Below are 121,896 nucleotides of genomic sequence, written 5' to 3'. Positions count from 1 at the left end.
ACAGGTGCAGGGTACAGCGAGCGGTGCGCACATGGTGCTCAGATAGAAGCAGGTTTTGGAAGTAGAGCAATGCTCTCCTACCCCGCTCTGCTCCCAGTCAGCAGGGATTCCTTCTCAAGCCTGGCTATCCTTTAAAATACCCACAAACGTGCATTTTAAAGAATCCCGTGTCTTACCACCCTTTAGGAGTTTGTCTTCCATGTGCACCCTCTTTGACAAATTTTATGGGGAAAAAACACTGCATTTTAGATTAGTTTGGGGCTTCAGGATGAACACGCCAGCACCTGCACGGGGAATCAGATGTGGAAAAAGGAGAGGAACTCCACAGACCGTGTGTCCTGCGCACACACCTGGCCAGCACAGCCCTCTGCCCCAGCACGGACCGCTCACTCCCGCGTCCGGCCAAGAGAAAAACGAGGGGCTGCCCTGTCCGGGGAACCGCAGCTGCCCCCGCCTCCCGGGGGAGGGCCGGGGCCGGGGCCGGAGCATCCCAGCGCGCCTGCGGGGGCCCGGGGGGCGCATCCCGGCGTCGGCGGCAGCCCCCGCCCCGCCAGCCCGCCCAGCCTGCGGGACGGCAGCGCCGCCGGAGCGTTGCCCTTTTAAGCCGTGGCCCCGCTCTCCTCCTCCCCGGCTCCCGGAGGGGCTCCGGCAGCCGGCGCCGAGCGAGCGACACCGAGCGACCTCCGCGCCCGCCTCGCTCCCCGCGGCCGCGGATCGGGCAGCGCGGAGCCCCGGGGCCGCGGCCACAGGGCTGCCCCTGGCCTGCCCCCGCCGCTCGGGGACCATGGGATGCTGCACCGGCCGCTGCACCCTCATCTTCCTCTGCACTTTGCAGCTGGTGAGTGGAGGAGCTCGGGATCGGGGGGAGCCGGCGGGGACCTGCGGGTTCGGCTCCCCGGGACGGGGCCGGGAACAAAAGCGCCTCGGTGCCCGCTGCCCCGGGCAGCGCTGCGCTCCTCCGCAACTTGGGCTCGGAGCGGCGAGGTGAGGGATGTCGGGCTGCGCTCCGGGAACGCTGTGCTGCGCCGGGAGGGGGGATTTCGCGGTGCTTAAAACTCAAAAAAAAAAGAACAAGGCGAAAATTTTAAAAAGAAAGTAGTTTTCAATTAATAAGTAGGTGCTTATAAAATACAACTGAAAAAAGAAGAAAATTACTCTGTGAGAGGAGTCCCGGCGGCTCGGTGGCGATGTTGCAAACCAAACTTCTTATGTGCCAAAACCCAGCGGTACCTTCAGCCTCTTTCGTGGAGAGGTCCTCTCGCATCCCACCCTGGCTGCCCACCTCCCACCCTGCTGGGGTTTGTGCTGGCTTGGACGGAATTATTTCAAACCTCCTCGGGGTGAAGTGCTTGGATACAATGTGCCTGTCAATACGCATATGTTTATGTAGGAATAAACTTCTCAGTGTGCGGAGAGTGCGGTCCCTGGTGGGCGCGGGTCGGTCGCTGCTGGGTGCGGGTTCCTGGTCCTTGTGACATCTGCATAGACCATAAACAAAGGTCTGGTTGTTCCCTGAGTGTCTGCGCATCCCGCCTGGATCCGGAGGGTCCCCTGCTTGTCAATAGCTAATGGGCTCCAGGGCTCCTCCAGCCTTAAAAAGGAAATGACAGCACCTTGGGTTTTAATTTCATTGAGTTCTCCCAAATTTGCTTTATTTTGGAGCGCTAGCAGCGCGCAGGAAAGGGCAGGCTTCCTGCAAAGTTCTTTTGAATAGTTTGCTGGTGCCAAGGGGTGAGTTTAGTTAAAACTCTTTTGTTTTGGAGTTGGGTGCTGTTGACAACGTTTCTTCTGCAAAGAGTCAGGGAGCAGACGCAGGACTGAAGGTGGGAGAGGAAAACTGGGAACCTGCTAGTTTTGAAATGGTACCCATCCGCTAAAATTGAAAGGGAAGAGGGTGGGAATGCACCCCTGTGAACCCAGACTAGCACGATCGGAAGATGAGTGCAGAGGATTTGACTCATGGTTAAACAAAATACAGAATAGAAGTGACGAGGTTTTCTTGCACAAAGCGTCTTGCTCAGCATATTTATGAGTGAGTTGAATGGCTGGGGAGTGTATTTAGTCTCCTGGATTATTTCTTTTGATTTTTCACCCGTGATCACACAAGAAAGAAGCTGCACCCCGTATTACATTAGAAATTGGCGTCTCAGTACTCACTGTCTCTTAAACCCATCACTATGTCATCCTGCTCTAAGCACACACTCACACACTGGGGAAAAAAAAAGGGGGGGAAATGAGAAAAAGAAAAAGCCATGAACTGCTGGTGCTGTTCTGATTTCTGACAAGCGTGGGAGTTTTCTTGTATCCAAGATACAGGGACAAAGAACCCCCAGCATTTTATTTTCCTTAAGACCCTCCTCCTTGAAGAAAAGAATCAGTTTGGCTCATTCTTAAGCAAGTTTGGATGCCTCAGCCGTAGCAATTTCCCATGGCACTTGCTGGGTGAATTGGTAGAGCTGGAAAAATGTGAACTATGGTGGGGGAATTTCTGGAGCTGTGCTCTGGTGGGGGTGAGGTCAGGAGATCCTGGCCAATTCCCAGCAAGAGCTTGGGTGAGGGTGAGATCCAGCATGGTGATTTTTTATTTACTTTATTATTTCATTAAGCAAACTTTTTAGATCGTCACATCACTTCCACATCCGCACGGCCAAGTGACGTGCAGGGCTCGCTGCTGCCCAGGGTGGGCTCTGCTAAGACAAAACACTGAAGCAATCAGGCCAAGATCATCAATAAATTATAGTGACGTGAACTTCCTTTGTTCCTCTCGTGTCTCTGCTCAGCTTCATTTGATACTTTGAACCCTGCCCAGCCTTCCCTGTTTGTTGCCAAGCTCTGTGTCTCCCATTGCCAAAGTCCCAGGGGTGAAATTCTGGCTCTTGCGTGGACGTTCTGCCTCTGACTGAAGTGGGGAGAGGATTTCGGTGCTGGGATCTCCCACTTCAGTTCCGCAGCACACCCCTGAGATCTGTTACATGTTCTAATGTCTGCTCCTCAAAGCTTCACGGGATTTTTTATATAAATGATGAATGGAAACATTAACAACCCCCCCCCCAAAAACTCGAATCAGGGATCTGACGTGCAATGCTTCATATAGATTGTTTTATTATTAGGAGCAAGAAGTTGAGTGAGCGTGCGGGGAAGTGTTTGCACACTGCAGTTTAAATGTTTCCACGGGAAGGATAAAAAAAAAAAAGGCAGAAAAACAAACAGATTCATCATTTGCAGTGTGTGCTCCCAAAGAAAAAGTTTGTGCTCCAGCTGGAGAGCAGAACAACGTGTGAATTGAAGGAGCTGCTACACAATGCGAATACCAACGAGCTCCTCAGCCCCCCACGGGCTGAGCCTTGTGGCACAGGGAGAGGAGGAGAGCGTTTGCATCTGCCTGAAGGAAATCAGGGCTGACTCCCCAGCGGTTTGCTAATCAAGGGGGGAGGGAAGGCTGTAGTTTGAATTAATAATTTGCCGCTTTCCAATTTTAGGTTATTGTTTCTTTGAAGCGTCCACGTTAGGCTCGGTGCTTTGCTGAGCGGTGCTGCGGGGAAGCTGCAAGAAGGTTCTGGCTCTCTCTCCCTCCGTCCTGGTGTGCATCCCTGTCCCTAATCCTTCCCTTTTTCCCGGTCCAGCCCTACCTCCAGCAGCAGTTTGGGTGAAAGTTGGCCCAGGTCAGAGCTACCCTGCAAAAGGGTTTATCTATTCCTCCATGGATGGAATAGAGGAGGACCATCAGCAAAGTGTTGGGGTGGTTTTCCAGGGTTTGGGAATCCTGAAGGGGTAGTCACGTCCCCATTCTCACTTTGCCCAAACACCTCTGCCATCCAGGAGCTGTTGTCACCTACAGCAGACCAGTCCTTCCTCATCCCTCCCAGCTTTTGGGCTGAAGCATTTTAAGAAACAAGAGCAAAGTTTAAATGAGCCATAGGCCTCCCCAGAAAAAAATAATGAGGTTCTCTGTCAGAGAACCTCTGTAGTGGGTTAAGAAATGCCCCTTGTAGGAATTGGGATTGAAAAAGTTTTGCCAAGGTCAGGATTTCCGAACCCGAGTGGAATGAAGCTGTCACACCCACCAGTGGGCTGGGTGGGTCCTGGTGAGGAGCCACAGACCAGGGCTGGGTCTCAGGCAGGGAGATATTAAATAATCATTGATTTGCTGCTTTCCTCTTGGCCACTGTGAGATTGCACCCAACTGGTGAATTTTCTGGAGCAGTAAGTGCCTGTGCACCGGAGGCACTATGTGAATTTATTTCCACTGAGCAGGGAAAAATTCCCTCGCTCCCTGTGCCCTGTCCCTATAAATCAAACAACTGTAGTTTCTTTACATTCTGTCCATGGATTGAGAGCTCAGATGCCAAGCAAAGCCTGGAGACAATTTTACAGATACATTATAAATCCCCCTAGAATAACAGCTTTTAATGGAAAAAGTGACTAATACTTCAAATGAGCCCAGAACAAGGCGCCCTGGGACAGGACTGCACATCAAGACTAACCAAAAGTAACTGTATACACTTATTTATTTGTTTGTTTGTTTATTTATTTCCTCATGTGCTCTTTCTGCCGCTCTCCTCTCTTAGTGATTCCTTTTTAATCTCTTACAGAAGAGGGTGACCAGTTCTGGAAGCTATTTGAAACCAGCATAGATCCTTATCTAACTACTCTCTTGAAGTGGTTGTATTGGTTTGATTGAGGTATAAAATGATGCAGAGCATGTGAGGAGTGAGGGCAGAAGGGAAGTGTGGCAGACTGGCAGTGGGATGCCACGGAAGGGCCAGATCTGGGCAAAAATGGACTGTGAGTTGAAATAGTTGGAATAGAGAGATTTTTTTACAAGGGCATGCAGTGATAGGACAAGGAGGAATGGCTTTAAATTGAAAGAGAGTAGGTTTAGATCAGATATTGGGAAGAAATTCTCCCCAGTGGGGGTGGTGAGGCCCAGGGAAGCTGTGGCTGCCCCATCCCTGGAAGTGTTCATGGCCAGGCTGGATGGAGCTTGGAGCAGCCTGGGCTAGTGGAAGGTGTCCCTGCCCGCGGCAGGGGGTTGGAATGACGTGATCTTTAAGGTCCCTTCCAGCCCAAACCGTTCTGTGGTCCCAGTTGTCTGACTGACCCATCAGCACAGGCTGCAAGGGGGAGGGGGCAGAGCATGTCCCCCTCCAGGGACAGGAGGATACAGCACTGCAGTGTCTGGGGACGTAGAAATGATTTGCTTGGCTTTCTCCTCTCCACCCCAGGGATCATTTGGGCCCGAGGCTGGGAGAGGAGAGCAGGGCTTGTCTCTCCCTCCTCTGCAGCTGCCTCTGGAGCCAGGGCAGAGCCAGGCTGCCCTGAGGGAGCTGTGAGCCTGCACAGCTGCCGTGTGGCTGAGCACAAAGCCTTGGGGGGAAGAGCAGGTGCAAGGGGAAGCACAGCATCCCTTTGCTCATCACGCTGCTCAGGACCCCTCCAAAATTACCTTGTGCTCTCCCAGCTGTTTATCTTCTCCATGGCTTCTGCTTAAATTCTAACCCCTCCAGGGAAAGGGCCATCTTTGGTGGATGTGCACAGCACCCAGCTCTGTGATGGCTCGAAACTATCCTGAAGTCCTTGAACAATATTCCAGGCTAAATAATAGCGTAAGACTAGAGACCACGTTTGACAGATGCTGTCTTCTCCATGTCTGTTCCAGACAAAGGAAAATTAAAGCTGTGCCAATAATAGAGCTCGTCAGCATTTTCCACTGAAGCTGACTTTCAGTAGAAACCTGGGGATTTGACTAAATGAATATTTTCGTGAGAAGTATCTGCTTTCCATAGACAATCCTGACTTTTTCTCCCGAGTTTTGGCCAGAATATTTTGGCAAAAAGTCAAAAATGTACTGGCAAATGTTTGCTGTGCTGGCAAACATTTTTGATTTTGGAGTGGTGGAGCTTTCCTTACAAAAAGTTGAATTTTCGCATGAGATTTTTCTTTTCTTCCCCCGTTTTTCCTGAGCAGCTGGAGCCAGTGCACTGCAGCACGCGGGAAGAAGAAGGGAGGAGCAGTTTGGGGTCTGTGTTTCAGACGTGCCCAGGTCTCCTGGCTCCCCACATCCGCCTTTCCTATGCTGGTGCTGGAGATTGCAGATGACTCACAGGAACTGTGTCCTCTAACCAAACCCACTCAGACCAGGAATGAAATTTGGCCAAAGCCAAGCCAAAAAAGCAGCTGAGGGCAGGGCGGTGTTGAAGTCAACTCTCCTTGGAGAACTGGGGTTTTATTTCGGCTGACACCGTGTCTTTGTTGACCACTCTGATTGTTCCCAGTCACTCTCTCCTCTTTTGGCTTCCCCTTTTCCTCTCAGCAGAAGAGGAGGAGCTGGTTTTCCCCGATGGGGACCCTCTCCCTCTGGCTGGTGTGGGGTTAAGGGAGCTGACGTTGCTCCATTGTGTGCTAATAATATATGGAAACTCGGATCATTTTGGCTGGGGTGCAAAGTGGAGCTCTTCCAAGAATCCGCTCCAGGGGCCCTCAAGTATGAACTCTTGGAGAACAAACTGGATAACAAAGGCCAGATTGTGATCTCTTTTCCTCCAGGAAAACCCTGGACTAGCCCATTGCTTTCTGAGCACTTAAGAAAATGCATATTATCCAGTGAGCAGCAAGTGCCCCAGCTGTAGCATTGCCTTTCCCATTAACAAAACGCTGGGTCTGAGGTCAGTAGAACTGAACCTTCCTTTCTGGTTAAAACCCCTCCCAAAACCAGTGATAATTTGTGATTTCATGTTCCCTTTGCCCCCACTCCTCCTGCAGTAGATGTGATGAGCACACACAAATGCACAGGTTGTGTCTCAATGTTTCAGTTTGGTAGAAAGAGGGTTTTCAACCAAGTGGAAACTTTTGTCTCAGAAGCAGCACATTCTTCACCCCTTTCCTGTCTAAAGAACACGAGGAGGGGAAAAATTACATTTCTGGACAAAAAAGGAAGAAAATACCTTGGCATTTAGCAATGGATGTTGAAAATTATGGGGGTGTTTATTGTGCCAAACCCCAAATATTTCAAACCTTTACAGAAGCTTGAAAACACTTCTAAAAAAAATTGAAAAGTCTCTCTAAAGAAGTTGGATTGTTGTTGTTTTTTTCATTGGGGTTGTGCCCCCTGGATGTTCTCACCTTTCAAGTATCTCTGACATCATCATGTCTCCTCCAAACCCAGATCATGGTGGGGTTTAAGGAGAAAAATCCTGAAAGGGAAAGCACAGGTTTGGGTGTTGCTCAGGGTGGTGCTTTGCTGCAGTGACTCATCTGCTCACAGTGGTTTGGGATATTTTTGTTGCAGAAGGAAACTCAATGAATAAACACCCTGTGGAAATTGGAATCTGAGAAATTTTGTAATCATTCCAGAGTCATAATATTACCTTAAAGTTCATGAGATTTCAGACTATGAATAAACAACTTCTGCTTCATTTGCTTATTGATCTTTGGTAAGAGTAAGAATCTTATTTTGCCTTCTCCTTGCCAGGGATAATAGGGATTACATAAGTATGGATTAACAGGAGTAAAAAATCGAGACTCAGTAGTAGTAAAGTAATAATGAGAGAGTAAGTGGTAATAATAGGGAGGAGAAAAACTGAAATGATTGAAATGCCTGGCAGAAATCTCTGAGATGATGTTTCAGCAGAGTTGCTGCTTCTCACCAGCACGTCAGAATTGTGTCTCACCTTGAGCACAGAAAAGTCAATGGTGGTGTTGCTCTGGCTCCTCCTGCCTTAGCCAAGCCCTGGCCCCACCTCTGAGAGTCCTTGTGAAGAGCAGAAGTTTTATTTTGCTCTGTGTTCTGAGGCTTCACAGACTATGGAGGAGCGAGCAGCAGATCTCTGCTGGGGCAAGATCAATATCCCCTCCCTTGACTTTGCTGTAGCTCATTAACATCAAATGTCTTTTCCAAGGGGTGCTTTTTGCTTTATTTTCGACAAGGACTTAATTGCCATTTTCCTGGTGTCTGTGGCTCGTTCTTACACAGCTGCTTTTGTGTCAGAACGTTGGACACAAATACGCTGTTTATCAGGGAAGCGCACATCCCAGATTTTCTCTCAAAGGTGAGAATTCATGGAAATCAGGAGCGCAGCTTTTCTGATCCCCTTTCCCCCATCGTCCATCAGGTGCTGCTTGGGTGATTCCAGGTTTAGTAATTGAGATGTCAGATTCCCTGACACCTTTGGGCTGAAAGGATGATGGTGACCTCAGCTGCCATCTGCCTGGGCCTAATGGAAATATACTGTGGGAATTGAGGCATCAGCTTGTCTTCATCACCTGCTCGAGGCGGGCAGACGTCAGGACTGGCTGTGCCAGCTTCCTTTGCCACCTCTCAGCGGCTGGCCAGCCCTGCAGGCCGCTTCCCACCTGCTCCCCAGGCTCTCTCTGGCCAGCAAAAGATCTGCTTTCTTCCCTCTTCCCCTTTTTTTTTTTTTTTTTTCACCCTCCATTTTTTCCCTCCAATGCTCAAAACTCAAGAAAACCAGGATCCTCGTCGTGTTCCTTTGTACCAGTGGAGCAAGCACACAGGTGTGTGCCCAGCCCTGATGGTCAGGAGGGTGGGAGCACAGGCTGCCCCCTGTTTCAGCAGCAGAGCCATCCCAGTGCCCAGCAGTGGGGCGGGAGGGCTGGATGTGCTGTGCTCTGTCATTGAGCCATCCCTGTGACCTGGGACATCACTGACCTGAGGTGAGAATGCTACAGGACACACTCTGTCCTTCCTTGGTGAGCACTTGGCCAGCTGGTCTCAGAGGAAAGAACAAGAATTGAGCAGTACTGAGGATGGCTCAGTTTCATTTCTCCAGAGGTCCTAAGACCTTATAAAAAATGGATGCAGGTGCTCAGACGAATACACAGATAGAGCAAATATACAAAACCTGGGAAGATGCCTCCTGTGACACCTCTCAGGGGAACAGGGACCTGTCTTGTATCTGTGGTGACCCTGACAACGGCCTTGGACCCTTTATAGCATTTAGTGCTGATTTACATTTTCCAAATGCCGTTCCCTGGGGATAGTTCATCTGTGAGCACCATTTCATCTGAACAGGAAGGTGAGATAGAGGACACTAAAGAAGGGGATGGATCATTTTATTACCCACACACAACTTATAAAATATTGAGTGTAGCCTTGCATGGTGTGCTCTGAGTGCTGTGGTCATCCATCACAGATAAACCCACAATTAACAGTTTGTCACTGTTTATCTTCAGCTCCACCTGAACATTACCTCTGTAGTAACCAGAGTTCAATCTCAGTACCAGCATAGTTGACCTACCTGGAGATCAGGAGGAATCTTAAATCCTGGCCTTATTTAGGTTTGTTCATATTTAGGAAATTTGGGTGTTATTCTACAGCACTACAACAAGAGCATTGCCCTGCATGTTAGAAATGGCTTCTCTGAGTTGAGAGTACACTGGGTTCTACTCTAAAGGTCTCCAAGCTAAATTCTTCCCTACCTGAAGCTCAGCAGATGGATGGTGTTTTTGTGGAGGGAACGTGGCAGGGTTTTGCTTAATGTGTCTGCTATGGTCCAGATACTTGGGAGAGGGTAACTCCATGCTGTGGGGCTTGGGAGCAACCTTTCCTTCTTTGGGAGGTGCTGGATCATTGATACTCCTTTATGAACTCCCACTTTGGTGGAGGCACCATATCCAAATGCTCCTTGAACCAGGATGGACTCATAGGCACTTAAAAACAACCCCAACATTTTCCTGCTTCCCTGAGAAAGAATTACTGAGTGAAGCTGGTTAGAGGAAAAACTCCTCTTGAATCAAAGACCCACCTCAGCAGGACAATAAAGAGCTGGCCTGGCCTGGCTGTCTTGGACCTTCATTTAAGGTCATTCATTTCAAGAGACCTTGGAAGTGGCACAGACCAGAGATAAGCGATTGCCAGCTCACAGATTCACAGAGATAAGGACCAACCCCATGGGCTGATGAACCTCATAGAGAATGACCAAGATCTAAATCCTGAGTCTTGGGCAGAGTCCCAGAACCTGCCCAGAACCCAAAACACCTCTGAGGTTCTGGGCCAAACACCTGCTGTTCAACTGCCGCACAAAACATCTCCCGCGGCTGATCCCTGGAGGGCTCTGAAGGGAACATCCAGATCTCTGCCCACATTGGAGGACTGTGCATTTAGATAACTTGCATGAATATCTGAACTACTGGTTGCTTAGCCAACACAAAGCCAGCTCCCAACTCCCCATGGCTGCTGGTAATCCGCTAGCAGATTTCCATGTGGGAGATGGGAACGGGCTCTGACAGGCTGCCGGCACCCCTGGCTGCAGCAGACAACACTCTTCTTGTGATATCATTGTGGGAAAGGCAACACACCTGCTTGTATTGTGGATGTACGAAATTAGGGGAGAAATCTGATTATCCTAATTAGTCAGAAATGCTAAATATGTGCAGAATACCGTTTGGCTAATTAGCCTGGGAGAGTGCTGGCTGTTCAGCAGGGAGCAGAGTGGGTGCTGGGAGGAGTGTGATGGGAGTTCACAGGCTGTTTTGTGCCCTTTGCTGTCTGAGCATGTGGAGAAAAGTGAGCTTGGATGCTTGGAGATGTGATTGCCAACCTTAAAACAAATTAAAAAGCTGGGAAAGTGCATTTTTTTTTTTTCAGATGTCTGACACTTTTTACCACTGTGGGTCTCCAAGTTTCCCATCTCATTATTTTGAGCAGAGACATCCAAGGGAAGGATGAATTTGCCTTACTGCAAACAGCTGGTGAGAGCCCCTGCACAGCACCTTCTCAGAGGGATCTCTTCTACTCCTTGTCCTGCCTTGTGCTGACACAGGCACAGCCTCAAATGCTCCTGAGGAGGTCATGATGTAGCTGGTTCTCTGAATGGTGCTGCTTCGTTTGCATTTAATCAGCTCATCTGCACCACTGAGGGGGTCTTGTGGCCCCTAATCTGGTCTGAGGGGTTCTTGTGGCCCCAAGTGCACCCTGCTTTTCCCAGAGGCACAGAGCAAGTCAGGCAGATGCCAAGAAGGATGGGCAGTGGTTCATGCTTAGATCCCAAGGTATTGATCCCCACATATCCAGATCCAGAGAGCCAGACTGGTTCCTCTGACTGTGTGCTGGACATAGATCCACCAAGGAAACCCTGAGGCTGTTTGGGAGGGCTGCAGGGAGGCTGGGACAGGTGATGTGCACAGCTGGGTGTGTCCTACAGCCAACGCAGCTCTGCCATCAGCCAGGGCCAAACCCCAAATATTCTGGGTGTGATCAGTGCCCAAAACTCTCGTCCACCCACCTCTCCTTGTAGCTGTGCTTCCCCATGCCTTTAAATAACCCTGCCTGGCTTTTACTCCTGACCTAGCAGAGATGAATGTTCACCTCAAGCTTTTCTGGACAGGTTCCCCTTCCTGCTCCTGCGAGCTCGGGGTCAGTCCTGCAGTCAGTCCGGCACAGCATTAGCTGGGCACTTCACTGGGAGAAGCTACAAAACATTTGGGCCTCCAAGGCTGAAACTGAGACAGTTTAAAGCTGAGTTGTGTGACAGGGAAAAAGAATAGATAGGGTGATAGAAAAACTCTGCCATGGCTTCAGACAATAAAGACTGTGTCTCCCTTGTGATGAATAATGGCTCTTTGTTTTATTCCTTAGATGACAGGGCTGTTAAAACTGCTGAGAACTATCCCGGTGCTAAATATATGGGTGTGCAATAAAGGCTCTGCAATCCATGAACTGAGGCTGAATGGGTACTTGAGTGAATCATTTCAAGTACGATGGATTTCTGGAGCAGCTCACAGTGACAGGAGGTGGCGGGGCAGTCTCCTGGAGGATGCTTTCCTTGCATGAGGCATATCCCACCAACTTTTTCATGGCACCAACTTTTTTTTCTTCATCAAGCCTTTCTTGGCCATGTTAAATTCCCCACTCCCAGTTTTGGCCACTAACCTCTAAACAAAGGGCATTTCAGATGGAGCTTTAGGGTTTAGTGCTGAGACACTGTCCAGATTTGGTATCAGAAATCCCAGAATCCCAATCCTGGCACACTCAGTGAAGCAGTAAACCCCAGGTTCAGCTGTAGGCCAGGGCTGGGAGCTCAGTAGAACCCATCAGAAGGAAAATGCTGCATCTTCCTGCTGCAGTGTCACCAGGCTGGGGGAAGAGGCGATGCACAGACGTTGTTGTCCCTGCCTGGAGTTGCCTACGAGTCCTGCCAGATTAAATTTCCTTGAAGTTACTTAATGCAACAGCAAGGATTTGAATTTCCATAATGTGGATTAGCACTTTTCTATTTTAGCTAATCCTTGCAGTCAGACCCACAAGCAAGAAGATCAGAGGACTTGGGGGGGGGAATAAACGGCCAGGAAGTTTGGAGTAGGAGCAAACCAAAGATGCCGTTGTTCCAGGGATGAGGAATCATCTCCCACTTCCAAGGAGAGGTGTGGATGAAGCTTTGGTGCCACAAGCTGATAGAGGAGAAGCCATTGTCCCTTTCCATGGCTGAGGGAGACACAAGAGTCTGTGGGGGCCCCATGGGTGAGCTGCTGCTTGGGGCTCAGCCCCCACAGGGTCACCAAACACTTGCCCTGTGGAGACACGATCACAAAGATTTGCTGCAAGTGAACTTTGCTCTCCAGAGCTGCCAGAGTGGCACCTATTGACCAGCCTCTATTTTCAAAAGGAGAGGAAAGTGGAAAAAGAGAAGGAAAAGAGAAATTCAGCTTTGCTGTTGAATAAACCATGAGCCATTGAGGAGCTGCGAGTCTGCAGCAGGGGAGGGGCAGGGGCAGTGCAGAAATAAGGGGACAAAAATGTCATGCAAAAAATGAAGGGCAGGAGGGGCCTGGCTATTGTGTGACACTCCTGGAAACCTGGAGTGTTGGTTGGTGGGAGGCCAAAAGATGAATACAATGAAAGAGAGACACTCGAGTGGACTGAAAATGCAAACAAATTGGGTAGCACAAGAGAGGAGGTAAACTATGCTCATAAAATAAACAATGGCTGAGTGACACCGGGTAAACAGTTACATATAATAACACCACTGTTTGTCCCAGCCACCCTAATTGGGAGGCTGGGCAGCATCCGATGAAAACTCTGCGTTGCACATTTTCCCCTTCTAATGAGGAGGATTTTTCCCTCCCCCCTGGAAGCCTCCTCCCCTCAGCCCCATTTAGCAGCGAACTGAAAGGCCTGGTTTCATTCCACTTTCCCACAGCAAACTCATCCTGGCAGGAACTGCATTAAGGAGAACAAGTAGAAAATGATAATAAATTGAGGAGTTGCTCTTATTTCACCTTGTGACAAATCTATCCAGTGGGTGACTCAGGGAGGGCGATAAGAGCATGGACTGGGCTGCTGCTTTCCTTTTGGTGCTTGGTCATGTGGAAAATAACCCCATTCTAGCCCTCACTCAAAAGGGCTTTCCTTTAAAAATAACGCTTTTTAAAAGGCACTGAATCCCTCTTTACCCTGCTGGAAAGCCAGCAGCTCAAAGTGAACGTCAGGGCTCTCATTTCATCATCCACTTGGGCCGAGGAGCAAGAACAAAGGGCATGCAGCACCAAAAGTGAGGTGGTCAATGCTGTCAGTGCCAGTGGGAGGATTTGGTAGACCTTAGCGGGTTTCCAGCCTGGTTCTGTATTGCTGATGGCTCCCTGATGAGACTCTTTGGTTTTGCTGAGCTCCTCTCAAGTACAGCAGGAAACCCAGCGGTGCAGGGGACAGCGGGCATGAGGAAACCACAGTGCCTTCCCCCACAGCCACTCTCACGTTGTGAATCCCAGAAAATCTACCCTGGAGCCCTGATTCCCAGCACTCAGGCTGTGTTTTGCAGCAGAGCTGTGCTCTCACCCTTCCATGACCGCCCAGAGCAGATTGCAGCTCCTGGACTACTCCCTCACCCACGGAAGAGGGGGGCACATCTTCAGCCTCAAATCGTGCCTAAACCTTTGGCCACCTCCCTCTTTAGATATGTACTCGATGGATCTGTTTGAGCACTTTGTGTGTTTCTGTGTCCTTGCTTCTGTTTGAGGAAAATAGAGCTGGGGTTCTGCTCTGCAGCCTGCGCTGCTCGTGGGGAGGTAGAGCTGAGGAAGAAACCCAGGGGGTGGCTCAGCCTTCCTCACCTCTGAGGGACCATGCTGAGGGTGCTGGTGACTCCTGAGGTGTGGGTGACAGCTCAGAACTCATCTTGGATCACATAAAATTGTCTCTGCCTCCTGAAATGGCTGGAAAACTGGGATATCTCTAGTTTACATGCCTTGAGGGAGGCAGGGAAAGCCAGGGTTTTTACCTGTAATTGCTAAGGTAACTAATCAATTGCTTAAGTAGGACTGATTTTCTTCCAGAGAAGCAATCAGATGATGAAGATCAATAGTGATTGATTCATTTTCTATCCACTTATTAGAAGGAAGTTCTTTTTGGGGATTGTGGTTATTGGAAAATTCCTGCAATACCCCGAAAGCCTCTGACAGCCCCTGTTTTGGACAAAATCGTTGTTTTCCTGTTTGTTCCAATTTAAAACTCTTCCTGTCAGAAGCATTTTACTGGAACCAGAAGCTGAACTGCTAAATGTTTTTCTTGTCCAAAACACTATTTTCTTCCCAGTTCTTTTTCATTTCATGCTCTGATGACAGGCCTGGAAATTCGCTGGTACATTCATTAGGGGAGGGTTGGTCAGTAGTTTTTCACTGATATCTATATTTCATCTGAAAAAAATGGCTACACGTGTTTTCAACTATAATTTTTCATTTTGTCTTTTTCTGTTTTAACTGGTATAAACACATTTTTGCATTTTGGTTGTTGGGGTTTTTTTTGGGTTTTTTGGTTTTTTTTTTTTGGGCAAAGCACAGACATCAGTGTTACTGGTGATGATTAAACCCCAGCTGTCACAGTGTGGGTCGCTTTATATGATGATAGCGTGGATGAAATGCAAACAAACCACTTGGCCTGTCTGCAGCCCAGCTCCTAAAATACCTCCAGCCTCTCATCTGGGGGATGATGATGGGAGCAGAGAGAGTTCACCTCTCTGTGCTGAGAATGTGACAGTGAGGGGAAGGGTGAGGGCTTAGGCTTGGTGCTGCTGTCATTATGGGAAGTTCCCAAGCCTCCTCTTTTTGCCCCCACGGGCAGGTGGGTATCTAAAAACCCACGGCGGCACTGAGATGCTGTTAGTGCTGAGGCAGGATTATTGGTGTGGGATGTTACAGGAGCTTTTTACAAACAGGACCCGAGTTTGCAGCAATCCTCTGTGTAAAACGAGGTGGTTGTTCCTAATTTCACTGGCTAGATGGGAAGACAGACAGTCCCCAGCTGCGCTTGAGGGCTTGGTGTGAGGAGCAGGAGCTGCTGCCCGTGGCATTACAGGGGGCAAAAGGCATCATAAGGAGCTGCTGGCAGGTGGAAAGGGAAAGCTGCAAAATAATGGGAACTGCACCCTTTTGGCTTCAGTTCTCTGTTCCTAACACTCCCGAATTGACAGCCAGGTGCTAAGAGCACTTCTCTGTGTCCTGGTGGGGTGAGAAAGCCTTGCTGTATGAAAAGAAGGGTCCATTTGTACAGTAATTGCCACGGAAGTCTCCGGGTGACGGTGCTGTGTCCCCTCCTGCTTCAGGCTGATTAGGATGAGCTTTCCTTCCAGGAGCAAAGCTGCAGCAAGGCCGTGGCAGATCCCAATTTCCTGGATTATTAATAATAACAATACCACCTCCTCCGTCTCCCCTATTTCTCACCCACCCTGCGCTTCCCTTTTAATGAATTCTCCTCCCTGGCTGTAGACTCTGCAGTGACACCAGCCTGATTTGTAATGTAAATAGGCAGCCCAGTGTAAAGGCGACCTGCAAGAGCACCGCAGGGCTCTAATTATAATTTTCATTAAATTCCTTCTGTTTACGAATATCCGAGCAATCTGGCATTGCAGCAGGAGCAAGAGGAAATTAAAGCAACGCTACCACTTAGCTCCAGTGTCAGGGGCCCAGCTGTCGAGCAGAGACTGAAGCAAGGCTCCTACAGACGAAGTTTTGAAGAGTTATTTCAGCTTTGGCATCCCTCCTCTCCCGAGCTTTTACCCCGGTTGCAGGGCTTGCGTGTTTTTCCTTCCGAGGATCTGGCTGGTGCAAGTGTTTCACACGTGATGAATTTGTGACCTAATTAAGGGGATCAGCTGCTGGAGCTCCCAGTGCCATGTGCGGGAAGGAGCTGGGGGGAGCGGGCACCGAGCAGGGTGGGAGCTGTGGGTGCAGGAGGGGGACAGAGCAGGGAGCTGCGGCTCACAAGGCCCTGGAGGGCTCCTACAGAAGTCCAGCAGCACAGGGACCATCTGCCCCATGTGCTGGAGCATCCTGTGGAGCGAGGGCTGCTGTGACACAGACCAGCGCAGAGAGTGGGGCTTTGCTGGCTGTGCTCCATGGCCATCAAAAATCTCTCACCCTCATCTTCTGCTGGATGAGAAAAAGGGCTTCAGGTGGCTTTCTGCAGGTGCTTTGCCTTCAGAGAGGCATTTTTGTCACTCAGGCCACAGCTGACCCTTCCTGAAGATGAGGTGCTGCAGGTGCCAGCCATGAATTAGACTGGCAGGGGACACCAGTGAGTATTTTTGTTCATAAAGCCAAAAGCAGGGGGTGGTCTCTGCGTCACTTGGTCACAGCGAGTCTTTCCTGGGCTGTGTGTGGACAGGACAGAGGGAAAACTGAGCTTGGCTTTTTGAGCCTGAAGCAAGAATTACTGCTCCCCTGGGGAAACTGCCAGTGGTATATTTACAGCCACAATTCAGCTTTGGGGTAAACAGCAGTGAAATAAAATTGCAGTTTGCAGTAAGTGCCTATAAAATAGCAAAGAGAGAAAGAATTTTTTTTTCCAAACTGGGTGAGTCCAGCTGGTGTCTCATGGGCTTTATACACAATGAGAGTTTTGGCCAGACCCCTGAATAATTTAAAGTCTTTCTAGTACACTTGAGAGTTCATGGGATCTCTGAGCTCCTCTCACTCTGCTGCTCCCACAGCCAGGAGACTCCAGAGGGCTGCATCAGGAGAAGACAGGCTGGGCAGTGCTGGCCCAAGCAGTGCTTCAGGGCAGCCTTGTGCCTTCTGTGCCAGCCCTGTCGATGGTTTCCCTGCTCTGTTAGCTAAGCAGATGATGCCCAGGATAGCAGGTCAAAAGGATATAGGTTATATTCCCTGAACACAACAACCCCTTGGCTAATTTTCAAGTATTTCCACTTTTTTCCCTGCATCCCTTTCATGGGAACAAGCCCAAACTTCAGACAGCCCTCATGGCTGAGCACAGGCAGGGATCACACAGTACAAAGCCCTGTTGGTAGGGAATAAATCTCTCTATTAGAAAATTAAATTCCTGCTGATCTGCAGCACTGCTCTGCCTCACAGCCTTTGCAGTGTTTAGATGGGTTCATAACTGGTGCAGATCTCCAGAGGGAAATGGCTGCTGAGTTAATGGCACACGTTTATTATGTATTATTTCATGCGACGGGGAAATTCGTGCTCCTGGTGGGAGAAGCTTCCCCCAGAGCTGAAGCTGTTCAGGATGCTGTTTGGGGGAGCAGCTGGGATGTTTGCCCAGGATCAGCAGCATGAGGTGTGATAAGATACCTCAGCAAGTTCTTCAACAGGTGAGGGAAAGCCAGGAGTGTGGAGCCCGAGCCTGGGCATTGGGGTGATGAAAATGTCAGGCACTTGTTGGAGGAGCTCCCTGGGTTTTATGTCTGTCGCAAATGCAGTCACATCCCCTTCACCCCAGTGCCTCCTCCCTCTGTCCCAAAGCTGGAGACTCAAAACTGAACCACGAAACTGAGGGAAGAGAAAAACATTGGGAGGGTGCTTAGGGGAGAACACTGTGGGCACCACAGAATAATTTAATTATGTTTGGGAAACTTAGGTTGGAGTTGCAAATAAAACAAGTTTGTCATTCCTGTCAGAGTGCTTTTCTGCCTGGATCACAAAGGCACCTGCTTATTAATTTAGCCTGATTGCTGCTCTCAGCAATCAGCAATCACAGCAGTGTGCAGAGCTGAGGTGCCATCAGGAGACACAGGCAGGAGCACAGGGAGCACAGCAGCTCCATATCCAATGCTGCCTGCATCCCTGGGCTCTGAGCCACAAGGGGAGATGGGATCCATCAAAAAACCAAACAGACCAGAGGCTGTGAGGGGTACACAGCACAATCCTCATCAGAAATGTGACTGGTCCTGATTTGGGAGAAGTTTATGCAATGCAGAGCAATAATTTTCCTGAAGCATTCCTCCTAGGCAGCAGTCTTTTTCCCAGGCACCATTCAGAACCTCGGTTAATTCACTGTCCTGCTGACCACCCTGCTGAAAGGCTGTGGATCAGGAGAGAGCACCTGTAGCTCTGCCATGTGGCAGGGACCACGGCTGTGGTGTCTTGCTAGAAAAAGTACTGCCAGCTCCTGATGTTTTGCCAGTTCCGTGGCACAGTCCAACACTTGGAGTAAAAAGGCTTAAGAGGTTTGCTTGGATGTGTGCCTCAAATAGTTCCAGGGCAGGTTTAGAGTGGCTATGAGGAACAATTTCTTCCCCAGAAGGGTTGTCAAGCATTGGAACAAGCTGCCCAGGGCAGCATTGGAGTCACTGTTCGTGAGGGGATTTAAAAGGTGTTCCACTGTGGCACATGGTGTATTGATGGGCTTGGAGGTGCTGAGGGAACACTTGGACACAGTGATCTTAGAAGGCTTCTCCAGCCTAAAGGATTCCATGATTCTGTGAATTGTTGTGCATGGCCCATGTCTTGAGCTGAGCAGAGTTAAGATGTACTCAGGAAAGCTCAGTCCCAGAGCCTCAGCTCCAGACACAAACAGCTTTCTGCACTCTCAGTGCCAGTCTCTTCCTTATGTTCAGCAGGACTGTGCCTTCCCTGGAATGCTAAGCAGCACTTGGACATGTGGGACTGAATAATGGCATCTCTTTGCAGCTCAGATGTTTCTGGGAGGCTTTGGCAGCAGAAAGCTCAGGGCTCAAGGTCACAGCAGTGGCACTCCGGAGAGCATCACTGCCCACGCACAGAATGAGGCTGGGAGGGGAGAACTCAGAGCTCGGAGGTGCCAGGCCAGGGGGAGTGAGGAGGTGAGGGCTCAGCACTGGGATGTTTAACCCCAGGATGCTCCAGGTTTCAGCAGGGCAGTTCTGATGAACACAGGGAGCGGGTTACACCTGCCCAGGCTCTGCACAGGGTGGTTCTGGGCTGGGAGAAGTCCTGATCCTTGGATGTGGCACGAGGCAGCCTGAGAGTTGTGTTTGCTGGAGTGTGGTGCCCAGGAGCAGCCAGGCCCTGCTGCAGGGAGCGACCTGCTGTGGGAGCACGATGGGGACATCCTCTGCTGCCGGCACAGTGACCAGTTTTCTTGTGAGATATAAATGACTCCAAGGTACCAGCCCTGGTGCTGGAGGCCTCTCTAACGTCTGTGTGAACAAAAGAGATTTCAGCAGCTTCTGGGGAGAAAACAGACCAGAGGAGCAGAGAATGGGGCACATTGTACACGGTGGCCAGAGCGACCAGAGATGCCTGAGAGGCCGAGTGACAAACAGAGACCTCCTGTGCAATTAGTCTCTTGACCTCTGTGGTGGGGAGAGGGATGCTGGGAAAGGAGCTGTGCATCACAAGGCCCCAAGGAAGGTTTCCTTGACAACACTTACTGGAGAAAAATGAGATTTCACCAATGCAGCGGGTGTGAGAGGCTGACTTGGGGAGAGACAAGGACGTGGCACCTGGCAGAATGAGCCCCTCCGTTTGGGGATGGGCAGTAATGGCTCACTGAGCTGCTTTCTCAGATAAACTTAATTAAAGAGCTATTGTGGCCATTCATATTTATTTAGATAAGCAGACTTATTGTTTAATTGTTTTCTACTCACAGAATCTTCTCCACCTTGAGCACTGGCACAGAAGGGAATTTTTTTGCTCACTTCTGATCGTTTCAGCACACAGGTGCTTGGGTTTCGGATTCTTTAGCTCTAGCATTGTCCCAGCATTCACAAAGACAAAGGAATTACATAGAAAGCTGTGTAGAATCAAACATTTTATCATAATAATACCAGTATATTAATAATAATGAACAGCAGACAGGTGTTTAGTATTGCCAAACTTAAACCATGTGGAAGAACCAAAAAAAAAAAAAAAAAAAAAAAAAAGATAATTGTGTTCAAAACCTAAATAGATATATTTTTCAAATCAGAAAATCTGAGACTTTTTAATTTCTTCCTGCTGTTTCAGGTAGCAGGACATAAATTTCCATCCTTGTATGATGCCTCATAGGGGTGGTAGCACTGAGACTGCCCTGAGCTCGAGCCATCACATCTCATGGCCAAAATACCTCAGGAAGCCAGTGCAGGTTTTTCCTCAAGAAAAGGCCTGTGACCTTTTCCAGTGAAAGCTCCGAGGGTGTTTGCACAGCAGACAAAGGAAGAGCATCTTAAAAAGAGAAGCCACTTGGCAGGAAATCAAACGCTGGATCAGGGCGTTGGGATCAGCCAGGAGCCCAGAACATCATCCCAGCAGTGCAGTGGGGACCCGGGGCTGCAGCTGAGGCTCTTGCTGGGTTCAGGAGAGGAGGAACAGATGGGGTTAAGTGGAAAATTTTGTCCCAGTTGGAGCTGGAGCAGCCTGTGAGGCTGTATCCTCACAGCTCTGAGAGACGAGGAGTGGCAAAGGAGTTTTCAGGTTGTTTTCTTATAGGTCAAGTGGAAAATTACCTGGGTTTCTGGGTAAAACTTTTTTTTTTTCTCTTTTTTTGTTGATTTTTTTGTTTGTTTGTTTGTTTGGGGATTTTTTTGCAGCAGTAAGGTCAGCCTTTCCCATTTGTTCCCTTTATTGCACGCTTGGATATTTATTTCTAACATTTCATTTTGAAAAAAAAAAATCTCCTACTAAGGCTGAGCTTGGAAAGGTTAAGAGCAGGTTTGCTTACAGAAACAGACACAAATGGATGTGTGACTGTACCTCTTGTGGGGCTTTCTGAGCACCTTTCCTGTGTCTGTATGAGTCACATCAACCTGTCTTGAGACTGGCATTTTTTTCTTTTGTTTCCCAGTTGATTTCAGAAATGCAGTGAAAGACGCAGATACAAACCAAATAAGATTAAAGGCTTTAAAAGCTTAATAAATTAAGAAGGGCAAATCTAGCTGATAACATGGCTTTGATAGTTGGCTATAAAGGACAGGGAGTTAAGGAATTACAGGTGCCTGACTGTTCAGCAGCATCCCTTCCTCCTCAGCACTGTGGGGGCACAGGGGCCCAGGTTGGACTCCCCAGCTTATCAGCAGGAGAGGAGCAACAGCAGACAAAGTTGAGGGTATAGAAAAGATTTGAGGGAATAGAAAAGAATAGAATAGAATAGAATAGAATAGAATAGAATAGAATAGAATAGAATAGAATTTATATATGTATATAATAAACAGAATTCTATTTAAATAGAATCTACACAAGCACCCCCAGCCCATGCTGAACCAACTCAGAGTGTCCTGCTGGCAGTGACACCTGCCAGTGACACTGTCCTGCCAGAGCCATTGGAAAAGCTACTGGAATGGTTTGAACCCCCAGTGAGAAGCTGTCCCATGTTTTGAGATGTTTTCTAGGACTTTTTTCCTGTTTTGCTGTGGGCACGCCTCCAGCTCAGGTACAGCTTCCCTCTCTGGAGAAGTTTCACAGTGTGATGCCCCTGAGCACGTCCAGAGCCCTTGGTGCTCCCTGTGTGTGGGCTATGGGATGGGCTCCATAAGCTGCAGAACATCCCTCTGCCTCTCATCTCTTCCCCAGCTGTATAAATGAACGATGGCCCAAGAGAGAGCTTTGGCTTGTGCTGTTTTCCTGGCTAACAATCGCTTCACGTGGTTATTTGCTGCTCCAGTTTCACTCAGATCAGCAGAAATGTGGTTTATTTCAGGAGAGAAAATTCCTCCACAGCTCTTCTGATTTTAGTGCTGCAATAAATCATTTAATTTAAAGAATGAAAGGTAAAAGTATACTATGGGTTAGAGAAGCAGAAGGAGCAGAAGGAATCCTGGTTTTGATAAGGACAGTCATGGAGGAGAAAAACTTATCCTCCCTGATGGAAAGGTTGTGTCAGCTTTGAGTGGGTTGAAACCTGTGCCACAACCTGTGACATTTCTGTTTACAACCAGTATCTCTGGAATATAATAGGTTTTCTCAATGGGACAGTGTGAATCATTGTAAGGAACACCACAGCCAGGATATTGCCCTGCAGAACGCTGGCAGCACCAGAGAAAGAGAGATGGCATTTCCCTGCTCAGCAAGAGGCACCCAGAGAGGTTCAGTGCGAGGGGACAGATAGATCAGGACAAACCCTGACCCGGCCACCTCTGAGCAGGGCTGGAGGGACCGGCACTAAAGGGCACTGTGACATCCTTCACACCCCAACCCCAAATCAAGGCCAACTCAGCCCCAACATCAGCCCCGTGTACCTGCAGACCTCAGCAGCATCCTGTGGGTAAGCTGTGCACACAGACCTGCAGTGTAATGAGCAAAATGGTTGTTTATCAGTTTGTTCTCAGCAAATATTTCCTTAATTATGGTAAGTTCCTGAAGGAACAGGGGGAAGCCCAGGATGACTTCAGGCTGCATTTCCAGGGGCGGGGTTGCAGCACAGACTCACTCCCTGCCCGTCACTAAGGCAGCGTTGGAGTTTCAGCAGCAGCATTTGCTTCTCACCAACATGTTTTACAGAAAACCATAATTTTATTTCTATAAATGAGGAAACAGCTTGTGTGAGCTCACACATCCCACACCCCCTCTCCTTCCCTGAGCCAGCCCATCTCTGGGCCAGCTGAGTCACGCCTGCAGCTCCCAGGTACACAAAAACAGTTTAATAATGCTGGGAAAATGGCAAAAGAAAGTAAATCAGGGTGGAAAGAACCCAGAGACAAGAGAGGTGAGAGAGAAGGCAGTATGATGTGAAGAGAATTTTTGGAATTATGGGGAAGAATCCAGAGACTTCTTGAGGAGCTGTGCTGAAATCTGAAGTTGTGTAGATTGGCAGATCCGTCTCCAGGGCGGTCTTTTATCTGTCACTTCACAGCCCAATCTCCTCCTTGGTGCAAACAAACCAGGAGACATCACGAGGCTGTGGAAGGACAAGCTTTCCCACCTTCATACACCCCTAAAAGGCAAACTGAGAAGAAAACACTCCTGCAGGCACGGATTGCCCCGGTTCTGGAGTGGGAGAACTCATGGCAGAAGGCGTGGGCAGGAGGGGTCTGGGTTTATCCTGGTTTTCAGGGGCTGAAGGCAAGAGGGGAGGCCGGGCAGGGCTTTGCTCCGAGAACAGCCCGTGGTGTCCCGGGCTGGGTGAGGCTCTCGGGGCACACAAAGACAATTAAATGCCGGATTGGATGAAGCGGTCACAGTCAAGTGGCCCATTGCCAGCCAGTCAGGATCCCAAATCTCCCCATATCCTTAAGGCATATGCCTTAATCCCCTCCTGAGGGATTAAGCGTTTAACCTGTGGCTGGTGTGACAATCCTGCTGTGCTGGGGGGAGCAGCACTCGCCCCACAGCCCCACAGCATCTTCCAGGTGCTTCTAAGGGATTATTTGGAAAAAGAGAGAGATTTGGTGACTACCTCCATTCCTTCCTCACTCTCCGTCCTTCTTTACTTGGAAAGCTGCCTCCCCCTTCCCTGAGCGAGTGGCCTCAACCACAGATTTCTTTGAAATACAGATTTTTATTGGACTTTCAGAGTAGCTTTGGGAATTGCAATACCTTGCGAGCCCTAGAGAGGTGTGAAGGCAATTTCCCCCCTGAGCCAGGAAGAAGGAGGAATAATGGGCATTTAATAGATGTGGTTTCTCTCATCGTGGGGCTTGAGAGGAGCCTGCAGCCGCTCACATCCTTAAATGCTTTAAGCCATCACAGAAGCCTTGGTGCTTAGATCCCAGCCAGGAGAAGGTGTCACATAGCTGGTTACACACAGCAGACCAGGATTACTCATGGTTAATGCCCGATTAGGAGTTAAATGAATATTGACTGCCGATGGTAAGCTGTAATGATTTATTTAGGCAAAAAATAAATACGAAATGTCATAATGCAATCCCAGTGGCCCACTGTGATAATTAAACATATTTTCGAGTCTTGCACTGACAGGGACGACACAGGTCCATGGAGAGGCTTGCACTGAGTAAATAAAGACAAAAAAAAGAGAAGCTCTCTCCACGCAAGGCTGGGCACGGGAGAAAAGGTTGCATTAACAGTTTTACCCCCTACACTCACTATATTTCTCCTCTAGATATATCATTTAAAGGCTGTGGGCAGGCAAAGGCAATTGCGTGTCCATTGTGCTCTTTCAGCTGCACAGAGGCTCAGGGCCAGGGGCCAGATGTTGTCTGATACACAGGTGATGGCTACAGGTGAAAAGCACATCTTTATGCAGATATGGTTTGAAAATCAGCCCCAGCTCTCCAACAATAATGGAGTTTTATGTCTAGAGCACAGTACTAGCCTTGAACCACGTTATTAGTGCTGGAGAGGAGCACAGCCTGTCCTGGAAAACTGATGTGCTGGCAGAATTTCCTTACTGGTGGCAGCATTTTCTGAGGGGTGAAGGTGGAGGAGAGAGTTTCCTCCTCTCCCTCACTTTGATGGATGTGTGCTGGAGAGCAGAAACACAGGAGGTGTCAGGAGTGATGGAGTGATGCTGAAGGCTCTGACAAATGAGCTCTAGAAAGTTACACTGACATCTTTATGAATGTATTTCACGTTCAACCTTTAAGATGTTACCGTCCTGCTGCTCCCCTCTGTCGTCTGCCAGAGCCCCAAAGTGCACACCAGGGAGGAATGCCCCACACAGCGCTGGAGCTCAGCCATCAGAGCAGCTGGGATGAGCCCAGGGGGGAAGGGGGATGTGTAAACAAGCCTTGTGTCCCACTGACCTGGTTCAGAGGCAGCAAATTGCTGTGGGAACTGAGTCCCACCTTCAGCTGCCGAAGTGATTTGCTCAGGGAGCGTGTCAAAACCCTGAGGACAAACACTGTGGGTGCAGGAGCTGTAACTCTCCTTTTCCTTCTCCCTTCCAGCTTGCTGCACTAGAGAGGCAAGTGTTCGACTTCCTGGGATACCAGTGGGCCCCTATCCTGGCCAACTTCCTGCACATCATCATCGTTATCCTGGGGCTGTTCGGCACCATCCAGTACAGACCCCGCTACATCGTGGTGGTGAGTGAGCCCATGGGTTCCCAGCTCCCAGAGCCTGTCCCAGCCTGTGGCACCTGCTGAGGGACACAGCAAAGCCCCTGGAGATGAGGCACAGGTCCTGCACTGCTGTTTTAGCAGGAGGTGCCTGGCTGTGCTCAGCAATCCGCTGTTCAGCGAGCTGTGCTTGTGCCAAACCGGGAAGGTTTCGGAAAATTCTTGCTGGTGCTGAGGCAGCCCTGCCCTAACGCTGCCCAGCAGAGAGGGAGGGCAAAGGGATGGGCAAACGCAGCACAGGAGCTCTGTCCATCCCTCCAGACTCCTGCCCCTGTGTGTCTGATCAGGCAAGGGAGCAGCTGAATATGGAAAACAGAGGGAGAGAAAAAGGATTTCAGTGCTGACTCAGGGCAATCCACTGCCCACAGCTAGAGCACACATACCTCTATATATATATATATATTTATATATATACACACTACTTCCAGTGACTTCCTAATGTTTATTGCTTCTCTCTCCTCAACCCCATTCCTTCCCAGTATGCCATCTGGACTGCAGTCTGGGTCACCTGGAACATCTTCATCATCTGCTTTTACTTAGAAGTGGGAGGGCTCTCAAAGGTGAGTGCCCCGGCTTTGCAGCTGAGTGGGGAGGGGTGGGTGGGTGAGGTGAGGTGAGGGGTGGGGGCTGCCTGGGAGCAGGTCCTGCCCTCCTGCCTGTGCAGAGAGCTGCTTCATCAGGGATGGGGAGTTCTGCTGCTTGTATGAGAAACTGAAGGGCCACTATTGATTTCTGGAGCTCCGGGCTGGTTGGTGCAGGTGGTGGCTGGAACAAACCCTGCTCTCACAGCAGGCAGAGTGCATTTGCTTTGCAGAGGTAAGAGCAGAGAGCCATCCTGAGAGGAGAGGGGTCTGAGGGCCAGTTCCCAGCACTGGTGCAGAGGAGGGCTAGGGAATAACCAGATTGCAGCTGATCCTCTTGGGGTCTGAGAGCACCTTGGCAAGAAGGTGTGTGCTGGAGGGGAGGGCCCTGAGCACTGAGTGTGGCCTTTCTGCCAGCCTGTCCCAGGGAAGGGCTGCAGCAGGGTCTGCCTGGGTTGAGTTTTGCTGGAACTCTACACCTGACCAACTCTTGACATTTTTGTGCCTCCCAGTCCTGCTGAAGGCTTGCTGCTCTTCAGCAGCAGGGATAAATACCTGGCAAAATATTTTCTTTTGTACCTTTGGGGAGAGGCTCCCCTGTCTGCTGAACAGAGAACAGAGGGTTCTGCCTCATCTCCTCGGGACCTGGCTTCCCTGCCTGAATTCTTCCCTCTTAAGTACGGTGGTAGTTACTCATGGCTACTGGCCAGGGTGCTGTGAGTTAATATGCAAAGCTCTTTGAAGACTAGATTAGCTTGAGTATTGCTGTCTGCCTAATGAGGGATGAGTCAGGAATATTAAAAATGGGAGGCAGTCCCTAAATTAAGCCTGGGCTGTAAGCAATGAATGAGGAGTGTTGCTGTAGCAGACTCAGAGTGATTGTGGGGATGCAGGTTCATTTCAGAGCGCTCCACATCTGGCCTAAATTCCCAGGTCATGCATTGGAGTTGCAGCTCATAATTGGAATTGCCCTGTGCTTTTATCAGGCCTACAGCAAGCCAGGAGTGGCAGCCTAAATCCTTTGAAGATAAGAAAATGTAACTTCCTAATGTCTCAATTCATCTTCATTTCCCCTCCCAATTATCTCCATAAACTTTGAGGGAGTTCTTGCCCAGAACAGTGATTATTCATAGTCTGAAATCTCAGCCTGAGACGATCTCAATGATGGCTGTGACCAACTAAAAAAAAAATAAAAGAATTTTATGTAACTATTTAAATGTTCCCTTCTGCAGAGAAAATGTTGGCTTGATAAACTGCTCTGGGAGCTTCTCAGAGCCAGTGTTTGCTTCCAGCCAGCTGGAAACTCATGTTTGCTAATCCCAACCTGCGCTGCAACATGTCGAGTTGCTGTTCTGCAATTCAAGCAGCACCACAAACTCCTTTTTTTGTGCCACAGAGGAGCTTCACCTGGTAACCTTGCTCTGTGCTGGGGCTCATTTTAGCCAAGCCAGCACACAGAGAGGCTTTATTTAGCTTACAGGGTGACACTTGTGACTGGGGACATTTTTTATAGATTTGGGCTGCAGTGTAAGTTGTTTCTGACTCAGTGGACTTTCCTCTCGGGCTGCAATGAGAAATTAGTTCATTTAATGGCAACCAGCAAAACCAAAAGATAATTTGTGCTTGTTTGGCTGTAAAGTGTTTGACAGCCTTGCCTCTGTTCTTAATGAGTTATTCTCACTTTAGAAAGCTGTTTTGTAAGGAAAACTGATGATGCTGCTTTCCATCCTCCTCCACTTTCACTGAAGTAATTTGGGCCTTTGTAGTGGCAAAACAAATCTTCGCCTCCACAAGAGACCAAAAGATCCACCTGAAGCAGGAGCTGAGGTTTCTGTAGGACACTTCACAGGCTGGGCTCTGCTGCTGCATCTCTGGAAAGCTGATCCAAAGCCAGCTGGCGTTTTATCGATCTCCGTGGTGGGATCAGAGCCCAGAAGGACATCTGGGCTTGGCTGTACAAGGGGTGGGCAAGGGCAGGGCAGTGTCAGCGGGCTGCAGGTACCCCTGTGTGCCCCAGGGCCCTCGGGAGGAGGCTGCCCTCTAACCCTGGCAAGAAGTCAAAGACAAAGCTCATCATGAGCCTGGCAGGGAAATCGCAAATATTGGAAGAAGAGCTGTGGTGGAGGGAGGCTGATGGAGCTGGTCTGATAAACACTAACTCAATAACTGCTAGATTAAGCATGCACACACTGCGGGGTGCTTGGACAGGGCTCTGCAAGTCCCTTTAGGGCCTGAGAGCTTTGAAGGTCTTCAGGGAGCTGCTTCCTGTGTGATTGCTGGTGATCCTGGGGGAGTGGGGGAGCGGCATTCCTGCCAGCCCTGCAGCGACCCCGCTGTGCTCTGACAGGGGCAGCCTGCCAGGGCAGGCTCTGTCAGCAGCTTATTTACACTGAGAGAATGCAGAAAGGGCAAGGAGCTCGGGAGAAAGGAGTTTATTAACTTGGAGCCTGGAAATGACAGCCCAGTGAGACAGGTGATAGCTCAGGTGGGGTGAGAAAGGAGAGAAAGGATTCAAGTGTTTCTCGTGTAACAGATTTAAGCCCAGGGAATTGAAAAGACGAGGAAATGGTTATGTGCACTCATTGCAAGCAATTCCTTGTGCTCTGCTGCCTAGGTCTGATTTCACAGTGGTGAAGGGATAGAGGAGGGGAGCAGGGAAGTGCTGTTCTCAAGAACAGGGACGTTGTTCTTGTGCCCCCCTTGCTTTGGGTGCCTGGCTGATGTAATGAACAGAAACCAGGTACCCCACAGTCCCTTGTCAGCCCATGAGGGATTTGGCAAAGGGATTGAGACAATCCCTCAGTTATAAACTTCAGGTCATCAGTAGAATAAGGGCTGGTAGGTGCAGTTTGGCTGTTTGCTTTCCCTTACCAGGGAATTGTTCTCTGTCTTTCCTCCGTTCTGTTGTCTCCCACCACTTCTCACCCTCTCTTCCCTCCTGTCTTTCACATTTCTTGGAGTGCTCCTTTATCCTCCAGCTTATTCCAGCACGTACATTCTGTGTCTCCTGGCCATGGAGTCACTGAGGATGCTGTTCTGGTCAGCCCTCCTCAGGAGAGTTATAACTAATTACTAATCAGCTACCAATCACTAGTCACACTGAATTTTTTTATTGGAAATGAAAACATATTTCACTGATCACTGAATCTATTCCCGGCTTCTTGGAAGAGCTAAACTGACTTGATTTCTGCATTTCTATCCTGCCAGGGTATTTTATCTTGGAATCTTTTCTTTGCAGCAGTAAGAGTGTGAAATATGGCCCAGCAGAACTTCCTTGGAAGGCCAGACACAGGTGGATCAGCACCAGTGTCTAAGGAAGCACTTCCCTTGCTGCTGGAAGGGCCTCCCCAAGCACATGGCCCATGCCAGCTTTCCTGGGAGCGCTCTGCCAGTGAGCAGGCGAGTGCTGGAGCATCCTGGGTTTGCAGGGCTGCGTCTCAGCCCTGGCAGGGGGGTGGTGATGTCTCTGAGCAGCTTTTGGCAGCGTTGCCCCGCTGACTTGCTCTGCTCCTACTCCTGAGCACACTTGCAGCTCCAAGTGCTGCGCCACTGCTCTGTGATGGGGCTCACAGCCGAATTTCCATGGTGCTGTTCCTCCTCCTGTCCCATCTCCCTCTTTTCCCCGTGTCCATCTGCCCATTTGGGCAGGTGAATTGCTGGGAGCTAGCTCTGAAGTTTCCAGGCTGTGTTTGCAATAATATGTTAAGCCTCTCCCTGTCTACTCGAGCGTGAAACGCATCCCTCCTGCAACCCCTCAGCTTGAGTTAATGATTAAAATCCTGCTGCTAAGACATATGAGCATATGTCTGTCCAGCTGCCATGCTGACTGACTCTCCCTCATGTACTTGAGAAATGTTCAGAGAGGTTTGAGGAGCTGGCATCCTGCATTTTAATGTATTTTTTTGTCTTTTCCCTCTGGAATTATTCTTCTTGAATGGTGATTTCTAATTTTTATTATTTTTTTTTTTTTTAATCCTTCCTTTATCTTCTCTCTTGTCTGTGCACAGCTTTGATCTGAATCCAGAGCCATGGTGGTCTGAATCTCCTCTTGAAGTGGAAGCAGCCCTTGTGGGTCAGAGGGGGGTTATTTGTATTTCAGAGAATCTGGATGGCATCTTGGGATGTCTTCGTACCTGGTTGAAATACCAGGAGGACGGATAAATTCATGTGTACGCAAAACTGTCCCTCAACTCCTAAATTTAGAACTTGGAAGCCTGGGGTTTGGCTTTTAAATGCTATGGCACTGTCAAAAAGCCCACGGAGAGGCACTGGGAGTTTCTCTGTGTCTCAGAGATTCAGCTGCTCCAAACACAGGAATGAAAGATAAACATTGTATTTCCTATTTTCATAAGAAATGTTTCCATCTAAAAAGATTTAAAAATGATTCTGCTGTCAAGTTCTGGTGGCTCCCAAATGAGGCTCAGTTTGTTCCAGAGCTGTCCTAGTGTGGTTTTGCCTGATAATTAAGGAAATTTGTGGGAGGCAGTTTAGCAGGCTGTTAACAGCAAGAAATAAAACCATCTCTGATAGTGTCCCTTAGAAAATAATTTCAGAGCATCTTTCAGGAAGCTATTTTAGCGAAGGGACGCAGCTGGCTCCGTGGGTGTTGGGGGTAGGTGTGAGTTTCCCGTGGGGCACTCTGGGGAGAACAGGCTCTGTGAGATGTATCTTCCCTCTCACCCTGGTGCCAAACGGGGGCAGCCAGGTGCTGAAGCAGTTCAGACTGAGATGTGATTTTTTTTTTTTTTTCCTGGCTGGCCTTCAAGGTGCTCTGGAGAAGGAGCTTGGGTTGCTCCTGGCTCTCGCTTCCCTCCAGGCTGGAGGTTAAAGAGGCAGGGAAAGCCTGGCCAGGGCTGGAGGGGCTGGGCGCACACACAGCCCTCTCCCCGCAGCTGGGCTGGCTCACTGCTGGGGCTGGGTAACATCCCCCAGCCCACGTTCCGCTTCTGGGAGCATTTCGGTGTGTTGAGATTTCAAATGCATCTCAGAAAGCTTTTGGGAAACAGCTGTTCCCTCAGCCTTCCTAAACCTGGCTCTTTTCTCCTGATTTTTGTGTGCTGCTCTAATCCCCGCTCTCGCTTCTCTCCAGCTGTACTCTCACGAACGAAGCTGGCAAACCACGGGAGACATCCTGGGCTTGTTTCTGTAGTCTTCCAGAAAGCTCTGAGCAACGGGAGGTCAATTACGGGATTTTCTTGAGTGCTCTTTTTATTGTGCCCCATCACACAGGTATCCCCCGAGGGCAGCCAGCCAGGGATGGAGCAGCTCCGCTTTGCATGTTGAGACGCTCTCGCTGGTGCTGCCAGACAGGGGCTGGGTCAGAGAGGTGGCTCTGAGCGCAGAGACATTCCCTGATCCCGGTGTGCCATCAGTATTCACTTTACATCTCTGAGAGCTCATGAGTTCGAGGCATTGTGGCTCTTTTGGAATCCAAATGTGCTCAGTTTTGCCAATCTGCTCTTCACTGATGTATAACTCTTTAATTTTATCTATATATGTATTTTTTTTATTTGTATTTTTTGCTCAGAGCTGGAGTGTGACTGTGGGCAAAAAGCAGTGAGTGCTGGTTAGGGCCTCCTGTTCCTCCACCTGCCCACCTCCAGCCACACCGGTTCTGCTTTTTCAGGCTGAATTTACAGGCAAGTTCAGCTTCTGCAGCGAGGTTAAGCCAGAGCCAAATCTCTGCAAGCTGACAATAGGGAGATTCTAGAAGGAAAGAAGCCTGTTCCTCACTCTGCCAAAACACACACTGATGCCTCTGTAAGGAGCAGAGAGGACACTGAGGGGTCTGTGTGCATCAGCCAGGCAGAAGGTTTGGGAGGGCACCATCTGTGAGCTGGGAGAGGGCAGCGCTGGGGGCTGAGATCCTGTGGTGCCCTGGGGAACGGCTTCGGCTCAGTGCTGATGGGGGAGCCCCGGGCAAAGAAACAGGAATTCACTTGGGGGGCTTCTTGGCTGTTTTGAAGGTCTCTTTCTGCTTGTTTGTGGGGGTTTGTTTTGTATTTTGAGAAAGATGATGGCTTCTTTCCCCAACCACAGCAGTGAGTGGGAGAAGAGCCCAGCCTTGGAGGCCTAGGGAAAATCCACGAGCCTCATAACACGCAAACTTGGGGGGGAAAAGAGCAAGCTTTTCAGAAAAGCTGTGATTTGGTGACTTTCTGAGCTGTGTGTGAGTGACTGAAGGGTGGAGAGGGCTAAACTCCCAGCTGCTAAAGGAGTTTCCCCCGTTGTCTTGGCTATGGCGGCTGCTTTTGCCCCGGTGCCGCGCTCCATCCCCGTGCCCTCCTGCACCTCCTGTACAGCACGTGCCATCTGCTGCGGTGATTATGTCAGGAGCTTGGCAGCTGTCTTCTCACTTAATTGTCCGCGTTTCTCAGCACGTGCTTCCCGCAGCAGACTGGAATCACGGCTCTGCAGGCCGCCTCGGGGTGTCTGTGGTGGACGGAGGGTCCCCACTCGAGGTGCAGAGCGGGGGCTGCTCACCGGTTCTCTGGCTGGCAGTCAGGCTCCTGCCCCCGTGGCTCGAGTTTGGCCCTGGATGTGCTTTTTGTTTTATGTCCGCAGGAGTGCCTGGCTTGGCTCCTGTGCTGGCTGTGGAGACAGCCCTCACTCCAGAGGGTAATTTGGAGCAGGGGCTTGGATAAGCTGCTCTGAATCTGTTTTTCCTTTTGACTCCCCATGGGGAGCTGCCACAAAGGAGCTGCCATGTGAGGTTTTCCATGTTGGGAAGTGTGAATACCCCAAGCTCTGACTGCTGCTTTTCTGGGAGTCACGGCTTTCCTCTGGGACTGTGTAGGACCCTGGCACGAGCAGTGTGAAATAGTTTATGGCTAGGTGCTAAAACCTTTAGCAATGGGTGGATGATGTGTGTATATCCAACATTCATCCCTCTCCGTAGACATACAGATTCTCTGCCTTCACATTTTTTTTATCTATTCTTCAGAATAAAACTTCCAACCCCTTGCCTTGTTTTGTGCTCGAAAGGGATTGTTGATTCTGCATCAAAGTGACCTGGAAGGGCTTCAGGGGCAGCCAGTGCTTGGCACTCATCCATGAAGGGCTGCAGCTGTTCAGCCAGTCCTGAGTTTGTCTTTTACCCACAGGAGGGCTTTGCCATGTCCTGCAAGTTCAAAATCCTAAAGCTCTTCTGAGTATTCGTGTAAACATTGTGAATTTCTCAAGTGTGAGGCAAGTGTGGTCATCTTTAAATGAGCACTTGGCTGCACACCAAAGCCCTGCACGCCTTGTGTGGCATTTCACTCTGTAACCCCCTCAACTGGTTTAAAGTATTTACCTAGCAAAGACAAGGGAGCAAAACAAAAAACCTCTCGAGGTAAAGTTGATAAGAAATCGCAGGGGAAGTGTTTACAAGAAGCTGCAGTCAGCCCTGTGAGGTCAGCTCAGCTGGGTAGGCTGACCTGGGGCTGACAGGAGGTGCAGAAGCCTCAGGTGTGGGGAGCATGGAAGGAAATCAGGCAGAAATGGTGCAGGATCTTGTCAGACATGTTAATAGCTAGGAACAGAGGAAGTTCTGTTGGGTTTTGAAACTCACTTTTGGGTTATGAAGTTCATACTGTTTAGCTGCTTATGTTGATTCCCATGCTGGGAAGAGCCTGGCAGGACCGTTAGTGCTGCCTTGTTTACCTTGCTCCTCTAGATTTGCAGGGTTCATCTCCAAAACCCAAAACTTGAAGGTTTTTTTTGAAGAAACCACTAGCAAAATGTTCTTGGGTCTGCAGCCTGCATCCGAACTGTGCTACAGGATGGTGAAATAGATTTGTTGCAGGGCTGCAACAAATGGAGTGGTAATGGAATGATTCTCACCACAGCAGCCTGCCCAGGAAATAAGTTTACATTAGATAATAGGAGGAAATTCTTCCCTGTGAGGCTGGGCAGGCCCTGGCACAGGGTGCCCAGGGAAGCTGTGGCTGCCCCACCCCTGGAATTGCTCAAGGCCAGGCTGGATGAGGCTTGGAGCAACCTGGGATAAAGGAAGGTTCTTTAAGGTCCCTTCCAAACCAAACCATTCCATGGTTCTATGAGGGAATATCAAGCCAATGTGCTTTGATCTGTGCTAGCATTTTGAGGGAGTTGGGGTCTCAGAAACTAAGTTTTCCATTGATTTAATACGGCCTCCATCTGTCAGCATGTCTGACACTCTCAGAGCAATCAGAGATCTCTTTGCAACTTTTCCCTCTAGGACAGCGAACTCCTGACATTCAACATCTCCCGGCACCAGTCCTGGTGGAGTGAAAATGGCCCTGGCTGTGTAAGGAAGGAGGCTTCAATGTCTGGCATCAAGGGGCTGGATAACCATTCCTACATCTCTGTCATCGGCTGCGCCCTGGAGTACCGCTACATCGAGGTCATGCACAGCTCCTTCCAGATCCTCATCGCGGTGAGTTCCGGTTGGTTTTGGGTTTTTTTTCCAGGCACAGAAGTTGGCCTGTATTTTCCACTGCTTTTTGGTATTGCCTGATTGTGAAAGCCTCCGTAAATGTGTTTTGTTTGATTGTTCTGTTCTCTCTCTTACAAAAAATACTGCTTGAAGCAGTTGGAAATGGGTGCCAGCCGCCTGATGCCTGAAGTAATGCATCTGTGCAACCATGCAGTAAAAAAGGGTTCTGAATCCCTGTTGGGGTGTGGGAATTCATGTTTTGACAAGGACAGAGACCCTTCTGGAAGAGGGTCAAAAGAAAAAGTCTTGACAGGATAAGAGGAAATGGCATCGACTTGCAGCAGGGAGGTTTAGTTTGGATACCAGGGACGATTTCTGCACAGAAAGGGTTGTAAAGCACTGGAACAGACTGCTCAGGGAAACAGTGGAACCACCATACCTAGGAGGGTTGAAAAGATGTGCGGATGTAGCACTTAGAGGACATGGTTTAGTGATGAATGTGGTGGCGATGCTGGGTTGATGACTGACTCAATCTTAAAAGGGTTATTCCAACTTTAATTCCATGTTTCCATGAAGGATTGCTCTTACTCCATACAACTCTGTGATGGGTGGTGGAGCACATTTGTTGTGAAGAATCTCCAGAAAATGAAATCAACTTTTAGGAGGCAGTAAGCAGCATATTTTCCTTCTGCAGATACCCAAGATAGATTCAGTAGATGTTTTCATCCACTTTTTCCTCATCACAATCTTCCTCAGGCTTTTGAAAGTACTCTGCAAAAATGCAGTGTCCTTGGAGTTCGCTGTTAATCGTTTCTCACTTTCCTGTGAAATTAGCTGAAACAAAAAGTCCATTGTGCCACTCACTTCTGTGGTGCTCTTGCATTTTCTCTAATCTGCTTTGGCTTGTTACTTTGGGGTTAATGGCTTTAGTTACAAATGTGAACTGGGGAACCTTTCACATTTTGGCTTTCAGTTTTGGCTTAAAAAAAAAAAAGGCGACTTGCACTGTTTAAATGCTGAAGGATAACAAATAGAGATTTTTTTCTGAGTTTCTGGAGTGCCACGTACTTCTCTGCACAGCTTTCTACTGTCCTGATCCTGCATTTCCTATCAGCTGGGATGGTCTGTGTGACCCAGTGAGCTGCAGGGAGGGGGGAAGGCTCTGGCCCCTTTCTTGCCATGTCACAGAGAAGAGGCCAAGGCAGAAGCTCCTGTTTCCTGAGTTGGATGGGCTCCCTGGCACGTGTGCTGGCTGTTAATATTCCCGCAGTTCTCCTCCGGGGCAGATGATCTGCATGGATCTGTCTGCAAGCTGCTTCTGTGCCTGTGTGGGGGGAAGGCAAACCCGTGTGTCCAGGAGGAAACCTGGTGTCTTTTAGAGAGGGCTTTTCATGGAGCAGGACTGGTGCTGTACCTGAGTTCGGTGGAACAAGGGCAGGCTGTGCAGTCATATTATCCCTTTGTAAAGCACAGAGGTTTCTCACTCTTAGCATCCTTCCTGAGCTCCTGAGCTGGCACAGCCCCGGGGCCCTGGGCTAGAGCTTGAGCCAACAAATAGCCCTGAGGTTGTTTGGAGTAGATCTTTGTTTTTTGGCAGCTTACTGACTTAGGCACGTGGCCCTGGGCTAAGTGAGCACCCTGATATAGAGGATTGTGGCCTTTCCTTTGCTTCTTCCCAAAGGCACATGACAATAGTCTCTGTGCATCTGCAGAACACCACTTAGGGCCAGATGGAGAAACAGGAGGGAAATATAAGACAAAATAAAATCGAGGGAAATATTTTCTCTTTCTCCCTGAGATTTAAGGTGCAGTAATTTTTTGAGTCCTAAACCCTGGAAATGGAGTTGGAAATACTTGCAGGCAAGAAACCCATATGGGCTGAGCTATACAGTGAAATAAATTTCTACTTGTCCTGTAATAAAAGCAGAGTGTTGAATCCCCAGGTCTGCAGCTGCTGCTGGCTCTGAAATGCTCATATAATTTTGTCGTGTAGTGGAAGAAATGGAGCTTTTCCCCTCTTCTTTGAGGTCAGGCAAAAAGCAAGTCTTCTTTCTCCCTCAGACCTTGCCTGAAAGCAGTCAGCCAGTCCTCTCCCTTTTTACTTTCTGAGGGTCAAACTCTTTGATCCCTGCCAGTTTCTTTTTCTGTTCTCTTTATCTCACTTTGAGGCAGGTTTTATTACGGGCAGCTGTCCCCGGAGTGCTGGCAGGTACAGTGCTGCAGACACGCAGGGACACAGATCAATAGCACAAAAACACAACCAGCAACTTGAAGGCTCAGAGGATGCAGCAAGAGACATGACCTAGTTCCCTCCTTGTCTGAGACCAGAATAGTCAGTTCCCTGTTAGGAAAGGCAAGGGACAGGCAAAATTGTGCTTTCAGTAGTTTGGTTTTGCTTTATCTGATGGTCTTTAGAAGTTGTGGGGCGAGGGGGTGTGTTCTGCAGATACAGCACTGAAATCCACGCTGTTTGAATGTGCAGTGCCCAACTGTGAGCCCTTTATTTTTATTTTTCTGGAAGTTCCAATTCCTTGGGACTACTGGGAGACTGTACTGCAGCGCTGTGTACTTGGGGCAAGGCTGCCTGAATTCAGTCTTGCATGCCAAAGGAGAGGGAAAGCAAACCTGGACCCATATGGTGAGCACAGTGTTGGCTGTCAGCTTGACTCCCGCTGATTATATCATCTTGCTCCTGGGCATACATTTGAGGATACATAAGGTCTCAGTCTGCTTTTGCTCAGAGCTTGTCTGTACTCCTTGAAGGCAAAAGCAATTCCTTTAATCTGGAACGCAATCAAACTTGAGCATATTAGTCACCACACAGGATAGAAGTTGCTGTAGGGCCCAGTATGAAAATCTTTCTCAGTGCTTTAGCACAAAACACATGGGAGGTAAAAGCTCATTGTGGCAACATCTGAAAGTCTGTCCTGGTATAGAAATGAACCGTAAAGATAACCCTACCAGCCCAGGTAGGAAATGCAGCAGCAAATGCTTTGTCAAGATAAGAATCTGCTTTGCTTTTGCCTTAGCAAGGATTCATCTCGCTCTTCCCCAGCTCGCCAGCCAGCAGGGAGGAGAGGAGCGATTCCCAGCTCTGAAATACCTGGCATAGCTCTGGGCTCTCCATATGGTACTTCTGGGAGTGGGGAGGGTTGGGCTTTTCCTGAGGCTCCAGCTGAATGGGGTAGAAATTGGAAATGTCTTCCCAGCCGCCAGAACTCGCTGCCTGCCTGTCTGTTGTTTTCACTCAGACTGACAGCTTGGAAGGTTCCCAGGGAGGCAGCAAGGCAAGCCTTGACAGCAGATGTTATGTGAGAACCGGCGTACAAGAGATGCCTTGCTCTCTTGGCAGAAGGTAGATTTTCAGTGGTTGTAATTGCATCCAAAGAGGAAAGAAGGTCAAGGAATTAAAGGATTTTGATTGCCTCTCTTTGGCTATCTGGTCACAATAGCTCTTTCACAAGCTGGATTTTTGCTTTCTCATAGCAGACTTCCCTTCATTTCCCCCTCTTGCACTGATACCAGTGTTCACCTTTCATTAGCTCTCATTAGAAGTGAAGCCTAGAATGCATCTGCCCTGACAGAAGAGACTTTGCACCTCTTCCCTGTGGTGGAAAAAGCAGTGTCAAGTTTGTCTATTGAGAAGAGTCGGAGAATCTTCACTAGGACAGAGGTAGACTAAAGTAACTAAGACTAAAGTAAGACTAAAGACTAAGACTAAAGTCCTCCTAAAATTTGCCTTCCCATCCTTTTTGTGTTTTGCACACTTGCAGCCAGCTGCTCCTTTTCTCCAGGTTTTTCTCTAATTTACTCCTTCTGGCTCCAGCACCTTCACTCAACGCTGCTGTTTTATGAACAGTTTTCAACTCCCTATTAAAAAGTTAACTTCAGAGGACTGAGGGGCAGGGGGCTGCTCAGACATATGTTTCCCTCATTCCCTTGGGGCACGCTTGTCTCTTCCAGTCTTTCCCACTCCGTTTGCCTGCGGAGTGCTTGGGGCACCCCAGCTCCATGCTCTCCTGTGGGGCAGCGTGTGCGTTCCCAGGCTGACAGAACACACCTGCCCTCAACATGTGTTCCTAATAAAAAGCTTAATCGGATCCTTCTGCAGCTTGGAGAAAGCTGGTACTGCACAAGCAGAACAAGCAGAGAAACAGCAGCAGAGGCTAAAGCCCTAGAACATTCTTTGGGGAATTAGAGCCGTGGCTTAGTGTCATTTTACATCGCTGACGTTTTCCCTCCTCTTCCACCTGCCCGATGTAATTTGCAAAGATCCAAGAATTACTGGTATTTCCCTGAGATACAGAGCTTAAACTCCTCCTTTGTACTGAAATCAGCAGGGGCAAGGGTGAAATTATTCCAAATTGCTAACTTCTGTGAAGCTTCCTGTGTTAATTTCTGATAAACTGGGTGATGTTTGGGGGCTGGACGCACCGTTACCAAAGATGCAGTCAGAAGGGAGTTTTGGGTGTTTCTTGGAGTCTGCTCATTCCACACTCCATCAAATTTTTCCAGGGGAAAGCGTGGACAATAGGAGCAGCATTTCTTCTCCTTAGCTGTATTTCATTCATAATTTATTCCAAAGGTGAGACATGGGGATTCCTGTGAGTTCAGTTAACCCTTGATATTATTTAATTTGAGCTTATTTCATTACAAATTAATCCTTTGTAGTATTTAATTACGGTTTAGGTCAGCACACAAAAAACTGGAATTCATATTTATGTTGTACATCTCTTCTCCCCTTGCCGCTGAAACTCTCCTGTTCTGGCCAGATCACAAGACAAAGCTTCTTTGACTAAAAAGTCCCATTAATTAAACAAGTTTGGGTTTTTTTTAACTGCTGAAATGCATCTAAAAAAAAGGAATGGATTATAAAGTCAATAAAAAGTAAATTTTAAACACTAAGCAGATGATTTTGAAACAAAGCCAGAAGACGGAAGGAATTTAAAAAAGAAATCCCTCCACTCCAGTGGAGCTGGAATTAGAGACTTAAGGAAGTTCACTTAATTCACTAGTGTTTGATTGGTTGGTTTGCTTTTCTGCATGCAAAAAGTCACCTTAGTCATAAAGTGAAAAATGCATGGGGTGAGCAGAATGATGGTGGAGGGTTATGGGGCATTAATTTCTGTGCAAAACAAACTTCCCAAGTCAATCACACTGCTTGGTGCTTCTGAACCATGAAAATGTCCAGAGCTTTATCAGGTTTGCTGTGACAGTACAGCTGATAATTGCTCTGACTCTGCTCATAAACTGGGCAGGTAAATCATTTTCATTGTTAATTCCATCAGGAGTTTCCTGACACAGGCACCACGTAAGATTTGTGTCTACGTGTTATAGAGCATAATAACCGTGAGTGGATTTAGGGCTGCCACTTTGCACGGCTCTTAACCCAAAGTTCCCACCCTGAGAGGTGATGGGAAATCTGGGGAGGGAGAAAACCATCCTAGAGTTGCCTTGGAATCGGGGTGTGTGTTCAGGATGCGTCTTTCCTGCCTGGATATTTTTGTGTGTGTAAATTGTGTGATTAGACCCGATGTAAGGGGCTGGATCTTGCGCCTATAAAAATGCTCGGGCAGGTACAGAGGATGTGTGTCAGCACACTCTGAGCTTGTTACCTGGGTTCAAATGCCTTTATGCTGCAGATCAGGGTGTGCAGAAGCGTGGCTGGACATCTCTTGGAGTGCTGGGACGTGCAGGGAGCGCTCTTGTTTTCCCAGAAGCATCTGGGTCAGATCCTGCAGCCCGGGGGTGAGCGGGTGTGTCCCGGCTCCGGGGAGCGGCCCCGGGGCTTCAGCACCACGGCCAGAGCCCGGGCCGGGAGTCCTGCAGCCCTTGGGTTGGGAAAGGTGTCCCAGACCACGGAGCTCCCCCAGCACTGCCAAGCCCACCGCTAAACCTGTCCCCAAGTGCTGCATCTACTTGTCTGTTAAATCCCTCCAGGGATGGTGACTCCACCATTGCCCTGGGCAGCCTGTGCCAGGGCTGGATAACCCTTTTAGTGATGAAATGTTCCCCAATATCCAATCTAAACCTCCCTTGGCACAACTTGAGGCCGTTTCCTGTTGTCTGCTTGTTTCTTGGGAGAAGAGAGCCACCTTTACCTGGCTACAACCTCCTTCCAGGGAGTCACAGGGAGCATTAAGGTCCTTCTTCAGCCTCCTTTTCTCCTGAGCCCCCTCAACCATTCCTCGTCAAATTTGTGCTCCAGACCCCTCCCCAGCTTTGTTGCTCTGACCTGCCCAAAACCTGCCACAAACTTCAGGGAAAAAACAAAACAAAACAAAACAAAAACAACTATTTCCAGGTTTTATTGTATTACAGTACAAGCAATAGGAGAGAGGAAAAATCTCTGATACTCTGGTTGGTTTTGATTTGTCTGCCTTAAACAGTAAAAATTCTATTCTGAGACAATTCTAAAAGGCAGCAGGTACAAATAGATTGGCCATTGTGTGTGGCCAGAGGATTCATGTTTCCCTCTAGCTCACAGGAGCTTAGCCTGAAGCAGCCTTGGTTTCAGAAATGCCCAGCAGAGGAATGAGGGAGTTCCCAGAGCTCCCCTTCCTCCACTGAGGTTCTGGGATGTGCTCCCACAAGGCTCACCCAAGAGGAAAGGAGCGAGCTGCCTTCTCTTTCCAATGATTATGGAAAAAATCTTCAAGGAAAAGCAGGGTTTAGTGGTGCCACAAAAACATTCCATTTCCTCCCAACAAGGCGTGATTTGTCAGGGAGAGCTGGAGAAACCACAAACGTTGTATAACTCCCCAGCAGAAATCTCATTATCTTGCCTTTTGTTTTTCGGGCGTGATGTATTTTTCTGTCATATTAAAAATGAATGGACTCTACTTTTCAAGCCCTCCCATGCATCATTCTGTCTCCACTTGGAGTGAGTCACTGTGTGTTACAGGCTGACTCTTGTTCCCAGGAATTGAGTTCACAGTGGAAAACAATTATGCCTCACAATAACTTTACTAACGCAGTTACTGTCAACCAAGATCTCGCTAAGAGGGGTGCTATGTAAAGATGTAAAACGAAGGATGGAGAGGATATTTGATTAACAGGAAGAAGGCAAAGCAAAATAAGACCCTGCTGCATCTGGAATGCTTAACTCCCATAGTACCAGGAGTTTGTTTCTCCGTTTACGCTGAGGAACACCTTGGTAGTGAGTCTGAAGGAGGCAGCGCTGATGCCGCAGAGCTTCTGGAAACTACCGAGTTACTAAAGATTTTGGTGTCTCTGAGCATTTCTGCCAGGACAGCACCATTCCTATGGTTAACTAATTTGCTATCTCACCTGTATAAAAATGAGTCACCTTTAATTGGTAATTTACCCCATGTGACAGGAGTGCTGAGCTGGTGAGTTCTTGTTGTTGAAACTCTGTGTCTCCTGTACATTGGTGTCTGTCCCATGAGGGCCTCTCCTGTACCTCCATCACTTCTTACGGAGAGTTAACTTAGCACAGAAGTTTCAGTTTCAACAAAGCCAACCCATGTCCTTGCCAATCATTCAAGCAACTGAAGGTGCTGCTCTGAAGGTGAGGATGGGTCTTGCAAGTTTTTCTTCTCGAGCTTTGGGTGACACCCACACCTGCGCCGCCGCCTGCAGCAAATGTGACTTGGCTCCACAGTCACAGAAATGCTGCCAAGCTGGGTGTAAATAGTGTCTGTTGAAGTTGTGCCCAGTGGGTTCTGACCAGGCTCACACTGGCTGGTGCTAAAATGATTTATTCTCTCTCTTTTCCAGCTGGTGGGCTTTGTGTATGCCTGTTACGTGGTTAGTGTTTTTACAGAAGAAGAAGACAGCTGTAAGTATTTATCAACAGATCCCTGGGCAAAGGTTTTAGTAAATTTTATTTCTCTCTCAGATGTTTGTCTGTCAGGACCGAGCTGCCATCAGACTTCTTTCCATCTCTGCCTCTCTGTGTTATGGCACTAACTGCCCTTCAAGGATCAGTATTTTTACTGTGAGGGTTTTTTCCCCCGTGTCACTCTGTGTTAGATGCTGAAATTCTGCTACACTTAGGGCACAAAAAGAGCTCAGTTTTGGCTTCTCAGCTGGACTAAGCTATAGAGAAACTGGGCAGCTGCTTCTGTTCTCAAGCTTGCACAGCCTGAGAATAATGGTTCTGAAATATTACTGCTGTGATTAAAAGCACCTACAACAAAGCTTTCAGCCCAGGGCTCAAGCGGGAGACCCGCTGAGTCTCATGTGCCACAAGCTGAGGATGAAGCAGATCATGAGAGCTCTTGCCCAGAACCAATCTGACCACTTAATTTAAGAGCAGAGGAAGTGCTGTGTTTGAATGACGAGGAGGAAGGAGCCAGCTCCCTCGTGTTGGGTACACAGATCTCTTCAGTGACAGTCACTGTGACACGTGTCAGGGTAAAGACTCGCAGGTCTGTGGGATCTGTGCAGGCACCCACCTGGTCCTGGATTGCTTTGTCCCTCTACAACTCCCTTTGAGACCAGTAATTTTACAGACAGAAATGCACAGGGTTGAAGTAAATGCAAAGTTAGATTTGTTTGGCGATGCGTTGGGTCTAGGCCAGTTTACTCCAGCGGAGAATCTCACCCAAAGGTTTTACATCTAAGTGTCAATTCTTTTAAGGCATTGATTAGGTTTGTGCAAGTAGCTTTGTTGTTTTAAAGAGCAGCTGGCGTGGAGGAGAGCTGGAAAACAACAGCTTTGAACTGAACATTTGAAAGTATGTGAGGAATGTGTTTTCATAGGAGCGAGAGGAGATGCATTACTTATCTGCCTTGTCCTTATGTTTTTTTTCTTCCTTCCTTCCTGGCTGAACTCATTCTCCTGGCTTTATTGATCATTTCTTTAGAGCTTGGCAGTGCACTTAGAGAGGGTGCTACATTATAGTAATATTTTTTAAATTAGGCTATAGCTCTTCTATTAGCTAAATAGCTCCAGTTCTGAGCCCCTGCTGAATATTGTAAAGCAATAACTTGACAGAACTCATTTTTATAGGAGGGATCTGTTAGGAGAGGCAACAACACAGAAGGAAGCTTTATCTAGGGAACACAGAGCTGGTAATTTCAGGATATGTATTTTTTTTTTTTTTCCCCCACTAACAAATTCGCTTTCCCTCCCAGTTTCCCAGCTTGGAGTTAAAATGCCAGCTTGAATAATTAACAGTGACAAACCATCAATATTTCACACTCACAGGAGTAGATCCTTCCAGTGACCTGAATAAATTTGAGCTGCGTTTTAATTTTCTCTTCCATTTGTGGTTTCCTTTAAATGTTGCTTTGATATGCAGCATGAAGTAATTATAAGTGCTGAGGCACATTAATCAGGAAGCTCATGCTAACGTGATTTTCATGAGAAAACACAGCAGTAAGGACCTCCTAATGCTGATTTGTGGGCAAGAATATTTTAGATGTGCTAATGCAATGTATTGAATCGTAAGGAATCACACTTAAGATTTATTTATTATTTTTTAAGCGTCTTGGATTTTGAGTGCCCTCATACTTGCGTGTTCAGAGGATAAGACTTGTGTCTGTTCAAGGTACTCAATAGTTACTGAAAACTGCAGTTTTTTAAAGTTTCCCAGTTTAGGCGTTCCACAACTGAGGTAATAAAGTTAATATCTTGGGGTTTTTTAAATGGCAGCCTGTTTTGGTTTTAGAATACTCAAATGCTTTCAAAAGTGGCTGAGAAAAGGTAAAGTTTCACTGAGACTATTTGGAAAATATCCCCACAATTAACTTAGAACCTCTGCAGATTTCACCCATTACCTGTCAGTTGTCCCAAAATCACAGGATCAGCATAAAGCCCTCCATCAAGATGGAACTTGTCAGAATCTCTTGTTCTTAGGTTTTAGATATGTTTTAAGAAGCTTGGTTTTTTCACATCCAATATTTTAGTAAAATATTTTTGTAAAATATTTTTTTTCTATTGTTTGAGCAGCAAAACCCTCAAACTTCTTCAGCTTAAATTTAAAATAATAGTGCCACCTTCAGGAAAGAAAAATAAGCAAGCACCTAAATAGTTAATAAAACTTTCCAGTTATTTTTAAATGGCAGTTGGACAGGATGGTTTTCACACTCCCATGCAAAATGTATTAACTTGGCACCAAAAAAATGATCCAAACTGGGTCTGTTTTGAAGGGTTTTGCAAGGTCTGCGAGGTCAGGCACAAATCAGAGCACCTCACACCCCTCCTGCCCTGACTGTGCTGGCCAGCTCTGTGCTGCAGGCTTGGCCTGAAGTCCAGGGAGCTGAGACAGCCTTGGAAAATTCTTCCCTGGTTACTGAGGGAATTGTCACTTAGAACTCTCCCCGCTGAGTTTTGCTGCCCTTCCGTGAACGCTGCAGAAGGGAAGCATTGTCCCCATTCGTGCACAATTAAAAGAAATTGAGTTGGCAGAGGGGACGCGAAAAATACCAGAGCTGGAGATAATGAGGTGGTTGGAGCTTTCCAAAGCTGCTGTTGTCTTGCAGGAAAGATAAGTGGGGCAAGAAAATTCCCACTTCGCTGTATAACCTTCACGGGGAGTGCTGTGCTGCCAATTCTCCCTGGCATTCGCTCAGGAGCCGTTCCCCAGCTTCCTCCCTCAGCTCTGGCTTTGTCTGCTCCTCTCTCTCGTGTGCAGTCACAGCGCGGTGGCAATACCCTGGGAGGCTTTTCTAGAGCCTTTTGTTAGCTCTGCCTTAAGTTTTGTGTTAGCTGGAATCTCCTCTTTGGCACGCCTGCCCATCCCAGGAGATCCCAGAAATCCATACCTGAAAAAAATCACTCTTCCGTTCTGTCATTAATTTTTTTTGTGTTTGTGCCATGACATGCACCAAGCCTTTCTTTCATTTCCTTTCAACTTCCTGGCCATGTTTGTTTGTTTATTTGAGTTTTGATTTTTTTTCAGTTGATTTCATTGGTGGATTTGATCCATTTCCTCTCTACCATGTCAATGAAAAACCCACCAACCTTTTGTTCAAGCAGACATACCTGTAAGTATCACCTGTGCTAAGAGACTCCACGTGCTTCTTGGTTTCATGGCTCATGGCTTGGTTTCATGAAAATAAAGAAACACCACAGGGTTTTTTTCCTCCTTGCAGCTTGCTTTTCAGGCGTGGAAGGAATTAACAAATTGATACCAGAGGGGGTGAAACTGTCCCTTTCTCAGCTCCAGAATTATTTTAAATTCTGTTGCCTCCAAGAATTAAGCCTCCCACATGTGGGACGGCCCAAGAGCTCAGCTGAGAGCAGAAAGGGGAGTTGTCCACAGCAGCTTCTCTCATACCAATGATGAAGGACCACTGTTGAATTCCCATTTCTGCCCTCTGAGGCACAAGATCTCAATTTCACTCTGTCCACTCAAAAGCTGGTTCTTAATGAGATTCTCAAACACAAAGGCCAGTTGTGTCTGTTTGAAGCAGCAGTGAGATCTGATTTTATATTCTTTAAATCCATCTGCAAGAGGCAGTTCAACACATGGAAGCTTTTTACAGCAGCTGCTGAGGGAGGCTTTTTTTAGGAGCAATGTTACCAGAGTCCTGCCAAAAAGAAGGATGTGAGGATGGTGGGATAGGGTGGGGCTGAGGGAAGAAAAACTTCCCTGAGGTAGATTGGTGAAGTGCCCCTCTAATTTCATAAGGACTTGCTGCCCACTTTGTCACTGCAGCACAAGATCAGGAATACAAGGAATTTCTGCAAAGCCATTGAATTCCCTGTAACTTTGGGGGTTCTATAGTATTGTTACAAGAGATGCTACAGGAGATTAAATATTGATTTCTCCCTCGTTTTGTCACAGTGGGGTGGAATTTTTCATAGTCTGCAGAAACTGTGCAGCTTTAAGCAGCTCCCTGATTTACTGGCTGGGTGCAGCAGTGTGCTGAAGAAGCATCACATTTTTACAGTACAGGATTTGGGCTGCTTTTTTCATAAAATCACCAGTTCTGCTTGTGAAAGAAGCTGTGACTTCTACATGAAGACTCCTATGTGGGGAGAGTGTAAGATGAAGAGAAATTAGCAATGTAAAACTTTCTTCCAGGGCCTCAGTAAGAGGGGAAGCTGCTGCTCAAGTCCACTGATAATTTTGTTGTTCCTCCCTCCTTTTCTTTAGCCCATCAATTCTCTGTTGATATTTTCTGCCAGCACAAAATAATCTTTCTTTCAGGCTAACAGGAGGTGAAAACAGCTGCTGAGCTGTAGGTAATGTGACCCTCTATAAATTTCAGCAGCCACCAAATAGCAATTTTTGTTTATTTATTTCTGCCCATTGCCTTTTCTCCCTGTGTGTGAATGGGAGTGAGGGGAGGAAGGGATAATTGATTCCCAGGTTATGGTGCCATGGAATGGTGCAGGCTGGGGCACTGACTGCCAGATGCCCTTGTCCTGCTGTGAAAATCATTTAGTGATGATTTGAAGGCTTTTTTTTTTTTTTTTTTAATGTCTTGTTCAAGAAGATGCAAAATGACAAATACATCCAACTTATCTGAAATTTAGGTTTACAAAAGAGCTAAGGATCAGGAACATGGGCTTTCTGCTTTGAACTCCTTTTTCTTAATGGAAATGCCGAATGAAACCAAATTTATTCTACAACTGAGCATTTGGAGCTGACTGCAAGCAGGAACTTTAATTTTAGGATGGCATCACCCCCTTGGCTGCAGTCAGATGCATTTTCTGGGTTGCCACACTTCACTTCCTTCATTCCTTAATGGAATTACTCTGTTCACTCCAGTTTTACCTATCCTTTTCTGATGAGATCACACTTTCATCCCACTGTGCCCTTTCCTGCATTTTTCTCTAGCCTCTCTTCTTCGTATCACTGAATTCATGAGTTTTTAGAGATCTGAGACCCCACAGAACAATGCCATGAGCTGCTAAATTCAGTATTCAAACTGTGCACCCCAGATCTGGCCTTCAGCTTCCAGGCACAGCACTGAAAGAAGTTCCTAAACCCCTTTGCCTCCTGCTAGGAGGAAAAACACCTCCCCAAAACTGTTACTGATAATAGGTACTTCCACACCATAATCCAGTTCTGTCCCAGCTTTCTCATAATGATCTCCCTGACCTCACTGCAAGCCTCCAGTCCGTGGAAAACCTCACAATTTTTTCAAGTCAGGTGGGTTTTTTGGTTTGTTTTTTTTTTCCCCTCTTTAAAAAAAAGCCAGCAACAACAATCAACCATCATTTTGTAACTGTTGTTCACAAAGGCAAGATTTAAGAGTGCTCATCTCAATTCACACCTTGAACACTCACACAGCAACAGTGGTACTCTAGAAATAAAGTTATTTCTGTTTCAGGTTCCACAACTGTTTTTGCTCCACATTTCATCGACTCCAGAGGAGTTTGGTTGTGATAGTTATTGTTTGAGGTCATAACCTTAAGTAAAAGAGGCTCAAATAACCATGGAAAAAAATTGTTCTGGAAGTTTTACTGCACAAATTAATTGCCCTTAATCTTACTGCTGATTACCAATCAAGGCATCACACTAATTATTTAATAATAATATATTAGCACTCTTGATAGAAGACATGTTAAAGTCTTCAGTACCCAAGTTTCTGTGTCAAAGTACTTATCCAAAGGATAGTAAATCCCTTCTGGAAAGACAAAGCTGCTCACCTGAGGCTAAAAGAGAATATTTCCAGGGAGTTTTTAGGAAGAAAGGGTTGAACTCTTTCTCCTCCCTCAACTGAAGCACAAGTTCAGGTTGTGCCTGCACAGCACAGGACCTCAGCTCGGGGTTGCTTTTCTTCCTGTTTGTTCATTTGCAGTAACAGAATTGTCATCACTTGAGCCAAAAAAGCATTTTTGCACCAGTAACTGCGGAAGCGCTGGCCAAGCCAGCTTTGACATTTCTCACTCAAGCTGTTCTCCCCAAGCCCCTGCACCACCTGCCAAGTACCCAGAGCGTCCTGAGCATTTGTCAGCACCTCCTGCCTGCTGAATCCTTTCAGTTTCCTGACATCACTCTCCGAATTTGTTTTGGAAAGCAGCAGTGTGCAGTCTCAGTTGTAAAGCAGAATGGCCTCAAAGCGTGATTTTGTACACGGGGTGGTGCCGGATCAAGAACCTGCTGGATGACAGGAGATGCTCTCTGATTATTTAAGACGTACAGGGACAAGCACCAGATCTTCCTGCCTTGCAAGGCCGTGTTTGTGAGGCCAAGCAGGGAACTGCGCCTTTGTGAGGCTCCAGCCCCCAGCGCTCATCTGGCACCTCAGGCACTGCATCACATGAGGGGCCTCAGAGCTTTAATTTGAGCTGTGTGGAGCCAGATTTTATGGACTTTCCTTTCCTCAGATCTGCCAGTGGAAAGGGCCCCGTGTTAACACAGGGTGTGACTTTTATCAGATGGAGACCTCAGTATTGACAGGGCAGCAACAGGAGGTATTGGTTAATTGAGGGATCTGAGGCTCCAGTTGGCAATTGCTCACTTTAATGGTCCCTGATCAATCTTTTGTGGGGCACTGTCTGCTGGCCACAGGCACGAAGCAGCTGTGAGCATTAAAGGACTTGTCCCTGTACAGCCATCATCCCTTCCTGGCTTAAAGTGGGCTCTTCAATACACCAATATGCACAAGTACACAAAAAACATGAAGTCAAAAGGTCAGAATCCAAGATTGAAGCACTGGAATAAGAAGGAGGGGGAGGAAAACTCCTTATGAATTGTTTTCCCACCTAACTTCTCCAAACTTTGACAAGCAGAATAATTTACAAGGGAAACTTAAACAGGGGGAAAAAAAAAAAATTCCCACTTTGTTCTGAGGAGAGAGAAAACACAAAACAAAACACTTCTGCTTCTCTTTCTAGGTAGACTTTTTCCCAAACAAACAACATGATTTTGCAAACTCTTTTGATCATCCTGAAGCTGCATGTGCAAGAGGTGATGTTTCAGCCAAAAGCATTCCCTCACCTTTACTGCTGGCTCCAAAAGTAGATCTGCTTACCCCGCTGCACCTACACCAAAAGCACGTCACCGCAATTTCAAGCGGCTCCTTTATCCTAGAGATGACCCTCAGCTTTTTAAATTCCTAACCAAAGTTTATGCAGCTCCAAAGGCTGAGGATCCATAGATCTAACACTTGAGCTAACTGCAGCATACTCAGGTCTGACATTCGCATAGCATTCTTCCCAGGCTTGAAGACTACTTAACCACATTACTTCTGAGCTCTCAATCCCATTCCTCATCTGTAGTCAATCACATTTAAAACTCCAGAAGAGGAAAGAAAAAATTGTCCTCATTATTTCCACACCATTTCTGCTACATTATGAAAGCAGTTGAGTGCTTGCTCCACACTCACACCCTGCCCTCACCTTTTTTCCCCCTTTTATAGGCCTGCGTAAGTGAAGAGGAGCCAGAGGATGGATAAACCTTGCACTCCACCAAAGGTGCTGCAGGAAACAGTCCCCTGGGGCCTGGATCTTTGGCAGAGGAAATGCAGGATGGTGAACTCCGTTCCGTTTTTTTGTTCCTCGTCTTCTTTTCAAACGCAATGAATGTACATCCAAGAACGGCCAACACGGTTGGTTTTTAATTCTCCAAGTGCCCTGATGAACCTTTCCTACCACAGTCTGCTGTACTGGCCCAGAAAGGGCACAGGCCTGAAGACCTCTGGCAGAACAAGTTCACCAAAACCTCTCTCGAGAGCTACGGTTGAAGCGGGAGCTGCTTCCTTGCGCCACGGATCCAGCCAGAAGGACGCACGGTGTAACTCCCTGGGACATTGCATATGTGCTGTAGTTAGTTTCCTCCCCTTTTCCTGAGCAGAGCCTAAACCCCCTAACACAACTTCATCTCCTCCCTGCCTGTATAAGACGAGGTGGGGGCTCTTTACACCCGAGTTACTTAGGCATCGTTGGGTTCTGAGTTATAGACCAGAGCTTTTCCCTTCTTGGTCCCCACGCGCCCAGGACCCCCTTGCTCGTCCTCTAGACATGGCAGTAGGCATTTGTGCTGGAGTTCAGGGTTCTGGGGCCTAACTCCTGTAATGCTCAACAGCTGAGAACTAGCACAGCCATCAGCTCCTCACTCAGCTTCGCCCCGTTTCCACCCGCCAAGCCACTCTTGGAGCAGCTGTAGCTTCCTCTGGGTCTGCCCAGCTACATTAAATTAACCCTGGGGGGGCTGAATCCTGCTGCAGGCCACTGGAAAAGGCCCAGTTCCTCAAGGATCACAGGTGGGTTTGCACCCACCTTTCCTTTGTGACAGGCTTTTTGAGGGGAGGGAAAAGGCTGATGGGGGGAATGCCAGTGTAATTAAGTTGCATTAATGAGCTGCAGCAATTAATTAAAAAGAAGAACAAAACCAAGTCAGCTTTGTTGGCTGTGTCTCCCAGCATGTCAAGTGTCAAAAGCAGAGGGGGAGCAGTTGTCAGCCAGCCCTGGTATTTTTTGGGCTGGTACTTCAAGTGCTGTTGTAATTCCTTATTGTCTTGCCTAATTTGTTTGGGATAACTTGGCATTTTTTGAGAAATGCTTTTCAGAAGGGTCAAGCTAGGACCCATGCTAGGGAGAAGTGTGAGGGAAGATTAAAAAAAAAATAATAAAAACATTAAGTGCTAAATCAAAGGCAGAATGATGCAGCCTTTTTTTTTTTTTTTGTCTCATTCTAAAGGGCCCAGGAAACAAAATCATCTTTTATAAACCCAAATGTACAAGCACTGAGTGAATATTTTTTGCTTCTATGCAACTTCTGTTCTAGATAGAAGATACTCAAACATCCTGAGTTCTGCTTGGGTGCAGCTGCAAGTAAAAATGCTGTTTTCTGCAGGGTGTTTTTTTCCCTTCTTTCAGCCACAGTTTTGAGCAAAGGAGACAACTAGTTTCATCTTAGTTTAATACCTCAAAGAAAAAACTCAACCCTGACAGCTCTGCGTGACAAGACACAACTGCCTCCCTTATCAGCAATATTGTGTCACTACCAAGTTAAAAAGCACCAGTGAAACACAAGCTGCTCTCCATTTTGAGATTACACACAGCAGTGTGCACGCACTGTTAACACTTTCTCCACCTCTCCTTTATTCACTTTCTTTCTGGATCACACTCATTCCTGTCTGCCCACCTGACGTTCCCTGGAGAGGCAGGAAAACAAAAAGGAGAAGAATACACATCCTCTATTCAATGAGATTTTCCCCATGAAAGATTTCATTTGTTTGGGGCTTTTTAAATTAATCTTTCCTTTTCTCAGTTAGTACTGACTTGACATTTTTTGGGCTTAAAATGATTTCATTTCCTCAGAGACAGATTATTATTAATCAGATACCAGCAGCCTTTGTCAGCCTTGTTTGGGAGCAACCAAAATCCAGCACAGATGGTGGAAAAAGCAGAGTTTCAGCTCTGAATACCTGAAACATTTTACTGGTAGTTTCAGGAGGCAATTCCTCTAGACGGTAAGAGAAGGAAACTCCTGGAATTGAGGTCTGCCTGTTTTTAACACTGCACCTCTCCACCTGACCAAGCTCTGATGCCACTTTCACCAATAAAACTGATCAAAACCACATGCCAAGTACCCTAAAGAGATAAAGCATCGAACTAAGTACTTAACAGCATTGCCCCTTGGCTTTAATACACACTGGCAAAGATCAGTGAAATAAAAGTGTGCTGGCACTTCAGAGCTGCCACTCGATTTCCTGTGTTCATTGTAGCACAAAGCCCCAATTAATAGCATTAAATAAACACCAAGCCCAAATTCAGGTAAGCCTATAATATGCAGTATCAATGACTGCCATTAATCATTAAAAAAAATCCCAAAAACGGTCTGAGAAGAAACAAAGCTACCAAGGGTCATATTCCACACTTAAATATCTCCTCCAGGTTTCATTAGCAGAGCCATTCCTCCTCACGCCCTGAGAACTCCTCTGGCGGTCTGCTGGTGCTAGACCCACTCCGAGTACCACCAGGTGACACAGAGACCCTGCTCTATGGGGGCAGGGGCTGCCGCTCCGTTCCACCCCATCCCACCCCACCCCATCCCCAGCAGGATCCAGGAGCAGCAGAAGGCGCTGGGCTCCCTCATCTCCAGTTTCCGAGTGCCCTCTGTTGGGGACACACAACGCTGGAGATGCTCCTGGCCAAAGAACAACGCGGTACCTGTTTCTGAAGGGACGTTTCACCACCGGAGAACAAACCAGCTCCTCCCCTTTCCTGATGAGGAAAATCCTCCTTTTTCACACTGTTTAATAGGAGAAGCAGCAGAAATAGTTGGTGCATTTCCAGCCTCACTTATGTTCCAGTCACACTGAGGTGAGTTTGGGAGGAAATAACGCTGTCCCAGCACTGAGCTGGTATTTTCCCTTCTCAGATTAGCACAGCTATTTAAACTATAAATTTTTGCTGTATTTATAGAGGCAAAACAAAGCCAATGCTATCTTGATCCCAGACAACATCGAATTTGGCACGGTGGTGACATTCTGTTCCCTAGGAAAGCTGCTGTCTGGCAGAGACCCAACCAATTCCTCCAAGAGCTGCAGAGTTTAAACCACTCAAGTTGTAATTTCTTTCCTCTTTGCCAAGAACAGCACGAATATTCCCTTCTTCTGAAGGCAGGGATGAAGAGAGCTGCCCTTCCATGCGATCCACAGATAACTGACACCTTAAAGTTACTCACAGGCAAGAGCCTAAACTGTTTAGTGACCAGAGCTGGAAGCAAAGAGAAGCAGTTCCAGAGTCACAAATGCACTAAAGAACCACCAACCAAAACTCTACAAAGAGTTCAGACCAGAATTACTCTGCATTTGCACAGTTTCACATATCAGATCCTTACTCTTCTTCGTCCTCATCACTTCTTTTGCAGTCTAAGAGAACCTCAAGGAGCCAGATTCTTCCCTGTGAGGGTGGGCAGGCCCTGGCTGTGGCTGCCCCATCCCTGGAAGTGTCCAAGGCCAGGTTGGATGGGGCTTGGAGCAGCCTGGGATAGTGGAAGGTGTCCCTGCCCATGGAATGAGCTGAGCTTTAAGGTCCCTTCCAACACAAACCATTCTAAGCCTCTATAACCCAGGTGCTGTCTGGTAAATCCCAAAGAAAACTAATGGATGCTAAGAAAGCTGCTTTTCTTACTCATGCCCATGTAGCACTGAAGGACAGATGTGATTTACAACCTGATGTCACTCTAACATCTTAGGGCACCACCACACACCTCCCCCAGTGGAGAATTGTACTCAAATCAGATACTCAGACCTCCAAGTTAAACAAAAGAAAGAATTTATTCCATGAAAAAGAACAGTTTGTTTTTAAAAACATATTTCCTTTCCCTTCACTTAACAAGGGATAGCGTGGATGAAACTTACTGCTTTTGGCTACATGATGGAATATTCCACTTTCAATAAGAATCACCAGTTTAGCCAGCAAACACACGTTCTAAGAAGGTACATTTCCAGAGCTGTTTTCTAGTAGGATAATCCCCAACAGCAAGGGAAGAGCTCCATAAGAAGCTTGCAGAAGACCATCCAGTGACTCTGAGCAAAGAGTCTTCCACCTGGGGAAGTCAACTGGGAGCAGAGGGATTGGAGAGTCAGGCCAGGTTTTCCACTTAGTTATGCAAATTTGAGTATCACTGAAATGTTTTGTCAGCTGTTGAAAATTCAACAAAAAAGGAGGGGGGGGGGGGCGGGGGGAAAACCAAACAGCAAAAAGGGAGAAAAAGGTAGATTCTCCCTCCCCCACGACACACTGCTGCTGAGTATTCTAGTCTCAATGGAATGAATTTCGTACAAAAAATACTCCCATTTTCAATCAGACTTCCGGAAGGAATCCCTAGCAGAATAATCTCTAGACAACTGCTAAGTGAGTGAGAAAGAACCAGAGAGTCTGCTGAGAACAGTCTTTGATTTCAACACAGAGAGCAAAGATTCACTTGAGAACACAAAAACGTACAGAAAGAGAATCTCTGTCAATGAAAGCCTCATTTTGGAGGCCAGAAGAGCCCAGCAGAGTTTTCCTGGAGCGGTCCTAAAGCAAGAACAGATCAAACCAGCAGTTCCTCCTAGAAACACTGTGCATGGCAAACACATTCAGTGAGGATTTACACTTAACAACAAGCTACCCTGCAAATAAGATTGCTCCAGCAAACCATCTACTTATTTCCCCCCTCTGCTGAGTTGTGAATGAGTTATCTATGAGGAAAGATAAGTCTGTAAGTGTATAGACTTTTCTTTCCCCTTGGGTGCACCGCGGCTCAGGACATGAAAGCTCTCACACTGCCCCGGATGACAGCCCTGCAGATGGGACACAGCCTCAAATTGAGGGCACATCCTTCACAAGCTACCAGGTGGCCGCAGGGAACAAACACAACAGACACATCCTTGTCCATGCACACTTTGCACGTCCTCTCCTCTTGCAGGCGGCGGAGCTGTTCTTCTGTGCTCAGCTGAGACTCATCTTTACCAAAAACAGAAAAAAAAAAGCACAAAAGCCCAAACTGTTAGTGTTGCCACAGGTCCAGAGTGCCAGCTGTGACAGTTTAGGAAGTCACATTTGCAACTTGCCCATTGTTTTGTTCAGAGACTGTGAAGATGGCAAAAGTATCTCTCAGGCAAGTTTCCTTTAAGCTGAAAAACTACAGCTATTATAGACTGGCTTATCTACACAAGATTCAGCTCATCTACACGTGCTGGACTGAGCAGGGACACAGATCAACAGCATTTACTGTGGTACATAAGTTATCCCCATAACTGGATTGTTTTTGTAGCAGTTGCTTCACAGGGGCACCCCAATCCCTGAATAAGGGCTCCTGTGCTCAGGTACCATTCAAACTAGCACACAGCCCCCTTCAAAATTAAATAAATTAGTCAGCATAATGACAACTGCTTTTCTAGAACTCCTCCCAGTTATGCTTAAGCTCAATTCCCCACCACTGCCAGCCCAGAGCACCTGATTCCTTTTGCTGCACAGATCGCATTTCTTGTCTTGATGTTCCAGCCCCTCTCTGAGCAGCACCTGTATAACCAGAAGAGAAGATGGTATTCAGTGCTGTCCCCTCTATCCCTCTCCTGACAGTGCTGTGTGAAAAGATGAACTACCCTGGACTTCAGAAGCATTTGGTTAAAAATTCCTTAACTCAGCCTGGTGTGGCTGATGCTCTCTGTGGGGCTTCAGTAGCTGTGTAAGTTCAGCTCCTTGCCAAGGCTGTCTGTCCACATCACACTCTCTCCTCAAAGCTGGTTTAGCTATCACATCAGCTGGTCATTTTAGCTCCTGTGCTACTATTTAATCAATATTTCAGTTGTGTGGATTTGTTTTTCCCATGTTAGCTACAGAAATGGCAGACCATGCTGTGGAGGCAGGAGCTTTAGAACTGCATCTTCAAGTAAACTTCATGTGGCAAAGGGACTTCACAAAACAGATAACACAAGACAGAAGCTAAGGAAAATATTATCTAGACAAGAACTGTGGCTATTCTAAACAAGTTATTGACTCCAATTTTAAATAGGCTTGGAGCTACCATCCATCCTAGGAGCTTTGCTTCAGACAGCTGCCTGTGTCTGGACCAGCTGTGAATTTGTGCACGGGCCTGCACATCATGCTGGTTACTGCAGGTCTGAGGGCAGCAGGCAACACCAAGGATATCCCCACCACAGCCCAGTGCAGGCAGAGACAGCCAGTGACATCCCAGTGCCCACAGCTTCCCCAGGTTCCTTTGGCTCAGAACCTCACTGCTCAGCCTCCCAAGGGAAGGCAGGCTTGGGGACATGACCCCTCTCAGTTCCAGCCTGGGCAGAGTGAAGACAGACCCTCAGGACACTCCCAGCAGTGCTCCAGGTGCAGTGGGGGAGAGGTCAAACACCCCCAGGCCAGCTGTGAGTCAGGCATACCTCTGCTTCCTCCTGCACTGCTGCTGGGCCCCCAGCCTGGCTGCAGCAGGTCTGAAACCAGCTCAGACTCACACGGGTAGAAAGTCCCAGTCACTGCAAATCTATTCTCTACCAGGTTTGCCACCCAGGTGGGGTCAAAGCCCATCCGCAGGACATTCTGCACTATGAGACTCTGATCCTCAGAAGGATGAGCCAGCAATTTCCAATTCCTCAGAGGATCTGTAAAGCAGTGAACAGGCACTTTACCAAAAAGGCAAAGCTTTGGGCAAAAGGTGTGCCGTTCCTTGAAGGTGTTCTACAAAAAGTAGCATTTAATATATCCTAGAATAATCCTCAAGATATCCATACAGCTAGATTAACTTCCACATTTATTTTTTACTTCAAATCATATTTCACACAGAAGTTAATCAAAGCCAATTTTATAAAAGCCCAGACACTTATTTTGGATGGTTTATTTCACTTTATCAGTGAACAGTCTCCCATGTTTGGCATCAGTCCAGAATCCTTATCTCTGCTCTCACATCCCAGAACAGAAGCCTGAGAACTGCTTTCATGAACATCAAGTGGAACATCCCAATTGAAGCCTCTCCTACCCCAACCATTCATCAAGAACAACAGAAGTAGGAAATTCAGCTGGCAATATCTTCAAAGGCTCAAGTCTTGCTTAAGCTTATGGGAGCCAAATTTCACCTACTTACATTTCTGGGAGCAACTGATAAATGGGAATAAACCCCAGGATCAACATTTCCATGAACATCTAGACCCTCTACTGTTCTCTAGTTTCTTATTAAGCATGTGTAAAATGTTGTAGTGAAGAACTTTACAGGCAGACATCAACAGCATGCAAAAGTCAAAGCTAAGTTAGGCAAGCACTCAAAACTCACATGATTGTCCAGACTAAGTGTCTCTGGCTTTAGACTAAGAGGTCTTACAAGAACAAGTAATTTGTTTCTTTAGCTAGAGACCATTTCCTAAAGCCATAGTGAAGCAGCTTCTAGAATATCAAAACATCTCACAAGCACCACATCTACAGAGGGCGGAGCAGCTGAGGTGGGCTGGCAGAACTCAGACTACACCACATTCACCAGAAGATAAACCACCATGGAATTACAGCACTGACCTTGGGATGGAGAGGAGCCTTGCTCAGTCCAATCCCAGGAACGTCTCTGAAAATGATACAAAAAAAGAGCACATGTTCAAAACTCTCCCATCTAGCAAACCTAATCCACAGCACACAAAACATTCGTGACTCACTGGAGCCAGCAGGGTGGTAGAAAAGGTCGCCTGAACACTGCTAACAAATTCTCTCCCCCTCGAGTGCAGTAAAAATTCACACCTATGAGCAGAAAAGTTTAAATACATTAGTACAGGATGTCCCAAGTGAAAGCAGCAGTTTGAAATGCAGAAGCAAAGGGTGTTCTGGGCAATGAGCAAACTGATATATATCCATCGAAAACAGGGAATCAGGTGTTTCACCTGCCCTCCTCTTGCACAAAGGCTGACAGTAAGAGGATCATGATCCCTCCCCCTTAATCAGTCTTCATTTTGGCCCAAGATGAGCTCAGTTGTAACATGCTTTAGAACAGACCACAGGAACTGTGATGAGAGAGCTGTTCACAGGAAAGCAGCAAGAGCTGCTGCAGAAACCCAAGGCTTACAGTACATTTCTTCTTGTACCTCAGAGTAGGAGTAATACAAGCTCTTCAGAAAGTAATTTTAATTGAACTCTTAGATGGTGAATTCTAGGTCAAATTAGAGAAGCTCAGGTCTGAACTGTGCCATTCCACCCAAGCTTGAACATTTTATTTTGCTTTTAAGGTGAGAGGATATAAATATTTCTATCCTATGAAAGAAAAGTATCAGTGTGAAATGCATGACCTATCTTTTGGCCTTGCTAGGAGGGGTATTTGTCAACCACGACTGACTTACTCTGGGTACCACTTGGCGTGTTCCCTCCAAGGATCATCTCCAACAGACCAGCTCCTCACGCCTCCATCACAGTAAAAACACCTCACTACATCTCCTTGTCCTGAAAGGGAGATCAAGAGATTACTTGATACCTGAGACACTACATGCCCTATGCTAAACCCTGGGTGAGAACCTGGGGTGAGACTCAGCACAGACCACAGGCTTTGGACAGGAGAGTTGAACACGTGACAATTCACCAACACAGGGCACATTGTACAGGGGCAGGAACTCAGTCTGAGCTCCCAGAGCTGCAGCTGGTGGAGATGATTCCAGAAGAGGGTCACAAGCTAACAGGCAGCTGAGCCCCCATGCACAACCCCCCAGCCGATCCCCCTGCCCGCCCTTGGAGCAGAGCTGTAATTAGTTTTACCTGTGCACACACTTTGCTCACTAACCACAATCTGCCACAGTGCAAATATTTCCTCTGACTGGTCAATCCAGAGAGGAGTATTCCTTCAAAACTGTTACCTAACCAGCAAAGCACTCCCAAAGGGAAAGAAGAACATTATATTTATATTCACATGCATGTGATAACAAGAAATATTGTAAATTTTCCTCAAAAAAAAAGAAGTATCTGATTTCTGTATTTCAAATGGAGAGTCCTTAGAGAAACAAGCCACAGCAACAGCCAGATGGGCTGACCCCATACAGCTGTCACTCAGATTTGGGATTTTGAGGAGAAAAACCTCAGTGCAAGACAGCCTATCCAAACCGTGACACACCACACAAGCCCCTCAAGTCCTTTTAGAAGGACGAGGACTAAATACATTCCATAGGTCTTTAAGCACACACTTTTCTGTCAGTAAAGGATCTGTTTCAAACACATCACCTTTTCCTCTCCTGCTGGTAAGGAGGTATTTACTAGTGGACCCCTCAGTACCCAAAAGGAGTTAAACGTTGAAACAAATTCTGCACAAGCAGCAAGAGAAACAGCACAGGCAGAAGGAAGGATGTGGTTTTTAACTACAATACACGTGCACATAAGTATTTCTAAGAACAATAAAACAGTGAAACTTTCAAAAGTTAACTTGAATCAGAGTTAAGGACATTTCCCCAGAGTACCTACCTGTGTAAAAGAATCCTGCTCTAGCCAGCTGCTCTGGATACACGTTGGAATTTGGTGGCCAGTTCTCAAACGTGGACAGCCTCATCTCCTCTCTCACCATCTCGGGGTACTCCGGCTCATTGGGCAGGGCTGCGTCCTCACTGACTATCCCCTGCAGGACGCTCAGGAACTGCCCATCCACAGCGTCAAAGATCCCCTGCAGGGAGGACACCATCTCCTGCTTCCTGACATCCTTCCCACGGAGGTATTTACAGGAAGGGAAGTAATTCAGGTGCTCCGCTACGGGGCGATCACCGGGTCTCCAGTCCTTCAGGACCCCGCCGCAGCAGAAACACTGCACTTCATCCCTGGGGCCCACATAGTAAAACCCAGCCTCGGCCAGGTCCCGGGCAGACACGGGGGCGGTGCGGGGCCACTGCTGGAAAGTCCTCATCCTCCTGGCCACGCTCCTCATGCTGGAGTCGAAGAGGCGGCAGCGAGAAGCCCTGGGCTCGGGGCGCTCTGCTGGTGCTGCATCCCCCATGGCCGTGCTCTGCAAGAGAGGACGGGAGAGCCCCGAGCAGTCAGCGGCATCCCCAGCGCCGGGCAGCGCTCGCCCCGCGTCAGTATCGCTCGTCCCCGCGCACGTTCCGGAAAGCTCCTGCTCTCAACAAAGCCCAGCTTGTTTGGGAATTGCAGCCCGGTCACGGATCTGGTGTTTCTGTACTTTGCTGTTGAACTTTTGCTGAGTCCTCAGTCAGGAAGAGGCCAGCACTTTCCAAGGCCCTCTGCCAATTTACAGGAAAGGTGGAACAGAGAGGGGAGGGCAAAACCTGCGCTGCCCCAAGCCGGCCTTTGGCATCTGATCTGCAAGATAAATCCTCAGCCATTCTGCCAAGCCTTTAAACTAGCATTAAAACATTCAAAAGGCTCTGCTTTTTATTCCCCAAACCAGGCGTGTCATAACAAAACAGAACAGCCACACCCAAACTAATGATGTCTCAATCTCCCATTTACAGTCAAACACCACATTTCTCATGTCTTTATTGTCATGATTATTAAGCAGTGATTATCTAGAAACAGCTCTGTAAAAGAGAATTTTTCCAAGCCATAACCTAAAATAATTAGGTGCAGTTTCTATGAGGTTGTGTCCTTAAATCAAGGATTTTCGAGTTTTTGTCATATTCTCCCTGTGCTACCTCTGTGCAAGAAGAAGAGTGAAATTAAAGAAGTCACCAAGTGCCTGATTCTCCAAGTTCACATCCTGCTTAAGGTAACAGCCCTTCCTTGGGTGGTTAAACTGACCTGCAACTCAGCCACTGTTTCCAACACTTTCCCTACGGATGGCAAGGACACTTTCAAAAGGGCCTACAATGACACAACTCAGAACAAGGAACAATTGAATCCCTTGGGAGTGAAGTCCCTACACAATGCGACTGAGCGAAAGGCGCAATCAACTACATTTTTTAATTAAGGGCACTCAAAATCCCTTCTCCACTCAGCTCAATAGGTGAGTTCAACCCAAGGAAGTGCAATTTCCTATCTACTGGTTATCAGGGCTAAGCTTTATTAGCTCATAGACCCTAAAACATCCCAAAGGAAAATGATAAATCAAGCCAAAAAAACAAAACAAAAAAAACAACCCCACACACAAAAAAACCCACCCACAGACAAACAACAACAAAAAACCCCAGACCTTTAAAAGCTACGATTTTCCGAGGCTAGTACAGCACATTAAAATAACAGATAACTACAGCAATACATAGTAAAATACAAACAAGTCAAGAGCAGAGGTGCAACAGCTACTCTGCAGCAAACACCATCACAGAGGCTCTGAGGAGGCTGAACAAACATTCAGGCCAGTAGCATCTCTGAAGAACTATTTCTCTTAATTAAGAGCTGCAGCAGATTTAAGGCAGAAAAAAAGCTTACAGGTCATTTCAGTCACAAAACCCACAGTTGTCCTCCATAGGTATTATGCAGCTAGTGGTATTTTAAAAGCAAAATCAAGCTTGCTCAAACCACACGTCTCATAATAAAACGTAGCAAGGAAGAGAAAGTTCATTAGCAAAGCAGAATTACCTTCTATAATGACAGGGACAGAAACCAGGGCTGGATAAAAAGGCTCCAAAAGTCCCTTTCAGAAACTTTTATTTACCAGAATAAAGAAGTTACTCAAGACCTGTGTCACTGGTATAAGGAAAAGTCCATAAAGAAAGTTCTGAAGCCATTAGCCACTGACGGGCAGCAGAATCTGCAAGCTAAGCAAACTGAGGAGAAACAGATTGTTTGCCTTCACAGCAGATTTTGCTCCCAGAACACAGACACTTGTTCATCGCACACAGCTCCACAATCAGTGCTGCTCTCCTCTTGAGCCTTAACAAAGAAAAAGCTGCAGCTCTTTGAGCTACAACAAATTTCAGGTTTCACAGAGATGGTGGCCTGGTTATTTTAACCTTCCTCCACCTAGAAAGCACTTGAGAGCAAGCTTCACTGCTTTTTGCTTTGTGTCTTCACAAAGAAAATTACTTCTTCCACAAAGGACTTTTAATTAGAGGTGCAACATAGGAGAACAAATATATTTATCTTTTGCTTATTAAGAAGCCCATTAAGATTTACTTTCATATTCATAAACTCTGCAAAAAAAAATCATTAATTTTGCTAACAAGACTCCCCAAACCAAATTAAAATTTTAAATAGCTATAACACCACTAAAAACCAATATTCCACCACAACCCGCTACTTACAGAGCAATACAAAGCCAAGGCAACATTACAGCTCATACCAATTAGCACAATAAAAATGAAGCTATTTAAAAAACCCAACTTTACCTGAAACATGCTAACAAAATCCCAGAAGGCTTCCATGATATAAAACTCTCTCAACACCACAAGCTTCACACAAAAAAACCCTTCTCTCCTCAGACATCAATCCCAAAGCAGAACCACTGCCAAGGAATAAGTGACCCCACCTGACCCAGAGGGTATTTATAATGCTCAGCTTCCCCCAATTGGTTGGGATGGGCTGAAGTTCCCTATTGGCTGACCAGTCCAAATTTCATCTTTATAAAAAGGAGTCACAAGGCAAAAGTTTAAAGTTAAGCTCAGATTTTCTCCAGAAAATAACAGCTCTTGTTAAAACCTAGCCTAGTGCCAGGTGATCCTGAATGCTATGATATAATGGCTGTCACCTCCCTATTTTGCTGTGACTCTATTAACACTATTTCTGCACTTTTCAGCTTGTTTTCACGTGTGTTTTGCACCTTACATTTCTTAAGAAAATGTACTGTAAAATTAGCAGATAAATGGCAACAAGAATTTTCCCCAGACAGCTTGAACAGACTGTATTGCCTTTACTTTGGGAATCAAGTCTCTTTCTACAATTCCATCTTCCAACTTGAAATCCTCCTATTCCTTTGCCTTCCTGTGGTCATAATTCCACAAAATGGAAAAGGCGCAATTACTTGAAAAATGTGTTTTCCTTTACCACTGCCTGAGAAGATGCATAAATCTTCTTCTAAACTCTTGACAAAATATCAGTTCTCCATGTCAACATAAGACCATGGGTGATTCATGTTTCTTAGAAATGATAAATTAGCATTTTTCTTTTGATAAAGAGATCCAGTGTCTTTTTTTTTTTTTTTTTTTTTTAAACAGCCAAGCCCATACAATCATTCTCATTAAAAAGAACAGTGTTGGGTTTTTGCTAATTAAATCCTCGTTAATGAAAGCCCCTGAGCAGTAGAGGGCAGTGCTTTTATATGACATTTACAGAATCCTGTGACAAGAAAATGTGCCAGGGAGGTTTGTCCTTACTGAATTTCCCTGTAATAAAATACATATGAAGATAATTGCACATGATCTTCCGCTCCATGGATCCTGTCCTTTCTAAGTTTATGCTGATTTTCAAAGAATGCATCCTGAAAATCCTGACAGAGTTAACAAAATCCCTCCTGAAGAGGATGTTTGGGGTCTGCTAATGGGTTGTAGCAAATCACCTGTTAATCAGTAGGAGTGATTGATAATTCTGATTTTCTGAAGCACTTTACAAGCAATGACCTCATCTTCTACTGCTTATAACCACCTGGCTTCTCAAAGGAGTGCACAATTCCCCCTGTTTTAGGGGAAGCCCCAGCCTGATTGCTAAAGAGGGAAAAGCTGTATAAATCTCAAAGCAGCTCAAAAGCAGCTTCGAAGTTGACAAGATTGGTCTATTTCTGGCAATGTTTATTTGTTCTGGGTTTTTTCTTGTATACATAGCATTCTTCCATCATAAAAACTTCAGGACAAGTTTAAAGTTGATTATTTGTGGGATACACTCATGTGGTTTTGGGGGGAACATCTCACCAAAAGAGGGAAGCTGAGGAAGACCAGTGAGATGACTGCAGCAGAGGAAGATGAAATGACACCAAGTGTGGTGCTGAGAGCAAGTAAAAACAAGTCACCATGTATAAATGATAGGGGTTTATTTTAGCACACCAAAATTTGGAAAGCAAGTAACATATCCAGTAATCTGTTGTATGCAGCTTACACTGTTTTTTTTTAGCAAGTCAGACATTTTCAGTTTCTTTTCAGAGCGTTAAGGTGTCTTACTGAACTTCTGAATGCTTCTTAAAATGAGGAGTGTCATGAGCTAGCGATAAACAGAGGTGGGAATCAGCAAACATCAATCAGGAGCCCAGGCCAGATCAGTGAAAATGATCAACAGTGCCATCACTAGACACTGATTGGAAACACTCGATGAAGAAAGTAATATAAACATAATCAATCACAAATCTGCTTGCTGTTATCAACCTGATTCGGAAGGAAAACAATCAATAAATACAAGGGCCAGAGTAGATCTGGAGAGGGCATAATGAAGAGCTTGAAAGCGCTGAAGTGACTGGAGCCCCTGGAAAAACTCCAGCAGAATTCAGCATCTCTACCCTCGGGGTGCTGCACAGCTGTAAGGGGCTGAAGCTGTTCTGTGTGGTTTAGCTCGAGGAGGACTAGTGTGCTTTCATCAATAAATTAAGAGTTTACTGAGGAAAGAGGCTTTTGTAACAGGAGGAAAAAAAGGTATCAGTTGACCTTGGTGAAGAAACGCAGAGGCTGGAACACAAAAGGAGACAGCACAGCTTGCCACTGCAACTGATGTGTAAAGAGACTGGGTCCTGAGCAAATTTATGGCATAGTTCCCATTCTCACTTGCTCAGGTGTTAGCCACTAGTAGGATGTGGATCCATTTTTCAGAATAAAGGATTCAGACCTTGTGATATAACTGCTCTGCAGTCCCAAGCAGAGTAGACAAAATCATTACACCTAAAGCCCTAGACATAGGTGAACTGCTGCTGTTTCTCCATTCAGGGCCTCTCTTTTCCTCTTCTGGCTGCCTCTTCCTTGCGTGTTGTCCTCCCCTTTCCTCGCCACTGCTGGTCTGGTCCTGCAGCACAGCCCCTGCACTGCTGCTCTCTGGGGAGCTCCTGCTGCAGGAACAGCCGTGAGGGAGCCCACCTGCTCAGCTGCCTCCGAGGGACCAAAGCACACACAGAGCTCCACAGCATCCATAAAACAAATCCACTGTGGGCAGGAAACAGGATCCAGCTCAGCGAACAGTGACGAGGCACACTGAAAAGTGACCAGTCACCCCTGGGACAAACAAAGCCATTTCCTCAGGGCAGGGCAAAGCTCCGAAGTCTCACTTTGCTGGTTCATGCAGCTCAAGTTTTTCTTTACTCATAACAAGTTCTGCTCACCATCTACAGGGATCTTCTCTGCCTATCAACAGCTTCCTTGCTGCACTTCCCTCAGTGGACTTTTCAATAATAATGAAAAAAAAAAAGAACACATTAATAGTAATAGATTCTTTATTTCTCCCTACATTAACAATCATTCCTTCAGGAAGCCTAGAAAACGTTATTATGAACTAAATCATAGAATCTCAGAATGGTTTGGGTTGGAAGGGGCCCTAAAGTTCATCTCATTCTACCCCTGCCATGGGCTGGGACACCTCCACCGATCCCAGGTTGCTCCAAGTCCTGTCCAACCTGGCCTTGGACACTTCCAGGGATCCAGGGGCAGCCACAGCTTCTCTGGGCACCCTGTGCCAGGGCCTCAGCACTATCTGAGTATAGAATTTCTTCCTAATGTCAAACCTAAATCTCTCCTCTTTTAGTTTAAAGCCATTCTCCCTTATCCTATCGCTGCATGCTCTTGTAAAAAGTACACATACACATAGAGACTGCTGGAACTAATGCACAGGTGAGTAACAAATACCTGTTTTGTGAAGTGATTTCCTAGGGATTAAAATCTTTTCATGTTCCGCCCTAATTCTTTCCCCTGGCCCCCACTACCATGGTATTTGATTGCCCCAAAACTTTAGGTATTGTAATAGTTAGGAATAGCTAAATGTAGCTTGCAATGTGATTCATTAAAGTGCTTCAAATCAAATCCTATTAATATCCCAGCCCACAGAACAGAACACAGTACATATGAAAAGGAAAATCTGCAAAGCACAGCAGATATCCAAAAAATCAGTAGAGGAACTGGCTTTAAAATCTAAAAAACTTCATGGTTTCAGTGTCCAGCCTATTATAAAAAGTAGTTCTGCTTTTGAAGAGTGGGTTGACCACTGTTCACTTCTTTTTCAAAGGAAAGTGTTCACAGAAAGTAGCTTCTCTTCTATTTTTCTAAATGTCTATTGGAGCGAAACAAGGTGAGTTTCTTTTTCAAGGGTCTTTTTTTCTCTTATTTTATTTTTCTATCCCTTCTTGCCCTTGAAGGTGAACCCAATAATCATGAGGGAAAAAAAAAAAAAAAAAGAAAGAAAGAGCAAGCTGAAACACCATCCAATACTTGTTGTCTTTTTTTGTTTGTTTGCTTCCCATAACATTCTGAATACTTGAAAAAAATCTGTAAAAATTAACTGCTGCTACAAAGTCAATGAACTATTTTCAGTTTTCAGCAGATCAACAATCCAATGATCCAAATGAGTGTTTAGAGGCCTGAGCAGCAGCACAGGGATTGGGAATACAAATTAAAATTTGAGGAGAGACCTGTCGGGCTAAGTACATTTTCCCACAGTGAGCATGGAAAATATAAATTCTATTCCCTTGCTTTTTTCCTTCCCAAGCAGGTTTCCCCAAAGATGAATTGTGCTTCTTCCTCTCCCTCTTACTGACTTTGATCCTTTCCCAACTCCTTCTGATTCTGACATGGAGGAGTCTCACATTTGGGCTCTATTTCCTTTACCTACTCCCAGCCAGGAGGTACAGGAACAAAAGACATGGAGTCTCATGTAAACTGAGTGGCATTGCAACTCCAAATTATTCACATATAAATCTTACAGCTCCTCAGAGGAGATTCTTACCCACTTGTGGCCACAGTTCCACCATTCAGCCATTAAATTATGTGTAAAGAAGGATTTGTCTGGCATTGTTGTGATTCTAATGGAGCTCATCCTACTTTATAATTGGCAGCAAATCAGCCAGCAAGAATCACAGAATATCTGATTTTCCAATTAAATCCTGCTATAGTTTGGACTGTTTTTACAGCAGAGAATGTGCCTGGCTGCCTGAATATTGCTTGGGCAACAGGCAGAAAGATCTATTCTTGAGCTATTCACACTACAATCATCTGCTTTTCTCCATGCAAATTGGCTTGGAATGAGTTTGTTTTGTCCCTGTATCAATAATCAATAGCGAGATTGAAAGAGGAGGAAGAAAAGACAACAGAGCAACCCGAAGTCACTGCAAAGAGCCGAAGGGAAAAAATGCACGACAAAGTAACCAAAGACAGACTGACCTTACAATTTAATGCAAACCCCATGACAGCGGCAAGAAGGAGCTGCCAAGGATGAAGAGCAAGAGGGAGGCAGGGGAGAGTCCCTGTGCTCAGCCGTTGCTCCGTTGAGCTCCCTGCCACAGCTTTCCAAGGAAGTTGTCTTGCAGGGAACAGCATGTGAGATGCTGATGTCAGATGGGATCCGTTCACAGGCCACACTCTTTGCATATGATTTCCCTCCTCATGTTTTCACAAACAATGTGTCAGTGACATGAGAAACAGGAGAGGAGAACAGATACAACTTCTCTGTGCGTCTGTTTTTATTTGTCACCCTAAAATGATGGAAGTGAATGCTGGATCCTTGGTTTGGGAATATTCCGCAGGGGCGTAGGGTGCAGGAGGGAGATGATTCCATTATGGCAATATTTGATTTTCTTCCATGCTCATAACAGAGAGGGCTGCATAAAATTCCTGTAAAGCCTAAATTAAAAACAAATAATAAAACCAATGACAAAAGTGTGTTGTAGCTTACACATGAACTCTTCTGAGATTTCAGAGAGTGTTACCCAAGGAAGAAAAAGGTAAGTACAACGTTTTCTTAAACTAGGACACATTTCATTCGACTAAGACAAAACCAAACCCCATGTTTCCCCCTGAGTTACAGTGTTACACTACAAGAGTATCCTAAGTTATATAATAAATATAAAAATATGGATATTACCTTATCCATATCCTTCAACTGAGACTTTTCATCTTACTGGTTTTATTTCTAAAAGACTATGCACTTCTCAACAGATAGACATGATCATTCTTAGCATTACCAGATAGAAAAAAAAAAAAAAAAGGGATTTTCCAAATACAACAGAAAATAAATTCCCACAAAGACTTAGATGTGTACATGTATGTATATACGTGACATGCTGCCTTTGGGTCTAATCTAACTGGTACAGCCTAAGAGCAGCCCCCTGTACGCTGGGATGCTGAAGCAGAGAGAGCTCTAACGTTCTGCCCACATGCTCTCCTGGCGAGGATGATTCACAGTCACATCGTTTCTATATCGAGATGTGAACATACACAATCACATGGACTTCGGAGCAGTGCCCATCACCCAGGCATCCAGCCTTTCCCTTCTCCTTCTACACACATGTTCCTCTCTCCAGCCACGCTGATCACTTTTTTTGTCCTGTGTTTTGAAGCGGATTTCTTTGGACAGACTTCCCAGCTTGCTCAGGGACTGCCCACAGCAGGGATTTACTGACTGGCTCCATAATTACACCGAAGGCAAACAGAACTGGAACAGGCCAAGCTGGACACGGCTTGGAACAACCTGGTCCAGTGGGAGGTGTCCCTGCCCACGGCAGGGATTGGAACAAGATGATCTCTGAGGCGTCTTCCAACCCAAACCATTCCGGGATTCTAGGAAAATACCAATTATTACTTCCTACCTAATTCAAACAGAGAACGCAAAGCATGTCCAGGTGCTGAGGATTAAAGCACCACTCTTTCCTCCGTATCTCTGCATGTCTGATCAGAAAAAGTACCAAAGTAGACTCTTCATTTCAGATATTTTATTAGAATGCTAAGTACAAACTCAAATTAACAGCTTTCAAACACGTGAACAGAGAGAAGTCTCTGGTTTTAACTGCATATAAAGGAAAGCATGATTATGCTGTTTAGTGTATTTCACAAGGACCAGAATTTACCACAGTTACCCACAAAGTTTAGCATAGAGATGTTGCAAGACTTTGTAAATTGCAGGACTTAGACTGTGGCCCTAACGAAATAAACAAAAACTGACCTAAGGGGCCCAAATTCCACTCAGGTTCTGCAAAATAGCTGGAAGGGGGAAAAAAAAAAAAAAAAATCTGATAAAAACTCATATTTGAGGGTGGGTGCTGCCAGTGGTCAGACTGGCTGTCATCCTCTGCCAGGTCGTACTGGCCATGGATACCATGGGCTGGTGTGAGGGGGAATGGGGCTCCCAAAGCTCTTGGGTGAACTAGAACAGTTCAGTTTCCTGACTCCCCAGGAAAGCGATCACGGCACTGAGCCTGACAGAGCTCCAGGAGATCTGGACAAAGCTCTCAGACACATGGTGGGATGGTTGGGGGTGTCCTGTGCCGGGACAGGAGCTGGGCTTTGATGATCCTTGTTGTCGATAGATGACAGTCTTAAGCTGTACCTGGGGAAGTTTAGGCTGGATATTAAGAGGAATTCCTTCACAGAAAGAGTGATTAGACATTGGAATGGGGAGGTGGTGGAGTGGCCGCGGCACTCAGTGCCCTGATGTAGCTGACCAGGGGTGCTGGATCAGAGGTTGGACTTGATGATCTCAGAGATCTTTTCCACCCTAAGCCATTTGGTGATCCCGGGTCCCTTCCAACTCAGGAAGCTCGGTGGTTCTGTCTCAGTAATTCAGTGATCCTGCGAACCTGCACAGCCGAGCCTGCGGGCAAAGAGTCCTCGCAAAGGCTGAGAGAGGAATGGCGTAAGGACAGAATCTGAGAACATTCTGAGTTGGAAGAGACGCACAAGGATCGAGTCCCAACTCCTGGCGCTCCACAGGAACCCAAGAATCCCTCCACGTGCCGTTGCCCACACATATCCTGAGCAATCAGGCTCGGCGCTGTGACCGCATCCCTGACAAGCCCGTCCCGGTGGCCGACCGCCCCCTGGGCGAAGAGCCCCTTTCCTCCCGAGCCCTGCCGCCATCCCCGCGCTGCGCAGGCCGCGCGGCGCCGGGGCCGTGTGGCGGGGCGGGGCGGGGCCGCGCCCGCCACGCGCTCCCCTCAGCCCCACTCGGCCCCCGCAGCGCGCACGCGCTGGGCGCCGCCGCCCCGCGCGCCTTTCCCCGCGCCCCGCCCCGTGCGCTCCCGGCGCGCCCCGCGAGCGCTCGGCGCTGACGTCACCGCAGCCCGGCGCCCGCCGCCATTGGAGTCGGCGGCCGCCGCTGCCCCGCTCGCTGCGGCCACAGGCCCGGCCCGCGGGCATGTGAGAGACCGGGCCCGCACCGGCACCGGCAGCGCCACGGCCCGAGCCGCGCCACCGCCGCCTGCACCGCCGTTCCTCCAGGAGGCGCCCCGAGGAGGCGCCAGGCGGCCCCTTTCCCTCCCCCTCGGCCCCGGCCCCTTCCCCGCCCGGCCGCCGCCTGAGGGGAGAGGAGGCGCCGCCGCCGCCCCTTCGCCAGGCCCCGGAGCTCCGCGCCGCGCCGAGCGGCCCTGCCTCGTTCCCCCGGCGCTCTCTGCTGAACCACGGCGGCCCTGTGCATGAATTATGTCTGCCACAAGCGTTGACCCTCAGGTAAGTGAGCGGCGAGGCGGCCCGTGGGCGGGGGGATTCCCGGGCCTGCCGCTGGTAGGCCCCGCGAGGCTTTTCTTCTCCCCCTCGGCTGCTTTAGACCTCCATCGTTCTCCTTAACTTCCCCCGTGGGCACAGCACGTTCCCGCCTCCTCCGCCGAGCCGGGGCCATTTCTCAGGAAGGCCGGTGCTGGGTGATACGTGGAACACGCCTCTTCAACCCCGATCCAAACAAACCTTGAGATGTTGCTGGCTATTTTTATAAGTCTCTTCCCCGCCCTTGGACGCTGTGGGTTTTGCAGTGTCTATGATAATATAAGCGTTTTTCTAAAATTAACTTTTTTATTTCCCTTTTTTTTTTTTTTTCTCTATAATCACGTGCTGTGGCTGCTCAGAGACCGAAAGGACAGGATAATAAAGGTGAGAAATCGTGCTGTGATCTGGTCGCTTAAATTGTTACTGTAACAGATCAGTTACCCAGGTACCTGTAGGTGAGCAGAAATGTATCGCTGTTAATCTGCATGGAAAATAATCTGGGAATGAGGGAATGTGTGCTTTGTTTCAAAAATAACATCGACTGCCATTCATCCGAGCTTGCCTGCATCCCACTTAATGCTGCTGGATTTGCAGTGGGAAGGACTGTGTGTTGGTACTAAATAATTCTCCTCGTTTAATATGAAGAAGGTTGCTGCATAAAGTCACAAGGATATCCCTGTACAATATATGTATTTTTTACCTACTTTTGCACGCTCTGTGAATGCAGTTTTGTTGCTCTGCTGTTGGCTGAGATATTTATTTAAGCCCATAAACTTAATAATTTAGGGAACTTAAAAGATGGTTAACTTCTGATGAGATAATAGGCATTTTTACAACTCTTCTACTTCATTTAAATTGAAACTTAAAAACAAGTCATCTAAGAAATACCTTCATTCTTACTGTGATTGCTAGCAAGTATGTAACTGTTAAGACTTAGTAAGTAATAATATCCAACTCATAAATGCTTTTTAATAGGTTTTAACCTGCCTTGAAAATCCAGCTCCTTCTAGTTGAAGAAACACATTCCCTGTGTTTGTAAACACTCTTTTACATCCCCTTGACAAACTTTGCAGAAGTATTCTGCTAAATTCCCAAACTTGTTTGCTAAACACTTTATTTAGTGTAGTATTATATTTAGTTCAGCTGTTTTGTGAAATAGATAAATACAGCAACTATCACACTGTGGATTTCACCTTTTCAAATCTAAAGTAAACAGGGAATTATTTGAAAGAACCTCATAGCCATTTTGGGTTTGCGTATCACCCAGTAATGGGTTTTGGATGCTTATCAGACATTCTTTTATGCTGAAGTAGGACTTTATGGCAGATATTTTTATTTTACAGATGAGAATGTTGAAATTTAAGTTTTCCTGAAAATATCAGGATACCAAAGCACTTAGGAGTCTTCTTTTCATAATTAAATGTAACCTTACCTCATCTTATTTTAGCCAGCTTAAGCAGTGAATAACACACGCTGGGAGAACTGTGAGTTTGTGTGTTCTAATTATGGGCCAGAACAATAGATGTTGTTTCCCAATCTTTTTTCACAAAATTGTTCTGAATAATGATTTTTTTGTTTGGAGTTAATTCACATGAGTTGTTTACTCAGTCTCAGCTGTAGAATTTTTAATTACTGTTTTTCTTTTAATTTACTCAAACTTTGTTTTATAAGCAGTAATATAAAGAAAAACTATCTGGGGGTGGGAAATATCATCCCTTGGTCTTTTTATGAGTCTTCCTGGTTTGCAGAAGAAATACGGCTTTTCCTAAAGTAGTTTGGGGTGGAACATCATTCCTGCAATGCTGCTGCTGCTGTTATAATGTGCTGTAACCCTTTTTTTGTAGTACAAAATGGTTCATTACATCAGAAGGACACAGTTCATGACAACGATTTTGAGCCTTACCTTTCTGGGCAGTCAAATCAGGTTAGTGTATTTTTAACTTAGGGGTTTTTTTGTTTTTTTTTTTTTTCCCCTTAGGCATGCTGTTGGCAATCCATTCATAGGATTGTGTGGAGGGAGCAAATGCCTTAAATAGAAATGGAAAAAGAAATGACAGCATATTGTGTTACTTGGTGATACAACCAGCATTTGTGTTCCCAAAGCTAATATTACTCTGCATCTCCAGATGGCCACAAGTGAAAATGAAGTTAATGCTCCAAGGAGCTGGAGCTGATTCCTCCTCCCCTTGCAGGTTGTTGATGTGGCTGCACTGTGGCAGACTGATCTTACAGTCCTTTGATAGGAGAGTTACTTGTGGGAGTCTGAAAATTCTACTTTTGGGTTCTCCTGATTTGTATTATTTATAGAATCATAGAAATTAATGTAATTTAGATTTGGGTTGGATGCTCTCTGGGTACTTTGTAGAGTTGTCCCAATTTTTACACTTCAGCAAATGTTGTTGTTCTTTCACGTCCTCTGATATATTTTAAGAATTAAAGATGTGTTACTTAAGTTTACATTACATTTACTGTAATGTAAACTCTCATTGTAATGTACATTAAATCAGCATCCATGACTAAAACACAGTATAATTGAAAGTGTACTCTGAGTTAATTTTTTACTTCACATTGCTATCTTCAAAAGGAACAAAATGTATAGAAACTGGAGAAGCAAAAAGTTTTCATTCACAGGTATGAAACACCATTTCAGAGAGAAACACTTACCAGAGGTACATGATGGGAAGGCTAAGTGTTACATTTTAAAAAGGAAATGTATAATTCAGCCTGAAGCTGTCAGATGCCAGTGTTAATATTGATGGCATCACTGAGCTTGCTTGCAGCATAGACATGTTCTCCAAACTTAAAATAATTTATTGGGAGGCATTCCTTCTTTTGGAGTTAATGTGCTGTGGAAGGTAGAAAAGCCTTTGTGAGGAAAAAAGGAAATAAAATCTTAATTTTTAATGCAAAATTAATTATAAAAGAAATTGAGGTTTTCAAGTCCCTCTGATGTTTTTTAAATTGTGCTTTGTCACATCTGTATGTAATTTTTAATTACTTAAAACTAAACTGTGAAATACACTGAATGCTCACATAGAAAAAATAGATCCATCTATCATAGTTTTATTCTAGGAAATTTGTCTTTGCTGTCAACAAGCCCAATTATTAGGATTAAATAGAAAAATTTGCTACGGCTATTATAATTTTCATAATTATAATAAAAGTTTTCTTTATGAAAGTGTAGCTCCATTGACCAATTTATTTATCCTGCAGTGAAAAATTGGCATGGCACAAGAAACAATTGTGTAGGTCCTCTTAAAATTTTAAGTGGAAAGTGACAGTAGCATTAATTAGGACTGTGAGATTTTGTACTGAAGACAACCATGTTGCTGAACAAAGCCTTATTATCCGGTTATCCAGTCAGATTTATTCAGCCGTTGAAAGCTACTGTAAAGATGACTTTAAAAAAAAAAAAGATTTGAAACCAGTTGGATATTTAAAAAAACCTTGAGAAATTTAAGTCCCAGAAGACACAATAATATATTTGACATCAAAAATCAAATGCAGATTAGTAATATTATGTTAAAAGTACTTTTAAAAGCAGAGGGAACCGAGTCATGTAGACTCTTGGTGTACAGATTTACACTCAGCAAGAAATCATCCTCCTGGAAAGTCATTCAGAAGCGAGAGATTATTCCTGTGGAACAGGGAATCACCAGCAAGCAGCATATTTTGGGGGAAAGGAGATTCTTTCCAAATTTACAGAATGGTTGAGTTGGTTTTGTTTGGAGGTTTTTAATAAAAAAAAAAAAAAGATACAGAAGGGTGCAGAAAGGTCAAGGATAAGTTTATTGAAATAAATGTTCTGCAGTTGCAGGGAAGAACTTCTGTCAGGGTTTCTTTTACATACTCTGGCATAAAGCCAGTCAAAATAGATGGAATGTTTGGTAAGGATGCCTGCTGAAACTTTCCTTTAATCTTGTTAGAATCCTTGTGGAGACTTTACAGGCTGTGTGAAGAGATGACAGCTGCAGGAATTGTCTAAAATCCTTTAGCCTAAATATTTCTGAGACAAACCGCTTGCTTTTCCCTAAGCTTAGTCCCTTTGGTCTTAAATTCTAAATTTGTAGAATATATGAGCATAAGTATCTCAGAGAACTACTTATATCTCCTCCCCTTCATCTGCATTTGGTTTTCATTTTTTCTTAAATTAATACTTCAAAATGTAACACTCAGCAGTGTCTAAGTCTTTCAGAAAAAAAAAAATTATGCTAAATATTGATTACTTTAGCTTGGGAGGCTCAGAAAACTGTTAGAGGGTTATCTCATAGGAAGGTGATTTCTGTACCTCCTGTTAGTGATAGAATTTGTGTGTAAATAAAGGAAGTTTGAACAGTGGCAGAGATAATTTCTTTTGAATCAATAACATTGGATTTAGGCTGTTTCAGTCTCTGAAGTGTTTGCAGTACTGTATGGAAGTCTTGCAGGCATATTGTGGTGTAATTCTGTATATGAAACATAAGGATATTGAATTACTCTGGCTTTGGGGTGTCATGGAAAAAAGGTCATTGAAAAATGAGCAGTGAAAATGATTGTGTCAGTTGGATGTTAGGCTTATCTTCAGCAAGGAGGTTTTTTTGAAAAAGCTGAGAAATAATCAGATTTTTGGAAAGACGGCTAAAGTTCTGGTGCAGATTTCCTAATTTTGCAGATACATTTTTCTTTTCAAGTTTGAAATCTAGCAGTTTGAAAGGAGAGTTCCTCTTCTTAAAATAGCCTTTATGAGTAAGGAAAGGCGAGCTACTGTTTGACTCATTAACAGGAGATGTTGACCTTCCCACCCCCTCTCTAGTAATTACGGTTGGAGTGTCACCTTGGAAGGTCTCCAATGTATGTGCTTCAAGTTGATTTGAAGAGGAGTAAAACCCACTTTAGAACATCCTGGCTTTGTTCTTTTGCATTGCTGAATATAAGAATCATATGGAATGTTTCAAAATCAGGTGCCAGCAAGGTGTTAGAGGAAAAGCTTCTCAGCTTGGTCTAATAAAACAGTTGAAGGGGAGGAAATTTCAGAGGGGATCTGCTGGTTTGTAAGTGTTTGGTCTCTTATTTCACGAGTGGGAGAGATGTCCTGTTTGGAAGGACAGTCAGGGACACTCCTGCACAGCTGTAACTTTATTACTGAGGGAGGAAAAGACTTGGGCAAAAGGCTGGAAAGGAGCTTTGTCTCCAAGAGTTTGGATGGCCTGTGTCATCTGGGCCTGGATTTATCTCTGGTGCACCAGGCCCTGTAATGTCAGTTTGTATCTCTTACCTGTGGCACGCTTGGCATGTGTGTCAGAAGCAGCCTGTGTTCTCCTGCTGGAGGTGTGGGTTTTCTGGTGGAGACTGTGGGCCCCTCAGAACAACTCCATAATGAGGACCATAACAATATGTTAGATGTATTGTCATATTCAGGTAATTTAGTCTAATGTACCAGTCTAGAAATGCTACATCTCCTTAGTTCTGTAGCTACAAACTATAGTTAATGTTTCTTGTGATAATTTGGAGTGTTGGCTACTAAATAACCTTAGTAGTGTAAGTAAGATTACATGGTTTCAAAATCTGAGCTACCGACTCCAATGTGAGCCCCTAGTCCGGGGGTATTATAAATGCCCAAATACTTCATTTTAGCCCTGAATCCTTCTTGGAGTGTGAACTAAGATCTGTCATTAGCAAATTACATTATCTTGTCTCTGGTGTTCTTTTCTGTTTGGTGTTGTGGCTATTTATAAATGAAGGGTTTATTTATCTGGTGACTGTTTTTTCTCTTTAACAGAACAGTAGCTATCCATCAATGACTGATCCTTATCTGTCCAGTTATTATCCACCATCTATTGGGTTTCCCTATTCTCTCAGTGAAGCACCATGGTCTACAGGAGGAGATCCTCCTATCCCTTATCTCACCACCTATGGACAGCTCAGTAACGGGGATCATCATTTTATGCACGATGCCGTTTTTGGACAGCCTGGGGGTCTGGGAAATAATATCTATCAACACCGGTTTAACTTTTTCCCTGAAAATCCTGCCTTCTCAGCTTGGGGAACAAGTGGATCCCAAGGACAGCAGACACAAAGCTCAGCATATGGGAGCAGTTACAGCTACCCTCCCAGTTCTCTGGGGGGTACCATTGTTGATGGACAAACAGGATTTCATAATGATACGTTAAATAAAGCTCCCGGAATGAACAGTATTGAGCAGGGAATGGTTGGACTTAAGATTGGTGGAGATGTTACAACCTCTGCAGTAAAAACAGTAGGTTCTGTTGTTAACAGTGCCGGGATGACAGGTGCCCTCTCTGGGAATGGTGGATCTAATGTAAACTTGCCAGTATCTAAACCAACCTCTTGGGCTGCTATTGCCAGCAAGCCTGCAAAACCACAGCCTAAAATGAAAACAAAAACTGGACCTGTAATCGGAGGAGCGTTGCCTCCTCCCCCTATAAAGCATAATATGGACATAGGTACTTGGGACAATAAGGGTCCTGTGGCTAAAGTTCCTGCCCCCCAACAGATTCCTTCTCCTCAGTCTGTTCCACAGCCACAGCAACCAATTGTTCAGCCTGTTCCAGCTCAGCCTCCTCCATTGACTCAGCCACAGTATCAGACCCCTCAGCAGCCACCCCAAAACCGCTGGGTAGCTCCTCGCAACAGAAATGCAGCTTTTGGCCAAAGTGGAGGAACTGGGAATGACACCAACTCAGCTGGCAGCACCCAGCCCAACCCTGTTCCGAGCGGCGAGTCCCATCCCGTCCTTGAAAAACTGAAAGCTGCTCACAGCTACAACCCTAAAGATTTCGAATGGAACCTTAAAAATGGACGTGTGTTCATAATAAAGAGCTATTCTGAGGATGATATTCATCGTTCCATTAAATATTCTATTTGGTGTAGTACGGAACACGGCAACAAACGCCTGGACAGCGCTTTTCGCTCCATGAACAGCAAGGGCCCGGTGTACTTGCTGTTCAGTGTCAATGGCAGTGGACACTTCTGTGGAGTAGCAGAGATGAAATCACCTGTGGACTATGGCACCAGTGCAGGTGTCTGGTCTCAGGACAAGTGGAAGGGGAAATTTGATGTCAAGTGGATCTTTGTGAAGGATGTGCCCAACAACCAACTGAGACACATCAGGCTGGAGAACAATGACAACAAACCCGTTACAAACTCCCGTGATACACAGGAGGTGCCCTTAGAAAAAGCAAAACAAGTGCTTAAAATTATTGCTACTTACAAGCACACGACCTCCATCTTTGATGACTTTTCTCATTATGAAAAGCGCCAGGAAGAGGAGGAGGTGGTACGGAAGGTAAACTTATTAAAAAATTTATTTTATACACAGATATGGGGAAAATGAAATGTGAAGGCTTCTTTGGTGGAAAAATGTAAGTAGGAATTCAAAATGTTTTTAGTACGTCTCAACTTGATGGTTTCTTGTGTGTTTAACAACACGGAACTGATGCTTATTTCTCTGTGAAAGTTTCACAAGTCAATGAGCTTCAAAGCAGAAAGCTAAGCAGTAATACGGGTAAAGGACTTTATGTCCAGTTTATTGGAGTTTGATTTATTTTTTTATCTTAAATGGTTAATAGAAAATAGTTTGTGTTTCAGAATTGGGTTCTGCCAGTGATTGTCACTTAAGTTTTTTTGCCTTAAATACGAGGTGTTTTAACACTGTTTGACTGCAACTGGGCTATCAAAATTGATACCTGTATTGGTATTTGAAATTTGTACATCACCTTTAAGAATAAGAAACCTGATTTTGTTTATTCAGTTTATCTCTCTGGAAAAGAAAGAGTTGCATAATATTGCTGGAATAGTGCTAGAAAGAGTGCATTTATGCTGCTGAAGTCACATGTATTATTTGGATAAATAAAGGTTTTCAGTTCCCAGGTTTAATCTGTCTACTAATTCTTGAAGTTTTGAGTGAAGATGTAGTGAGAGAAGTCTGGGCAGTAACTGGGAGAGTGTAGTAAAACTTTCCATACACTTTCAGGGCTCTAAGTGTATCACAAGGGATCTCTGTCCCTCCCCATCCCACGACCTCAGTTTCAAGAATGCCTTTCTCTAATTAGGCAGTCTAGAAGTAGTGACCTGACAAAATAATTGGAGTCAGGAGGTGTAGTTGCTACTACAAGTAATACTCAGAATTTTCTTGGGGTTGATAGTGTTTCCTAGACCTTTTTTTGTATAGCGTTGCAAATACAGAATTTGTTTGACAGGCTGGTTTAGTTTAGGATAGCTCACACTTGTTTTTAAGATGTTTTTAAAGCAAAGACTTAATGCATGTTCCTGCAGCTTAAATTTTAAAATTGCCATGTAAAAATGCAGATAAAACTGCTTCAACCTGTCCTCATAGATTGTGCCTTTAAATTATGTGAGGAAAGGAGTTCAGAGTCTTTAAAATTTTGTGGCTGAACTTTTCCTGGCCATGATAGATGTGCATAGCTGACCTCAGCACAGCAGGGAAGAACAGCTTAAAATTGCAAGATTTTCTTGCGTATTCCCTGTGGGGTTCCACAAGGTAAAACCTAAACTTGAACACTTCCTTCCTTCAGTAGATAATTAATAATTCAACATTTAATGCAGCCGCTATCTTGGAGAGGTGTTCCCTTATGTAGGAGGGAGTCTAGACGAACTGAGGCAGCGTGGGTTCCGTGTCCAGTGTTTGTGGTGTAGCGGGTTGTGATTGATCTGGGTTTTTGATTCTGTCTCCCTGTGCTCTGCTGCCAAGGCTGGAGGGGACAGCTGAGGGTGTTTCAGAAGTGAGGGCACAGGGAAAGTGATAAGATCTACTCTTGCACGGATAACTCCTGCCCTGGGCAAGATCCCAATGGATCACCAACACCAGAATTCCTGTGCTTTGTAGCATCTCAGAGGGCTGGTGTTTGACTATTGAGCTGATCTCATTTTGGGTTGGTTTAATAAACACAACTAATCCCCACTATCTGCTCAAAAATATTCTTATCCAGGTCTGCTTTATTTATAGCAGGATCAGTTTTTCAAAATAATGTATTTTCTTTCGTCATTTAAAGCAGAGGCTGTGGCTTGTATCACACATTCACAAAATAAACTATGAAGTCTAATTTATATTTCTTAGATTCCTCTGAATAGAAAATGGGACACCAAAGTACACTGAGGAAGATAATAGTGCTAGAGAGCTAAAGCAGAGCAGCAATGAAGGAATGAAAAATAAGGTGCTGCTTGTTACGTTGCACCCTAAAACTTGTTTGGAAAGTCACTATTTTTCCCCTTCATTGACAAAATGGAAGTCCAGCTGATTACTAGAGAGTTTGGTTTTTTACAGGATTTATACACACCTGAAGTTCTTTTTGTTAAGAAGTTTGTGCTGATGAAGTACAAACTTTCCTGTTAAATAAATTAATCTTCCTAGGACAGTAATTTTTGAAGAATCTTATTGCCAGTTAAAGTATCTTACGACCTAATTGACATTTTCAGGTAGTTGTTTGTATATATTCATGCCATCTTAATTGGTTTTCAGATTGCTGGGTTTAACTCATTATATTCTTGTTTAGCTGTAAAATCGTTGAAATTTTGTGCTTCCATTTCGCTGCTGTTGTGATTACAAAGGGACACGATCCTTAAAAAGCTGTACATAGAGAGCTTAAATTATACAATTTTATTTATATTGCAAATATTTAGTAGAGAATAATAATTACTCTGTGCAGGGCAAGCCACTGGCATTTCAGCTCTTTAGATGGCTCCAGTTTGTTGCTAACCAGCATTTCCATGGCTGCTGTGTGCAGAGCCAGCTCCAGCTCATGCTGCTGAGTTGAACTGATGTAGGAGCTTCAGTGTCAGTGCCAAATCATCCGGTGAGGCTTTGGCACGTGTAATGCTGGATGAAATTCTTTCAAGTGCCAAAGATTCATCTCTTTGCAGCGTGGCTGAAAGAACGTATCCCTCCAGAACTGAGAGGGGATTTGGTCATGCTGGGATATAAGTCCAGCTTTTGAATTGCCACATGGAAATACTTAAACCCCGTCCGGTGACCCAGAACCTGGGAGGGGAGTAATAGGAGGGTATTGGGGTCTGGAATGAAATAACAAAACAATGAATGCGTGAATTCTCACCTGACCCTCACAGCCTTTTTCAGCTGTTCCAGAGCTGCTGCAGTGCCCATAAAGAGCTACTTCTGTCATCAAAGCTCATGCTCTGAAAACTGTAAAAAAAGTTGTGACATGTGAGAGAGCTTCTTCTAAAAAAGAAAATAGAGTATAATGTGGCATTAGGTACTAATATTCCCTAAAAGCATGCCATCAGAGCCTTAACAAAGTTGTTTTCCTAAGCTTAAAAGCTTGTAAAGACAAACTTGTTGCAGATCTCAGTACTTTACAGGTGACAGATGAGCTGTCAGCAGCTCGTGCTCCCAGATCTGCACCAAAGCAGATGGTCCCGGTTCCTGTACTGGGCTGCTGTGCTCTCACCTCTGATCTGGGCAAGGCACTCAGCTCTGCACCTTGGTGTTGTGTTGGCAGAGCTGCACAGTCTCAGAAAGCTCCCGAATCACCAGGATTACCAGTTCTGCTTTAGGTGATTAAATCCTGAAAAGCGTTGGCTGGTGCGTGTTGGCACCTGGAAATGCTCATTTTCTCCTAGCACTGTGAGATTCCTCTCAGTGATGAGCTTGCTGTGAACATAATCACAGAACTTAAAAGGATGGAATATGTCCTTCCTCCAAAGCTCTAGTTAAAAAATATATTTTAAGATTATTACTGTGTTCCTGAGATAAAGAAAACATACATATTTTTCTGTAGATGTCTGTAGATGAATGCTTTGATCCCACTGACTTTAACCAAGTTTAGTAGGAAAGTTGAAGCTACTTTAGCCTGAGGTGAAGAGGAAAGAAGTTTGACAGGGATGAGTGTCTCCAAGATGGAAATCTCTGCGAGTTTTGTGGAAACCTACTTTCCCTGTGTCTGAAGACCATACAGATTAGTGTCCTGAAGGAGAAGTGTGCAGCTGGAGCTCTCCTGTGAGAGATATCAAGAGTATTCCACCGGAGGAGAGAAACCGAAGGCTCCGGATTTTCAGAACCAAAATGAGCACAGCTTTGTTAGCTGCTTACAAAACTGTTTGTTCTTGCTTGCAGTAGTACTAAGTAGCAGTAAGGAAGAGAATTTCAGAGTTAGAGCTTCTAAAAAGCAGCCATGCTCGAGAGCACGAAGAATCGTTTCTTCAGTTTATGTGGTTTCAGACATTTGTAAAGAGGAAGACTCAGATTAGCCCCCAAGAGAGAAAGCAAAAAGCAAGGTAGGAGGAACTGCTTGGGAACTTGCTCACTAAAGAGCATTTTTTACTGAATTACAGAGTTTGAGCTGAGTTTCTGAATGCCATGAGCACTTCAGGTCGAGGTCTCAGGTGCTAGCCTGCCTCTTTTTATGTGGGGCTAGTCCATGAGAATGGAAAGCTTCCATTGTTGAAGAAAGTGGAATTAGGGAGGTCAGTGGATGACTGCACAGAAAACTAAAAATAAGTTACATGAGGTGGCAGTGGGAAAGAATTGGGCTCATGAACGTGGTAGGGCCTTAAAGGGGATGTGCCACCTTGGAAATGGAATTAGGAAATAGGATGAAACAATTACTGAAGCCTGAAAATGGAGCTGATATGATTCAGTTCTAGATACTTTGTAACCACCTTTTGTTTGAAATGTCAGGCAGACATAAGCTCTTTTTATTAAGAACAACATGTAATGTTCTGACATTCTGCCATTAAGAAATGGCTTTTGTAGATAATTCATCACAGTCAAGAGTTAAAAGACAGGAGGAATATAGATTGTTATAATAAATTCTACCATTTTACACAGCTTGTTTTGTTGATTTGGTAAAAGAACTTGGCTCTTACTTCTGCCTTAAATTATAGATTAATAATTCATTCTGGACTTTGTTGACCTAATTTTATTATGAAAATTGAAATACTAATATTTTGTCTGAAGGAAATCAGTATATTCAGTTCTTAAAAATCTTTTCTGATTTTTATGCCGTGACCAGCTGAAGCAGCAAATGCAGTCTGTTACATTTACAATGGTTGATATATTTGCAAGTAAGTTTTACATCACAACAGAAACAATTCTGAGATGAACTTTATACAGAATTTATACACAAAACAAAATCTGTGGGTGTTAGTTCAGGAGCTGACTGTTGGTGGTGCTTGGGCTAGTTCACAATTTCCTTTGGAATAGGATTTTGGTGCCATATTGATGCATTTAAGTACAGAGTCGAGTCTTTCCAAGCCAGTTCAGCACAGCAAGCAGCAAAAACGGGGAGGGCTGAGCCCTTTCTGTTCAGCGTGCAGTGGTGCCTTAGCTGGAGGATGCGCAGGACTAGCACACAGCAGCCTGGTTCTGTCCTGCTGTCCTTGCATGTTCTGCACTTTGGGGCTCCTGAAACGCTGAGTGAAGAGGTGCCCTGCTGTGCTGGGCACTGCTCAGGGGTCTGTGGGTGCCCTGTGCTGCTGGGAGAGCACAGGGTCACTGGTGGGGGGCTCACCTGCAGCCTGTGTCCCTTAGGTGACCTTTAGCTGCCTTCAGTATTTGTGATTAGCAGAAACTTTGGAAAAAGGCTCCAAGACCCTCCCAGCTGCTGTGCTGGAGCACTTTGGGACACGCTTGGGTTGTTCAGTCCAGCTGGGCTGGGTTTTATCAGACTATGTAGAGGAACAAAACTTTTCTTCTACCTAATATTGTTTCTATCTCTTACCCCCAAGTATTTCCCAGTGCTTCCCAGCGTAGTTGAACCAATAAGAAGAATTAGAGACAGAATTTCTTGACAGCTCAAATCCCTTCTTTAACTGAATGTGACTAAACTCCAAAGTCATTTGAGTGCTTCAAAATTAGACCAGTTCTGTGGAGTTCACTAATCTGCCATCTGCTTTCTGCTCATGTATTGGTTGTGCTACTACTGCAGTAGCTAAAATAATCCAGAAAGTAGAATATTGCAGATCTTGTTTCTCCTTAGGACTGTTGATATTTCATACCTTTCTCTCTGTGTGACCTTGGTTTGAAGTGACTGCAGGTATTCATCCAGATGTTCCACTTGAGGCTGCACTTAAAAACATTGTTATCGAGTCCTTGGGTTGGGTATGAACAATATATTTATAAAATGTAGCAGCGTTGTTTTAAGTGTATAATTATCTGGGATCACATTAGCGTTACTGTTAAACTGCTGAAAACTCTTTGCTTGTTCCTTTGACTAAAATCTTAACTTTTTTCTCTTTGCAGGAACGTCAGAATCGAAACAAACAATAAGAATAAACATATACAGTTTGATATATATACTAGAACTGATATTAAATTCGACTATGAGAAACAAAATTAAGTATAACTGGTGCTGTATCCTGGCATCAGGACAAACTAAAGCTTTCAGCTCCACTATATCTTCTCGTGCAGGGGAAATTAAGTTGTTGCATCTTTAAGTACATTGTAGTTTATTTTTGCCCAAGTGGATCTGCATTAATTTGTATCTTTTTTTCTATGTAAAATTCTGTAGAAATCATTAATAAAGGTGTGTCTGTTTTTATTTTTTTAAGTTGGTAAACAGTTATATTAACCTAATGTGGACCTATACATGAGCATACTAAAGTGTCAGTGCTTCCCAAAGACTTTATTTTGGCACGAATTATGTTCCTAGCCAGATATAGAGATTATGGAGAATACATGATAAATCTTCCTTTATCCTCCTCCCAATCCCTTTTTCTTCATGGCAGAAGTAAGAAACCATGCATTGACTTTTTTTGTCATTTAAAAAACAAACCAACCAACCTCCTAAGATACTGCACTTCAGAATTTTAAAATGAAAAAAAAAAAAAAACCAACTAAATTTCTGATCACTTTGTGCAGCTGCTCTGCCTCTTTATTTATCTGTACAATTACTCTTTTAAAACTGCTGATGCGCCATGTTGGTTTTTTCTGTCTAGTAGAAAATCAAATTGTCAGTGGAATTGTTTCTCTGGAAAATATTTCCCTTTCACATTCTGTTAACCAGTGCTTCAGTGTGCATCTGTTATTCCATATCCTGCCGAGGGTGAGCGAGACGCTTTCTCTCAGCCATAATTCTGCTTTACGGTTTTTGTAGCTTAATTAAATAATAATGTGATGCTATCGACATTGCAGGGGTTTTTAAACAATGTGTTTAAACCTGTTTCAGCTTTCAGGTGTTATTAGTTAATTGCAGATCATTTTTAATCCTTTCCTTCATTACTCTCTCCCAAGCCACCCCCCCAATCCTAATGCCATTTAAAGTTTTTATACCGATAATGCTGAGCTTTAACGTAGGAACTAATAGTACGGATAATATGATGGATTATGCCTCAGATGTTTAAAATTGACAGTGTGTACGTCTAATTTTTTTTTTTTCTGTTGGATGAGTAAAAAAACCTGTTTTAAGAAATTGAATTTGCTGTCATGTTTTTGTGGAGTGAGGGGACCGTCGGAGAACCTGTCACCAACTGGAGTTCCAGTTAAGCATGGAAATGGTGCTCATGTCCGCTGCTCTAGCACACTGAATCTGCACGTGTTTATTGTAGAGGATCTTTTACTATATTAGAAAGCAAGTATCTTCTGAATACTATTTACTCCAAAAGGACCTCCGATTTAAATAAAGTTTAATCTGTATCATTTAGACTTGTATTTAGAACGTATAACTCTGTCTCTGGACTGTTACTGCCTGTAAGGAGTAATGGACAGCATCAGATTAACTTTTTCCTCTAGGAGAATACAAGCCTTAATAAACAATACATATTTAGCAAGCTCGATGTCATTTTCATTTTTTCCCTGCATTCAGTTGTCTTCCTCTGTTCCAATCACCCTTTATGCTGACTCCACAATTAAATCTAATTTGAGAAGTGGTTTGATTGGGTAACTCAGATGCTTGCTCCCAGCACACCTGAAGGGTTTCACAGGACTATTCCCATTCCTCAGAGGACCTGCATTCATGTGCAGTCACTTGTGCTTCCCTTTCTCTGCGATGGTGGAGAAGCTGAGGAGAGGACTGGAAGTTGAGCTGTGTCCTTGAGGAGGCAGCAGCACAGCCTTGTGTCACCAGCGTAAGAGAAGAACTTCCCAAATCCACTAACACTCTGACCAGTTTATTTCCCAGCACTTAGCTATGTTTCCCAGCTCTAAATAGTAATTTGCTTTGATATATTTTTTTAACTGATTTATTGAAGCAATTTTGCATTTTATAAATGTGTTGCCATCCAATAAAAGCACCTGCTGTTAGTTTCGGTTGTTACATCAGAACACTTCCACTGATGATTCTAGAGCCAAAAACCTGCTGCATCTCAAGAGAAAAGTTAGTTACATAAAACTTAGGTACTTTTGGTTTTTTTTCTTTCAGATCTAAACACTCTTTGCTGTGATACACTGATAGATTTCTGTAAACGTTTTCTAAAAAGAAAAAAAAAATGGGAAGCTTCAGCTGAAACTGGTTTGACTTATTAAAGTGATGATGTGTTTCAGCTGTCTGGCTTTGTGGGCAACAGCAAACAGCTTCAGTAAGAAGAGATTTGTTAGTGACACTGCAGTGTTGCACAGCCCTATCAGAGAGGTGGGAGAAGATTTAACAGTGGGTAAAATCATCCTGTTCATCACAAGCACGTTGGGTGCTCGGGTAACTGCAGTGCTGCCTGCTGGTCCTGATTTTCAATCCCCTGCCACTGCGATTCCAGGGGATGACTCACTTTTGTGTTTCACAGAGTTCACATTTCACTGTGAGGGGGAAGAAACATTCTTCAGTGTCTCTTGAAGAATAACTGCATGTCACAAGTCTTGCTTATTCTTTATTTAGTCCAAGTAATAGTTCCAAAGGAATGTTCCTGTGTGCTTTTGGAATTGGTGCTTAAACTCACTCCTTAAATGAGTTGCTTTGCTTGATGTTTCTGGAGTTTGGGTGCGACAGTAATGCTGCTGCCTTCCACTTTTAAGCCAAATGGAGCTGGCAGCACCAAATGCTGATTAAAAAGTGAAATTATTTCTCTGGTTCAATTGCTGGTTGGTGATGGCGGCACATTGCACTGCTCTGAAGCTGCGAATATACATCATGAGGGGGAAAAACTCATTTGTTTGCAGGTAGTCACACCAAAAGTCATAGTACTGAATAATTAAATCTTTATGGAGATTGTATTTGTCACTGGGAGTGACTTGAGCTTGTAGAGAAAACTATGAAGTTAAACCTGCGCTGAGATAGGAGGGCAGAAACAGACAGACAGAAATTCGACATTACTTCTCTTCCATAACACATCATGCTCATAAGGCCAGACTGATTTTTTTACTTCTCATTTTTGGGAGATGGAAATAGAGGATGTAAAATTTAAAATTAATTTTTTTTTCTTTCACCATTTACACTGCTGTTGATATTCGAAGATGTGTTTCTTCACAAAACACTTGGTTATCTTTGGAGAACTTAAAAGGTATTTATGAATTTACTCAAAGGGTGTTGATGAGATCTCAGTGAAGAAGAGAGCAGTATTTATTTCTAAGCATTAGACTGACCACAGTGCACTACAGAGCATGGGTAAGTGGTTTGCTTTTACTCTTTAATAATGAGGGATTTTATTTGGCCAGAGGAGATGGAAATTCCAATATATGTGGCCATAAAAAAACCTTATAGGCAGAGGTAGTGCAAAACTATCAAAAGAAAGCTAACTGATGTAAACATTTTCTGGTTTCTGCACCTCTTGAGAAAAGAAGCTGAGAGGAGTAAGGGAAATTTAGTTCAAACAGCAGATAAATGCAAAACAAAGCACAAACATCTGATGGAGGGAAGTAAGTGTGTTTTGATGTAATGCTCCTTTTCCTGGTCTCTCAGCTACTTTGAATTCTTTATGTTGAACAATCTGTTTCCCTTGGAAAAAGCTCTGGCTCTTGCTGACAACAGTGCTCAGCATCTGCTCATTTCAGGAGAAAGCTGTTCGCTATTTTTGGGAAAGTCCAGGTTTTTAATTGGAATTTGTGATCCTGCCCAAGAACAGAGCAAGTGTGGCTGTGGCTGAGGCTGTGATCACTGCCTTGGCTGCAGCCTGCCTTAGCCACAGCTCCTTTGAGAAGGAACAGCTCTCGTTCAGCCTATTTTTAGAATGAAGGGAGTTGAGTCAGAATGTTGAAATGACATAATTGGGGCGTGACTTGGCAGAGGGAGATTTTGGATTTCACCAGAAACATGGTTCAGCCCGATGGACTGTTCCATAGCTGACATCATCCCCACAGTGCAGCTTCCCAGTTCACGTCTCTCGGTGCTTTGACCTAATGTGAGGGTGAAGGGAAATGCCTTGGGTATGAACGTTATCAATTTCGCAGCTTTCCTGTCCTCAGAAAGCTTGTGTTGATTAAAAAAAGCTTTCAAGTTGCCTGTTGCAGATGCAGCACTGCATTGCACGTGCAGAGTGGTGGCAGGCAGGGATGTTTCTCATTTCCCTGTCAGAGCATGAGCAGGGCAGGGCTTTAGCAATTCCAAGAGCAGCTTTTGTTCCCTCGTACAATATGGGATTCATTTCCTTGTTTTATGTAGGATCATCATTTCAGGGCACCTTTGTAATCCCTTGGGAAATGCTAGACACAAGAGTGCTGACTTGAGTTGCGTCTCCTCGTTTTACTTCCTGTAGGATCCCTGATCTCCCTTTTGTTCACGTCCTGAGGTGAGTTTCTGCCAGCACAAGCAAGACCTTGGAGATGTGCCTTCTTCAGCATGCAGGACTTCATGGAACTGGCATCAACACTGTCTTTTACTGAATACCCTTCAATTTGGAGAGCGTAGGAGGTTTTATGCCATCTGTCTGTTTATAAGTTATTCAAGAAATTATTTTTACCTGGGATGTTACCATGACAACAGACAGACAGGAAAGTCTTCACCAAATGCATTTCTAATGTCCAACTGCTGCTAAATCAGTAGGATCTGGTGTTTTGCTGTTCTTTCAGTAATGAAGACAGTGGGAAAGAGGTGTAAATACTTGTTTTACCCAATATGCATTCTCCAGGTATTTTTAGATAATTAATGCAGTGCCTTGGGCAGTAATGCATATTGCAAGCAACATCCTTAAATATTTTTTCCCCCTTCACCATCTGGATGTGAGAACAGGAAGAAAATATTTTTTTATCAGTGAAGGATACATTGTTTTACACAGGTATTATTAGGGAACTTTTTTTCATTATTTATATCTACTTTGATTTCTGTGCTTTGCTCTGTGGGTCTTCAAATTGTAGCTTGGGCAATTTGATTATTGACAGTGTTTCAGTCTCTAGGATAGCTCAGCATTTCCCTGGAAGTTGTGTTCTGCAAACCTTCCTGAGTTAGAAACCACTGATGTAGTAGGAACTGTTCCTGCTGCTGCTGCTGCTCTCTTGTGACAACACATTGCAGCTTGATGGCAGAGAAATGGAACATTCAGGTTCTTGCAGCTGAAGGCCCTTTGTTGAAATAATGTTTAGTCAGTTCTGATAAGATTTTGGGGAGCTGGGAGTCATTTGGCTTCTTCTTCACCCCCTTTGTGGATTATCAGCCCATGCAGGAAATAATGGATCTTGGAAGGCCTGGGGATTTATGGAGACTTTCTTGGTGCATTGGTGTGTATGAAAATCCTTTTCTAATATAAATCTGTTTCACACAAATTTGTAAAATATCAACAGTATACATTTATGTGAGCACAAATAGTCTGATTTGTTGGGGAAAGAGCTCCTCAGAGGTCTGCAAGAAGCTCCTGCTTGTAACACCAAAACCTGTCAAGCAGAGGCTTTTGGCCCCTTGTAAAAAAGCTGATTATCCACAGCCCTTGAAAACATTTTGATGGAAAGACAAGGTGCTTTCGATGTTTTCATGCCAGGTAACAAACATCACCCCGTATTTCATAAATACAGCAGGGATGCTTGTTACCTGGCATGAAAATTCACATTTGTTAAGTGCAACTATCTGTAAAGTTTCTAGACCTCTGTTCCAATCTTTAGCTCGTGCTAAACCTCTCTGAAAGGTGCTCTGGGATCCTTCCAAGCTCTGCTGCTCGGGTTTGGGACAGGACAAAGGCTGGAAGGTGGGTGCAGGGTGGGACTGATAACAAAACTCTGCCACTGCAGAGGATTTTGGAACCATTTGTTTAAAGAGTGCAGTTTAATCCTTAAAGGAGCTATTTTCCACAGTTGCTCTAAGGTAGAGAGCAGAGACCAAGGGTAGGAGCCAAAAAGGCTGAGCATGGAGGTGTCAGGAAGGAGCAGTTACTGGTGAGGACCCCATTTCTGGGACAGTATTGAATTCTGAGTATCAAAGCAGGTTTTATTTCGTCAAGCCACTGGCAGATTGTTGATATTTTCTCATAGTTTATCCTTTTCAGTCCTCACGCTGTGTCACTTTGAGGTCTCCCTTTGAATTAAAATACTCTATTGTGGTGTGCTGAAATTGAACTGTTGGCAGCAGCTGGGTGGTCAGACACTTAATCCCACCAAAGTCAGTGTTGCTGTGCCCTGTTTTTTATATGTAACACCTGCTTAACTGAGCTGGCTTATTTTGCAGTGTTCAGGGATTTATGCTTTTTTTTTTTTTTTTCACTAATTCTAGATCAGCCACCAGAAACTTGGAGCAGAAAACCAATTTCAGAGGTGTTGCTGCGTGTTGTGTCACTGGTGGGCAGCATTTCAAAAATGAAAGCAAGGGACACTGCTCTGTGTCCTCCAGCTTTATATATTTGACCTCTGTAAAAGAGAAATTACAACTAAAGCATTATAACTGCAGTAATTCCTTGTTTGCTCTGACAAGGAACAAGCATTCCTAGTTTTAACCTGTCAGTCTCTTACAGAACAAGCTGTCAGCGTGCCTCGGCCGAGTGCTTGATTTGCAGAACTTGACAGCTCATTCATTCACTCAGCAGCAGCATCAAGGTTAGAAGCATGCTGGGGATTTTTGGTCCAAACTCTTTGTCTTTATGAAAATGCCACTTCAGGACCAGGGAGTCGTGGTCAGTGATTTGAGAGAAGAAATAAAGTGCAATTTTTATCAACTGGGAGTAAAGACAACTCCAAAAGATTTCCTGATGCTGAGGAAAGAGCAACGCTAATGAGTCCCCATGGGAAATGTAATCTCCCTGTAGTGAGTAAAATACTAGGTGGGGAAGAGGAGTAATTTTATGAGCCAGGTATAATTTCAGATTTTTTCCTGAACTTACTGACCTTGCTGAGGATGGGAAAACACTGCAAGTTGCTAATTCAGTTATTTCAAAGAACATGATAGTGGAAGATGAAAAGGAGGGTGTTAATAAAGGACCGGGAGATGGAGTGATCTTTAGACAGATTTTTAAAAATTATTTCTCCATTAGAGTTTATTTTCAGTAACAAATACAAGCAAGGATGTGAGCCTGCAGATCAAAAATTGCACAGAGGTTCCCCTTGTTGAGTTCCAAAAGCCTCCTGGTGAAATGAGAGTGGGTTGTGAGGCACAACCATCCTCAGAAAGACTCAAAATTGTCATCTGCTCTGGGGGCTGTGACCTGTGTTGGGACAGCAGAGAACCCACAGCCCCTTTCCCTCTCATCTCCTCCTGATGGGCTGGAGCTCCACCAAGTGAGTGACCCACTGAGGTGATGAAGGGGGTGAGTAAAAACACGCCATGCATTTGTGAAACTGCTTTTCAGTCGGTGAACAGGTGCAGGTTTTCACTCAGAAACACTCCCAGCACGGAGGTGATGGGCAGGGGAGAGCCTGAGCTGCAAGTGGAGCCTTGAGAGCCCTGCTCGGTTCTGCAGGGGGAGGAACAGAGGGGCCAGGGGAGAGAAACCTGAGCAGAGGGAAAGGGGGAGATAGCAAACGTGAAAGCAACCTGCGGTTTTTGTTGTAATTTGTTGGAGTTTTTTTTTTAAGTGTGAGGGTGTGGTTGTGTTGGAGATAAATGGAAAGACAGGAAGAGGGGAGGGAAACAAGTGGTGCATGGTGTGTGCTGCCATCAGCCTCCCCAGCACAGCTGCAGTGAGGAGCCCACATGGGCTTTCCTGAGAGGTTTGTGGCTCCTGGAGCAATAAAGGTGGGGTTTGAATTATTCCCGGGGTCCCAGCTGTGCCATTAGTCAGTCTGGTGAGGTTTGTCCAGAGGCACAAAGCACCTCCAGCCTGGTGGCTGCAGCGAGCGTTCAGTCTGTTTGAAAGATTAGTTACAGCACAGAGAAAAGGAGGTTTACAGGCAGTACCACTCTGACACCTCTGCCCACAGGAAAACGTTGTACAAACACAGGCTCAGAGTTCCTGGACAGTTAGAATGGATTTTCTTTGTGATCTGATGTCATCCTTTCCAATGCAGTTACTTTCGCAGCTTTCTCAGGGTTCATTCTCCAAGGCACTTCTCATCCTTGGTAGAACAAGAGCATTCTGCATGTAATAAAGCCATTAGTTTCTCAAATAAATCACACTCTGGAATAAACACTGGGATTTTTCTGCTCTCTAATAGCTTTATGTGTACCAGTGTGTATATTACATTTATGTACACGCATACATGCATTTGCTTCCAGGGGGAGAGGACAAACAGTGATGGCTTTTCCTTCACACAAACGTGAAGGTGGAAGCTATCACTGCGTGTCTGAGCTGAAGGGGATTGGCACAGCCCCAGATGCTGCTGATTTCCACTAGCTGGCAATCTCACTGTGCTTTTTATAAGAATGCATTAAAGGTATTAACGATGCTAACAAAGAGGAAAGTGGGATGATTAACAATGAAATGAAATAGCAGAGGAGGTAGGAGGTCTGGAAGGCTCAGAGTACATCAGAGGCTGTTCTCAGAGATGCAAACCAGGAAAAGCAACCCATTTTTCACAGCTTTTGTCAGACAGTTGGTCTGGTGTGATGCCTGCCCGGTTGCCCATGCTGTAAAAGCACATCCCACGTTGGGTGGTTCCAGCCCAACAAAGGGATTCTGCAAGGGTGGGTTCTCCTTCCTGCAGGGACTTGCCAATAAATAAAAAAGCAATGGGTTTGAGGAGCTCTGCAATTCTTTTACAGGGTAAAAATGCTGGTAAAATGAGGATTTTATTCATTGTTACCTTTTCTCTAGCAACACTGGCTTACAGCACAGGCTCTGTCACAGGGGGCTGCTCCCCTCTCCATTACAATCCTGCCCATACTTTTTTTAATTGAAGTCTAACTGTAAAACCCAAAATACCTTATTCCAGTGATTGGATCTACACCCCAGGCTGCACTGTTAGCCCAGCTAGTGGAGGGTAAAGGAACAGAATTAGCAAAGCTGGAGGAAATGTAATAGCAAACTGCATGCCAAGAAGCCGACTGCAGAGATCCTGATCATCTCCATGGTGCTAATTTGGTGTTGCTGCTGCAGTTAACAGCTTTGCCATTTCAGTGGCCGTCAGCAGAGCTCAGTTAGATGAGCCTAAGGGAGCTGAGCAGGGCATTGGCTCCTTCCACAGGTCCAACTGCATATTTAGGATGCCTTTGACTTGGTTTAAATGTAGAGGTGTATGTGGATCCCTGTGAGGTCATGGGATGTACTTGGTAAATTGTTCCCAGAGTTCTGTTGAGTGGAGAGGTGGAAATAAACTGGTTTGTGTGACCAATATTTATTTCCAAGTGGAAATAAACTGAGTGTGCTGACGCCTGTGTGCTTTGCATCCTCCTCTGGCAAACAGATTCCTTAACCTGTGTGTGCTCTGCTGCTCTCAGCTCGGGCTGGGCTTCTGTTCCTTGGGGGCTGAGTGCTTCAGGAGCCAAGGATGTTTTACCCTTTGTTTTCTTTTCCTGAGCTCATGCCATGCTCTGATTTCCAGATGGGACTCCCCAAGGTGGGAGCCCCTCAGACTGGGGTGTTTGCAGGGGTGTAGCTGGAGCTGAGAATCAGCCTGGCTTGTGAGAATTACAACCAAGCAGAGAATTCAAGGGCTAGAGCTAAAAGCTCAGCTCCAGTCTCAGTCACGTTGGAATATCCTCTTAAGTCCCTGCTCTCATGTTGCTGAGTCCTGGGAGTTGAGATGGTTCTTAGGTGCCATTTGCTTGGAATTTGTTTTCGCATGTGTCAGATTATTGCATTACAAGGCTCTTACCAAACCTAAGGGTGCAAAACGAGGCTTTTCTGTTCCTCACCTGCCATTCCCATTTCTCTGCAGATTTGCAGAATGCAGGGAAGGATATGGGGAGTGTAACTCCCAGCTGGCACCATCTGGCATAGCTCATGCTTGGCCTTCCAAGTGTAGGATGTGATCACAGCCATGCAACTGTTCCATCCCCACATTGATGGGGCCTGTGGGTGCTGCTGGCACAGCTTGTTCTGGAAGTAGTTTCTGGTTTTGTTAAAAAAAAAAAAAAAAAAGACAACCACCCAAATCCAAAAAAATCAAACCCTATTAGAGCGGGAAAAAAAAAAAAAACAAAAAACCCATGGAAAAAAATACAATAAAGCAAAGTTCCAAGAGCTCTGTTTAAAAAAAAAAAAAAAAAAAAAAAAAAAAAAGGAATTGTTGATTTGGAGTCTGAGGGGACAGGGGATGTGATGTTCAAGACTGAAATGCAACCCCCTGCCCTAGGAAGCTCTGTCCTCCTTCACTGCCTTTTGTTCTGCTCCAGACAAGCTGGCTGCGCTGCTGCATCCCTGGAATCATTTCCTTCTGACACAGAAGGCTTCCATTAATACCTTCCTGCTTGCATCTTTGTTTCTGGGCAATTTCCAGAGCATTAAGCCACAGCACATCCACTTATTCTGGGACTCCACATCTCAGTCATTAGCTTCCTTTGCAAAGCCCTGTCCACTGCATGCTGCAAACCTAATTGTGCTGTGCTGTTCCCTCCCCTTTGGCTGCTGCAGCAGTTCCAGCCTCAAAGAGCTCCACCAGATTAACCACAACTGTTCCTTGCTGAAATCACCTTGGTCCCTATTACTCAAGCTGTGCTTTTGCATTTGATCTTTTAAGTGCTTTGTAATGCTTGCCCCACCTTTACGTGAAGCTAATTGGGATGTAACTTCCTACAGCACTTCCAGATCTTTTCCTGTAACGATGCCAAAAGCTTTTCTGTCTCTGGGGCCCGCACCTGAGCGTAGCTGTGGAATGACAGGTTTCCAGTGGCAAGGCTTTGCATCGGGATTTGACAGTATAAATGTCTGACTTTGCTGGCTGTCACTGCCCTGGGAAAGGGGGAGCCTTGGGTGGGAAGGGTTTGTGCTGCCAGCAGAGTTTAGAGCAGAAAACCGCCAGGCAGCCCAGGGAAACAGCCCCCATGTCCTCCCGCTTTCGCTGGCCGCTTTGCAGTGCTGCTTTGTTCCACCCCGGTTCCACCTCCCTTCTCCCTGCTGTCATTTATTTGCAGACACTTGGGTGTCAGCCCCTCGTGCCTTTTGCTCCCAGCCCACAGCTTGGCTGCCCCTGGGTCTGGCATCCTCGTGCCTTGGCACAAGCGCTGCACAACCTCTCCTGCTTTGGGATGCCTTTTATGAGGGTGCCACCCTACAAGTAACCCTTTAAAATGGAAATTGCCCATTTCCTAGCATGGGATAGAACTCCTCTCTCTGTGAGCTGACGTACAAGCTCCTGACAAATCCTGTCATGTGCACACACCACCTCCTCCTCTCCCTTGCTTCTGCCTTTATTTTATTTTTTTTTTTTGTCCCCATCCGAATGCCAGAGATTTGACACAATGTATTAGGTGGTTTCTATAGGTCTCATTTAAATGCCACTCCTCCTTTGGAGATGCTGTTGGGGATAAGGTGGGCTAAGGAGGCGGCTTCTTGTGTTGTGCAATAGCTCCAATCAAGCTCAGCAGCTGCAAGCAAGCCTTTGATCACCGCTTTGCACAAAACACGAACCTCTCTGAATCAGCTGGCATTTCCATATGGGGAGGGATGCAAGAGCTTATGGAATGAGGCGGAGGAAGGCTGGATGCTGAGGAGATCCCTTCTCCCTGGAGGCTGCGTTGTGAGGGGCAGGGGTGGGGCAGAGGAGGCTTCTGCTGCCTCCGGGGATGGAGAAGGGGCATGTTCATGTGGATCTCAGCCTGTGGAAAGGAGCGAAAGGAAGGAGAACTAGTTTTTAGGTGAAGACTGTAACCTTCTCCCATCCTAATGGAGAGAAAGGCCTTCAGAGGCTCTGGTTTATCGCAGCGCTCATCTGCAGACCAGCAGGAAAGGCTTTGCTCCTCACACGCTCCCGGCCTCTTCATTTTAGACACGAGCTCTTGGCCAAAGTCCCGGGGAAGCGGCAGCCCTGGCGTGCAGAGCTGCCGCGTGTGAGAGAAGGGACCGGGGCAGGAGCAGAGCGGGCGCGTCTGGAAGCTCCAGAGAGGGGCCGGGGGTGCAGGGAAGGAGCCGAGCGCATCTTCCGACAGAGCAGCTCAGCGCCGGCTTCGCATCCTGCAGCGGCTGCCGCTCCCCGCAGCCTCGGCTGGGATGGAGAGCGAGTGCCACCGTGTGCCCAGCAGCCGGCACGGCTCCGGCCGCGGCGAGGGTCCCTGCGCCCGCCCCGGCCCGGCAGGGCTGCGGCAGGGATGGGGACGGGACTGGGGACAGGGATGGATGGATACAAGGATGGGTTATAGGGCTGGGGACAGAGGTGGAGACAGGGATGGGTTATAGGGCTGGGGACGGGGCTGGAGACAGGGCTGGGAATAGGGCTGGGAGCAGGGATGGGGACAGGGTCGGGAACAGGGATGGATACAGGGCTGGGGACAAGGTTGCATACAGGGCTGGGGACAGACCTGGATACAGGGCTGGGTAGAGGGATGGCTACAGAGTTGGGGACAGGGATGGGTCACACAACTGGGGACAGAGCTGGGTACAGGGTCAGATACAGGGTTTGTTACCGGGCTGAGTGCTGGGCTGGGGACAGGGCTGGGGACAGGAATGCGTGCAGAGCTGCAGTCACTGCCTTTCCAGGCAATCAGGGTTTCAGCGTGGCACAGCCAGAGGCAGACAGGGGCCATGGGCTAAAATGCTGAGGGTGAAAGAATACAGAAGAAGATCCCTTTGGCATAGCAGAAGGTCCCTTTTGGTTGTTTCCAATGCCAGAGCCGAGGGCTGGGGCTGGACTGGCAGGAGGAGGCAGAGTCGCCTCCTCAGTTCACAAGGAAATTTAATTCGAGCCACAGTCTTGAAACCCAATTGGTAGCTCAGGGCGCGTGTGGGTGCAGCACAGCGAATCCTTCACGGGCGGCTGGGTGACACTGGGGTCCCTGCTGTCCCGGAGGAGCAGCGGCGGTGGTGCCATCCTGCGGTCTGCTGGCCCTTTGCAGGAGGCACGGCGGCTTTGTCCCGCTTTTGTCTTCTCTGCTCTGCGGGAGCTGCTTCCGTCTCGGTTCTTTCTCCCTTTGTGCTAAAGGCGATAAAAGTTTAAAGAGGTGTTCCTGCCCAGGCTGGGCAGCAGCTGACTCTGGGGTTACTCCGAGCGGGCTGTGAAAGCGATCCCTGTGCTCTCCCTGTCCTAGAGGAGCTCCATAAACGACACAGGAAAGCTGCCGGGAAATGCAGACAAGCTCTGCAGGGAGGGAGGATGCTGTGCTCAGGGTCTGTCTCTTTCTGGGAGCAAAACTCGGGCAGCGCAGGCTGGGAAAGCTGTGCTGCAGGTGAGGTGAATTGTCCTGACAGCCTAAAGAGATCACCTCTCCCTTCCCTTGCGGGTAGGGCTCGGTTCAGGGTCCTTGAATGAGTGCTTTGAATCCTTCCCTGTCTGACTTCGCAAGCCCTCTGGACAGAGATACAGCTGCTTTATATTTATATTTATATTTGTATTTATATTTATATTTATATTTATATTTATATTTATATTTATATTTATATTTATATTTATATTTATATTTATATTTATATTTATATTTTCAGATGTACCTGTGTAGTATATATATAATCCTACACACATCAAATTGTCTTTGTTTTCCTCTGTTTCTGCAAATGTGCCCAGGAAGGTGTGCAGTGAAATGAAAGGGAGCTGGCAGGAGGTGACAGAAAATGACAATCCCTCTGGGATGTCTCAATTGGTTTTGAGATGGTTTGGGACAAACCAGGTGAGGAAATAAACCCAAATAGGATTATTTCCATAGACTGGTGAAGATACATCCCATTTCTGTCTTCTTAGATAAAAAACAATGCTTGAATTGGACAACAAGGCACTGTACTTGTCTACTGTCACTTGAGCAGTGGCACATTTCTGGTCTCTGTGGAGACACAGATGGACCCTCAGGGTTTTGGGAAAGACACTAAGGTGTGTGGGGGCTCTGCCATGTTTCCAGGAGAAATAGATGTGTGATGCCACCTTCTCCTTGTGGCACTTCTAGGCTGGAGGGACCAGTGCCACCTTGGGGCTCCTGCTAGGTGCCTCCCTGGGCAGGAATTTCTCCTCCTCCCCAGGCTGCACCGTGTTTCTCTATCCTTTCCACCAGAAGGTTCTTTTCCTGCTACCTGAATCATTCTTGTTGCAAGCTGGGCCTGTTCCTACCTACACAGCTGTGGAAATTCTCTGGTTCCCTCTCCTTGCAGCAGCCTTTTATGCATTTCACACTCACCCTTTTTCTTCCTTTCTTTCTTTCTTAGGTTTACTCTCATGTCATCAAAAGTCAGGCCTCTGCCCAGGTTGGTTTGTCCTTATCCTATTTCCAAGTGGCGCTTGTATTTCGTAATGTAGCTGAAATCCAGGGCCTCCCTGGCACACACAGCGGGCTGGCGAGGCAGCTCCATCTGCCCTGCCGTGATTTGGGAGGAGTGACACCCATTTTTTAACCTGTCCTTAGTGGCTGATGTCAGGACTGGTTCAGGACGAGCCTGCCATGTGCAAAGCCATTGTTGCTGAGCAGTTGTCACCTGGATGTGGAGACTGGTGCTTTGTGTACATCTACAAGGAGAGGTGCTTGGAGGGGGGAAGGTGATGCTTCCTTCTCACCCCAACCTGGTTCCAGACGTGCTTTTTACTGTGGGGAGGAAACTGTGTCACTCCTGAGTGTGGGGGAGCTGTACAGGGAAATAAGATGGTGAATTCTCCTCCGTGGTGACTCTTTCACAGAACAGCCTGATCCAGGCCCATGACAGCAGCTCATGTTTTCCCCAAGGCTTTCCCCCCAGGAAACTGGACTAAAGCTGTGACTGACACAGGAGCATATCTGATCTTGGATAAATCCCCCTTCTGAATGTCAAGGGGGTGGTGCCTGTGGCTGGGGGTGCCTTGGTGGCAGCGCTGTCCTTGCTGTGTGACTGCGGGTGTTGGCTCTGGGGGCTTTTTTCAGCTGAGCAGCCTGTGGGGTGTGTGACTTCCTGGAGAAGGTGCCTCCAGCTGAACCGCAGCAGAGCTGAGCCCCTGAGCCAGCCAGGAATCTCTGCAGGATCCCCGGGGCTAGGGAGCTGGCGCTGAGGTGGGACCATATCCTTGTGGAGCACACTGAGCATCAAAGATGATGGAGAGGAGAGAGCAGTTTATGGGCACACGGAGCTCCCTGTGCAGTAGCTCTCTGTTCCAGGTGATTGAGCCTTGACTTACCTAAAGAGGGGTCAGAGGAGGAGCAGAGAAGGTGTGAAAGGAAGCCAGGGCCGGCTCCTCTGGCTGCCAGCGCCAGCCCATGGTGCCCCTGCTGCCTCCCTGGGTGCCGCACCGTGGCTCGGGGAGCCACCCCACCGCCCTGCAGCGTGGTGGCCCCAGGGCTTGGTGGGGTTTGTGTGGCCCCTCCCAGCCGTGCTGCTGCCTCCGGCTCCGCAGGGAGCAGGGATGGGCACGGCTGCTGCCAGGGACTCTGGAGCTATAGGTGTGGCAGCACAGGAGGGGGCTGTGTGTGAGGGAACAGGGTTACATCTAAGCCATCAAATATAATAAATCCCCTCTTGTCTAGGGAGGGAGCACACAGGGAGCCTGAGGGACAACACTTGGGAATCGAGGCAGTCCTGTTTGCAGAGGAGTCTGTGCAGCACCTTCCCCGGCAAACCTGGAGAGAGATCTGGTCCACAATAAGCATCTGGCTTGCACCATCTCGGCACAAGCGGTCGTGATTCTCAATCCCAATCTGGGGGCCAGGCCCAGTCTGGTCCTTTGAGCTCCTCAGAGCCCCCACCAGTTACCTGCATTCCTTCAGAGCTGTCCTTGGCCTCTTGGTGGCCCCTGGAGGAAGCCCAGCAGCTTTCCTGCTGCACTGCAGATTACCTCGGAGTGGCTCACTCCCTTCTCTCAATGCCAGCTTTAGGTTTGTCAGGATCTGTCTCCCTGCACTTGGGCTCTTATTCCTCCCTACCTGCTTTGCAAAGAGCCAAGAACTTGCTCAAGGGCAGAACTGCCCTGGGACTGGAGTTCTCCCCCCACAGGAATGCATGGAAGAGATATGAGGTGTTTCCATCCCACAGTCACACAGTCACCGCATAGCCCTGCTTGTGCTGGGGGCAAATGAGGTCAAAATGTGTCCTGTGACACTGCAGCAGAGGATGGATGTGAGAGCAAGCAGATTCCCAACACCTCTGCTGACCTATTGGGAAAGAGAGAGAGGGGAAATCCAGCTTCTTTTAAGGATCTCTGTGCCCCTAGATGCCTCCTGATGAAGCTGGGCCATCCTGCACCTCGCAGCCTCCTGCCCCATGAGCTGCTGCAGTCACAGGGTAGCTGGCCTCGCTGGAGCAAGGCTCAGGATCAGGTCCAGGGGCGGGATGGGTGGCTGCACCCCTCGATGGTGCCCTGTGGGCATCGGTTGCTTCCTCACTCCTGTCTCCTGGCATGTTTGGGGGCATCACCCGTCCACAGCTGCTCGGTTGTGCAACGCCTCTGCAGCAGAACAGCCTCAACACCACGCTCCTGTCCTCCACGGCCCGTGTCCTCTGCTTCTTCCCTTGCCCCGCTTCCCCCAGGACACCTACCTGAAAGTCCCTGCTTTTCACAGGCCAGCTTGAAGTCAAGTAATCCCACAAAGCACGGGAAGGTTTTCCCTTTCCCCGCCTCCTAAGCAATGCGAGTGCTCTGCCACTGACATTTCCACTGCAGACAAGGTCGTGTGTCCCACACGGGCACCGCGGGGACGGAGGATGGAGACATCCAGGGCCTCGGCTCCTCGGGCAGACGCAATGCTGGCAGAAGTGGAGCACAGACGAAGCGGGGAGGGGGCACAGAGAGTTGGGTGTGTGCTGCTCAATCCGGCTCTGTGGCTTTTTGCTGCCGAATAATCAAATCCTCCCTTGCCCGAGCACAGTCGTCAGGAAGCTCCAGCTTAGGGCTCGCTACGTCTTTAGGAAGTTGAATACACGAGTCTTACAACAGAGGTTTATTGAGGTCTAAAGCCTAACCTGAGAACCGGCGTGGGCTGCTGCAGTCTCGCTGGAGACTGCGAAAGGGGACGTGTGCCACCTTGCAGGCTGCGATGACAGGGCCGGAGGTGGCACTGGGGACGCTGCAGCGCTGCAGCCCCTCACCTTGCCAGCCCTGCTTTTGGGAAAAAAAAAAAAAAAAAAAAAAACAAAAAAAAAAAAACAACCACAAATGTAGGTTCATCGCTTATTTCCGTGAATAGCTGAGTTGCGGAGGGGCAGGACAGGACCCTGGACCTGTCTTGCGGCTCCGCAGAGCAGCGGGAGCCACATGGCCGAGCCCCCACGCGAGGGAGGAGCATTGCAGGGGCAACGGCAAAAATAAAACCAAAAAAAAAAAAAGAGCTGCCGAAAAAAAAAGAAAAAAAAAAAAAAAAAAAAAAAGCAAAAAGCGCCCCCCTTCCTAAAATCCCTCAGAGGGGTGTTTTTTGGTTTGGCTTTTTTTTTTCAGGGAGCTTCTGAACGGCATTGTGGAGGCTGAGATGAGGGGGGTGTCCCTTTGCAGGGGAGGGGGGGTCCCTCGCTCTGCAACGAGGGGCCGCTCGTCACCCCCCGCCCACGCCCCGCTCCTCGCAGCGCTCCCTGCCCGCGGCCCCCCCGGCTCTGCCCGCATTGTCCTGCCGCTCCTCCTGCCCTTTGTACGCCGGGAGCCCCCGCAAGCCCCGGCGGGGCCGGAGCGGGGCCTCCCCCCGCCTCCCCCCGTGCCCCCGTTAATGCGAGGAGACAGCTGCCCCGCCGGGCGCTGGCGCATTGTTACTCCTATTTGTCAAAAGGCCGAGGATGCTCCATAGATCGCTCCGTGGCTGTTGTTAAGTGTAATTAGAGGGTTTATGTCCCCAATTTCCATGAAAATGAAGCTGTGAGGCTCCTCTCTTGGCATTCACCGCGTGCCTTAATTGTATGGACATTAAATCAAGGTCCGCTGTGAACACGCAGAGAGGGGCTCGGGCTGTCCCCGCTCGGAGCGGGGCAGGCGGCGAGCGGGGCTTGCGGGAGAGAGCGGGGCGGGGGGAGAGAGAAAGAGAGAGAGAGGCTGTCAGTGCAGGGTCCGCCCCGCCGGGACCGCCGGCCGCCCTCCCCGCCGCCCGGGGCCCCCCTCCGCCGGGGCGGCCGAGGGGGCGGCGGGGAGCGGAGGAGGGCGGAGAGGAGGGGCTGCCTTGCGGCCGGGAGCCGCCGCCGTCCTTTTCCCCCCGCTCCTCGCCCTGCCGGAGCGGGCAGCGTCCCCCGGACCTCCTCCCGGCCGCGCCGCCGCAGCGCGCCCGGGGAGATGCGGAGCGCCGGGAGCGGAGCAGCCCCGGGGGAGGAGGGACGGACGGACGGACGGACGGACGCATCCCGAGCTCCGGCCCCACCAGCGAGAAAAATGTGGCTGGTGGTGGGAATAATAATAATAATAATAATAATAATAATAATAATAATAATAATAATAATAATAGCAATAATAACAACAACAGAGCCGAGGATGTCTCGCAACAAGCCTCCGGCCGCCGGTGCCGTGCGGCGCGTCCCGGCACGGAGGCAGGAGCTGCGGCAAAGAGCCCGGAGATGCTGCACAGCCCCTCCGGTCCCGGGGCTGCGGGAGCGGCTCTTCCCTTCACGCCGGGCCGCCGCCGTCCGAGCCCCGGGCAGCCGGCGGGGGATGCGGGGGATGCGGGGGACCCCCGCTCCCTCCCCAGAGCGAAATGAAAATCCCGCTCGTGTGTCTGTCTTTGCTGGCCAGGCAAAGGAGCCGATTTCTCTCCTCTTGAAGGGAAACAGGCGGAGGTTAAAAAACACGCGTTTCCCATCTCTCCGCTCTGCCGCGGTTGGCACAACAATCGCTCCATTAAAAAAAAAAAAAAAATAGCAATGCAAAAAAAGGGAGAAAAAAAAATTAAAAAGGATTGAAAAGGGGTAAAGCAATTAAACCGGTTTCGTCGATCGCCGTCAGGCTTAGAGTAGCCTTATGAATTTAGGACGATTTCTCTCTCTCTAGATATCGCGTCTGAAAATTTCTCACCCCCTCCCCTTCCTCCCCTCTTTTTTTGTCCAAAAGCAAAAAAAAAAAAAAAATATTTTTTTTTAAAGAAATAAAGAAAGAACAACCAAAAAAAAAAAAAAAAAAAAATCACAAGCCCATTAAGGTCGCTTGCACAAGGGGAAGAAAAAAATCCTGATGCTGTTCCAAGTCAGCGATAGAGCCGGTCGCTCCCCGCACTGTCGCCCGCACCCCGCGCTCACAGCCGGAGCCCCGCTCGTAGCGGATTTACCCACTCGTGGTCGCGGCGCCCGGCGGCTCCGGCGGCACTAACTCCGCTCCTCGCTCAGATCCAGCGCAAACGCCCTCCCGTGGCTCAGGACGCTTGTTTTTGTGTAGGCAAGCTGGAGATGAATAAGAAAGGCGCCTAGTCTCTCATTATCTTTGAATTTCAGACTTTTCTCTCTCTCTCTCTCTCTCTTTTTTTTTTTTTTCCTTTTCTCTGTCTATCTTTTTTTTTTTTTTTTTTTTTTTCCTCCCTTTCTTTCTTTTCTTTTTTTTTTTTTCCTCCTCTTTTCTCCTCCTGCCCTGGAACAATGCAGAAGGACCTCATCAGAGTGAAAACCAGGCTCCCGCTAGGCTTTAAAAGCAAGATGAACTTGGTGCACCACCCATCTTTCTCTTCTCTTCTCCGAAGCTCTTTAAAGGGGTTATGAGGCGTCTCTCTCAATTTATCCCTTTTCTCTTGATCTTCCTAGCAGAGGGGTTTGGGGTCTAGTCCTGGCTGTTTCAGCTGATCTCATCCAGTCTAAGGGATTAGAGCTTCTTCTCCGCATCCCGGCTCTCAGCACATCTGCTGATTGGGTTCAGCACAAGAGGATTACATTGGGACCCAATGACGTCAGCGCTAGGACATAAGTTCTCCTCCATTAACCAAATCCTCATCAGCAAGATGTCCTTGAAACTGGAGGAGTAACATTCAGGGCTCCATCGCCAGCCCGTCCCCACCTTCCTCCCGGGCGGGCTGCTGGGGCTTTCGGAAAAAATATTGTTTAAGCTTTGAGCACTTGCAGCTGCATCAATAATGCACCGCTCCGGGCTGGAGGATCGAGGTGGCACAGGAGAACGTGTACCCTATAAATAGGGTTCTGCACCTAAACTGTTAATCAGAGGAGCTTTATATATTCTGTCGCTTTTTTTTTTTTTTTTTTTTTTTGGTTGGGAAGGGAGGGGGTGGAGGGGCAGAGGGGGAGGGGAAAGCTGAATCCTACAGTTATATCTCCAAGCTCAAAAAGACATCAGCGATGATTTTCTTTCAAGCTGACATAGATGTAATTTTAAAGTGTGTTTTCTTTCTTCCTTTCTTTTTAATTTTTTTTAATTATTTTTAAAAGTAACGTGTAGGATTTCACCCCCATTCTCTCTGACAAGAGACAATGTGTCCTGAGTTATATAAAGTAAGAGGCTCCCTTTAAATATACAATACAAATTTTATAATTTGGGGTTTAATGCTAGATTTTTCTTAACGCTGCATGAGCTCAGATTCTCAGGAGCGAGGGCCTGGAAGGAAATGGGTTTGACTTCCAAGTGACAAACGGAGAGAGTATTTTTTTTTTTTTTTTTCTTTAAGCTAAAACTTCCACTCTGGAAAACGCTGAAAGCACGTATAGATTTGCTGCCCTCAACCTGCTCTAACCTATGCCGTGGCCTCCAGGCGTCTCTCCCCGTCCCTCTCAGGCATCCTGCACTTGCAGCTTAGCTGGTGCTTCCCTATATCCTTCCACCACATCCATTTTGCGAGCTGGGAAGCAGAGATGGGTTTGCTGCAGCTCTTGTTGGTTAAACTTACAGACCTCATCACGGGGCGGCTGCTACAATGGGAACGGCCTCTGAGATCCATTTGTTTATCTCAGGCCACCAAATTTAATCTCTGGGAAAATAAATGGTGTTTAATAACAAGCAGACCATGTCCAGTTAGTAGGGGTCTTGCTTAGAAGCCTTGCACCTGTTTAATTTTTTGGTAAGCACCCTGCTCCTTCAGTGCTAATTACCCATCCCTCCCACTCCCACACAAATTCCCCCCAAAAAACCCTGTATACAGGCACACTCACACTCATTTTTGTGACAGGATGTGCAGCTCTGTGGCTTTCTACACGCCCTTATTCCCTGCCTAGAGTAACTTTTACGGCCAGCAGTGCTGTGCCTGTTCGCTGGCAGAGCTTTCAGGCCAGGATTTATTTGCCTGGGTGTATTTCCATGCGCTGTGGTATTTTCCTTCATGGAAGGAAGGGTGTAACGTGGGGGAAGGCGGGATGCAACGATTTTGATGGAAGGTGCCTTGCTCCAGCGCTGGAAGTCTGTCCCTGCCTCAGCACTGAGAGCATTTCCAGGACAGCTGGGCAACAACCGCTGGAAGAGGGATCTATTCCCTTCCCCGCTGGAGCAGAACAATTGTTTTGAGGCCGTCGTGTCCCTCGCTGATGGCCGTGCCATGCCAGGCCAGGCTCCGAAGGGGAAACCGCCTCCAAATAACAGCTCGTAAAAAACCTGGTGGGCCCCAATGCCTACTGAAATACTCCGCAGGGAGGTGAAATATCGCCTCCCAAACTCAAGAGCCATATTTACAAGGCAGCCACAGCACTAAGAGCCCCTGCCCCTGTTTGTGTGCCTTTTCCTCTTCCTTTTTTATAATGCTGCCGTGCATGACAAGCACAGAACAGGTACAATCAGCGCTTGACATTACACAGCAAAGGGAATTTTCCCTTCGCTTTTCATCTTCTGAAACTTTAAAAAAAAAAAAAAAAAAAATCTGCTTATTTAGAGCCTGTTCCATATTGACCTATTTACTCCGCCAGGCCGAGGCTCTCAATCTTTTATCGATTTAAAAGAAAACAACCTAAACAAATTAGCAGGGAGGAAAAGCGCTCAGGTTTACCGTTTGCACGGGGCCTGTCCCCGGGGGATGCTCGGACACGACACCCGCACCCAGCCCCGAGGGTGCTGCTCCGAGCCGGGGACGAGCGATGCGGAGGGGCTCCGGGGATGCCCGGGATGCGGGGACAGCCTCCCCGCTGCCCAGCCCCGGCCTCTGGCCTCCCATCTCGGCCTCTCCGAGCCCCCCGGTCCCGCTGTCACCGGCTCCCTGCCCCGTGCCCCCGGTCCCGGGTCCCCGGTCCCCGTCCTCCCCCCGGCCCGGCCCGGCCCCGCTTCGCTGTCCATGGTGTTGAAGGAGCGGAGCCGCAGCAGCGGCGCCCGGGTCAGCCCTGGGGGGACACAAGGGACCCCCCCCCCCGGGTTGTTTCTCTCCTAAAACGAGGCGGTGTTTCTCTCCGTGCCCTTCCCGACAGGTTCGCACCCGGCCGGAGGGCCCTGCGCGGGGCTGCCTCTGTCTCTGTCTGTCTGTCCCCGAGAGCTCGCTCCCCCGCCTGCCCCTGTCCCCTCCCGAGCCCTCCCCGAGAAGCCGAGGGGGTTGATGTTGCTGTGCCGTGCCCCGGTGGAGCGGGGTTGGGGTTTTTGGAGGCTCCTGTCAATGCCAAGCCCCGTGGTGGTGACTGAGCGCTGTCATATGGTGGGGAGAGGGGGGAGCGCTGCTGCTCGGCAGGCTGGCAGCAGCGTTTATTTCTCCTTTAAAACAAACCCACCGGCGGCTCAGCCCCTCTAAAGTTTGCCATTAAATACCCTCCCCAGCTCATCCCCTGCTTGTGCGGCCCTGCAGCCCTTTCCTGATCCCCGGCTTTAAAGGCAGGCTGGGTTTGGCTGCTATTTCACCAACAATTCCAGTGAGACATTTTGTCTTAAGCACAACCCTTCCTTAATCTCTGTTGCAGCATTTCTCCATCCCAGAAGAAAACAGTCAGATGATTCGCAAAGGGCCATTTTTTTTCCCCCCTTTTTTCATTTCTTTCTTCTTCTCCTCCTCTGTCGCTCTCTGCCTTTTTAAACCTACCACCTACTGTTCCCCGAACAAAGAAATCCCAGAGACAAGCAACATGCCTCCACTTTCCTTCCATTTCCAAGCCCCTGCTCCACCATGCATAGATGACCACATTAGAAAAATACACAAGACTGAACCCCAAATCAACCGCGGCACAACAAACCGTGGAAAACGTGCGCCCGGCCCCGTCCTGGACAACGTGACACGCACACACACACACACACGGACACGGCACACGTGCTCTCTCACACACACACACACACACTGCAGAGCGCTAAAAAAACACCCCCAAAATCTCATCCCCCTCCTCACTTCTGCCCAATCGGTCAATAATAACCGGCCTTTGTCTGTCTGCTGCCACCGGGACGCGGCCCAGGCACCGGAGCAGCTCCGAGCGGCCGCTGCCCCGCCGCCGGCCCGGGCATCGCCTCGGCGCTCACCCATGGCCCGGAGGAGAAAGCGAAATCTCTTTAAAATGAAGCCCAGATCTCTTTCAAGTCCCAGACAAAGGTTTCGCGGGTTCTAGGCCTCTGGTTTCCTGCCCCAGAAATCTCTCTGTGTAGGAAAAGGCATCAGCAGAGTTTTGGTCCCTGATATAATTTCAGACATTCTTCTACAATGTTTTTTTTTTTTTTTTATCTTTCTTAGAAAGCAATTCATTTTCTTAGAAAGTAATTACACTTACAAGAGGTTTGGGAATCAGATTTTTCTATCAAGTCTCCTCTCTCTCTTTTCTCTCTCTGTCTCCTTTTGGTCTTCTTAGCTGCTGCAGGGCTTTTTAAAATTTTTTTCCAGATCTGTAATAAAAAAAAAATTTAAAAAAAAAAATAACTCCCCCTCCCTCCCCTCTTCTCCTAGAAATATACAATTTTCTGATTTGCAAAGCCTCTTCCTATGTGGAGGGAAGCTGCCTGCTCTCCCCACGACTCGCTTTCCTGGCCTCCCAGCTCCTTGAGAAAGGAGGAGGGCCTTGTGCATTACAATTCCATTCAATCTCATTCATTCTTGCCTCTTTCTAACGGTCTTTGGACAGCAAATCCACACCAACGGGGGGTCCGAGCCCCCTCCCCAGGCCCCCCCAGCCCTAAACACACACAATAGCCGTCAGCGAACAGCACAGCAGCAACTTTGAAACATTCAAGCTTCTGAAGTGAAGAATGCCCGCAGCTCCCCAGCCCCCACCCCCGCCACTTCTTCCTGGGCTTGACATTTAAAAAAAACGTATGATGATCTTAATTTTAAAAAGGGGAAAGGGGGAAAATTTAAAAAAAAAAAGAAAGAAAAAAAAAGAAAAAAAAAATCCTCACTTGGGTCACACTTGGTTTCCCAGGGCAGAATTCTGGTGTCAAGAATTTCCTCGGCAGGAGAGGATTGCTCCATCACATAGCTAATTACCTGCTTCCCCTCTCGGGCTGCACGCTGCAGAAAGGCTTTTTTCTTCCTTCCCCCCTTTCCCTAGAGATGTTTATTTGGTTGGATCAATCACCAGGACAAGTTTCCAGCCTGATTTTTCCTGGTCACCTCGAGACGGCACAGCTGAGGAGGGGGGAGGTGCTGGGTGCTTGGAGGGGGTCCTGGTTTCTGTGTGTGGATGCTGCTTTTGTGGGGCTGGGAGTGGGGTCTGACATCCTCTGCTGTGGGGGAGCAGGGGCTGCCCTGGGGGGCTCCCCTGTGCCTGGGGGTCACCCCTGTGCTGGTGTCAGGGGGTGCACAGCTCCTTCCCTGCTGAGATGGCACAGCTGGGCTGTGGGGTTCGTGCTGGGGGGATGGGGGAGCCTCTCCTGCCCCACCACGGGGGAGGTGTCTCCTACCTCTCAGCTGGGATGTGGCCAATGGGCCACCAAGCAATGCTGCCCCTGCCCTGCCCCTGCCATCCCGGGCTGGAGAGCTCAGGCCTGACCCCTTTATCCCCATCTCCATCCTCTGCTTCACAGGGCCAGGACCAGCCGTGGAATGTTTCCCAACACCACCAAAGGTTGAAGCCTGTGTGTTTCTCCTCCTTGCATTTTCTAAGAGAAGAGTGGTGTTTCCATCTTCTCAAACTGCTGATCTCCCCCTCCTTCCCTAAGGAACACCTCTGATCCCAGCAATGCTCCCCCAAACCCCAGGACATTGTCTCAGGATATATTTTTTCCTGGGAATGGGGAGGGGAGAGGTCCCTGCATGAGACCCCCCTGGGGTTCCCACTGAAATCCTGGTGGTTTTGGTTCAGAGCTTCAGTGGTGGTGGCAGGGGGAGGCTGTGTCAGCAGTGGCTTCTCTGGGTTTCCAGGCACTGCTGACTCTGCTGGCCAAGGCTGCAGCCACTGTCCCCTCCGTGGTGCAGGGGACAGGCCAAGTGGTGCTCCTGTCCCTCAGGGCTCAGCCCGGCTCTGCTGGCACCCTCTGATAAGGGAGTTTCCTCAGAAGAGGGAACAGGGCAGCAGAGAGACCTGCTCTGGTTCAGCTTCAGAAAGGGAAGGAGAAAGGGATGAGGGAAGGAAAAGGAGCGGGGAAGGAGAAGGGGAAGGGGAAGGGATGTGCAGTGGGGCAGGGTTTTGCTGTCCCTGCTCGCTCCCGCAGTGGGATTTTGCAGCAGTACAAGCATTAGCAGGAGGGGGAGGCCACAGCTTCACTGCACGTATTTAAGGGAAAAGTCCAGTCCTAGAGGCAGCTTGCGGCTACTGCAATTCTTTTAATACAATTAAAAATCAATGCCACTCTGTGCACGCACACAAATAAACATCACCTCTCTGCATCCCTGCTTCCCTGCCCACCCCCTCTTGGAGCCGGTGGGGAAGGCATCTTCTCCAGAGCCTGTTCATTACTGCTCTACTTAGGTGGGGAATTGCTTAACTGGTCTTTCTCCAGTAAATCATATTAACTCCAAGCACAGCTATTTATAAAATGTTCCACAGCCCAAGAGTACGGCATCCAGATCACTCGAAGAAAATTAGGCGATTAGGCGTGCATAATCCAAGCCCAGTGAGTCTACGTACAAAGCCTCGCCAGCCGGGCTGCCTTCAGCTATTCACTGACATTAAGGAAATCACCGGGTTTGTTAGAAGCCCAGCCCGGGCCTGAGTCCCAGCCAGGGACATGGGAAATAACCTTTCGCAGGGCAGAGCGTTCCCGGATGGATTCTGATGGCTGGGAAGTGAAGCCCAAGCTGAAAAAGCCTCCCCTCGCCAGCCCTGCTCCTTCCCTTCCTGCAGAAGGGCCCCTCCAGACATATAAGACGCAGCCCTCCAGGCTGAGTTTCTCCCCCCTCCTCCTTTTGCGACCCATTAAACGTCTTCTATACATTTCCTCTTCATCTTGTCAAGGCCAGTTGCTCTATGACTGCTGGTTTCCCAGGCAAATCACACCAATTTCTGAGTTGATGTTGAAGGTCCACATTGGCTCAGCAGGGGTCCCAGGGAAGCACTCATCCATGGAGCCGGAGGTCAGGCTCTGCCCTGCTTCGCCAGCTGAATTATTATGATTTTTTTTTTTTTTTCCTAAGTCGTGTTGTTCTTTGAACATTTACAGATCTGTTGGCGACGGGGATAACAACAATAACCAAAGGAAGGGCGTCCTCTCCGCAGACGTGCTTCTGAGCCTTCCTGAGAGCGGGGATGCTGAGCGGGATGCAGCTCCTCCAGCTTTCTTTCAGCCTAAACTCGTCCGGAGAGAGGTTTTCAGGAGGAGGCTGACGGGGTGCGATGTGCAACCCCCCCACATCCGCCGAGGGCCAGGGCTCTGCCCGCTGCACAGCCGTGCCCCTCGGGCTCTGTCCACGCAGGTCCGCGCTTGCATTCGCATTTCAAAAACGTTATTTGCTTGAGGGTGTCTGGCTGCCTGCTCTGTGCCTGGCCCGGGAGGAAGCACACAGACAGCCGTGGGCAGCCCGTGTCCCCGTGCAGGCTGGCACATCCTGAGTGTGCACGGGTGTGAGTGCTGCCCCGGCCCCGCCCGGGCAGGAGCTGCGGAGCTCAAAAAGAAAATAAACCTGGTTCTCGCTTTTGCACCCTTATGCTCTTCTTCCCCCTCTCTCCCTTCCCTTTTGCCAGCTTTAACATTTTTAATTAAATTACGAGCCTCAATAATGTTTTCCTAACTGCGGTTCCCCGCTTCCTTGTGGAGTAGCGTGTGGAAAGGTATAATTTTGCAAACAGTTTCTTTAAGAGCTGGGCCTGAAGTACCATCAGCGATGTGTGTGAATAGAAAAAGAAACACCTCCACAAAAGAAGGGATTGTTAATGGAGGACAATCCAAAGGGGGCCCACTAAGGCCTGTCCTTTACAATAAGGATGGAGGGCGATGATTTGAATGCAGGGGGCCCTACTTGGAAATCTGGACAAAAACAAAATGGTAATAAGGGTTGAATCCCTCACTGGTCAAAGCAGTGGGCAGCAACTGGTCTCTTTAACTCCCCCCACCCCCTCCTTCTCCCAAATCAGACCCCAAACAAGAGGAACTCTCCTCCTCTTTAACTTTATTTCCTTGATTAGCTCTAAAAAAATAATCACCCGCGTGGAGCTGGGGGAAATTTCTGGGGGCCGTTCGAAAGGAGAGGGCTCCTGTCGTGCAGGTGCCGAGGGGACGCGCCTCGCCGCGGGCAGGTAAGCACCCGGGGGCTTCTCTTTCTTAGCAGGGGATTGCCGAGGCAGGAGCTGGGATGCAGCTCCGCAGGGCCCTTCCCTTCCCTTCCCTTCGGTGCGGATGCTCGGCAGAGGTGCTCCTGCCTCCCCGCCTGCCCTGCCTCCAGATGTTGCATCATTTCGCAGGGTCGGTTCGTTTTATACCGCTGCTCGTGGCTTCCTCGTCCTGGAGCCAATTAAACCCTCGCGTCTGAAGGGGGGGCTGGGATGTGGGGGGGAATTGATAATTACAGGGCTGTGTTTAAATGCTGCTCGCCACTTATTTAACAGGGTTTCTGCAAAATGTTGGGAAATGGCTCTGGGAAAGCAGGTGCAGGCTCTGAGGGCCGTGGGAGTGGGGTCTGGCTGTGAACGGGCCCTGAATGCTGGGAAAGGGGGTGCGAGGGCTGGAGACATCCCTGGCTGATGTTGCCCCCCCCCGCTCAAGGACCCTCACAATTCCCTGTCCATATCCCTCTGAATTTGCTCTCCCCTCAGACCAGCTATGGGTGTTCATTCAGGATGGGGAGGTGCAGGAGGAGAGTGGTCAGGGCTGCCCCATCCCTTGGCACAGCCTTTGACCCCCAGGCCTGGTGCCCCTGCCCTGCTCCCCACCATCTGCTCAGGGCACCCCACAGCCGAGCACGGATCTGCCTCTGGAGGGAAAACGGGAGCAAATTCCCCCACTGCTCTGGTGGGCACAGCCACAACCCCTCTCCCATGCCTGTGCCCATGTGTTGGGGCAGCTTTACAGCTCCTTCCTCACGGATGAGCTGGGTGAACTGGAATTTATTAATATATTTACACAGCATGTACCTATTGGGGTGGCGCATCTCCCTGCACGGCCAGGCTGTGTGTGAGCTCCTGCTGTAACACCCTGCCTGCTCCACGTCCCCCAGCTGTGCTTGTGCAGCCTGCCCAGCTCACTCAGAGCCTGTAGGACACGTCTGCTTCATGGGGATATTTCGCAGGATGTATCTGTAAAATCCCCGCAGCTCCCGTGGGCTCTGAGCCGGGCAGGCTGTGCTGCTGTCCATCTGTCCATGCACAAGGACACATCTTGCCCTCAGAGGTGTCATTTCCCTGTTCCATGCGTGAATTCTGGTGTTGTTCCCTCAGCTTCTCCTGCAGAAGTTGAGCAGCGCTTCCAGCTCCGTCATTCCTCCGCTCGGGAGAAGTGACTGAGCCAGGGCTGAGCTGGGAGACCCCACTCAGTCACTCAGTGGGGCTGGAGCATCCCTGTGTCCCCTCCCTCTAAACCCACACCCCTTCCCGTAGATATCTTCAATACTCAGTGTTTGGGAGTGCCCCCAGATAGGCTATGGGAAGAGCTTTTTCCTAGGGAAAAAAAAAAAAAAAAAGCGCACTTTATTTATTTTTTTTTTTTCTCTCTCTTTGGAAATGTGTTTATCCTGAGCCATCCCTAGAAATGTGGTCCTGGCCGTGATGGCTTTGGAGAGATTGTTTTACCCTAAGGAACGGGAGGAAAACAGGATTGGTATTGTGGGTTTCCCCCCTCACTTACTGAATCAGCCCATCTCTAGCGAAGGTCCCAGTGAAGGGGACAGGCACCTTCTTGTGCCTGATGCCACTCTCCAAGCAGCTGCTGAGGGGACAAATACCCATTAGCGCTTTACTGAGCATCCCTGTCTTTCCTTTTCACCCTTCCTTTATTTACCAAAAGCGCTTGGGGAGGGAGATAAACATCTCCCACCCACGCCGAGTTTCACCTCTCCTTACACGTTTGCCCTAAAAATACGAGCCCCTACTGGAGGTATGAGCCTGTTTGATCCAAGAGAGCTTCCCGAACGCGTTCAGCTGGTGTGAGCAGCCCGGCGGCGGCTCCCGGCACTGCTCCGAGCCGCAGCATCCTGAGCTGGGGCCGCGGTGCGGAAAAGGCAGCGCAGGCACCCGCGGGTACCCGCGGCAGACATCCCTGCCCCGCGCTCCTCCGGGACAGAGCGACAGCCCCTGAGCCAAAGGAAAGCGCCTCGCACTTGATCACGACGGAGTAAAACTCCTTCATCTCTGCTGCTGCTGCGTCATCTCCGTGTTTTCTCCGGCGGGTTTTTAGCGGGGGGGAAAAACACACACACATTTTGTGTGCGTTGAGCTGCTTGCCGTGGTGCTGTCTCAAACCGTCAGCCCCGTGTTTTGTGGGTGGAGGGGATGGTCTCGGGGGGTGCCTGTGAAGAGTGGGGTGCTCTGGTTTCCAGAGGGAAAAGTGTGCGTGTAAACACAAGCCCTGGTGCTGCGGGAGGAGCGCTGGGACGCCGGGGGATGCTCGGGTTTGGGGCTTTGCCAGTCCTGCTCCCCCCCGTGAAATGCGCTGATAATCTCGCATTAATGCCGAGATCTAAGGCAGAGAAATGATGCCAAAAAATTCTTTGCGCGGGGAGAATTCGTATAATGGGAAATGCAAACTCCGACGTTCCTCCCTCAGACAAAACAAGACCATATTTAACAATGCCTTGTTAAAAATAAAGAGGAAATCTATTAATATAATAACTAAATCGCTATTATAGGCATCAAAGCACCCCGATGCTTTGAGGTAACTTTATTTCCATCAGTCTTTTTAAAGAGCACAACATTAAAAAAAAAAAAAAAAAAAAATAAAATCCCCCACAACCCTGCCTCACCCAAACTCTGCCATTTTACTCATTAATTTTGTAATTAATCAGTTAAGAAGTTCCGACTTATTGGATTAAAGGGACGGGGAAATGCAATTCCGCCCAGCCTCATTTTAATAGGCGATTGTGAAATTGCTCTTTTGAGTCTCTGCCTCAGCTCCGCTCCGGGCTGAGGGGGGCGGCGGTCGCTGGAGCCCCGGGCCCGGGGGGACCCTCGGGGGGCCCGGCGGGCTCGCCCCGCTGCCGGCTCCGGGGAGGGCCCGGGGGAGCGCATTTCTCCCCTCTGCAGCTGGGGAACAGCAGCGCTGGGTGGGCACAGAGCGTTCTCCTGTCCCCGCGGTGCCCAGGGGCTTCGGGCATCCCTCCCTGCCCTCCTGCCTGCGGGCACAGGGGGGTCTGTGGTACTCTGCTCCCACAGCCGGCCCCGGACATGATCCTTGACCCAAAATGCGGGGACAGAGACGCTGTTTCCCCCCTCAGCCTCCCCCTCGCGTGTCTCCGCTCTCCCTGCCTTGCCTGTCCCTGCCCTATCCTTGATCTGCCTGTCCCTGTCCTGTTTGTGTCCTTGTCCTGCCTGTGCCTGCCCTGCTCCATGCTGCCCTGCCTGTCCCTGCCTGTCCCTGCCTGTCCCCGCCTGTCCCTGTCCCTGTCCCTGTCCCTGTCCCTGTCCCTGTCCCTGTCCCCGTCCCTGCCTGTCCCCGCCTGTCCCCGCCTGTCCCTGTCCCTGTCCCTGTCCCTGTCCCTGTCCCTGTCCCTGTCCCCGTCCCTGCCTGTCCCTGCCTGTCCCCGTCCCTGCCTGTCCCCGCCTGCCCTGTCCCCTCCAGCCGGTGGCCCCTGGTTCCTGCCCTGGCTCCCGGGGCTGCGGGGACAGCGATGCGTAGGTTTGGAAGGAGATCGGCCGCGGTTCGGGGTGGACAAACCGCAGAGCCCCCGCAGCCATGGAGCACTTGGGGGTGGCTTTCCAGGGGGTCCGGCTTCTCCCCATCACCCACCAAAGGACGTCGGGTTCTTTCCCTACGTGGAGCCCCGGGCGGATCAGGCCGGCGCGCCCCCAGAGCGGCAGCCCTGGGTGTCACAGCCAGGGCCCGGGGATGTGCCCCGAGCTCTCTCCAAAGACGCTCGGGGTTTGTTCCTCCCGCGCTGTCGCAGCTGCAGCCTCGGCTGCCGGGGAGCTCCTGCCCAGCCGTGCGGACCGAGCCCCGGGCAGCGGCAGGAGCCAAAGGAAGCACCCAGGGATTATTTTAATTTTTTCATTTGTTTTTTTATTTTACGAGATGCGGTTTACAATTAGACATGTCCAATGGATCGTTTCTTTACCTCTGCCTTTGATCTTTTCTAAACTGGACAGCTTTATAAACATCATCCCTCTGTTTTCAGCCATTTTGCAGGTCTTGTACAATTAATGTACCACAGCAATCCACTTATTCTCTTCTTCCAGTTCTTTCCAGAGCAAACAGGCACTCCTGTCCACACTGTCCCAGCGAGATTTATTTCTTCTCCCTCCTTGTGTCATCACCAACACCCTAGAATAAAAAAAGTACACATTTTGCTGGACAATTTTGATGAAATTGGGGAATAAGTGTAAACCCACTGTCCCGACCCTACCACACAAATTCTGTTACTATTATTAATCTGTAAACACCACAAAACTTACATACATAAATGCATGATTTAGCTAATTATTTACTAAAGTTTGTTGTTGTTGTTGTTGTTGTGGGTTTTTTTGTTTGTTTTTTTTTTGTTTGTTTGTTTGTTTTTGTTTTTTTTTTTAGCAGTGCAGCAAATCTCTGGGTTTTCTGCACATGCTTTGCACTTAAAAGAAGTTGGTGCAAATGAAATCAGCACATTAAAGTGCATCTTTCATTAGAGGACAGGGAGCAGGGAGGAAATCTGTCCCACCTATCTCCGTGCCATTTTCCAGGTGACCTTGGAGAAGTTCATTCAGGTGGACTTCTGTGCTTGGGTATTCTTATTCCTCTTATTATTATTTCCTCTTCTTTACCTCCTCATTGCCAAAATTCTCCGCCCCTCAAGGTACTCAGGGAAAATCCTAAGGGTTAAAGCACTTTCCTTGGCTTTGCTGCTAGAGATGAGGGCAGGTGCCTCCAGAGCTGGAAGGGGCAGGGTGAGGGGGCAGAGAAATGGGAATCCACACCAGGCTCTCCAGCACTGGGGGAAATTCTGCTTCTCATTTGATGGAGGCAGTAAAAAGTAAAAAACCCAGCAGTTTTTCTAAGGGAGGAGGTGGGGAGGGAGGTTAAGAGATATTGAGTAGTTTCTATCAAAGTCACTGTTTTTTACATTAAAAAAAGCACAGTAAATGTTGTCCCTTCTCTTGCTCTGCACAGGCATGAGAGGAAGGGAGAGCTGGGGAGGTGGCTGTGGCAGGGAGCCCATGCAGGACCTGCCTGTGGAGATGTCAGGTCCAGGCTCGGCTCACTGCCAGCAGGGGAAGATTAGTTGAATGTCACCCTTTCTAACAGTGAAACCTTTCTTTATCACTCCCAGCCCTGCCTCTTACCCTGCTTGGCTTCTCCAAACCTGTCCCCCTAAAGCATTTCCATTGTCCCTCTTTTGCAGCAGACACCTTGTCCTGTCTCTTTCCTTTCTTGTTCTCTTTCCCTTGCTTTGGTCTCTGCTCCTGTACTTCTCTCTGGCAGTCCCTGTCCTCTGTCCTTCTGCAAACCTTCCATGGGAGCGAGCTGCTTTCGGTGGGCATGGAGGTGAAAATCCAGCTGGAGATGATAAAAGCCACTCTCTACCCACGGCTCTTTCTACCCCTGAAGATCTTTCCTCAGTGAGACACGAGAGAGAGAGAGAGAGCTCATAAAGGCATTTTCTCACTCAGCCTAAGCTATGAATTTTAAGTCCCCAGGACAGAAACTATTTCATATCATGTGTGTTTGTGCAGATTCAGCACAAGGCAGGGACCACACTGTTATTTTCCCAGTATTTCCACTTCCCTGACTCCTACGGTGCCACTGTTTCATCTTTACTGGAGAAACGTATTTGTCACAATGCTGTTTTTTTCCCCCCACGCATTTGTCTGACTTGCTCTTTGGGGTTTATAGTTTAAGACATATTGTTTATTATTTATAATATTAATAACAGGTATCATCCTGCTATAACAATTAAACAATTACAGAACCCATTCTGATTTGGTCAGTCAAACCAGAATGCCCCATATGGCAAGAATATACCTCAGAATGCAGAGAACTAAATATGAACAGAGCCAGGCACTAAATGTTAGGTTTAGCTTCCCATAAACTTAAATATGTGCATTTCTTACCCAGTAGGATCCTCCACAGACCCATAAAGCAAGTGACAGAGTGATCTCCTCTTAGGATGCTCTAAGAGCTTGGAGAAATTTGTTAAGAGTGCTGCTTCTGTGGGCACTTGTTACCATGAATCCACGATGAGGTTCATTGTTTGCCTTTACATCCACTTCTCTGGGCTTTCCCAGGCCCGCTGCAGCCTCTAGCTGGAATCAGGACATCCACTTGTGACACTGAGTTTTGTGAGGCAGAGCCCAAAAGGATCAGGACCTTCACTCCCCAAGCTGATCCATTCCCAAAAGGTCCTTGTGCCACCCTGCTCCATCCCCTCACCTGCCCCGGAGTGGCTGTAACCGGGGCAGACGCCTGGGCCAACGCACGCCCCAGATGGTGCAGCACATGGATGTTAAACTCGGGAAGTGGTAGAGCCCAGCCTGCCTGAGAAAGCATCTCCCCACTCATCCATCCTTCACTGACTCCCTACTCGGCAGCAGATGTGATTTCATTATGGCACAAGGAGTTCCCAAGGCTCAGCGAGGCTGGCGGCGGCAGAGACCCTTCGCTGCACTGAATCACAGCCATTTGCAAATGCCAAGTGGATTTTTCTCCCTCTCAAATCAAGGAGAGAGGCTGAAGACAGTGAGAAGAAAGCCAAAGACGTGGAAGGTCTGAAGGGTGTTTTCCATGCCTGGAGGTGTGTGTTAGGTGTAGCTGCGGTAGCCAGAGCTCTCCATCCCTGCATCCCCATCACCCTTCCGATGGAGAGGAGTTTTCAGCCTCTTCAGTTTGCTCTTTTCACATGACATGACACTTTTAGTCCAGCAGAAAATTCATTATTTTATGGCCTGATTTAATTCCTGGACTTTCCCTTCCCCTCAGACTGTGTTGTTCTCTTGCGTGTGTGCTAATTCAAGGTAATTGTGTATTAGCAGAGCCGAATCCTGGCGGTGCAGAGCTGACCAGGGCCATCGCTCACAGACCCTCAGAGTGAGAGCCTCGATGCAGTCACCACTGAAAACAATATTAATCACTTCCTTTCACCTTGCTGCCACTTAGCTCAGATCATAGCTAGAGCCAACCCAAGGACAAGATTAAAAGCCTCACATCAGTGAACGCAGATACCAGTGAAATCTGCAGAGCTTAACCAGCTCCTGCAAGCCAAGGATGGAAGGTGACACCTGGGCCACACCGATATCTCCGGGGTCTCTCATCCAAAGATTGGAAGCTTCTAGACAGGCCACAAATGGAAAAGTGATGGTTATCCATACTTTCAATACCTTTTTCGGTCTTAGTGATAGAAACCTTTAAAAGGTTAAGAAAATAAGTGATTAGTTGGAGTCAGAGTAAATAGTAACAGGAAGAAGACGTTCACTCACAAAAATGTGATTTTTTTTTTTTTTTTTTCCCTTTTACTTTCTTTCTCCCCTCTGTGTCTGAAGAACAAAGTTAATCCACACCCCAGAGTTTAAACAGGACATAGCCCTATGGAAGTGGACCATGAAATCCTAAAATTTCTTTTAAAAAGGGAAAAGATACTTTTTTGGCGCATGATTTCAACAGACCTAATTTCTACACCTGAATATGCACCCCAAATTTCCGTGAGGTGCCTGTGCCCAGAAAGATCAAGCTTTGAATATTTTTCAGAATTCCTCTGTAGAAATCTGCATGACCTGGTCAGATAGTTTTAAATGTCAATGTCGGGAAAATGGAACAAACTGTTGATGACCTAGAATGTGTATATGGAGAGAATCAGATGATATAGCTACAAGGTCATAAATACTGTGAATATTAAAATTAATAGCAGAGCTCTTGAGTTAATGAAAAGCCAGTTAGGGCAATAAACATCTAAAAGAACAGATATGAACAAACATCCATCTTAGCTCACAGAAGAAGGGCTGTTTACAGCTCTCCCAGATTTTAGGGCCAGCTCCTGTTGGAGTGGGCAGTAAATGAGTGATTCAGATGGTCGTGGTACCGGAATTTCTCAGTGATCTACAACTGAGTCCAACAACGGGTATCCCTGCCTGGCTGCTGAGTATCCATGAAAAGCAGAGATGCTGCTCTCTCCTGATCCAACACGTGTGTGGCTCCATGCCTACCCCTGACAGCCTGGGCACAGCCTCAGCTGATGGGTTATGCACAAGGGACACATGAATATATGACAAAAGAGAGTCCAGCTCCAACCCCGAAGGCAGAGCCTGAAATCTCTGTGTTAATATCCAGCACTGGCCTCTCTGCACAGCTGAGTCTGTGTATTCAAATAACAGCAGGTCAGTCAAGAATATCTCTCATCCCTGCTTTTATTCCGCTCCAGCCTCTCTCTCTGTATATATATATATATATATATATATATATATATATATATATTAAATCCAACAGAGAGCTCATGTCCAAACTGAGCATTCACCTCCGTGGGGTGATGTCCACCTTGGCCACTTTGTGCTGCACCCAGGGGACGATCTGTGGGTCCCCAGAGCACTGGATGTCACCCCAGGTACAAGTAGGGAAGGGAAGAAGGCTGCAGCTTGCATTTTAAACCCTGAAAACATATTTTAAGGGCTCTGCTTCTGTCTGTTCTCTAGTTTCTGAGAAAAACTCAGCTAAGGGAAGATTTTGGTAGAAACCCAAAACTGACATTCGCCTGCCTTTTCCAGGTAATGCATATGCATGCATGCAAAACTCAGGCATTGGTTGTTTCTGCCTCAGGATTAAAAGCTATGGCATGCACAGAAATAGAAGCCCATCTTTACAAAATTGCTTTTGAAAATTCCATATGCCAGTCGCATACCCTGCAAAGATGTAGAGCTTGAGTAGTGGTACAGGGATGGGGCTGCCAGCCAGGAGCATGGGTAGTAAGCTCAGCTTCCCTGCAGGTCTGTTCTTTGTCTTTGGGTCATTTTTCCTTCCCCAGCCTGTTCTTCCATACCTGAAAGGAAGGAGGTTAATGCTAAGTATTTATTTGTGTCTCAGAACAGTCCTCAACTGCAACACTTTGTTTGTCACCGGGAGATTGACCCCACGTTTGCCAAAATAACCTGAATTCCTACGAAGGGACTTTTATGTTTAGCACGTACAAGAAATACTGGGATGGTTCTGAAAGCTGCTACTTAAAACCCAGGTGGGTTTTAAAGGGGTAAATGGCCCATCAGATTACCAGGAGTTATGTCAGAAGATGGCGTGTAGGAAATACAGGAAAAATGTGAGAGTGTTTTGTGAGAAAAATAGAAGTACCCCAAACCCTTCTGCTACTCAGTCTGGCTTCGGCTGTTGTTAGGAAAACAGCAAAACGCAACTCCTGCTTGTTCTCCACCCCACCCTGAACGACTTCTGGGTAGAATAAATCTTTCCTGCTTTTAAAATAAATGAGAGAGCTTCGCAACGCCAAGGCCATTTAAATTTACGGTAAAACAACTCCAGGAAACGATCCGGGCTCCAATTTGTATTCCCAGTGTTTTCCTCCAGCTGAGGAACACTGAGTTACACTTTGGCTCGTGGCTTGGGGTGAGCGCCCAGCCCGGGGCTCCGGGAGGATGATTTGAATGTAAAAACCAGCCCGAAGGAGCTGCCCGGGGCAGGGAATGGCATTTCCCTTTCCCGGGAAGGTGCAAAGGGAACCTCCTGAGCAAGGTCGTACCCTGCGAGGGGTTCGTGCCTCCCCCTGGATGCGGGATGGGGCAGCAGGGCTGGGCTGCTGCTCCCGCCTGCCTCCCCCAACTCTTTGTTTCCCACAAAGGATGAACATTCCCGGGGATGCTGCGGGAAGGACTCAGCAGATGAAAGGTTCGTGATTTTTGTCGAGCGCAGTTGAAACAAATAACGCAAAACCGGACCACACCTCCCCCCATCTGAACAAAACAATCCAGAGGAACTTTGTAGATACAGACTGAAATTATTTAGGGTTTTTCAGTCAGGGGGCTGGAAAGAGCGGAAGGGTTTTCCCTTCTCCTTCTCTGAGCAGTGTTGCAGTATTTTGGGATATGCATTTTTCCTCTTTCCAGAATTCCTCTTCTGCCACAGGAATTATTTCTTTGGGTCTTTTGGGGAGGTTTGGGAATCGCCATTTTCTTTCCCTTCAAAGCTCCTATTGGAAATGTCAAGACCCTTCCTGTCGATTTTCCTCGCCATTCATTAATCCATTTGATTTAGTTTTGTTTGAAGGAAAAGAGGTGTTTCCTCCTTATTTCTAGCAAAATTCTCCAATCGGCTTTTGTAGCAGCTACAGCTTTATTTTTCAAAATTCAGCTCTTAATGTGAGAAAGCATTTTGAAGTGGCAAGTTTTTAGGATGGAGATTTGAATTTGCTATAAATGAGCTTTAAATGCGTTTGTGTGAGCCTTATTACAGAAGTTTTCTATCTCCCAGAACTTTCTTGATGTTTAAAGTCAATCAAAGGAGATAGTCCTGGGGAGGGGAGATGGAAAGCACCCTCTGTAAAATAATTTGAAACAGGTTTAGTATTTTTTGAAAGATGTCAGCTTTTTGGGATCTGCATTGGAGCCTCCTTCTCTTGTGATTAACTGGGGCATCCCTGTTTTCTCGATGGAAGAATAAACTAAAATATTGCTAAAACATTTTGAAGTCACTTTGGAGGTTGAATGTCCAGACACGAATTGCTAATGTGAAGATGCAGAATCCTGGAAAAAAAAAAAAAAATTAAAATTATATTATCAGACAGCTAAAAGAGCCGCTGCCTGCTCAGGATGGTCTTGGAACAGAGATAGGTGACTGGAATGAGAATGTGACCACCCATAAATTGAGCACGAGGCAATGATTTTTTTGCAATATTTGTGTTTTCAGATCTGGAGCTTGAAAATGTGGTTCGAAGTTTTTGTGTCTGTTGTGAGCAGACTTAGAGAATCTCCAGGTTCCAGCAGGATATGGTCCCATCCTTTGGGTAGATGAAGTGGCAATAGAAGAGTGGTGAAGGAAGTCGAAAGGGATGAAAGGAAGATGCAGATTAAACAGGTCTTCCACTCTCTTTCCTCTCTCTTTCCTTGCAATGGGATGATTTTTATTTTATTTATGAATGTCAAAGAAAATAAATTTATTTTTTTCCTCTAACAAAAATTAAAACCAAAACCCATCCCCAGACCCCACCAAAAGCCAAATGGAAATTAGAGCTGATTTGAGCTCAGAAATCAACATGTGAAAACTCAGCTGAACTTACCCATTCTCCTTCCTGTCATTATTCTGCATAAGCTGGATCCATTTTCCCCCTCTGCAATCAGCTGTGAAGGAGAACTTCCATCGATTTCAGCAGGAACAAGCCAGAACATG

General features: G+C 47.2%; 3 protein-coding genes across 7 annotated transcripts; 2 read left to right on the top strand and 1 right to left on the bottom strand.

Moving 5' to 3' along the window:
• The first annotated feature begins 690 nt into the window (after positions 1-690).
• Positions 691-50,678, top strand: NKAIN4 (sodium/potassium transporting ATPase interacting 4). 3 transcript variants are annotated; one of them, XR_005703303.1, is made up of 8 exons: positions 691-838; positions 24,993-25,130; positions 25,643-25,723; positions 33,945-34,142; positions 41,883-41,943; positions 45,014-45,098; positions 48,907-48,979; positions 49,431-50,678. XR_005703303.1 is itself a non-coding variant. In XM_040080082.1 (7 exons), exons 1-7 carry the CDS (start codon positions 785-787, stop codon positions 49,438-49,440), a joined length of 627 nt encoding a protein of 208 aa, XP_039936016.1. In that variant the 5' UTR covers positions 691-784; the 3' UTR covers positions 49,441-50,678. The 3 variants fall into 3 exon arrangements, 2 of the variants coding, with proteins under 2 accessions (XP_039936016.1, XP_039936018.1); XM_040080082.1 differs by lacking the exon at positions 48,907-48,979; XM_040080084.1 differs by lacking the exons at positions 45,014-45,098; positions 48,907-48,979.
• A 2,600-nt stretch (positions 50,679-53,278) lies between these two features.
• On the bottom strand, positions 53,279-61,888 carry BIRC7 (baculoviral IAP repeat containing 7). 2 transcript variants are annotated; one of them, XM_040080079.2, is made up of 8 exons: positions 61,749-61,888; positions 58,939-59,470; positions 57,834-57,933; positions 57,159-57,240; positions 57,025-57,070; positions 55,905-56,123; positions 54,964-55,029; positions 53,279-54,471 (listed from the first exon to the last, which is right to left on the bottom strand). In XM_040080079.2, the coding sequence occupies exons 1-8, from the start codon at positions 61,782-61,784 to the stop codon at positions 54,269-54,271; spliced, it is 1,284 nt and encodes a 427-aa protein (XP_039936013.1). In that variant the 5' UTR covers positions 61,785-61,888; the 3' UTR covers positions 53,279-54,268. The 2 variants fall into 2 exon arrangements, with proteins under 2 accessions (XP_039936013.1, XP_039936015.1); XM_040080081.2 differs by lacking the exon at positions 55,905-56,123.
• Positions 61,889-69,584: 7,696 nt separating this feature from the next.
• Positions 69,585-84,752, top strand: YTHDF1 (YTH N6-methyladenosine RNA binding protein F1). Of its 2 annotated transcripts, XM_040079860.2 has the most exons (5): positions 69,770-69,977; positions 70,370-70,394; positions 71,855-71,934; positions 75,769-77,295; positions 83,227-84,752. In XM_040079860.2, the coding sequence occupies exons 1-5, from the start codon at positions 69,951-69,953 to the stop codon at positions 83,251-83,253; spliced, it is 1,686 nt and encodes a 561-aa protein (XP_039935794.1). In that variant the 5' UTR covers positions 69,770-69,950; the 3' UTR covers positions 83,254-84,752. The 2 variants fall into 2 exon arrangements, with proteins under 2 accessions (XP_039935793.1, XP_039935794.1); XM_040079859.2 differs by lacking the exon at positions 83,227-84,752 and having other exon boundaries at positions 69,585-69,977; positions 75,769-81,772.
• Positions 84,753-121,896: the final 37,144 nt, after the last annotated feature.

Source organism: Hirundo rustica, chromosome 16 (genome assembly GCF_015227805.2).
Source record: "Hirundo rustica isolate bHirRus1 chromosome 16, bHirRus1.pri.v3, whole genome shotgun sequence".
NCBI lineage: Eukaryota > Metazoa > Chordata > Aves > Passeriformes > Hirundinidae > Hirundo > Hirundo rustica.
The sequence above is the reverse complement of the archived record's forward strand: the minus strand, read 5'-3'. Positions and strand labels throughout refer to the sequence as shown.

Coding starts and splice junctions, on each gene's coding strand:
- NKAIN4 (XM_040080082.1), top strand. CDS start 785: ATGGGATGCTGCACCGGCCGCTGCACCCTCATCTTCCTCTGCACTTTG. Junction 25,131..25,642: donor GACCCCGCTACATCGTGGTG/GTGAGTGAGCCC, acceptor ATTCCTTCCCAG/TATGCCATCTGGACTGCAGT. Junction 41,944..45,013: donor TACAGAAGAAGAAGACAGCT/GTAAGTATTTAT, acceptor ATTTTTTTTCAG/TTGATTTCATTGGTGGATTT.
- BIRC7 (XM_040080079.2), bottom strand. CDS start 61,784: ATGGAAGCCTTCTGGGATTTTGTTAGCATGTTTCAG. Junction 59,471..61,748: donor ATTTTGTTAGCATGTTTCAG/GTAAAGTTGGGT, acceptor CCTCTCTTGCAG/AGCACGGCCATGGGGGATGC. Junction 54,472..54,963: donor TGTGCAGCAAAAGGAATCAG/GTGCTCTGGGCT, acceptor TTTTTGGTAAAG/ATGAGTCTCAGCTGAGCACA.
- YTHDF1 (XM_040079859.2), top strand. CDS start 69,951: ATGTCTGCCACAAGCGTTGACCCTCAG. Junction 69,978..70,369: donor CCACAAGCGTTGACCCTCAG/GTAAGTGAGCGG, acceptor GTGGCTGCTCAG/AGACCGAAAGGACAGGATAA. Junction 70,395..71,854: donor GAAAGGACAGGATAATAAAG/GTGAGAAATCGT, acceptor CTTTTTTTGTAG/TACAAAATGGTTCATTACAT.